The sequence below is a fragment of the Rhinolophus sinicus genome, linkage group LG01 (assembly GCF_036562045.2).
Source record: "Rhinolophus sinicus isolate RSC01 linkage group LG01, ASM3656204v1, whole genome shotgun sequence".
Taxonomy (NCBI): Eukaryota; Metazoa; Chordata; class Mammalia; order Chiroptera; family Rhinolophidae; genus Rhinolophus; species Rhinolophus sinicus.
This window is the reverse complement of record NC_133751.1, coordinates 101,557,680-101,701,858: the sequence shown is the minus strand read 5'-3', so window position 1 is coordinate 101,701,858 and position 144,179 is coordinate 101,557,680. Positions and strand designations below refer to the sequence as shown.

Sequence of the window (144,179 nt, the reverse complement as noted above, 5' to 3'; positions counted from 1 at the left end):
TGACAGCTCAGAATGACTTGGGGAATTGCCCTTCCCTCCTTAGTACTTTGGCCGTATTCAGAATCGATCATTCACTCGAATGTGTACATTCGGTGTTCTTAACTCTGGATAGTAGGATTTCAGGGGATTGGTGAATTCCCTGAAACTGTATACCAAATTTTCTGTGTAAATGTTTTTTTTCCTGAAAATAAATTTCATAGCATTCATCAAATTCTCAAGGTGTTCTTGACAACTCCACTACCACCATCTCTAATGGTAAAAATTCACATTTCACTCAGAAATAAGACTTCAAAAGTCAGGATTCTCTAAGTAGGAGTGAGTGGTTGTCTTTCACTGAATTTAGTGTTCTCAAGATTCACATATGACATTTCCAGGACTTAGAGAAAATAATACTTTGTAAGTTAATTATATTTCATTACTTCATGCTGTTTAATGTTTATCAACATCTGAGAATTCTTTTCCAAGTATCTATAAGTCTGCTCCTGTTTTTCCCTAAAAACTACCCCCAGATCATTTTGTGTTTTTTGTACTGACAGGTGTTAATTAAAAAGGTAACGTTAAATTTTGAGGTGATCATCTTTAGATGATCTATTAGGTGGATTGTGCTAAAATACATAGTAGTCAGATTGATTGAAGATGGAATGGTACATAAAAATGATGCTGTTATACAATAATATTGAAGACACTGCAGCTTCTAGGGTAGTGCAACTATTTTTATTTTAACCACAATGTATAATAAGGACTTAATTTACCTTTAAAGAAATGAAATTCTAACAAAATACTTATCCCTCCCTCCTTGCAGCTTTCTAACATTTCTAATGGTTCTGGGATAAACCCAACAAGATTTTTAAGACACTGAGGTGACTGTCACTGCCGGTATGTGTCCTGGGGGCTTTTTCTGTCAGAGGAGATGACAGCGAATCTTCCCATGCAGATTAAGCTGGTGTTTACAGATTTGCCCTGGGTGTTCATTTTTATCCCGCTGTGATCAAGTAACACCACCTGACGAGTGCCAGACAGATCTCTTGATAAGACAGTCTCCAACGAGCCCTCACTTTGCATGGGGCGCAGCCCGAATCCGATGCCCTTGGCAAGGATCCATTTTCTGTTCTCCTTTACAATGATACTATTACAAACACTTTACCTTTATTTCTTCCCTTCCTCTTTGGGAGAAGCATTGGGAACAGATGTGCAAAAGATTCCACAGTGAATTTGGTGCTGAAACTCATATTGTTAAATGTAGAATACAAGAAAAAAATATCAGTATTTGGAAGCAGTTTTGGGAGATGTGAGAGGAGGCCTGTGAGACCATATAGGAGACATCTAAAAACGTTTGAGTAATTTATGGTAAGTTGAAAAATAATTGTTAATTTTCACACTACAGAGTTTTCACAGAAAAAATCAGTGAGATAAGGAATCTTATTCTGGGTAAAAACTAATCAGGCTCCGGATACCATGAGTGTAAAACCAGGGATAGTGGAGCTGGGGCTGCCTGCAAGGAGATATCACCGAGCTCCCGCCACCCCACACACCCTCCCACCTCCTGTCATTTCACTCTAAAAGGAAGCATTCTTAATATCCATGGAAGAAAACTGGCTGTTGTCATTAGACACTGAAACTCAGCTCTCTATATTTTGGTTTTGTACTTTATTTCAATAAGAACAGTCCACAAAGAATTGTATTAGGGATTACACAATTTTGAAAGGGATTACATTTTCTCATAAGAATATTTCAGTATGCTGAGTTGGAAACTTAGCAAGATGGCATGCTAAAGAGCAACCTGTATTAGACTGAAGACACAAGTTCCTAGTTCTGCTCTTGATAAACTTTGGGATCATGGAAAATTCACTTACTCCCTATGAGCTTGACTCGTCTTTCTGTAAAGCAGGATTAATAAGACCTGTCTGTGTCCCGTGCCCCACCGGGGACACTCTGTAGAGTAACCTACAAAATGCAAACATTAAAAAAGATTTATGTAGTGCTCTACAGCATGTAGCACACATCTCTCATTCCTAAAATGCAATCAATCAATCCTTGTTGATTTAATTATTAATTTTAAAAAGTACATAATTTTTGTATGGTTAGTTCTTTACCCAGACCTTGGAATAGAGGTAAGATTTCTCATTATAACCAAACAGTAGTACCTCAAACTTTTTTCCTCTCAGCCAATGGTGCTGGAAAAACACAATATGTTTTACCACCTACTCTTTCAAATTAAGTTTTTGGTCTACATTTTAAAAATTATTAATTTTGAAAATAATGAATGCAACACACATGGAACATATAAGAAAAGTATGGAGATTCTTTAAAGGATATTTTAGAGGAGGTTTTTTAGTCATTTACTAAAAGTAAAACAGCCATTAAGGGTATTTTCAATGTCTGATAAATTTGATAAATTTCTGTATCTCTCAAGAATTAAGAAAAAAATTCTAAAAAACTATGTTGCAATCCTTGAGTCAAATGTCATCTCTGAAGCCCTGATAGTCTAGCTAGTCACCCAGTTTTTGTTTCAGACCCATCAACTTCCAAAGAGGAATACAGTCTAGCCACACAAATACGGTAATAAATTAGCTGAAGGGAAAGGAACTGCCGATTATTGCGTCACATCACCGTAGTCATCCTGGCTCTCAGCACTTATCTTTCTTTATATTGCCTCCATTCAATGTGGACGTGAGGAGGCTACAGGCCACACCGCCGGGAAGGAGGGAAGGTTGGTTTGATTTCTAATCCTGTGTACTTTCTTTGTTATGTTCCATCTCGAAGAGATAGAAAGGCCAAGAGACTACGGTAGTTCTCTTCATATGTGCTATTTTTGAAAGCAGCACCTATTTTCATAATAGTGTCCAAAATATATGTGTATGCATAAGAATTAGATTATTCATTTTATTAAACTGAGGTTTTCCTAAATAAGAAGTTGATTGAATTAATTTATTCTTTAAGTTTCCCTTATCTTCTTTTCTTTTTCTTATTGCAAGGGTTTGAGGGCAAGTAGTTTATTTGGAAGGTGATGACAGAAACCACCTTTGAGGTTGTAGGGGTGTAAGACAGGTGAGGGGAGGTGGAAATACAGGGTGTGTTAGTGAACATGCTGCAGTGAGTACCTGACAAACTCTGAGAGGCAGAATAGACAGATATTCTGGGAGACAGAATATCTCAGAGTTGTCCCACTCTAGTGAGGAGAAAGCTGGGCTATTTGTCTACCAACTCTGAAACCTCATCGTGGACAGCTACTCCCATGGGGCTATTACCCCACAGCAGCCCTGCCTGCTCTGTACACAGTGGCACATGCACCTGCCACTGTGACAGCCCCAGGGAGAGAGTTGTAGGTGTTCATGGTGTGAAACTGTTGGCCTGTGCAGGAAAGGTGAGTGTCCAGGGGATCCGGCAGAGCACCTACAGTGATTGTGACAGATACTGTCTTAGATTCCATTCTGCGATGAGAGGATTTCATTATCCGTTCTGTGTTGTTTCAACAGATTAAGTATAACAGTGAAAATGAACAAGACTAATTCATCTTTGAAATAAGCCGAAATCCTGAATTCATGTTACCTTGATCCTTCCATCTCTTGAAACCTTACCTAATCAGGAACACAAACTTCAGTGGAAATTAGTTCACATCCAAAAGTCACACACCATGCAATTTCGCAATCTGTCATGGAAAAGTCATAGTTCAACTACATGCATATGAGTTTGGAGTATATCAGTCAATATTGATTCAAAATGCAATACAAATAATAGCAATTCTCAGTGCATGCAGTCATAAGTATTTTCACAGAAGTTCAAACCGAATTTCACAGGCAGTTTTCCAAGCCTTGGCTGAATTATATCCCATTGGGCAAAGAAAAACATAACCAAACCCCGGATCAAAGGATGGGGAAACACTGTACTATGAAACTGAGGGAGAGAGTAAATATTCTGAACAATAATTGGTTACACAGGGCACAGGAGAAGAAATATATAACTCGTTTTCTATTTCATCTTAGGGAAAGAAATTATGTCTAGTAAGGGAATGTATACACCTCTCTGAACTTTCTTTCCTTAAAATTAACTTACACTTCCATAATTCTCATCTTTTTCCACCCTAGATTCTAATGCGGAAAAATAAAGTTCAGAGAGTGGAACTGGGATTCCAGCTGACATGTCGTTTGTTATCTCTGTTCACCAAGACGTGAAAGGGGGTGGTATAATACAATTGTAACTAACAATAATTAGAACATGAGACTCTGAGAGTTGATACTATTAAGGGAGATATAATTAGGTGCATGGTATTTTATTTTGTGTTAGAACAAATGGAAGGTGTAGTGGGTGCGGGTGACTCTAAGCATTCTATCTACTCCCCAACACTTCTCGACCTCCTCAAGCTTAGGTGGGCTATGACTCACTCTAGCCAATGAAATGATTATAGAAGTGATATCTCTCTTCCACCAAGGAAAGAAAGAGTGTCAGAAAAAGAAAGATGGTTACACGTGGCTACTTGAGAGAAGTGTCATATACCTAATGAACTTGTAGCTCTAGGGAAAGAGACAGGAGAAGAGAATATTAGTAGTGAATGTTGTTGGTTTTTGGCTATGCTTGTAAAGTGTTACAAGAAAGAGATGTGCTCAAGGAAAAATTGTCTAAATTTCAAACAGAAATGAGATGTTTTAGAGAAAGTCTGAAAATCCAAAGTCTTACAGAGTTAGAAAATAAACTGCTTCTTGATTTTAAATGGTATACATTAGGATTAAAGAAGCAATTTGGTTGAAATGACTAGACCAATGTCCAATCTGCAGTGAGCTTTTCACAGAAGCCCAGAGATCCTCAAGGAAACCCCTTAAAGAAACAAAAGTTCATGCAGGTGAGGTAAGTAAAGACATATGAAAATGAACATTATCTCAAAAAGACTTTATGTATGTATTGGCACATAGAACTTTCTGGAATCAATAGGTAAAAGCCTACAAAGTTTTAAAAGAGTTTGACTGTCAAGAACCATGACCTTAATGATTTCTAAATGTAGACATTACTCAGTGCTTAGTCCTACATCCTTTTCTTTTTTCTTTCTCCCTCTATCTGATCTCATTCACTTTCATGGTGTTTCAGTACTATGTATCTGTTGATCTTTTCTTATTAAATTTATCCTCCAATGCTGACCTCAACTAAGCCCTCAAATTTTAACTCATACTGTTTGTATAACCTTAAATCATTGCTTCTTGCATGATCCTTAGCAATAATCTCCTAACTGGCCTTCCTACTTTTCCTTTTTTTTTTTCAATTAAAGTTTACTGGGGTGACAATGGTTAGTAAAGTTACATAGGTTTTAAGTATGCAATTCTATAATACATCATCTATATATCACATAGTGTGTTCACCAACCAGAGTCTGTTCCCCTTCCATCATCATATATTTGATCCCATTTACCCTCATCTACAACCCTCCTCCCCATTTACCCTCTGGTAACCAGTAAACTATTGGCTGTGTCTACGAGTTTTTGTTTCTTTGTTTGTTTTCTTCCTTTGTTGCTTTCAGTTTCATATTCCATATATCAGTGAAATCTTATGGTTCTCAACTTTTCTGTGTGACTTATTTCGCTTAGCATAATAATCTCAAGATTCATCCATATTGTCACAAACGGCAGTATTTCATCTTTTCTTATGTCAGAATAGTATTCAAATGTGTATATGTATCACATCTTCTTTATCCAATCATCTATTGAACGATACTTTGATTGTTTCCTTGTCTTGGCCACTGTAAATAAAGCTGCAATGAACATCAGAGCATACATACCTTTACAGATAAATGTTTTCAGATGTTTTTGGTAGGTACCCAGTAGAGGGATTGCCGGATCATATGGTAATTCTATTCTTAATATTTTGAGGAACCTCCACACTACCTTCCATAGCAGCTGCAGCAATCTGCATTCCCACCAACAGTGTATGAGGGTTCCTTTTTCTCCACAGCCTGTCCAACGTGGATTATTATTTGTCTTGTTGATGATAGCCATTCCAACTGGTGTGAGATGATTTCTCATTGTGGTTTTTATTTGCATTTCTCTGATGATTACTGATGTTGAACATGTTTTCACATGTCTATTGACCATCTGTTTGTCCTCTTTGGAGAAATTTCTCTTCAGGTCCTCTGCCCATTTTTTAACTGGATTGTTTGTTTTCTTATTGTTGAGTTGTATGAGTTCCTAATATATTTTGGATATTAGCCCCTATTGGAGGTGTTGTTTGCAAATATCTTCTCCCGTTTGGCTGGTTTCCTCTTTATTTTTTCGCTGGTTTCTTTTGCTGTGCAGAAGCTTTTTACCTTGATATAGTCCCATTCATTTATTTTGTCTTTCACTCCCCTTGCCTTTAAAGTCAAATTCATAAAATGCTGTTCGAACCCAAGGTCCATAAGTTTGGTACCTATGTTTTCTTCTATACTGTTTATTGTTTCAAGTCTTATGTTTAGGACTTTGACTGATTTGGCGTTAATTTTGGTACACAGTGACAGATGGCAGTCTAGTTTCATTCTTTTATATGTAGCTTTCCAATTCTCCCAGCACCACTTATTGAAGAGGCTTTCTTTTCTGCATTGTATGTTTTGGCTTCTTTGTCAAAAATTATCTGTCCATATTTATGTAGGTTTTTTTCTGGGCTTTTATTTCTATTCCATTGGTCTGTGTGTCTGTTTTTCTGCCAATACTATACTGTTTTGATTATTGTTGCCCTGTAGTACAAGCTAAAGTCAGGAGTGTGGTTTTTTTCCCCTTAGGATTGCTTTGGCTATTCAGGCTCTTTGTGATCCCATACAAATCTGATGGTTTTTTTTGTTTTGTTTTATTTCTTTAAAATATGCCATTGGGATTTTGATGGGGATTGCATTGAATCTGTATATTGCTTTGTGTAATAAGGCCATTTTTACTATGTTGATTCTTCTAAGCAATGAACACAAAATATCTTTCCATTTCTTTGTGTCTTAGCAATTTCTTTTAATAATTACTTGTAGTTGTCGATATATAGGTCTTCCACATCCTTTGTTGAGTTTATTCTTAGGTGTTTTATTCTTTTCCTTGCAATTGCAAAAGAAATTGTGCTTTTCATTTCTTTCTCTGAAACTTCATTGTCAGTATATAGGAACGCAATAGATTTTTGTACATTGATTTTGTATCCTGCAACTTTATTGTTTTTGTTTATTGTTTCTAATAGTTTTTTTTTTTTTAATTTCTGGTTGAATTATAGCTGTTTAATTTGTTGTAACTTCAAGGGGATAGATTAAGGGAACCCCTCACACTGCCATGCTTCTAACATCACTAATGTAGTTGATTATTGAATGAATAACTGAAGGAGGTAATAATTTTTAACTATTACATCTTAAAATACAATGAGTTCTGGGAACTCTATGTCTTCCCCAGAAAAATTTATTTCTCCTCAATCTTTTGGCAGATATTTAGAATTCATTTTTAAAGAATGTTTTGTATAACATTTTTAAGTTAATGATGAATATTTGTTTATAGCCTTTAAAAAAGATGTATTTTAATAGGTCCTTCAATTAAATGCTAAAAAAATTGTCAGTATGCAATTTATATTTATGTTTAATTTTTTTTATTAGGCTCTCCTCTAAGCAAATGCATAAACCATATAATAAGTCGAATAGTATGCTTTACAACTTGCCAAGGATATACTGTACTATTTGCTGAGTCTATGACTCCACAATTTTATAGTATACTTAAGTCTGGCCAGATACTTATATATTAAAAGTTAGATATGATCTTTGCTTATAATTTTATGTTTTTCCACAAAACCTGCAGACACAAGTTTTTTTTTTCTTCTTTTAATAAGAAATGTAGTATCCACAAAGAACAACATAGCCTGAATTATAGCACCAGAGGTAAAGTGTACTAGTTGGAGGACGGCCCTAGAGGTTGAGGGAGAGAGTCAAGTGGGTGGTATGTGAAAAAGATAACAACCTTAAATACCATTAAATCACTGTGCAATGGTTTTAAAAACTACTTGTCCAAATCTATTTCCTTATTTTTAGGAAAAAATAATTATAGTTCTCATTCAATTGAATTCTTGTAATACACGTAGCATTAAAACATATTAACTGTAATTATATTTTATTATTACACTATTTATATAGTAACATTTTATTTGTTTAGTTTTTGCATTTTTACTATCCACTAAACTCATCAAAATAATACACTAAAAAAATCATAAAGAACTTTAAGTTATCTTAAAAACAGTTTCTCTAAAATAAGAATAATATTAAAGTTTCTTGGAGAAAGCCATTAGAGAACTTTATTTACTATTTTTAATATTTTAATTATAGTTGACGAACAATATATATGAGTTTCAGGTGTACAACATAGTGATTAGACATTTATATAACTTATGAAGTTATCACCCTGATAAATCTATTAGGTTGATGCAAAAATAATTGCAGTTTAAAATGTTAAATATAATTGCAAAAAGCACAATTACTTTTGCACCAACCAAACAGTACCAATTTGACACCGTACATAGTTATCACAATATTATTTACTATATTCATTATGCTATAATTTGCATCCCCAGGACTTAATTTGTATTTCTTAATCCCTCCCCCTTTTTCACCTCCCCCCACATTCTGACAACCATCAAAAGATTCTCTATATCTATGAGTTTTGTTTCTGTTTTGTTTGTTCAGTTATTCTGTACTTTCGAATCTTCATATAAATGAAATCATATGACATTTGTCTTTCTGTGTCTGACTTACTCTACTCAGGTTAATATCCTCTAGGTCCACCCATGTTGTTGCAGGTGGTAATATTTCATTCCTTTTTTATGGCTGAGTAATATTCCATTGTTAATATATACCACCTCTTCCTTATCCATTCATCCATTTATGCACACCCAGACTGCCTCCACATCTTGGCTATTGTAAATATTGCTGCCATGAATAGATAGATGCCCACATCCCCTCAAAGTAGTGTTCTGGGTTTCTTTGCATAAATACCCAGAAGTGGGATTACTGGGTCCTTTTTTCTCTTGTGATAACCTTTGTTTTAAAGTCTACTTTGTCTGGTATATTGCTACTCCAGCTTTTGTTAGTTTGTTTCCATTTTCATGAAATATCTTTTTCCACCTTTTATATTCAATCTGTATGTGTCTTTCATTCTGAAGTATTTTGTAGGCAGTATACGTAAGGGTCTTCTTTTCTTGTCCATTCAGACACTCTATCTTTTGATTGGAGCTTTTGATCCATTTACATGTAATTATTGATAGATATGTAGTTATTGCCATTTTATTATTCATATATATTTTTTCAATTTTTATTGGGGGATCTTGGGGAACAGTGTGTTTCTCCAGGGCCCGTCATCTTCAAGTGGTTGTCCTTCAATCTAGTTGTGGAGGGCACAGGTCATCTTCAAGTCCAGTTGCTGTTTTCAATCTTTAGTTGCAGGGGGTGCAGTCCACCATCCCATGCGGGAATTGAACAGGAATCCTTGTTGTTGAGAGCTTGCGCTCTAACCAACTGAGCCATCAGGCCGCCCCTCCGGCAGCTCAGTGGCAGCTCGTTGCCTTCAATCTAGTTGTGGAGGGCACAGTTCAGTGGCCCATGTGGGAATAGAACCAGCAACCCTGTTGTTCAGAGCTTGTGCTCTAACCAACTGAGTCATCTGACCGCCTTATTATTTATATTTTTGATTTTTTTTTTCTTAAAGAAGTGTCTTTAACATTTCCTGTAATACTGTTTGGTGGTGATGAACTCCTTTAATCTTTTCTTCTTTTGGAAACTTTTTATACGTCCTTAAATTCTAAATGGTAGCTTTGCCATGTAGAGTAATCTTGGTTATAAGTCCTTGATTTTCATCACTTCGAATATTTCATGCCAATCTCTTCTGGCCTGCAAAGTATCAATTGAGGCCAGCTGACAGTCTTATTGGAGCTCCCTTGTAGCTTTTCTTTTGCTGCTTTGAAGATTCTTTCTTTGTCTTTAACCTTCGGCATTTTAGTTATGATTTGTCTTGGTGTTGGCCTCTGGATTCATCTTGTTTGGGACTCTGTGTTTCCTAAGCGTGTATGTCTATTTCCTACACCAGGTTAGGGGAGTTTTCTGTTATTGTTTCTTCAAATAGATTTTCAATTCCTTGCTCTCTTTCTTCTTGTTCTGGTACCCCTATGACATAAATGTTGGTATGCTTGATGTTGTCCCAAAGACCCTTTATACTATTCTCATTTTTGGGGGATGCCAGTATATCTTTTTCCTTCCTGCCTTCCTTCCTGCCTTCCTTCCTTCCTTCCTTCCTTCCTTCCTTCCTTTCTTTTCTTCTTTTTTTGCTGTCCTGATTGCTACCTTATCTTCTAAATCACTGATTTGATCTTCTGCTTTGTTTAACCAATTGTTGATTCCTTCTAAGGTATTCTTTATTTCAGTTATTGTATTTTTTATTTCTGACTTTTTTAAAAAATGTTTTTTATCTCCATTTTTATCTTTCCTATCTTTGTTGAAGTTCTCCCTGAGATTACTGAGAATCCTTATAAAGAGGGTTTTGAACATGGCGTCTTGTAGATTGCTTGTCTTCATTTTTTTAGATCTTTTTCTGGAGCTTTGTTCTGTTCTTTCATTTGGGACATGTTTTTTATCTCCCCATTTTGGCTGCCTCCCTGTGTTCTTTCTATGTATTAGGTAGGGCTGCTATGTCTCTGCATCTTAGTAGAGTGACTTTGCATAGTAGGTGTCCTGGAGGGTCCAGTGGTGCAGTCTCCCTGGTCACCTGAGTCAGGTGTTCCAGTTGTCTTCCTTTTGTGGGTTGTATGTGCCCTCCTGTTTTAGTTGAGCCTTGGTTGCTGTTTGCACATGAATGGGAGGGAATGACCCTCAGGCTGATTGTTTGTGAGGACTGGTCTTAACTACAGTGTTGTGCAGGGGTTTACCCTACAAAGTAAACTTTTCTTTAGCAGGGCCCTGGTACCTGACCCATCTGCCCCTTGTGTATGACATCCTTGGAAGTGGCTCAGGCTCAGTACAAAATTGGCCACCAGATGCAGCAGCCCTAGGGACTCCTGGGAGGGATCCTGCCCCTGACAAAGTTCAGCAGCAGCCTGTGCCTTGCCTGAAGCTACCTGGCATGAGCCACAAAAAAATCCTCAGCTGGCTACCACCCAGGCTGGACTTGGAGGTGCCTCAAGAGGCCAAGCCCCAAACCTAGGCTGGATGCTGATACTGTCAGGCTTGGGGCTGCTTAGTAAGAGATATGAGACATGCCAAAACCCCATGCTGCTTGTTTGTGTTTTGTGAGCCTTTGAGAGAAATTAGGAAAGTCCATAGCATGAGTCAAGACAGGCAGTTTGAAAAGCACTGGAAGTAGTTTAGGTGGGCTCGAAAGTTGGGTGAGGCAGGTCTCAGGGAATCACCATGGCAGGGAGAACATTGTTATGTTAGTTAGGCTGATGGAGACTCAGATATAGCAGTTGCCTGTGTCTAAATGCTGGATTAAGGGCAGGGGGCTGGTCTATAAAGAAACAATGCCACACTTCTGTCTGGGAGAAAGCTGCCCCTCTAAGCCCTCACTCTTGAGCCAGACAATTTAGTTCCTAATTGTATGTCCCTGGCATCCTTCAAGCTGCTGCCTCAGCACTGGAGCTCAGAGAGGAGTGAGTCTGTCAGTAAGTCCACACACGTGGGCCCTTTAAGAGGAACGCCTAGGATGCCAGCTGCCCTCCATCTCATTCAGTTATCATCTTTACTAGTTTTCACATCCCGCATTATGGGGATCTCTCTTCCTGGCACTGGGACCCTGGACTAAGGAGCTTGATGTGGGCTGGGACCTCTGGTTCCTCTGGGGAGACCTCTACAGCCGAGGTATTTCTCCCAGTTTTTAACTGCCATGCACAGATGTGGCATCAGCCCATTCTGTGTCTCTGCCCCTCCTACCAGTCTCAAGGTTGCTTCTTTTGTATATCTTTAGCTTTAGGACTTCTAGACTTTAGGTTCAGCTAGACTTTAGGGGATTCTCAATGATGGTTGTTCTGTAGTTTCGTTGTAATTTTGATGTGGTTGTGAGAGGAGGTAAACACAGCATTTACCTGTTCTACCATCTTGACTGGAAAAGCATATCTAGAGAATTTTAAATAATGACATTTTCCTTTGAGAGGAACTGTTTTTCAATGTCTTGTTTTTTTTTCTTTCTTAAAGTAAACACATAATATTTTACACCATCAATCACATTTAGTTAAAATGTAAGCTTTAAAGACTGGAAACTTCAAAAAACAAACCTCATGCTAATGAGAGAAAATTTGAGTGCCCAATCCCCAAATAGCAATGTAACACAATTTTCTCTGAGTTTGCATTTTTTATCCGTTTTTCTGATTACAACAATAGTATACAAAAAAATCTTTGACATGTCAATTTATTGTTCATTTAAGAGATTTTGGGCTTGTATAGACATCTTGATTAAAGAAAAGTCTCAGTGAAAAATTTGGAATTAAAGGAAATTAGACCAAGAAGGAAAGTTAGTTGGCTATCTTTGGTTTTAAGGAATTAGCATGCATGTATAAGAGTATGTGTTCTGATTGTAATAGACATCTTTTTAAATTGTAAACAAATTGTAAAATGTAGAAAATAAGTTGCAAACATGATCTGACCCTTGCCTACCCTGTTGTGGAGATTCTACTTCCTCTACTTCCCTGGTCATTCAGGGTCATTTAGGGTTCACTGTTTTTTATGCCTTTCATCCTCCTTGCTGCAAATGTGAACTGTCGCATGTTGAAAGTGCTGGTAAATCTGTTGGAATACTTTCATTATACATAACAAAACAATCTAACATTATCTTAAACAACATGTACATTACCTAATATTATAGGTATTGAGGAACAAGGCAGTTCGAAGGTTGATTAACTGAGTTGCTTCATATCATGTTGCATATGACTTTTTCTTATGCTCTGGCCCAATCTTACTTCCCACTATTCATTCATCTGTAGCCTAAGCTGCGCAAACATATTTCATACCTTAAATATTCTGTTCTCTCTCTCAGCTCTCAGGAGTAACAATAATTTTAGCTACTATTTGTTGAACATTTACTGTGTTAGACACTACAGCAATCATTTCTCTTCATTTGTTAATTTATTCCTCAGAGAATCTGATGAGGTAGACATTATTAATCTGGTTTTACTGATGAGTTAAATAACACCCAAGTCACACAGCTAAAATGTAGAGAAGCCAGAAGGTAAATTCAGTTCATCTGATTTTAACACCTCCAGTTCATAAACTCAGTGCCTGACCCAGTCCTTCGAAAATCAGCTTAAACAACATTTCACCAACAGCTTCCTATTTCTCTCTCTATACTGCCCAAATTTTAATCTCTCAAAAATTTACTTTGTACTCAACTCTATTGGTGTTTAGCTCACTACAATGTAATCGTTTTTGCATAGATCACCTCTGAGATATTCTTTGTAAAGCAGGAACTGCAAATGTTTTGTTTTGTTTCATTTTGTTTTGTTTCGTTTTGTTTTTCATTTTCAATCCCAAGAACCCATGAAGGTGCCTGCTTGGTTGATACATGTCCAGTAAAGATTTGTTAAATGAATGAGTGAATGAATTTTATTCTGATTTAACCTAACCCCAAAACAGCTAAAAAAAAAAAAAAAAAATCCCATTAAGATAGATTTTTGAATGTGGTTGTGAATCTTGGGCAAAAATTGCTGTCCCAGTGATGAACAGCCAGCATCTGATCAAATAAACCATCATTAGAATCCATTTGAAAGCAATTTTTTTTTCATCGAAGGTCACAGCATGTAGCATTGCTCTTAAATAAAAGTTAAATAAAATAGTTAGTTCAGCTGGTTAGAAAATGTGCTTCAAGTTTAAAATCACATATCATTGTTTATACAGATGATTATTTGGGATGGACTTCAATAAAATCATACTTTGATAGCAAGAAAAATGACTTTGGTAGTCATTTGGCACACAGTGATCAGCAAGAGTGACTCATACTTTCCAACTGAGATCAATGGACCCTGATCCATTAACACAGACCTAAATATCACCTGATAGGAAAAGATGACAGGGGAATCTTGAGTAAGAAAGGTATGGAATATTTAGATTTAAGAGATTTTTTTTCATGTTATAATCCCTTTATGTACTCTACAGGAAATTTAGATTTTCAATTAGTTTACCCTAGGTATTAAATGAAAAATATCTTTTTGAGTAATGTAAATTTTTTTTTCTTTCACCTCCTTCAAACTGATATTTGCACAATTTGATTTTTAAAAGTCCTTGGCAGCATCTTAGCAAAAAGCCATTTTAAAATGTCAACAAATAGTTTCATTTGGGTGTGAATTATAATCATTCCAGTAAAACCGATGCTTGTTAGATATTTAAATTGTAAAGGGTAAGCTAATTTACAATCTACAATCAACTATATTAAACTAAAACTAAATAATTCGAATACCTGAAAATAAGCATTTAGAGGTAAGTGTCCTTTAGTTTAAAAATAAGGTTCAGAGTTTGTTCTTCCTCAATTTATCACAGTATTTTTAAGTATGAACTTCCTAATAGAGTTATTTTGTCTGTATTTTTAAACTTATTTTGTAGCCCTGAGTGAATTATATATTATACTAAATTGATGTAGATTGAGAAAAGAATCTAGAAGTTACTTTTTGATCCATAGTATCCAGTCTGCAGTTTCCTTTTCTTTTTTTCTCTTTTCCTCTTTCTTTTCTTCTTTGGGTGGAATATATATATATATATATTTTTTTTTTTTTCTTTCTTTCTTACCTTTTGGATCTATTAATTTCTTATTTTCTTTACTCTAAGATTTGTAAGCCTCTTGAGAGTAGAAACCATATTTTATTTTTCTTTATATTACAGGTTTCAGTCAGACTGTGTAACATGTCCCAAATAAATATTTTTTTAATAATTGAATGGTAATGAATGAAAGACTGGCAGTCATAAGGATAATTTCATAATGAAACTAACTAAGAAAACTGGATAAACCTCTTTTACAGCATTATTAGTCAAAGTGACATAGTAAAGTCAATTGCCATATCATACTTTTAATTACTAACAGTTTTTACATCTAATATTCTTCTTCTGGACAACACAATAATGATAAGAAGACAATTACACAACTTTGCTGAGAACATGCAAGTGGACCCAAACAAAAGCAGAAATATACTCTTCCTGGATAGAGAGATTCAATGTTGTGGGAAGTATCAGTACTCTACAAATTAATCTAAAAATGTAATGCGTTTCTCAAAGTTTATAACAAGACGTTTCATTCTTGGAACTCGAAGGGCAAATTTTAGACTATAAGGGAAAATGTAATTGCTAAGAATATTTTGAAAGCAAAAACATAGAGCAACGAGAACACTTTTCCTCTTGGATGGCATAACATATCATATAGAACCAGTAAGTGAAGTAATATAATATTGCCACAAAGGAGTTAAGAGTGGAAGTAGGAAGACCAGTTAGGGGATTATTATGATTTCCCACGTTGACAACCCCGTCTCTGAGTCCCCATAGTCTTACTAATTTACTTGATCTATCAGTTTCTGTTAAATGTGTTAAAATAATCCACTGTGAGTATAGATTACTCCATTTACTTTGTGTTTCTGTCAATTATTGCTTTATATATTTTGAAACCATATTACTGAACACATACAAGTTCATGATAATGTTTTTTTCTTTTATTAATGTGTAATTTTTATTTTATTAATTCTCTTGTATTTAAATTCTGCTTAATTGATACTAATATTGCTATACAGTTTGTCATTAATAATTTGTAAGGTATACCTTTCTTCCATTACTTTATATTCAGTCTTTCTGTGTGGTTTTGCTTTAGGGATGTTTTTTATAAGATGTCATAATGGTTTTTACTTTCCTTTTTTTCTTTACAAATCGATAATCTTTTTAATAGAATTGTTTTATCTATTTTAATGAGATTACTGACAGATTTTAATTTATTCCTGCCATTTTATTTTGCTTTCTTAATATATATATAGACATATCTATCTATATCTATATCTATATCTATATATATAAAATATACATATATCTTTATATATAAAATATATACATAAATATACCATGTATAATAAATATACCCTGTATAATATATATATTTTTTCCTATGCTGATTGGGAAACTAGATTTTTATTTATATTCTTTTAGGGATTATTTTTAGATTTTTAAGTAGCTTGCGTATCTATATTCAATAGTTTTCTATCTTTCCAAACACAGTAAGACTTTTAGCATACCTTACATTCCCATTTAACAACCTCTATCATATTGTTGTTCAGAGTTGTAGTTTTGCCTCCGTTTAATCAAACCAATAAAATTGTTTAATGTTAGGTTTAATAGTTAATATTTAATAAGTTTCAGATATATTTTGTCAATGTTAGTACACACTATCGTTTCATATATTTAACACTTCACATCTGCATTTACTTTTACTTACTAGAAGTCCATTCTTTGGTAATTATTTGAGTGATACTCTTTATTTATTTTTTGTTGTTTGCGAGTATTTTTTTCCTTACTCTTAAAGGAGAATTTGGCTAGAAACAAAATTTTATCTTGACAGATATAGTCCCTCTATGATAGAAGATAAAATTCTACTAATTTCTGGCATAAATTGATGCCAAATAATCCTGGCAAAATATTGTTTCTGTTAGTTTTATTGTAATTCTTTTGATTTATATATATATATATATATATATATATATATATATATATATATATCTCACCTCCACCCCCAGTGGTTTTTAGATGATTGGTTTATAGTTGATGATCTAGAGTATAACTATAATATATCTAAGTATGGGTTTATTTTTTTTTCATTCTGCTTATATTTGAAGTATAATTTTAATTCTGGAAAATTGTCAGTAATCTTCTCTCCAAATACTCATTTTTCTGCCATTCCTTCCAATCTGTTCTCCTGGAACTCTTATTAGACATCTAGAACTCTTATTATTGATATTTATTCCACCTATTACAATATTGATTGGAGCATTTCAGGTTAATCCACGATGTTTCTTAACTGTGCTTTACATCTTTCTATATTTAACTCTTTGTGGTACCATATTCCAGTTTATTAATTTCCTTTCTGACCCATACCCAGTGTTAAATTTATTCCCTCTATTGCATTATTTTTTATTTTAATAATTATACTGTTTTAAATGAAAGTTTATTGCAATGATAATGGTTAGTAAAGTTACATAGATTTCAGGTGTACAGTTCTGTAATACATGATCTATATATCACATTGTGTGTTCACCACCCAGAGTAAGTTCTCCTTCCATCACCATATATTTGATCCCATTTATACTTTTTTATTTTCTAGAAATTAAACTTACTTTTTCTTATTTTCCTTTAATTATTCATTTTGATTGTTTTGTTTCATAAATTGTCATTCTTTTTAAAAGAAACAATGTATACTTTCATTTCTTTTGGAAATCCATGGCATATTTATTTTAACGTTTTTGTCAGATTGCTTTACAGATCTAAACTTAACTAGAATGAATTCCCCTTTTGATTGTTTATTTTGTTTGGTCATTTTTAGCTTTAGTTTTTTTCATGTGTTTTGGAATTTGCATCTGGATGAACTCTTACATTTCTTGCCTTCTATCAGCTCCTCCCTTGCCTACCCCCTCTTCCCTTGAAGGTTTTGCACACGCCTCTACTCAATTCACTGGACCCCCAGGCTAGGACAATGGTTTTTAAAGGCAGTTCAGAACTCCCAGTGACCTTAAGGGTATGTAAATCGAGACTGATTCCGCAGGCAGTCTGCCTTAGCTTCAGAATGAAGGCTGTGCTCTTCCCTGTGCATCCTCAGACCTGCAGCTCCCCTAAAACCAAAGCAGCAGACAATATAAAGTAATTGGTAGGAAAAACATTTCGGCTTCCTTTAAAAGCAGGAGAGCTGCAAACTGGCCACGAGCAGTAGCCTGATTGCAGCCCCCTGCCTAAGGTGGGCACTTGTTTCTTTTGCCCGGTAGGGCCCAATTCCGGATCACCACTTCCTGCTTCTGGATTCTGAGTCCTATTGTTAGACTGCATTTGTGACCCATTTCTGATCTGAAAAAATGTTTACCTTTATTTGAGCCAACTCCATCTTTATTTTTTTCCACCTTTCCTTTAAAAATCTTTATCTATTATTGCTCCATTTTCAGAAGATATTCATTTAAAATTTGTCATTAAAATAACCCTGCTAGGTAGATGGGAGGGGCTGAGAAAGTCAGGTGACTTATTTTAGTAATTTTACAGATAAGATATGTGGGGACAGAGCCAGGAGTGCAGTTTCCAGGCTCTTGGCCTCACTTGGAAAGGTGTTGGCTCAGGTAGTAAATGGCCATCAGCTGTAACCAGTGAGCCATTGGTCACTAATATAACTGCTGTGGCTATGCTAGCAGAAAAATGTGGGCTAGCAAGGTGGTGGCTGAGCTAGCAAGGACTATTGTGGATTGCAGATTGCAGAGAGGCAGATTGCAGTTAGCAAGTGAGGTTGACTGGCAGAGAAGTGGCCGGTGGGTTGCGGATTGTGTGGCTCCTGCTTCCTGTGTCTCCAACCCAGCCACCAGCGAGACTATAGTGGTATGACTCCCCTATCTATTGTTCCGTGGGTGTTCCTTTTTGGCCTCACCGCATCCTGTGTTCTTATGTTGGGAGCAGGACCACAGACCCCGCATGCCACCCCGCATGCCACCCCGCATGACAAGATATTATAGACATATAAATTGTTTTCCGATATTTCAGATTGAGGTGAATGAAGAAGTGGGGCTAAGTATCAGGTCTTTATATTCCTATCATAAATCCTGTTTTTCTACAGCATCCTTTTCTTTAACTCTGAACTCTCTTCTATTTATTTATTTTTTTAATGAAGTAAATATTTATTTGAAAATAAGTCTCATGCTTATATTAGGTTGGTGCCAAATTAACTGCAGTTTTTGCAATTATTTTTAACCCTTTAAACAGCAATTACTTTTGCACCAACCTAATACTTTGAGAATATCTTTAATTACTACATACCAAGACAGCCTACACTAGTGTATGATAGCTTAAATCGTTGCAGATCCTTTTCCCTCAGTCTCGAGGTCAGGCCTTATGAAGATATGAAACCCATCACCTCATAACTTCTATCCAGTGGATGTTGTAGGAAACAACCCGGAAAGGCATCTGGAACTTTGTCCATGCATCTCTTAGAGCGGCACATGGTGGGCTGTGTTTTTGCTCACTTATTCATCCATTCAATGAATAATTAATAAATACCTACTATGTGGCTTTCTCCAGTTTGCAGGAGAAGACTCAGGGCTCTGTCCAGGTAACGTTAGTCTCAGACAAAAGTTTCTCAGTCCGGAAAGTTAATTTAGGTTCCCCTAAGAAAGTGTCAGCTCTGATCTTAGTGCTGTGGCTGCCTGAGTCACTCAAACAGACAAAACCTCCTGCCACTCTTTGGTCCCCAGCCACTGTATCTCTACCATGAAAGCTTGCTCACTGGAGAGGTCAGGGGAGTTCTTAGATAAGAGCTGGTTACTGCTTTTTCTAAGCAAAGAGTGTGATGGACACTGAGAAATTAATAAATTGAGCACAAACTCTATCTCCTCTAAGAAAAGAAGGGAGTCAAGAGCACTGAGTGCTGAGGCTGTTGTCATCAGTGATGTCAGTTCTTCACCACTCCATCCAACTGCTTTTCTGCTTCTTCACTTGGCCTCTCATTTCTTTTTACTGGGTGCTTTAAAGAGGACAAACTTAAGAAACAAACACAGCGATCATTTCTCTGGTGGGTTTGTGAACTCTTGAAGGGAGATCATTTCTGAATCAAAGTGTACACATTCAGACGTTATGTATTTAAGCTAAAATAAATATGCACACAATTAGAGTCTTTCAAAGTTTGATAAGCTAGGACCCTTCTGTATTCCAAGGCTCCCAGAAAAGTAAAAATAAAGAAATGCTGAGATAGGGTTCAAAATACTGTGATCTATTTAATGTAAACATTAAAGGTTGTGCATCTCTCCTCCAAATTTTTAGTCTATGTCTTGGATTCTACTTGTTTATATATTTTTAAATATCTTGCTAATATCAAAAGTCTAAATGTGAGCCACTTTTGGTGTCAGGACAGTTTTTTTCCTGCGGGCACCGTTAGGAGCTCCATCCCCCTCCTCCTCCGATACTAATCCGAGCAGTCTCTGGCGGGCACCATAGTTAGAGGCCTCTCCGTCAAAACAATGTTGAGTGATCACAGCTGCTAGGGACGGACCTCCCCGGCACCCCGGCCATATTTCTCCCCCCAACCTGAAGGCCTAACCCTATAAAACAAAGCACCCAACCCCAGTAAGCGCTCAGTCTTTGGGAACAATCCTGCTGAGCCAGCTAGTGTAATAAAGCTGTGTTCTCCCTGATCTCTGCGTGCTGCTTGAGTCTCTTGGTCCTCACTGCTTTTCCGCAACACTGGGGCCTAGGCTTTCTCTGAACACACTAAAGACACATACACACATACACACATACACACACACACAACCTGGAAGGGCTCTGCCTATAAATAACAAATTTTAAGGTAGAAGTCATATTTTTTTATTCTCTCCTTTCTATAGAGAAAATCAATTTTATAGCAATATTTTCTTCATTGAATAAATTTGACATGTAACATTGTGTAGGTTTAAGGTGTACAATGTGTTACTTTGAAACATTTATATATTGTAATGTAATTTTCAATGTAGCAATATTTATCACGTTACATAATTATAGTACAACACTATTGTCTATATTCATTATACTGTACATTAGATATTTATGGCTTATCGTCTATTCATTACAATTCTGTACTCTTAAGCACCATCACACTTATACTCTCCTACCCATCCCCTGGTGCCCATCATTCATTTTCTGTTTTTTAAATGTTTAAGTTTTTAAGATTCTATATATAAATGATGTCATACAGTAGTCATGCTGCTCTGTCTGACTAACGTTGCTTAGTGTAATGTGCTCAGGGTCCATGCACATTTTCACAAATGGAAGGGTAGCTCCTTTCTCATGGCTGAATAATATTTCATTGTGTGTATATACCACATCTTATTTTATCCACTCATCCACTGATGGACATTTGAATTGTTTCCATATGTTGGCTGTTGTAAACAATATTGTGATAAACATGGGATTATATATATTTTGTCAAGAGAAATGGCTAATGAGGATACGACTTTATTTATTAGGCAATTGGACTTACATTTGATTCTCATGAAGAATGTCAGGCATTTAGCGTCTAAGCTTTTCATCAATTTAAAAGCATATAACCACAATCCAATTGTACTCTTCTATTTTAAATGAAGCTTCAAAACAGTCAGCTACATTAGCCAACTTCACAATCAAGACCTATAGAATGCTATTATTTTAGGGTAATATTAAAAGTAGAAGTTTCACTAAAATATGGCATAAGGGGATAGGACCTCACATGAGATGATCTTAGGGAACCCATAAATACACTTTTCACTATGATTCTACCTGGACGACATCTGTTTCTAAGCTTAACCATTATTGTACATTGTGTTCACCACTCAAATTACACGCATATTGTTGCTTATCTCCTCATACGTACATATGTTTCATATCACTGATTAGATCATGAGCCTGGAGTCCATAACACAAGGTCTCTAACATGAAAATTTGGGTATGTGTTTAATGTTTGTACTATTTGATTTCCAGCATAGAGAGCAATTCATAAGCTAGATGATCAAATAAGTTGAGACCTCAGACATCATTCCATCAGGTGTCCTTCAAACTTTTTTTCAAGTTTCTAAACCTACTATACAGAAATATAACTCAGAAGTGTAGTGTATAAAAGAGATAGAACAGGAGCTGGAAGAGTAGAGCCCAGTAGACTAGATTTCCTTGAACCTCGCAATGTCCAGGTCTCCCCATCCTAACCACTTTCAAAGAACCTTTAGAACCCCATGATGCAGTGTCTGAAAAACAATTTAAAGATGAAAGAATTATGAGGATGGTTGTTTTCAAAATTTTTTGAAGACACACATTTTTTATGGGTAAAAACATTTTAAGTATGTTAAACATATATTTATATATTACAATGGTATGTTCTTATAAAACATATAGCCAAAATAAAATATATACAAAATTAAAATGTATAAATAATGCCTTGAAAATATGAAAATATGAGAGGAAAGCATGTTTTCCTTTCATACCCCAATAGATATCTATGTGCCCTGTATCCCCCACATGAAACACACAGCTTGTAGGCATGTGAGCCAACGTCCCTGAGCCTCATGATCATTTGCAATAAAACAAAGATGCAAAATCTGGCCATCCATTCAGTGGTCCAGTGTTCTACTTACTCTACAAATCTTCACTTCTGTTCAGAATTAATCGTTTTGTGTTTTTAAGTAATGTGCAACTTTCTTTCTAGGGACATGGTAAAATTTCTTACACTTTTAGTTTCTGCACTATAAAATGAAAAACTAATTTACAAACCAAATATGATCCAAACTACAAAATCAATAAACACTGAAGTTGTCAGCATGAATGGACTGTGATAGATTTTGTTGTTTTGATGAAATTGAGTTACTAACTATATCAAATAAGAATTATATGCATATAACAGCAGACAAGATCTACAAAGTTTTAGGAGAAATAGGGGTTTGTTTTTCTCACATAGTAAGAAGTGTGTAGATAGGCAGTTATTGGCATTGCTTTAGGAGTTCAACAATGTCAAAGATGCTATATTTGGAAATCTTGCTGGCTTTTCCTTATGAGATGCTTATTGCAGTGCAGTTACATTTATTTTTAATAATGTGCTTCAACCATTAATGGATTAATGAGCTCCTTGATAATAATAGTGCACAATATTAAAAAAATTAAATGTTAGAACAAAAAATTACTTTCTGTGTATTTACAACTACTTTTTCTGCTAAATAATTGATTTAATCTGATGCATACCAGACACGCCCCAGTGACCTTTTCATTCTTTCACATCAGTTACTAAATTTATCATTAACTCAAGACTGAGCAGCCTGAGGAATGGGACTGTTGAGAGTAAAAGATAAGAAGCATTAAATACACCTTCCTACCTGTTCTCAATATGTTGTTGGGAATACCCCAGCCTAGAATTCATTACGTTTAAGTGTATTTTTAGGGTCTACATGCACTGGATGCTGTATTCATATGTTACCAGGAAATCAAATAAATACAGAGGATGCCAAAAAAATTATACACATTTTATGAAAGGAAAAAAAACTGTATTAAAATTGTAATACAATGAATGATGCTAGCATTCCTTTGATTCACGCCATCTTTGGAGCGAACGTCATACTACACATTGCTACCATAATTCAATTTAACTTTGAAAAGTAATGCATAGGTAACATCTCTTAAAATGTGTACATTTTTTTGACACCCCCATTATTTAGAAACATGATTATATATAAACAGGTTGATTGGCCATTGGAAAAGATGGAAATTGGAAGAACATGTGAAGGTACCCTGAGCAATACCTCCATGGGTTAGGAATGAGAGGGAGGTGTTCACAGCGATGATCAGGGACCAGATTGTGTGAAACCCATGAAATTTAATTTTGTTGTCAGTGGAATAAGAAGCCTTTGAAGGGTTTTAAACAGGGCAATGACATAATCTGAAATATGTTTGGAGAAATTAAGTAAATTCTGCCAGATCACAGTGCTTCAAAGTTGGTGAATTTGAGATTCAAATTCAGATCTGTTCTACCCTGGAAGATTGAACTTTTACCAATCTATACTATAGAGTATTGCCTACTTTTGATATTATTGTCTAATGTTTATCTTTACTTAAAGATAATCTGTTTTATAAATAATAGCATAGTTTGACTCCTAAAATGTACTATGAAACATGAAAACACAGAAAAAAAAGTATAATGGAAAATATTCTTCTACTGGAAAAAAGTATATTGAAAAACTTTACTGCATTAAAAACATTTAGGCAAAATGACATCCGAGAGTAATTTAAACACTGATTTATGTTAGTTGCATTTATACACTATGAATTATAATTTATTACATCAAAATAATTATCACTTTTTTCTTTGGATTTGTGCATATGTAAAAATTGAGCTGACCATACTATGTACATAAATTCTGTACGAATATTTCATATATATCTTCTCTTCTACATTGCTACCACATGTATGATTAGATATGATGAAATCCATGAGAAAGGCTTATGTATTTTTCTCCTGACGGGACAAAAACTCGTGAGAGAAACTATTCTCCATTCCTGTACAATTTGCAATATCAAGAAGGTTGGCTTGTTCTGAAACAAAGCCTTCCTCATTCTGTTTTGAAATTTTTCTATTATTTATGTATTCTGAAGTCATATTATTCTATATTCGTCTTTTTCCCTTTCTTCTGAGGGAACCAAGATAGGACACTTTTATGGAGGAAAGTAACTATCTCAGAATAAAACTGCACATTCATTTATTCAGTCAAATGATTAGTTGTACTAATGATCCCTAATTTACTTTCCTCTTTATTTTCTAAGAAGCAAAGAAAATAAAACTACCTAAGTGGATCAGATAGTACATCAGAGATGCAAAGACTATTAATTTATTTTATGTTCCCTTAACAAAAGCCATAAATTTGCTTGATAACTGCCAAGTTTTTTCTATCCTCCTATCTAGACCTAGAATTTGGCCAATACTTAATGTAATTGGTTATATTTTATCATGAGAACCATGCTGGTTTGATGTAAGAAAAATATATTTTATTGTCACACAATTACTTCAATTAGTATTTTGAAGACAACTTTTCATGCCAATAAAAATACTTCTACAGTATTATCATTTTGAACAACTTCAAAATATTCCATTGTATGAATGTACTGAAGTTCATTTAACTAAACCCTGTTGCGTGCTTGGACTCTTTTTCATTTTTTATTCCAATTAAAAATGCAATTATATGATTGTGTAAAATCCACAATCATAACTAATTTCATTCATTTCACAAATATTCAACAATCTATCTTCCTCCACACAGTTCAATTAATCATTTCCAAAGACAAGTCTGCCTATACTTAAAACTCTTTACAGCTTTGAAAGAAAACCTTAGTTATTTGAGGAAAAGAATGAAACTCTGGAAAAAGAGAGAGAGAGAGAGAGAGAAAGAGAGAACTCTGGTGCTTTCTTATCCCCTTTTGCCTTACTGCACACCGACATTCCCCCCGTTCCTTTCCATTGCAGCAACAATGGTCCCCTGTAATTCCTTGTATTCATCATGTCTCTTCCTACCTCAGGACCTTTGCATATGTTATTTTTCTGTTTGAAATCTGCTTTCTCCCTTCTTATGGTTAACACGTGTTAGTCACTCATCTTTCACTTTAAAGGGCCCTTCCTGAGAGAAGCTATCCTTGATCTCTGTGTCAAATACCTCTGTTAATGTCACTCCTGTCTCCCTTACATAGCACCTGCCAGAGTCACTACACATTTGTATGATTTTTTAATATCTCTCCCGCAATATACTATAATTTTTTGAGAGCAGGGAGTTGTCATCATTGAGTACTCAGCACCTAGCACAGTCACTGACGCAAGTATATATATAGTGTGTATGCACACCTGTGTGTATAAAATATTTATTAAGTACACACTATGTGCCAGCTACTATGCTAAATGATGTAGCCACATTAATTTTCTTAAGTATGTTCTTATAGTATATTTCTCAAAATAGAAACTGTTTAGTCAAAGGCTATACACAGTTTTAAGTTTTTAATACACATTATTAATTTGCTTTCAAGAAAAAATGTGCCCAAGATCAGTGTATAGGGATAGGACCCTTTTCCCTGAACCCCTTATAATATTTATAATCGCAAACTTTCTGATTATAATTTTTGATTCCTAGTAACAAAGAATATTTGTTTATTGATCATTTGTACTTATTGTGTAAATTCTCAGATTTAAATCCTTTAGCAATATTTTGCAGTTTGAAATGTATAGATTCCTGAAATTCCACAAATTTCTACTTGAAGATCTGCAATACTTTTCAAATTTTATGTTTTCATCTGGATAAAATTATAGAAAAAATATACAGTTATATCCTGGCCATCTGGAGAACCACCATGGGATCAAATCCCACTAAAAGGTTTTAGTACCAATGTTTGCATTATAATAAAAAAGGAACCACCTAACACAACTTTACTGATCAATTGTGAGAAAACAGCAAAGGCAGACTTAATAATGTAGTCATGTTTTCATATAATGTGAAGGTCAAATGCTGCTGTGATGTGCTCTATGAGTAATAATGTCACAGTTAATTTAAAAGAAAAATATTAGGAGAACGCAAAAACTTGCATAAGTACTATGAGTATAGTCGTATTCTGAGAGGAGATTTAGTTTTCGTGAAACATCACCTTTCATATTAAATTGTTATTGTTGATTTGAATGTCATATTTTTTAATAGAGATTTTGGTGGTAGTTAGTTTAAAAACCTGGCTTTGTTAAATAGTATAATAACACTTTTATATTGAGTTTTATATTTGCTCTTATTTGTCAAAATATACTTAATTTTAATTAACATCAGGAGTCCTTAAGAACATTTTCCCTTTAAAAAAATGGCTTTATATTACTCAACTATATGAAACACAATCATAGACCAACACAGTTTTAATTGGTATCTACAATTGGCATTTATCTAACAAAGAAGAAATACCTACTCTTAAGATAACCATAACATTTAATTGCTCAAACCATCAGCACACTTTAGAGACTGAGGGGAGTGCCATTCATGATTATGCCAGGATATTAGGTTTAAATCTAATCCACCCTGTGCAGACTGTATTGTTTGGTCACCCTGAGTATATATTTAGCTTTGTAGTAACATCTTGTCAAATAACAACCAGGCCAGGGCAAAATTTGGACTTGGCTAGTCCTCTGGTCTGGTAGCCAGGACTGGGCACAGTGATTATGGGATTTTGCCTCTTGAAATTTGATTCACTGAATTAAAGAAAGGGAAGCAGTAGGAGTATCTTGTGGAACAGTTATATCTAGAAATGGGTAGAAAGCACGAAATTAGTCACTATGTATAAGACCAAGTAAACTGAAAAAAGAGCAGACAGAACTTGGTATGAATTTTTTAAATAAATTAGACTCCCAGCACAACTTGCCATCCTGTTCATTTCCCTATAAAGAGGAATTACACCAAGAACACAGTACACTTAATCAATATACCTTCAATTTGGCTTTAAATATCATCTCTGAATGATGATGTCATCCAAAGTCATATCTTTGAACCCGAGTTTTCCCTGAACTCTGGAGTCATATATCCAACTTCTTATTTGATGTATAGAAGCCATCTCAAAGTTAACACTTGCTGTCAGTCTGCTTGGGATGACGTAACAAAATACCATAAACAGAGTGGTTTAAACAACAGAAATTTATCTTCTCACAGTACTGGAGGTTGGGATGTCCAAGGTCAAAGTGCTGGCTGATTTGATTCCTGGTGAGAGCTCGCTTCTTGGCTTGCCAACTTCTTGCTGTGTGATAGAGAGAGACAAAGAGAGAGAGGGAAGGAGGGAGGTTGAGAGGGAGGGAGAGAGGGAGAGAATGTACATGAGGGATGGAGCTCTGGTATATCTTCCTATATGGGCAGTAATCCCATCATGGAGTTCCCACCTTCATGACCTCATCTAACCCTACTTACCTCCCAAAGACCCCATCTCCAAATACCATTGCACTGGGGGTTAGGGCTTCAAAATACAGATTTGAAGGAGACACAAACATTCAGTACATAACATATGCCAAACTTTTAATATATCCTTCAACTTACACTGGCCTCTCTCCTAGGCTTCCTCATTTCTGTAAAGACACTTCATTCAAAGCTCCTCACGCCAAATATTTGGAGTCATTCCTGATTTCCCTTTTCCCCCCACAGCTCCTAATCTAAAAATCCTTTTATCTGTTACTGCAAAATAATGCTTATACTGGAGTAACATGCCCTGTGAGATCTGGGGTCTGTCTTACTCTGATTTTCTCATTATTTCTGGCCATGCTTTCATGGTTAACAGTATTTTTTATTTTATTTTATCCTATAACCAAAAGTTCTGTAATTACTTAGCCTTATTTCAATATCTAAGTGGGTTCAATACTCATCTGCAAATATTTTTCCTTGTTTTCTCCAGCCCTGTATCAGTTGGCCAGATTTCATCATCTTGTTGGTATCGTTGTGCTGAGTTCTTGCATGTTTGAAAATGTACGCTTTTGCCTTTATTCTTGAGCAACAACTTGACCGAATATAAAATTCTTAAATTATATTTCCCTTCCTGGATATATGTTTAACATTGCTTTACCATCTTCTGGTACTGAAAATTGCTGTTCAAAGATCCAAGAGCCGCTTAATTTTGATCCTCAGTAGGTAGCTTGCTTTTCTATTCGGATTCTTTTTTTTTAAATCTTTGAAGTCCAATGATTTTACAAATACGTGACTTAATGTAAGTTATTTTGTATCAGTTGTACTTCTCTAGTATAATACAATCTTTGGTATTCAGATTCTACTGTATCAAATATTTTCAGGTCCAATTTGTATTCTTCTTCAGTTATAACATTTAAGTGCCTCTTTCATCCTTGATAGCTGTCCTCCATATCTATTCTTTTTTGTAATCCTCTTACACTTTTCTGCATATGACCAATTCTATCTGAATCAGCTTATTGTATAAGAAAAGACAAAGAGTGATGAAAAGGTGATTGAGCAGGAGAAGCAGGCAAATCTATTCTATACATGGTGCCTCAAAACTTTTATGCCAAATATTTTGGGGCTTTCGCCTTAGGGACATGTCTGTACTCAATCTTCATAATGCTCCCCGAAGAATGGACTATTTATTAGGATCTGAGCAAAATCTCCAGTGTCACTCATTTTTGTGTGATGGCTTAGCAGTGACTTATTTTTGGCTACCTGTCATTAGCATCTCAGAGCAAGTTTCTTCTACCTCTTACCTACCCTGAGAAATGGAGTACTTTCATCCTAAAGAGATGTCACATCTCTCCTAACTGTACTTCATCTATGTTCTGTGAGGTGTGCTGAACACAGAGCCACTCTCTTAGTTCATCCTACCGAAAATCTTGCAGGACTAAGTACTGACAGGCTCTTTTACTTTAGTAGAATTCTGAAATTTTCACTGGATCTATAGAGATATGCTTCCTACTTGACATTCTCCCTCCAATGGATCTAAATTTGAAATTATAATAGTTCTGATTGGGCGTTGTGGCTGTTTTCTAGTTCATTGGAAATAAAGTTTATAATTATTTGTTATATTTGACTGGTTTTAGAGAAAAGGAGGAGTAGCAATATCTTTATTCTTCCATCCTTAACTGAAAGTTTGATTCAAAAGATTTATACATAAAAATATGAAGACAGTCTTCAAAACACTCATAGTCTAGTAAGTGGAAATAATTCTTAAAGAAATAATCTTATTTTATGTGCTATGTGGTATATAATATTCAACAGCTTGCTTATTTTAATGCCTTCATCAGCTTTTACAATAAAATAGCTTTTCAAGGAAAAATATACATGTAAATAAAATTTATAATTTTATATTACATTAAAGTAGCTGAAGCTATGTTTCTATTTACTACAAATTTTAAAAATTCAAATTAAAATAATAGTGCAATACAATTACTCACAATCTTGACAATATTTTAAAGTTTGCCATTACCAGGCTTTCCTGAGAATGAAGGACATGGGAGGACGTGTGTCATACTATTGGAGGCATCAATGCTGCTTCTAGTATGTACTCTACAAAGCACACATGCTGAAAATACAAATGAAAGGATTTTCATGCCAGCATTATTGGTAATAGTAAAACTTTGACAACCCACTGCATGTAATTAATCAGAAAATGGATAAATAAATAGTAGTAAATAAAAAAATGGCATATTATATATCAATTAAAATGAATGAACTAGAGGTACATGTATTAATGTGGGTTCATTTAAAAAGCATAAATAAGTGAAAAAGAAAGTTAAGGAAGGGGGTTGCCATTTGTGCAAAATGTAAAATCATATAAAACAATACTCATTATTTCTATCAGTCAGAGCCTAATCAGGAAATTACAAGCCACATTATATTCTAAGTACTAAAGATTTTGATACGAGAGATTAGAGACATAAAAAACAATTGAAAGGGCTGGGGGAGTATAATAGGGAATCCACTAGTGCCAATCTCAGTTGTAAAGACAGAGCTGATAGTTTTCAAGAGGTTATTCAGAAAGCATTGAAAGTCTCAGGAACCCATGGAACGTTCTTACTATTCCACAGGCAACACTGAACAGGGAGATGTTCAATGTAAATGTAGTGCAAGGTTAAGTGGAGAAATTATCAAAGTCAAAGAAAGAATCTAATAGCATTTCCATTTCTAATGAACAGAGTTGTCAGCTGAACAAACCATTATTTCAAGCACATATATAAACACCATTCATTGATTGGTTCACTTATCATGTAAGCCTAATTGGAATTGTTTTATACTTTGAGTTTTGCGTAGTAAAAAAAGTTTTCACATTGCCCAGATTCTCCAAAAAAGAAGGTATAATTATCTGTAGTCTGAAGACTTCATAACAGTGACTCTACCCATATACATGGAGATTCAAGATGACTTAATTCTGTGTAAGACAAGGCGGAGAGTAAACATATAACTAAGTGGGCCAGTGTGTGCACAGCTTGACTACTACTTTGGGAAGTTGTAGGCAAACACATATATCCTTACGTTGTATTTGAACAGGAAAGCCTGATGATTTCCTACTTAAAATTGATCAAAGGACCAAACTGATTCCTTTTTTCAAGTTTCCCATGTATAAACATTTCCTTATCTCATCTTATAGAAAAGACAAAAAAGAAACAAAAATTTAAGGATCATTATAGTGTTATTAGTCTGTGAAAATTCCTTTCGAATCACAGGAGAATACATTTACATTTTGATATCAAAAGTTAATTTAATCCTGACTTCTTCCTCCCATCCTGTATCTAGTCTTCATAATTTTTAACATACCTGTAGCTCCTTCATAGTGTTTTTATCTTGGCCTCTGATATCAATTACTTTCTTTCTAAAAGATAATAAGCAGTATCCTGTAACTTTAAAAATACTTGAAATAATTTTATATTTTAAACTTTTAACATGCTTAAAACCACACAAGTAAAATGTTTATAATATTAATATGTACTTTCATGTATAATTATATTTCTATAAGATATCTAAGGATAACTTTTATAGGTATCTTCTAAAGATACTTCTGTAAATATCTTTGTAATCTAAGAACTTACTCGTTATTATATAGGAACACAAATGAGTAATTGCAACACAGTGTTCAGAAATAAAAATATAGCAGTGTTATAATTGTTGTTCTGTACTAGTGTGAATGTTCAAATGGATTGTGATGCAAAAAAAACAAAAACAAAAACAGTTCAAAAGAAAGAAGTCAGTCATGTAAGTACAAAGATGGGTTGAAAACCAGTAATCTTTGGTAGAGGGCAAGAGGAGCAAATCATCGAAATGGCTTTAGTTACAGCTGCCAATAGAAGAGCAAGTGACTAGAAAACAAACAGTGAGAGAGGGATTCTCACTGCTGTCCAAAAATAAACATATATGATTTTTTCCTTGATCAGACAAATTAGTCACAGAAAGTATGGGGCTGGACAGTGGCCATGTTTTTTTCAAAAAAGTTTGTGGTTGTAGTTTACAGAAAATGAGAAGTAGATAAAAAAGAAAAAAGGAAAAAAGAAAGAAAGAAAAGATATAGTGGCAGATTTTCCCTCAGAGTTGACAGTCAGCGTCTGGAGAGATTAAGAGAAGTAAACTAGTTTATTGAATTAAAGGTTTTGACAAGTTGCACAGAATACTCAGTAATGACTAACCTGGAATTTACAGTATGAAAACTGTTTTTACATTAAAATACATCTAAACAAAGTGTTTGAACATAGACACTCAACTAGAAAATAATTTACTGTGTGTTTGTTTATTCAAAAGCATGTTCTTTTACTCCATTGAAAACAAAACAACCACTAAAATAACAACAACAGAAAATCTCAAAGTGAAAACTGTCTTTTGGTAATTAATAGAGAAAGATTCTAGATGTAGCTGGACTAAACAGATTGACATGAGACAAGTATACTATTTTAACAACATCAGCTTAAACCAAGGAACCTTAAGATTGGGTACGTTCAACCTCACAAAACATTCCAGCTGTTCAGTGTCCCCATATAGTTCCTGTATTCCCCAGGAATTAGACAAAAGGAGACAGGAAGTAAAATATTCACTTAATATTAGCCATTTTATACATAAGGCAATTAAGTATAAATTTTATATTGCCATTTGATATTCAAACTGGTCTCTCCACCTGTTATGAACATATGGAGAATTCAAGGAGTGAGCTCAAGAAATACATTTGATCAAATATATAGTGACGGAAGGAGAACTGACTCTGGGTAGTGAACACACAATGTTATATATTGATGATGTATTATTTAATTGTACACCTGAAATCTATATAACTTTACTAACCATTGTCACCCCAATAAACTTAAAAAAAAAAAAGAAAGAAATGCATTTAACGTCGCTCTTTTGAACTATGGTCCAAGAGTCAGAGACTTCAGGGCCCATTTTGTCCTCACCACACTGTCTTCTGCAATGTCATAATAAAGGAAACAGGGGGACTCCCTAAAATTGGATAGCTCTGTAATTCATTCCGTGGTCTTCAGCTTCCACAGTGGCCATGGTGTCAGACAAGCTGAGAGAAGGCTGGGTTCAGCTCTGAAGTGGAGACACAACCGGCCAGAACAATAGTGGTTGTTCTGAAAACAGTTCTGACCCAGAGAATATGTTCAGTGCAAATCAGACAGAATATCTATGTTTTCAATCACAGAGGCGTATTATGGAGTTGAGGGAGCTTAAAGTTATCTAAGCTAACTAAGATCCCAAGTTATTTTTTCAACAACTTTTGTTTTCAAAACCGTAGTTCATTTATCATAATATTTCTAAGAGTATATAATAAGTTGAATATTATTCATTTATTTTTTTCAATAAGTACTTACTGTGTGTCTTCTATATGTGCAGTACTCTTTTAGGCATAGGGGTACAACAGTGAAAAACTGTCGCGTCCTGCACAACACAAGCAGTGGGGAAAGCGAGGGAGGCGGCAAGGGCTAAGTTCTATTCTAGAAATAAAGAGACCAGAGACACTGAATGCAAAGAAACCACAGAGGACCAAGGGACTCACAGCCTCGAGGGACTGGAGCCCGGAATCGGGTCGTCGTGGGTATTTATTGTTTTTTTACAATAGGCATCACATGATTCTGGGCAGGGTCTGCAAGACTCTCACACCACTGATACAATTAGCATATTTCCAATACCCAATCATATTGTCCCAAAGCAACCTGTGCATGCTGTCCCCACATGATCAAGGTGCGGTGTGTACAACCCCTGGGGGAGTAGGTTTCTCAGAGCAATTACCTCATGAGCTAAGCGGGGAGCGAGATAAGTTCGCTCAGTTAACGTTCCTTAGCACAATAGGGTGCTGGACATCAGAAGCATGCGTCAGCAGCTTCCAGAAAGCAATGGAGGAGGGGCATCCCTCCTAGTTTCACATTAACTCATGGGGGTCCCTGGGGTCCCGTCTGGCTTAAGTCATTCCTCCCTTGAGGAATCTTACTCGTCTTTGACCGCAGACCCAGCATACTGGGACCAAGAGAGGAAACCTATAAAACTCAACCCCTAAGAGGGACAACCCTGCAACCCTCTTTCCTTAAGGAAAGGATGGTAGGGACAAATGGTTAGGGTGCTGTGTGACAACAAAAAACAAATGCTGAACTCTGTTCTTAGGGAACCTCCACTCTAGTGGGAGAAGAAAAACAGTAAACAAAAAAAAATCAACATGGTAAATAATAGTGAGACAATAATGGAATAGACAGCATCAGGGGTTTAAGACAGAACATAGGCAAAATATGATTGTCAAGTAAGGATTCTGAAAGGAGATAGTGTCAGAACTGAACTCTGACCAAGGGAAAGAGTCCAGCCACACAAGGTCAAGAGTATTTCATGCAGCAAGAATGTCAGGTGCAAAGGCCCTGAGGCTAGAAGAAGATTGTGCTGCAGGAAGAGAAAGAAGGCCAGTGTTTCTGGAGCACAGTAAGCTTGAAGGGTGTAGTAAGATTGAGATAAGTTTAGATAAAATTAAAGATATAAGAAAATAATGCAGGACATTAAGACTGTATTATACGAAAATGGAAGACATTGAAAGATTTTAAGCAGGGGAGCAACAGTGTTTCCTACTGAATGTAGTGTAGAGTAGATTGGGCAAGCAAGAGTAGAATCATGGATTCAAGCTGGGGACTATCTCAGTAGTCCACGTGAGAGAAGAATTAGCTCAGTCAAAAGTGGAGATGGAGATGAATAGAAGCGGACAGATTTGTGATATAGATATCTTAAAGGTACAATCCCAAGGTCTTATTTGCATATAAAATGTAATGATGTGAGGTAAAAGAGGAATTAGGATTACATCAAACTCAGCTTTCTAGACTGAGTAACAAAATGAATTATTCATATAGAATACAACAAAGGACTAAGATTGAGTACAAAGGGTGAGGACTGACGATTCTGTTTTGGATATGTTAGGTTTAATATTTTTGTTAGACCTCCACGTAGTAGATATGAATTGGATAAATATAAGAGTCCCCATCTCCTCTGGAGTTGAAATCAACCCCTTTCCATGACCACCAGGCCATGGACAGCTGGCACTGTTATCTCCTTGATCCCATGTTTGTCCCTCACCCACTCTGTCTGTGCCATGCTAGCCTCATCGTAATCCCCCAAGTATAATCGGCCCTCTTCAACTTCAGTGCTTGGCACTGGCTGCTTCTTTTGCCTGGATGCTCTTCCCCTGTAAGTAACCATGTTTTTCACTTCCTTTAGGTTCTTTGCTCAGATATCACCTTTGAAATGAGGTCTTCCCTGAACATCCCATTTAAAATGTCAAAACCCCACCATATTCTCCTTAATTCCCTTCCCTGCTTCATTTTTCCATAGCATGTAGCAGTGTCTGATGCACTATAAATTGTATTAATTTGTTTACAATATTGTTGCCTGTGTTCCCACACGAGGGCAGGAATCTTGTTGTCTCTTTGTTTATTTTGTACCTAAAACAATTCCTGGCACACAGGCAGTAAGTAAATATTAGTTAAATAGAACACAGGATGAAAGTATTACAGAAAAGGAAGTATTCAACTTTGCCAGTTACCACTGAATGATTCATTAAGACGTTGCCATAATATTTGATAAGTTAGGGGCTGCTAATGACCTTGACTGTAACTATGTCATGGAGTAGTGGAGATGGAAACCCAAGTGGAACCCATTGATGGGAAACCAGAGGTGAAGAAGAGGATAATCTTAATTTACACAACTCTTTTCTGTAGTTTTGCTTTAAAAGACAACAGAGAATGAAGTGGTAGCTGGAGAAGCATTGGACAATATGTATGTTTTCTGGTAGGAAGGTCCAGAAGAGGAGAGCAGTTGATGATGCAGAAGAGTGTAATGGCAGAAGCAAAATCCTTGATTAGGCAAACAGAGATGAGATCCAAAGGGCAATCTCAGGCAAGCATGTATATATTTTTCCATTGTGCCTGGAGAAAGAGCATCTATTCAGTTATTGTTAAGCTTTTTCATGTAAAAGTCGCTATAATTGTGTGTATGGATATATGAGGTCTGACAATTAATTTTGCAAACTCCTCCTAGAAGAAGTGCTACATACCTCGTTGCAGAATATCAGTATCGTTACCTTCGAAATACTCCCCTTGGAAAGCTATGCACCAATACCTCCACCTAGTCCACCCTTCAAAGCAATTTTGGAACTCTTTCTGGAATGGCCATCAGAGCTGTCGTCGTATTACCCTTGATGTTCTGAATGTCATCAAAATGTATTCCTTTCAATATTTCCTTTGTCTTCAACTAAAGAAAGAAGTCATTGGGGCCAGATCAGGTGAGTAGGGAGGGTGCTCCAATACAGTTATTTGTTACTGGCTAAAAACTCCCTCAGAGACAGTGCTGTATGAGCTGGTGCATTGTCGTGATTCAAGAGCCATGAATTGTTGGCAAAAAGCTCAGGTCATCTAACTTTCTCAGGCAGCCTTTTCAGTACTTCCAAATAGTAAACTTGGTTAACTGCTTGTCCAGTTGGCACAAATTCATAATGAGTAATTCCTCTGATATCAAAAAAGGTTAGCAACATCATTGCAACAAGTTCATAAACGTAATTGTCAGACCTCGTATGTACGTATGTGTATTCATCATATCAGATACTTAGACAGAGGGAGATAATAAATATAGGAACTTAATGTAGGTAAGTTTTGGAGTTAGACATTTCAAACCATGTCAACATCACTCACTTTAGGTATATTAGACAAGTTATTTAATGTCTCTAAGCCTCAGTTTCCTCATTGTAACATGGGGATAAAAGTATTTACCTCATGGAATTATAGTGAAATTGACATGTATATCGACTCTAACACACTGCTTGATGTGTAATATATTCTCAATAAGTGGTAGTTTTCACTATTGTTATGATTTCATTATTTTCAATGTTGCCTAAATGTAGTCTTCTGTATAATGGAGATAATACCTATGCATGAGTTTTTAATGAGGATTAAATTATTGCTTTATAAATCGTGATGTTAATACAAAGTTAAAATATTGACACCAAATCTCAGGTAGCGTTATTAAAACAAAAACAAAAACAAAACTGTTTCATCTACAAGGAACTACTTTGAGTCTCACTCATCTAGACTGTGACATAATGCTTTCATCCCACATTACAGGGTCAGAAGTGTATATTACACAACTATAAATAATACCTACAAAATGCAGAGTTTAATTATAAGGACTGATATATTTGAAAGACAAATTTCTTTAAGTTCATCAGAGCTAATATTTCAGTTGTTCCTAACATCATCATGGTACGTCTTTTGAGTTTTAAAATTAGGATATAATTTAATCCTCAGTGTTTTCACAGCTCTGTTTTTATTGTATCTTCGGAGAAAGCCTGTTTTGAACTTAACTTCAAAGAAAAAAGTAACAATCAATTACCAGTGGCTAACTAAAACAAAATATGGAAAGTGCTTTAATGTTTATAATTTGAAATATCTCATTCTATGTACTCTTACACGTGCAATCCTTACAGAAGACTTTGATCAAACATTGGGAAAATTCTGAAGAACTTGGCATATATCATTGTGGTGCTGTCCTTTCATTTACCTATTTCCTTCTCAAATAGATGTCTTCAAGGGTTTTCCTTTCTGTATCAGTTAGACAATTCCATTTACTAAAGGTTACTTTAAATATCCTGAATAGTCCTTGGAAAGGAAAACATTGGTATAATCCTTATTGTGTGGAGCGTAAAATTTGGCGGGGGAAAGGAGACATCAAATCTTATATATAAAATTCGATATACAAAATATTAGTGGCAATGAAAGTTGCAAATTATTATATTATGTGCTAAATATTATGTGCTAAAACCAAATTTATCTTTACTTCCAACAAAACTGCTATTCTACTTGTGTTACTTATTCCAGTAAATTCTGCCCCAATCTATCCTGATGATCATGCCAGACACCAGGCTTTTCTTTTTTCTTTTTTTCTTTTTCTCTCTTATACCTCATCTAACATGTCCTATTCCATCTTCCAAGGACATGAATCCTTCTCCTCTCAAATCCTCCTTGGTCTACCCTTTGGTCTCTACACTGACATCAAACTCTTAAGTGGATTCCCTACCTCATTCTTGTTCCATTTAATCTATTTCTATGCTGAACTCAGAGCAGCTATTTTCTAAGTCACTAATTTCATCGTTTGTCTTCTATGGTAAACACTTTTCACCCTTCCCCTCTCTACTAACGAAATGAAATCCACACTCTTTAACATGTGACATATTATATTTCCTGACTGCTTTGCTCACAGTCATTTTGGCACTGGAACATTTCAAGCTAGTCAAAAATCAAACAACCCCAGCACATTTCTAAGTGTTTACAATGAGACTAAATGATTTTAAGGTCAATTCCTGAGGAGCAGCTTCTCTCTAAAATGATCTCCTAGAAGTGGTAATGCATAATACAATAAAAACAGGTAAACTTTTTAAAATTAGGAAATAAAATGACAATTGTGACTTTGCGGATTGTAATTTTTGTTTTCCATATTGTTAGTGTTGTAGGGTGTTTGGGAGAAACCCCCACTTATCAAAAACTTCACCCTTCACTACCCATTGTCCATTAAAATGAACTCCAACTTTGCTTCAAGAATGATATGGAAATATTGCTCATAACTATTAACTGTTGGTTGGTTCAGATCACAAAGTAGGAAGTTATTTATATTTAAAAATACGTTTATATATAGTTTTTTGTTCTTTTTTGTAGATCATCTAAGATGTGGGTAAGAGTGTATTAAAAAAGACAAATGTAGGGAGCTGAAAGCATATCGCCCAAATTTATCACCATGCTGCGAACAAAAGTTCTTTCAAGTCGGGAGCTTGTATGGGTTGAGTCCTGTTCACAGAGTAGATACCTCTCTGCTATGAGAGTGAGAGCTGTGACCTCATGTCACACCGAGGCATTCCAAGCTGACAGTTTTACCTTACAGTTCTCTGAGAAGTGACAACTTTACACCTAGCTGATATGCCCAACATTTCAGAACATCCAAAACCTGTTCCCCATCCTACATATACCTTCCTCCAAAAAATTTAGAACTTAGGGAGACAGAATGAGCGAGTCAACCATACATACTCCTTCCCCTTTTCTTCTTTTTGTTTCCCATTTGCTCTCTAAGTGGAAAGGGACAAGAAGAAACAGATACAAAAAAGTGGCTTGAGAGATGCCTTGGATATTCCTAGCTGCCCTGGGATTGAAACAGGTCACTAAGAATTAAAACTAAGGAGTCAGGATTTATTATTGCTCAAGAAAAACCAAGTCCATGCAAATATAGCTAAGACCAAATAGAAAATTTTATTATCACTCAGTTAAAATATTAAAATATTTATCACATAAAAGTTTCAGAAGAACAACAACTGTAGAAGAACACATATCCCCATGAATTTTATAAAGAACATTCAATGTCTTCTAATAGCTTGAAACATTGTGTCAGTTCACAAAAATCATAGAAATTATATTTTACTTTTGTAGATCTCATGACAGGGTTTTGGTAATCAACAACAACCCATTTATATTATGAGTCAGGGTAGGCCTATTTTACAAATCAGTATATTAATTTTTGTAAGTCAGCCAAAAAACATGAAAAGAAATTCCTTCTCAGTTGAAAGATATAGTTGTTCCAATCATCTGTATATTATCAATTGACTTTCTGAGGTAAAAAGTTCAAAAAGTAACCCTGAGAAATTGACGGTGTATTCATTAATTTTTGCTTTATAATAGTTTACCCCCAAATTTGGTAGCTTAAAACAATCATTTGTTTAGCTTCACAATTGTGTGGGTCGTTAATTTAGGCTGCTCTTTTGGGCAATTCTTTTACTTGTCTTGGAAACTCTCAAGCAACTGAGGTCAGTGGTAGGTCAGCTGGTGGCTAGATCTGGTTGAGAGGGTTGCTCCGCTGGGACAGACACCTGCTTTTTGTGGTCTCTGATTATCCAGTAGGCAAACTTGGGCTTTTCCACATGGAGTCTCAGGGTTCTAAAAAGCAGTGAGAGAATGTAAGTCCCAGTGCGCCATAACTCCAAGTCTCTGCTTGTGTTTCATTTGCTACATCCCATTGACAAACCAAATCACAGGACCAAAAACAGATCAAGAATGGAGAGATAGATCCCACTTACTAATGGAAAATAGTGCCACTGTGATGTGGTTTTTTTTTGGTTTTTTTGTTTGTTTGTTTTTTAGTTTACAACACAGTCTTATTTAAACAAAACTGGATAAAAGTCTGACATATGTGAGACACTTCTGTACAAACAAAAAATTGAATAAGATATCTTTGTCCTCAGGAATTCTGCAGACTAGGGGAAGATCTAAAGGGCTCTCTTAGGGTCCCTGGCTGAGTCTGAAATTTAAACTGACAAAGACAGATTAACAGGAAAAAACATATAAATTTACTTAATATAAGTTTTATGTGACACAAGAGCCTTCATAAGTAAATGAAGATCTACAGAAATGGTTAAACCTGAGTGTTTTTATGCTAGCTTTGATAAATAGTGGACAGTCCCGACAATACTGAGACAGGTTAGTTAGTATGTCGTTAGGTAGACAGGGAGGTCCCTGGTGGAATTAACAAAGACAACCATATCCTAAAACTCCAGGTTTTGAAATCACTCCTTCGTTCCAGGAGGTTAATCATAAAATTCCTTTTAGCCTGACAAATGGAGCAGATCTGGTAGATAAGAGTGGGTTATTTTGCTAACTCCTTCAGGATGGGCAAGTAGAACAAATCTGGTAAACAAATTTCATTAGAAGGTGTCAGCTCCCCTTCCCCTAACAGGCAAGGGAAGGTGTAAAAGTAAGAACTTTTGCCTCAGTCTCTGGGCACCCCCATTTGGAACCCCCTCCCACTTAGGAGCTCAGACCCTTTGCTTTCAATAAACTATCCTCTTTTTAAAACTCTTCGCCTCTCCTGGGTCCGTGTTTCCATTCTCTGGTCTCAGGAGACATGATCCTGGCACTCACTCATTCAAAAGTTCCCTACATCATTTGGGGACTCACAGAGACATATTCCTATTTCAATACCATTTAATGAGTCCTAACAATACCATTTAAATTCCAGAATCCAGTCATCCCTGAAGCCTAGATATTTCAATTAAGCATTACATTTTCTTTTGACAACTAATTCCCAATTGACAATATATCCCCCTTTTGGCTTAAGCCACTTTTAGTTGGATTTCTATCAGTTTCAACTGACCATGACATTTAGACTGATGCCTTCCCCCCTTCATTGCAAAGTGTTTCATTGGTATTGACAACTCAGCATCGGATGACAGGGTGGAAGCACCATTGTACTCAGAGTCAAAACTTACTGTAATTTTGGCTCTGCCACTTTCTAGCTATGTGGACTTAGACCAATGTGTTGGATTGTCTGTTGTCACTCTCATTTAAGAATGGGAATTACATTTTCCAGAAGTCCTTTCCCTGCATGGTTCTGAGTTAAGGTGACCAAGAAAGGAATTTGCATGAGATTTGGAAGGTAGAAGTGAAAAAGAAGCCATTACTATTGGAAAGCCATGGCAGTCAGATACTGTAAGGAACGGGTATGAAGGTCCCCAGTGGGCCCCAAGTTGTCATTGTTCTTCTCCAGCTCAAGTCCAGATGTTCTTTCTGACTGCTGGCCCTCTAACCCACCATGGCTCCAAGCCCACCATTACATGCTTGGCTGTGGGATTACAGAAGCAACATATTTCCCAGAGGGGGCTGTTTCCACAAGCTCACTCATCATTGCACAACTTTAGCTACCAATTGAACACAGCTTCTTAGAGTTTCCTGCAAGTTCTCACTTGTCCTCCTGGGTCAGCACTTCATTTAAACCTGGTTATTAACTGTCTCTGAAATCTATCCTCTTCCAGACTTGCACCTAAATAGCCACCCCCACATTTGTAAAAGGTCTAATTTCTATACTAAATCCCTTATTCCCAAAGTACTTGTAGGGGTCTGTTTTCTTTACCGACCCTGTCTAATAAGGCCAGTTACTTACTCCTCTCTTAAGTCTTAGTTGCTTTGCCTATAAGAAATGGGTTGTTCTGCCTGACTCACACAGCTACAGTGAGAATCGAGTGATAATGGGCCTTGTGTGGAAACTGCAAATGTATAGCATTATTGCGTGTCATCCTCGAAAGGAAGTGCCTTGGCTCCAGCTCACAGGACTTCATTACCTTTCTTTCTTCTATAAACAAACCCTCAAAAGACAAAAAAAGCAAGTAAGCAGTTTCTAATCTCAAGACAACTGTATGCCTTAAAAGTAAACAAACAAACAAACAAACAAACAAAGGCAATTGCAGTTGAAATTCTCTCAAGAGTGTGCCTATTTCTTGATCTTTCCTTTTTCTTCTCCTTATCATTCCTAGAAAGAATGCTGAGGTTTCCTTATTAATCACTAATTAACATTAAAATATACCTTTCCCCTATTATTCCCAACTAGATCCCACAATTCCACTTCCTTACATTTCAAATCTTTTTGACTCCATGCTATTTCTTTGCATGGAATTTACCAAAAGATTAAATTGTCAAAAATTTCAATCAGATAAATAACTATTTAAAATGTTTTTAATGATGTATTTATTAGACTCTTTTTGTTCTGTTTATCTATACAAAGTATATATATATATATATATATATATATATATAAATTTCATGTACATGAAATATATTTCATTTCATATATATGTTAGTATATATAATAAAAAATATGTTATATATCATATATATTTTAATGTACAATAAAATAAATTTATATATATATACCACTGCCCTCTTTTATTTCTTAACAAGAACTCTTTCGTTAGTTGAGAAATCTTTAAGCACTAGTGTTGAGGAGAAAGATATATTTTAACTTGAGCTTTTGCTCTGGATTGAGCGTTGCTGATCTGATGCAAGCCCCTTTTTTGCTTGTAATAAAGTATAAAATGGGCATTCTGCAGTGAATGCTCCCTCCCTACACAGTGATTTCCATCAATGTATAATTAAAAGTGGATTTCCTTTTCCTTTTTGGTTGGTGGGAGGGAGGGGCTGGTAAACCTGGTTAAAGAAGGCAGAACAAAGAGAACTTTCATGAGGTCCCCTGAAAACAGTCTATCAGTTACAATTCTGAGTCTTCGAATAGCTGCACCATTCTAAAGAAGTTCTAGAATAAAAAAAGTCAAGCAGGGGGTCCAAGGAAAATTCAACCGGCATGCCAACTAAGGGAAAGAAAGAAAAAGGCAAGAGGAAAAACCCTGTCTTTTGTTGTAAAAAGAACTAATGAAGCGGCTGTTAGAACCGTCCACAGTGACACAACAAGGCTGTACACCCACACGCATTGCTGAAGTGCCAGTCATCCCTGTAATGGGAAAAGGAAATGCTGTGATTTCTAAGGAGCTGGTGGCACACACTGCTTTTGGAGTTTAACTTGGGAAATCTCTGGGAGGACACACTTTGGCTGCTGTTAGCTCCCAGAAGCTACTGCAAAAATCCATAAGGTTGTCCACTTGGGTCTTAAAGTAGAGATGGACTGGTGGGGGGTAAAATCCCATTGTCATTATAAATTGCTAATTAAATAATTATCAATTAGTTGGCAGACAGAGCTCATTCCAGTGTATTCCTCAGAGAGCCGGCAATAAAGAAAAACAGTAATTTTGGCTTTTTTTCCCTATACAATATTCTTGCCTAGAGGTGCTAAATAGAGGTGAAGTGATATACTCTGTTACATGTTTCACATAGGCGATGATACATTATTGATCAAAGATAAACACCAATTATAGCAAGCAAACGTGAATTTGCATTACTCTAGTTACATGGCATTAATTTCACCATATTAACTAGTTTTGAGTCCTAATTACACTGTATTAACAATTTTGAAGCAATATACTATTTACTTTCCAATAAATAAAAGATCCTAACACTAAATTTTCTCAGAGATATATGAAATATTTTGGGAAACAAAATGTCAACTGATATTATGTTTTAAAGCACAGACTATGTTTCTGCACTTTTAGTTGCAAAAATTTTGTTTAGAACGTCTAGATAGAGTCATTCACTAATACTTCATAGATAATTTAAAAACAGCTAATCATTATAAAATTAATTAGGAGAAAGTAGAAACATTCGGAAGGAACATATTACACATACCGGTATAACATATAATATATAATGTAAATATACATTTATATAATATGTGTTAAAATATTCTATCTATCATCTATCTATCTGATATTCTATGTCCTTTATTATGAATTTAGGATTTAAGGGTAAGTATTGGTAAGATCCTCATATTTTTCAAGTGAAAAATAATTATTTAGTTCTCAGAGGGTGAGATATTTTTGGAAGTTTACATCAAGGCATTGAGCAGAAACAATACCCAAAGAATGTGATATCTGGAAAGGTGGTAATTGAAATCCTAAGGAATTCAGTTACATTTAAATGTGAATGGGTTTGTAGCAGTTCTGTTATACATGTAGATAATTTCTGTCTTTGTAGAAAGATATGAAGCTCTGAACTTCTCCAGTTGTCTTCTCTGTTAAATATGAATTGGAGAAAGGTTGTAAATTTACTAAAAAATTTAGAAAATTCAGTAGCATGTTACGGAAAACAAATAAGTAAAATAAATTTGTTTAAGTGGCCATTGAGAAAAACACTTTTCTTTATATTAGGGTATTTTTTACTGTAAATCTGCATACAGTTCCATTTTTTATGAAAATAATAACATTTTAAGGGTTGACTTTACAACCACTTATTTACTCATGACAGCCATCTTGATTACACAAACCGAGCCCGCCGTATTATATTCAGTTAATTAACTCACAACAGATAAAAAGGTGTGTCTTGTAACAGCCTAATGCTTCTTCTAGACAATGGTTTACTTTTGGGGATTTGGAGTCAATTGACGTCTCAAAATCTTAAAAGAGCTTCGTTATGGCAAGTTTCTTAATTTGATTTACTTTAAGGAATACTTAATGGTTAAAGGTCCTAACTATGTTGTTTTATTGAATTCTTGTTCATGGTTCAGGATTGATCCACTTCAGCCTTTCAGCAGGAAGCAGTTTTCCAGGGAGTCACGGCAGGACTCCAAATCAATAAGGTTAATAGACATGGGGCCATGCAGTCAGAGGTGCTATGGCTGGCATTTGTGATGCCAGTGAAGACCAGTTCTGAGGTTACCTTGTGCCTGCGACAATGTCACACTGATTACCTGGCACACACAGTTGTTTTGTGTTAATAGGTCTGTGAAGGGCCCGTTAATCTGAATTATTTTAAGGGAAATAGTTCATTGTTGTTGTTGTTGTTTGTTTTACTCTTCTTTAAATTACTCGGCTCCACACATTCTCAGATATCAACTACTCCCTTGATGTTGGTAACAGTAGTGTTCAGCTCTTTCTTGTTTTTAGTGCACCCACAACAGATTATAACTCCATAAAATGTTAGATCCCCTCAAATTAGATGGCATTTTGTCTGAAAAAAAAACCGTTTCTTTTATGAAAGGAACCCCATCTGAAAAAGGATTGTTTAAATAACAAAATCTCAGAGAAGCAACTCAATCTAGAAAACCCTCTTTATCTAGTAGTCTACATAAAGCAACATGAAATATAAACTAGTTAAGCAAATAAGTCTTTAAGAAACCAGAAGAAAGTAAGCAATTCCTCCCAAAACCCATCAAAATGTACCATTTACAGACATCCTACAGGAACTAAAACAGCTGACTCCAGAGCAAATAGATTCATGTTGCCCAATATTTCACATAAATATGTTGATAAATACATAAATGTAGAATAGAAGTATTACTAAGTAGTAATTAGGAATATTTGCCCATCTCTCGTTGAGGAAAAAGCTTGAGAGTGCACATTATTTCAAATAACTGACACTGATTTTACTATGCAAACTGAGGAATCATCATTACCACCATATCATTTACAGATTTCTTTGACTATTTCCTGCTTTTTCAAACTTTTGTCTATTTTTTAAAGAAAATAAAACAAACACTATGAACAATCTAAAGTCTTTAATTTTCCAAGAATTGCCTTGACAAACTCTGTGGTGTTCATATACCCATTCTGAAAGTGTCTGACTTTATGTTTCATCGTTGGCTGATTTGCAATATTCTTAAAATAAAGATTTATGATTGCAAAACCTGGAAATATCAGATAACAACTATTATTCTGTTCAGACTAGTTTGCCTGTGGAGACAAATGTACATGAATCAAGTTAAACAGGAGATTGAATTACAGTGTTCTTGTTGTTGCCTCCCCTACTCTTTAAACCTGTTAAAAAGTAAAACGTAATAGGTTAACTTGAAAATACTTCAAGTCTGAAGGAAACTAGATTTTTTAAAATTGAACTGTTAATTGACTTGTAATCATTATTGATCATTAGCCCTTTCTTTTATGATGTGGATGTTAATGATGACGGTGGTTGTGATGATGATGTAATGTATACACAAAATGATGGAAATGTGTTATTTTAATCTGAAGAGGACTCATTTTTATGCCAAATCTATGTAGGTTTACACGGTGGCCCTGTAACAGCCAAGAAAAAGGAAGAAGCAAACATTCTGGACTTTAAACTAATCTAAAAGGAGAAATTTCTTTAATCTTACATTCCTTTTTCTATTTTCTTGTTTGAAATGCTAGCCAAGCCTGTCCTGAATTGAAATTGTTTGATGAGGATAAATACTATTTTTTAAATGTCTGTTACATTTATCTTCTAGGAGGAAAGCAGTTCTTTTACTAGTTGTACATCTTTAAAAACTCATGTCTAATTTGAATTAATTAACATATTTTGTCGTCAAAAATTAATTCTAAAAAAGGAAAAATAACGAGGAAAGCAATTTAATTGTTTATTTTATAAGAGAGGAAAAAAACTTTGTCATTCACAGGGCAGCTCAGTTAATTTGATGTGCTTTGATATAAATTTGGGGGTTGCTTTAATTTCAAAACATATTTTTTCACTTAATAAGAGAGACAAAAGAAACTTTCAACCAGCATCTCCAGTTTGTTATCTCAGAATGTTTTGGCTTCTCAAATGTGAGAACATGATTGTTTTTATTTCCAGGAGGAGATAATAACACTGAAGCAATAAAAAAGAGTCAAGGCAGCTTGCACAGCACAGGAAGTTCACAGCTAGAGACTTAATTTCTCACACAATGTGCTGTGCAATGGGCCCATTAACATAGATGAATAGGCTCTTTAAAGGTTTTTTTTTTCCTTCTTCTTCTTCCAGATATGCAGCTGCCGCTGAATGGTGATATGTTAATAAGGTACTCGCCTGCCTATTCTTCAGGTACTCTGGCATTCTCTACCTAGGTAATCTCCATATAGGAAAAGCTATTAGGGGGTTGTATCTGCTACCACACCTTCAATTATATTAACACCTGCACTGAAATCCACGTAGGGTAAACTAGTAGGGGGGCCCTGGCCTTAGTCCACCCCTTTCCTCCCTACGAAGTTACAGGGGGAGGGTTTGGAGAGGGGGGAGAAAGGAAGAAGTAGAAAAAAAAAAAGAGGAAAGTCACTTTTATTACACATCAGTGGGAACCTTCTGAAAAAGCTTTCATGCCTAGGAAATTGTTATTTCTTCAAACAGCTGACAGCCTGCAGAGGAAACTCTTAATGGAAACCCAGCTCCTGCATTGTTATGCATGGCCCTCATGTAGATTCAGGGGGGTGGATTAAGTTAGCTTCCAAAGGGTCTATTGTGTGGAGCATTAATTTGCAGGGCTCTTGATATCTGAGTTGGAAGGTTTATAACCTCAGTGTTTACTTAGATGAACTACATCATAGGTTTGTTTATTCCGTCTGCAGTCTCTTATTTCCTAGTAAATGTTACATTTATATTTGTTAACAGCAAGAATGTTGTTATCAATCTGAAAGAAATAATTACATTCATTCATTTAAAAGCCTTAATCCTGGGTCACCCTTCACAGTTATGTCTATAGAAGATTATACAGATAAATTCATTTCTCAAGAACATTTATGCCACCCAGTTAAACAACAGCATGAAGACAATATAGTTTGGAATGAATGCTTAATTATAGCCCACTCCACAGTGGTAACTTTCTGCAACATTAACATAACTGCCCCTTTTTTCTTTCATATAGCAATATTATAAATACATGTTCCCCGATCTATGCCTTTTAATTCCAGATGAACAAATCTATAGAATTGACGATTACGTTTTTGTCACTGTTTGTGTGATTATTTGTAAAGGGTTGGTTGTAATTTTGCAATTTTGTGTTTTTAAAATGTTTCCAAATTGATGTTTGGAAACACATCTATGTTTGTTTTAGACATAGGAACCCTTCAAAAGTCTAATTTTTCAAGATTAAATTGAATATATATATTCAGAAACGTTTTCAGCACCACCCCTAACCCTATACTACCCTCTTCCTTTCCTCCCAGGATTGTATAGGCAATTGCTAACGTGAATTTAAAATTCAATATGAATGGCTTAGGGGGAAAAAAATCAAGCCCATTGGAATTTACTCTGGTCTTAATCTGGATTTAGGGACTCAATAGAATAAAGTACATTATGCTTGAATAATTGAAGTTCCTATTATTATGTAACCTTTTTTAAATAGAAAACAACACCAACATGTTGAATATTTTCGTGCTTATTTTCTACTTTTGGTTAGTATTTTTGATGTCTTACAGATAATTTAAAATGTCGCTATTTATGGAATTATACATGTTAGCGTTTATATTGAACAGGTCTTGTGGTAGAGTGGTGAGATCATTTATTTTCTCAGACATCAGAGACAGGGCTTTACTTCTGGCTCCAAGTGACTTTGGGTTGGTCTCAGAGCCTTGTGGGTCTTCTTTTTTCATCTGTAAAAATTAGAGTGATGGTCTGATTTCTGAAGTCTCTAAGCAATAACGTTCTATGATTCTCACTAAAATATCTATTTCTTATAGAAGGAACTCCCAATAAAGCTGATATACCTGGACCTCCTCTACTCTCAATAGTTAGATTTCCCAATCTTCATATACTTCCCAGGGTTGTTATCTTTATTACCATCACTTATAATGCTCACTATTTTTTCATTCTTTCTATTTTATTTCAAGAGAAAGTTGTTGTTAGGAAGACTCTGATAGACCCAGTTGAAAATATACCGGTTCATGGTAGTGAAATGTTAAAGGAAGATTTTGAGACCTGATTACGCTTAGTTTGGCAAGTGATGGCGAAACGGCTTCCCTGTTCACCTACCAACATGCTAATTAACCTGTCTCACAGGTGGTTCCTCTGCATCCTGAAAAGCAATCCATCCAAAAACAGCAATCTGATTAGCAAATATGTCTTGAGCACCTATCATATGCTAGTCATTGTGCTAAATATTGAGGATACTGTTATACACAAGAAAGAAATGGCCCCTGCCCTTGAGTGGATTATGTTGGGGGTCTGTGCCTATCATATGTAGACACATAACAAGTGCTTACTGAATGAATGAACACATGTATGAATGAATAAATAAATAAGGCATACCCTTAACACAGCCATGATTTATCTTAGGTAGATAAGATATACAGGTTTGGTTTAGCTCATTTTAATAGTAATTTATTGAACATCTTCTATGTGCCAAACATTGGATCTAGCATTGGAAATTTTTATTAGGGAAATAAACTACCAGTATAAGTTGATATAGCAAGGCAAAACCATGATATGGATTATACTCTTAAATACTTGCCAATAGACATAAATTCCAAGTGCTATAATGGGTACTGAAGAGCTGGCTCATGTAGGCTTCATTTAGCACAGATTTAATCTTGATCTTAAAGTTGTTATAGGAGTTACATATAAATTTATTGTAGTGTGGGGACAACAACTGCAAGAAAACACTTGGACTGCAAATGTCATTTATAAGCTGGATAAAGGATTCTATGGCTCAGTACAGAGTGCCAAAAGGAGGAAAGAAAAAAGAAACCAATTTTCAGTTACTGTATACTGATGATGACAGTGATGATGACAATAACGATGACAACTGTCTTTTATACTGGACTTATTAAACATCAAATTTTATCCTGAATACTCTATATGCATTATCTGATTGAATTTCCCCATAGGCTTTGGAGGTGGGCATTATTATCCCCACTCTGCAGATAAAGAAACTGAGGTTTAGAAGAATGAGATAACTTGCCCAAGCCACAGAGATGGCAAATGGTAGAACTGAAATTCAAAGTCAAATTTCCCTCACTCCCCAGTTTCTCCTCATAATGACTCCATTACTGTTATCCTATCCTTGTTGTCAGAGTTCTCTAGCTACTTCAGGTCTTCTAATGGTCAACTTTGTTCTTTCTGCAATTCATTAGGAGACTGCTGGGTACAATCATTAATTACAGCTTAATATAAGAACAGCTTTCAGGTCTGGAATCCATCAAAGAAAATTGTGTTACGCTCTTTTCCAAAGTTGAGAAATATAACTTTTTTCATGGTAATATTTAAAGCAATTTTAGACACTTCTATAAAATATCAATATGTGTCTGTTTCTTAAATTACATATATATATATATATATATACAGATATATGTACTTATGTTAAAAGTATGATATACATATATATCATATATATGCCAAAAAATGTATACACATTTTAAGAAAGGAAACATTTGTATTAAAATTGTAATATCAATATATACCGATAACAAAAATGAATACAAGTTATGTTTGACTTCTGCAATTACAAGAGGTGCTCAAAGTAGTAACCATCAGCATCCAGACACTTCTGATTATAGCAAACTATTGCTTGAGCAATGTTGACCAAAGTGGCCACTTGTATATATTTTTTTGGAACCCCTGGTATGTGTGTATGTGTATGTGAATATATATATATATATATAGGATGAAGGAGGTGGTAATGATTAAATGGTGGGTTTATGAAACTTGCAAACTGGCCTGTTTAGAGAATGACACCTGCATGTCATCATTACAGCAAGAAGTATGAGAGTTTCTAAATCTGAATAAGGAACATAAAAGAACACGTAAATTTTTTTATTCTCCCAAAAGGCAAATATAATAGAGGGAGGGATGGATGGAGAAAAGCAGCTGCAAGGAGGCTGGGATTAAATGTCTGATCCTCTACTTTGACAACTGTAAAAACATATTTGATCACTGATGTCATTACTGGAGATGTTGATATGCTGTGGGTCTTTAGACAGCACAATCTTTTCATGCTTCTAGAGTTGCCATTTATTGTTTATTTTACTAGTAGGAACTTGTTATCAGTTTGTTTACATCTATAACCATATGTTAGTAAATTGGTATATATACAAAGAAAACTGGGACATAGTTAAATTTTTGTTGAAGACAGTAATTTGAGTTTAGAGCTTTTTTTTTAAAATCACAAATAAAACTAAAGTTGGAAATGTTATCAAAAGGAAGACATAGGAGTAATTTCTATTTAATTGTTTCAGTTACAAGTGCCTACAAATAATGAAGTGAGTACGTGTGAGTGAAGTTTAACAAGGGAGCTTATCTTCCCTAATACATAACAACTTCAAACATACATTTGATTTTTGCCTCGTGTGATTTAGTTGAAAGAGAAAGTGATTTGGTGCCTGCTAGTATGGTAACAAATACTTGCTATCACAATTATTGTGTGGCTTTAGGGCAGTACCTTAATCATTAGGTCTCTTTTGTCTTTCCTTGTATTAAATGGAGATGAGAATGCCGACCTTTCAGGGTTGTAGTACGAGTTCAGGGAATATGTATGAAGCATATAACACATACTAAGTGTTGAATAAATGGTGGTCACATTTTAGTAATGACTAGATGCCTGGGAAATCAGGACATCGAGAGAAGAATGAAGAAAAAAAGGAATATTAGTAATAGAAAAAGCAGTGAAATCTACGAAAAGATGGTTTAAAATGGCCAGTACTGGGAGAGGGAATATACATATCGAAAGGCAAAATGTTAAAAGATAAGGACACTGAGTAGAAAAGTTTGTCTATAGAGTATTATTCTGATTTTTGGAATTTTATTTTCACAAGTAAGCACAATGCCCTAGAAAAAAAGAAAGAAAAAGCAACAATATAAAACTATGGGAAAATTAAACAAAAACAGGAAAATTAGATTAAATATGGATCTTTGGCCAAAAAACAGTTGATCAGTGCAAACAGAACAATATGGTAAAACAAAAAGCCTGGGAAGTCTTGAAAAGAAAAACAAAGAAACACGAGAAAGAAAAAAAGCAAACACAGAGAATAAAGGGTTCAAGCACAGACTTAAGCCAGAACACTCACAACTCTGCTTTTAATTTTGACAGCAAAATGATATCTGAATTGAGCCATTTACTCTATGAAAAGGGCATACATGATGTTAAAAAGCAATTATTTTTAAAATTCTCAAGTTAAAGCAGAATGTTATATTTAAGCATGATATGTATGTCTGTTTTTAAATACATACGGAATTTGGATGTTTTGACATGGAGAAGTCATTTGATTTCATTATAAGTTTACCCACCTAGATGCCAGGAAGGAGAAACTTGATTGTTCACACATTCACTCAATTCAAGAAAATAATTTTTTCAAATTACAGTTATGACAACAGATAGAGTAGAGATGGTAGCTAGTTAAAAATAGCCATGTGTCATTTTGCTGAATGGCTAAAGCAACAACAGCAACACAAATATTTTCAGCCATACATCAAGCCACCTGAAAATCCTTTGGGGATCAATTCCTTCCCTTCTATAGCAAAGTAACATGTGTACATCTACTACAGATCTAAAGGCAAATAGACTTGTTCCTGTTCACTTGTCCTTGCAGTGTAGCATCTGCTCACTAGGTTTTTCGCTGTTATTTATTTTTTTTTCTGATTGCTCCAACTCAAAAACATCATCCTACCACCTTTTCAGTTGTTAAATCTCTCTGTCCTTGTGGCTACATCTCTGTGCACCAGAGAAAAGATCTCATTAACAAAGTAGATGTGTGTGTGTCCTTAGCTCTGAGGCCCCTTGCTTGCAGCTGGAGGCAGCTCCTCGCTCAGCCTGCCGTGCAGAGTGACACAGACAGGCGACATCGTCACTGAGCACGAACTTCTATTACATCCAGGCAGACTGTGAAAACCATTTCAGAACCGTGGCAAGACATGAGGAAGTAAAGGTAATCCTTCTGTTTCTATATCCAATTTTTGCAAGAATAAAATATTTCCATCTGGAAGGGACGATTGGGCAAAACTGGGGGAGTGGTAGGTTCTGTGTCAAAACAGATAAGCCAGGAAATAGATTCATTAATCAGCTACGAAATAAAGTTCAAACAGAGAAAGGGAAGAGCCTCTCTCATGCAAAATGAATGAAATGTTTTTCAGGATGGATATAAAAAGGGGTGTGCTAGTGAAGGTTTTGTTACATGGGAAGTAAACTGCACGCTAATATCCGGTAACGAGAGGAGGAGTTTTTGTCTTACTGGAATCTCCAAGTTGGAAAGGACTTTAGAGATCATATAGTCTGTCATGAATGATCACATCTAATACTTTTCTTTTTTTAAAGGGGTAGCTGCAAAGTTTTGGACAAGATCTCTGCAGGCAACTGGAAACACAGTGTACCCAGGTGGTGGGTCTCGTCTGTGGCAATATATTTTTCTATCCGTCCAATTGAGTATGGCTGTAAAGGGAATAAAAACCCATGTAATCTCCAGCAGTGACAATTTAATCAGTTATATAAGGGGAAGAAGCAGAGTCCCCTTATTTTCATATTTGCATATTTGATTTTTGCATTGGGGAATAGATTATGTTTTTCTATTACTTCACATTCAATTTTAATATTTAACTCCTTTATGAGTAAATTTTTACAGTGGTAAGAAATACTGAGTCAAATTGGTCTGAGAGAAAGGTTCCATTTCAGAAATAAAACACTTGATGCACCATGCTTTGTGTAACATCTTTCGCTACAATGAATCTACAAAGTCATGCCAAACATGGCTTTCTTGCTCCCAGCTTCTGCTCCTGATGCTTCTGCTATTAACATTCGTGCATCTACCCCGAAAATGAAGGCAACTGTTTGGAGAAAAATGCAAAATGATGAGGACTACACCATAGTATGTCCCCTTTTTTGTTAATATTTCTTAAAATGGTAAATCTTAATAATTGCATCCATTTCTGAAGAAGTAGGGTTTCTACAATACCTTATATACACAGGGGTCAGTTTTTATGAGGTTATAGAAGAGCAATAAATGCAGTTAAATTAATAAAACTCCATTGATTTTACAGTCGACAGAATGATATTATTGCCCATAATGTAGTAAAAGATTATGGGGTAGATTTTAGGATAAACAAGATGGAAGTAATTTGAAGTCGTCATCAGTTACCCTTCTGTGATTCCCAGGAGTATTTTAAAAATCTATTCAAAATGGAGTTGGATTTGAGTTACCAGAACATGGATAGCTATTTTTTTTTTTTTTTTTTTTGTATGCATCAGTGCATGTTAGTCTCCACTGGAGAAAGCTCCAAAAGTATGCTGGGTATTTTATGGAAAAAAAAATACATTCTACTTGCTGAATGATTTAGAATTTCATTATAACAAGTGAACTCTGAAGCCAACATTTCACTGGAAGGAGTAATGATTTTGAGTCTACATAATTTTACAAGAAAACAAAAGATTAAACAATAGTTTTGAAATGTTATGTGCATTAAATTTAGTCTAAGTATACTTCACACATTCGTTTGTACATGTGTGTATGTCTCTGTGTGTATATATAAAATGTGGCCTAACTGTTGATAATCAAATTGTAAGAGAAATAACTAAATTTGGAATTCAAAAAAGATAAGCCATAGTTTTTATTAAAGAGTAGAGCAGATAGTCTTTTTAGTTTACATCCATGAACACCAGTAGCAGTACAGAGGCATGTGCAATCATTAGGTGACAGGTATAAGATGCTTCGGGGGTGAGCACAGATTTGCATTAAATTCAAGCACATAACATGTCAAGTTTTGAATATGTTTTTGTTTATTTAAATCTGTATTCTGATGTTCACCCTTTCAAAGAGGTTACAAATATATGAATATGTGATCCAATGATTATGTATTCAAATTAACCCAGTTTCTTTGAATATGGTTGTGGGGACAGAGCCAGGCGAGCAGTTTGTAGGCTTTCGGCCTCACGTGGAAAGGTGTTGGCTCAGGTAGTAAATGGCTATCAATTGTGATTGGATGGCCATTAGGTGTGGCTAGTTGGCCATCAGCTGTAACCAGTGAGCCATTGGCCACTAATATAACTGCCGTGACTATGCTAGCAAAAAATGGGGGCTAGCAAGAAGATGGTGGCTCAGCTAGCAAGCGCGGATTGCGGTTAGCAGGGCGGATGGCAGCTAGCAAGTGAGGTTGGTTCGCAGAGAAAAGTGGACAGCAGGTTGCGGATAGTGTGGCTCCTGCTTCCTGTGTCTCCAACCCCGCCACCAGTGAGACTATTGTGGTGTGACTCCCCTACCTATGGCTCCCGGGGTGTTCCTTTTTGGCCTCACCATGTCCTGTGTTCTTTTGTGGGGAGCGGGAACTGAGACTCCCTCAGGCCGCCCCGCATGACAATGATCTAATGATTAAATGATCCCTAAACACTCAACTCCTCAGAGATATTCTGATGCCTCAGCATATTTTCCCAAGGCCTGGAGAGTACTAGCTCTGCCTAGGAGTGCCTTGAAGCACAGAAACTCTGCTCTACCTAAACACAGTCCTAGGCTTTAATCACAATGGCTAGCTTCACACTAAAGCAATTAACCATATAATTGCTTTCTAGAAGCCCAGCCTCATCAGTATCTTTCCTTCAGGCCAACTGACAAGGCTGGATATAGTCAATGCCTTAAGTGGATTTGACTGCCTAAGAGGCACATGTCTCTGCATACACAGTCCCAATTGCAGAGTAGGAGCATTCCTCCTCAATCTATTTTGTAGAAGTTTCCAATTCACAATGAACACTTTAAATTTAAATGGTTAAGGTAAAATGATTATTCCATTAAACAATTAAGGGTCGCCAAATTATCACCAGAAAGTTGAGACCAAATGATAATGATCTGTTTATAGTTTGTTGGGATATTTTTTGGGGGAGTCGTTTGTTTTTTCCTTTTTGGCAGGGGTTGGGGGGGTGCCACTATAGCTCTCAAAACCCAAAATAATAACATTTACTTTATAGTTGGAAAGAGGTAAAAATGCCTAAGGAAAGTAATTTGTATTTGAATAGGCAAAGGTTAGAAAAGGTTAGATAAGAATAGAAAAGTAGGAGTGTGTGTGTGTGTGTGTGTGTGTGTGTGTGTGTGTGTAAGTGTGTGTGTTTACATACATGTGTATTTTTTTAGGCTTATTGAACATTGTGAGTTCATTAGTCATTGCTGGACTTGGTGATGCGTCAAATGTAAATTGGAACCTTTCTATCAGCCTCTTCTTGGTATCCTAACAGGAAGTTTCTGCTGGCATGATGACAAGATTTTTGGTTATTATCCATTAAACTGATTTCTGCACAAGTGCCCTATTAAAAGATTGTCAATACTTTCCTAGCTTAAAAGCCAAGTATGAATACAAGATCTGAGCAACAGAAGTTTTCCAATGGGTTTGCCTTTTCTCGGAAGCACTTTAGCAGATTAACTTAAATATTCCTCAAATGCAATTAAAATACACTAGACAACAAAGGACATCCCCAACCCCTCAACCCCAATATTAAAGAATTCATGCTTCTAGTATGCACTGGCCAGAAATCTGGTAGGTTATGTGGTCTGATAAGCTTAACTGGTGCTGTATCTCATTCTGGAATGTCAATCAATGTCCCTATTGCGCTGAAAAATGTGTTGAAATTATGAGGTTCTCTCTCTAAAAGATTTGCACAATTTGGAATCCAACAGTTAGTTCTATGGCCTTCAATGAAAGAAAGTACACTCATGGAATTTGGTGTTGATGATGTTGGGAGCCTCCTAAGTAAAAGCACTTATACCGGTACCATGAAAACGGTGGATTTTTAAAGCTATTGGACTGATTTATCCTGAATCAGAGAAGACTATCAAAGTTGGTAAAAACTGTTTTCTGAATCTTACTTTTAAGCACCAAACTCCAGTTCTTTCTCATGTTCACAAATTTAGATGAATGATAAAACAGTTTATCTGCTGACTGGGCAAGTTGTGCCCCAACCAAAGCCCACAGTCGTCCTGGCTCCTCACATTTAAAGCTGAGTGTTGTGAGAACTTGGATGCTTGGCTGATCTGTGGAGTGTCAGGAGCACAGGTGGTAACGAGACCCAGAGCTGAGGGGAAATCTTGCTGAAGCGTGATTCAGGGTCTCAGCTCCCTCTCCCCACATAAGAATGCAGGATATGGTGACCTGTGCGAGGAGCCTGGGGGTGAATGCAATATCCTGGACACAGCCAGGCTCTCTGGGCACAGCCAGGGTTTCTCAGGGCACCACCAGTACTTCTGGGCACAGCCAGACTTCCTGGACTTCTTAGGGTACCACCTGTCTTCCCGGACACAGCCAGGGTTTCTCAGGGCACCACCAGTACTCCTGGGCACTGCCAGACTTCCTGGACTTCTTAGGGTACCACCTGTCTTCCCGGACACAGCCAGGGTTTCTCAGGGCACCACCAGTACTCCTGGGCACTGCCAGACTTCCTGGACTTCTTAGGGTACCACCTGTCTTCCCGGACACAGCCAGGGTTTCTCAGGGCACCACCAGTACTCCTGGGCACAGCCAGACTTCCTGGACTTCTTAGGGTACCACCTGTCTTCCCGGACACAGCCAGGGTTTCTCAGGGCACCACCAGTACTCCTGGGCACAGCCAGACTTCCTGGACTTCTTAGGGTACCACCTGTCTTCCCGGACACAGCCAGGGTTTCTCAGGGCACCACCAGTACTCCTGGGCACTGCCAGACTTCCTGGACTTCTTAGGGTACCACTAGTTTCCCCGGGCACAGCTAGGATTTCTCAGGGCACTGCCACTTTCTCTGGGAACAGCCACACTTCCTGGACACAGCCAGGGCTTCTCAGGGCACCACCACTCTCTGTGGGCACAGCCACACTTCCTGGACACAGCCAGGGCTCTCAGGGCACTGCCACTCTCTCTGGGAACAGCCCGACTTCCTGGGCACAGCCAGGGTACCTTCAGGGCTCAGCCAAACTTCCTGGACTCAGCCAGGGCTCTCAGGGCACTGCCACTCTCTCTGGGAACAGCCCGACTTCCTGGGCACAGCCAGGGTACCTTCAGGGCTCAGCCAGACTTCCTGGACTCAGCCAGGGCTCTCCTGGGGGTGAGGGATGACCTTGACCTCACCCTCATCTCCCACGGAGGACTCAGCAAGCGTTACCTCCTGGGACTATAAGTCCTGCATCCGGGCTGCCTGAGCAGGAACTTCCCCGGCCCACAGGGCTGCAACGACCTTCGCTTTCTCCGGCCTGTGCTGGTTGGGGAACCGTCCACATCTTTCCACCTCTCCACGGGGCTCCATCTCTGCAGCAGCTGCATGGCTTTTCCTGTGCTGGTGGGAGAACCGTCCACATCTTTCCACCTCTCCACGGGGCTCCATCTCTCCAGCAGCTGCATGGCTTTTCCTGTGCTGGTGGGAGAACCGTCCACGTCCTCCCACCCCTCCACGAGGGTCCAGCTCTCCGGCAGCTGCTCCTCCTGGTCTTCCTCAGACTGAGTGTTCATACACACAAACTGCTCCACCGTCCTTTGGAGAGCTTTGGCCGGCACCATATCCTGCCGACTACGCCATGTGTCATGCGGGAGACCCTGCTCGCTGCGCCATTTGTCGTGCTGGGAGGCCTGCAGGGTCTCTGCTCCCGCTCCCCATACAAGAACGCAGGATATGGTGAGGCCAAAAAGGAACACCCACGGAGCCATAGGTAGGGGAGTCATACCACTATATTCTCTCTGGCGGCACTATACTCTCACTGGAGGCTGGATCCACACTGTCCGCAAACCGCCATCCACGCTTGCCAGCCCAGCCGCCATCTTCTTGCTAGCCCCCATCTTCCTTCTCTCTCTCCTCCTCTCCGTAGCCACAGCAGTTATATTGTGGCCAATGGCTCACTGGTTACAGCTGACGGCCAACTAGCCACAGCTGATGGCCATGCAATCACAGTTGGCCATTTACTACCTGAGCCAGCACCTGTCTATGTGAGGCCGAGAGCCTGGAAACTACTCTCTGGGGCTCCGCCCCCACATATGGTGAGGCCAAAAAGGAACACCCACGGAGCCACAGACGGGAGTCACACCACCATATTCTTGCTGGCGCTGGGTGGAGACACAGGAAGCAGGAGCCACAGAATCCGCAATCCACACTCCGCCACACTCCGCCACTCTGCAATCTGCTTGCTAGCTCAACCACCATCTTCTTGCTAGCCCCCATTTTCTGCTGGCATAGGCATGGCAGTTATATTAGTGGCCAATGGCTCACTGGTTACAGCTGACGGCCAACTAGCCACAGCTGATGGCCATGCAATCACAGTTGATGGCCATTTACTACCTGAGCCAGCACCTTTCCATGTGAGGCCGAGAGCCTGGAAACTGCAGTCCTGGCTCTGTCCCCACATGAAGGGACCACAGTCTTTCACTCTCATTGAGAGAACAAACTTGATGGACTTCAAAACAGGTGTTCTTGTTTTCCATAGAGCCTCCCCATGTATTCATTTTCTTCTTCTCCTTCTCCTTCTTTTTTACTATTCTTAAAGGGGAAATATATATATATTCACACACAAATATATACATACGAATATATACATATACATATATATGTACATATATATGTGTGTGTGTGTATATATACATATATATATATATGTATATATATATATATATGTATATATATGGAAAACAGCTATGAAAACCTTTTGGCGATATGGAGCACGCTCACAGCCGTTTGAGGGCTGATTAAAAGATGGATGTGCTTGCACCTCCTGCCACTTGCTGCCAGTTGCCAAAGAGGCTGCGTCTCCCCACAGCCGGGTGCTCGCGGCCCACTCTCCTCCTTCAGTCTATTCTTGGCTGTGGATTCCCCTGTGCTCTTTGTGCACTTTAAATTTATTTTGCATTTAAAAACTCAATTGGCTCATCTGTTAAGCATTAAGCAGCTCCCTTTTGAGCCACAGGGGGAGCCCTGGGAAAACCCACAGCTGCTGGAACATGGAAAATGGGTTTAAAAAAACAAAACCATTTTGAAAGTTTAAAGCATTTTAGCAGCCGTGGATTTCCCAATCCTTACCACCCAAATGGTTCATCTGTTTAACTTTTATCTGGTATTGGAAAACACAAACCAGAGCATTCAATAGCCCTCAAATGACTTTTTGTTTAATACAAAATGAAAGTAAAAGCGAAGCAAGCCATGTGGGAGGATCTTTCAGAGAGCTATGGCCGGGAATACCTGCTAGCATATTTTCCCTCCAGTTACAGAAACAATCCTGAAATCCAGCCATGCCTGCTCGAGCCGCAACATTTCCTCCACTCACTTAGACACACATCCCTCTTCTCTCACCAAGAGGTTGGGGGGAGGAGGGGCCAGTCCAAAACAAATCCAAATCCCAGCTTATAAAATGACAATAAAATTTATGGAAAAGTTAATAGGCTGGGGATAATGAAATGTTCAATCAAGGTTTTAAGTTTCATAATGATTTGTCATTGACTAAAAATTCAGGTTTGATTACATTTGGATGATAAAACAGTTTATCTGCTGACTGGGCAAGTTGTGCCCCAATTATTCTGGTTTATTTCACGTTCCCCAAACATTCCCCTAACTGACCTATAGTCTCCTTGTAGTAGGGCCCTGTGGGGACAGAGCCCCAGAGAGCAGTTTCCAGGCTCTAGGCCTCACATAGAAAGGTGCTAGCTCAGGTAGTAAATGGCCATCAACTGTGATTGGATGGCCGTCAGCTATAAGCAGTGAGCCATTGGCCACTAATATAACTGCCATGGCTACTGAGGAGAGTCGAGGAAAGTTGAGGAGAGTGGAGGAGAGTTGAGGAGAGTGGTCGGTTGGCAGCAAAGCGGACAGCAGGTCGCATGTCATGTGAACCCAGCCTCCAGTGAGACCATAGTGGTATGACTCCCCTACCTATGGCTCCGTGGGTGTTCCTTTTTGGTCTCACCACATCCTGTGTTCTTATGTGGGGAGCGGGAGCAGAGACCCCGCAGGCTGCCCTGCACTACACCTGTGTTTTTGTGCAGGGAGCGGGAGCAAAGACCCCGCCTGATATCCCGTTGTGGGGACAGAGCCCCAGAAAGTGGTTTACAGGCTCTCGGCCTCACGTGGAGGAGTGCTGGCTCGGGTAGTAGATGGCTGTCAGCTGTGGCTGATTGGCCGTCAGCTGTAGCCAGTTAGCCAATTAGCCGCTAATATAACTGCTGCGGCTACGGAGGAGAGAGGAGGAGAGTGAAAGAGAGTCGTCGGTGGGTTGCAGACAAAAGGGACAGCAGGTCGCACGTCCAGTGAACCCAGCCTCCAGTGAGACCATAGTGGTATGACTCCCCTACCTATGGCTCCGTGGGTGTTCCTTTTTGGCCTCACCATATCCTGCGTTCTTGTATGGGGAGCGGGAGCAGAGACCCCGCAGGCCGTCCCGCATGACAAATGGCGCTGTGAGCAGGGGCGCCCGCATGACACCGTACAACAGGCCCCAAGTCCCACAGTTAGATACCAAGTCCTTTTAATGATAGTTAAGTGTCACGCAGGGCGGCCTGCAGGGTCTCTGCTCCCGCTCCCCACATAAGAACGCAGGATATGGTGAGGCCAAAAAGGAACACCCACGGAGCCATAAGTAGGGGAGTCATACTAGTATATTCTCGCTGGCGGCACTATACTCTCACTGGAGGCTGGATCCACACTGTCCACAACCAGCCATCCTAACTGCAATCCGCTCTTGTTAGCCCAGCCACCATCTTCTTGCTAGCCCCCATTTTCTGCTAGTGTAGCCACAGCAGTTATATTAGTGGCCAATGGCTCACTGGTTACAGCTGACGGCCAAGTAGCCACAGCTGATGGCCATCCAATCACAGTTGATGGCCATTTACTACCTGAGCCACCACCTTTCTATGTGAGGCTGAGAGCCTGGAAACTACTTTCTGGGGCTCTGTCCCCACAGTAAGATACTCCTATAAAAATGAAAATATTATTTGGAAAGGTGACAACTGAAAGCCTATTATTTACTATTACTACCTGATGCAAGCAAAAGTTCCACATGGAAAAACAAAATAATGTAATACTGAGTAAATAGAAGAGGTGAAAAAGAGATATTTGAATCATGGGACTATTATTGTCCAAATCAGATGAATAAATGAAGTGCAGAATATTATTCATCCAGAGTCTTTCATTCTACTGGTCAGTGTCAGATGCAGAAGTAAAATTATATAATTCCTGATTCCCAGTCCAATTTTTATCTTGGGATATCTTCTCTGAGATGTTAATGTTGCGTGGGGTTGGGATAGAGTGATTAGTTTGTGAGGAACATGTTCATGGAATATTGTCTGCTATGCACTTTTAAATATACTTTGCATTTTCATAGTCTTCAATTTCAGATTTATTTCATATTATTTTCTTCTCTCTCCCTGTCTCCTTCTTTGTCTAGTATATCCATAAAATTCTTAAAAAATATATTGATATGACACTATAGTAGGGAGTTGAATATATTCTATAGATCACGCAAACTTTATGAGGCTTTGCAACAGGGTTCTAAACAATTTAAAAAGAGTGGGTATAAGAAAATGGTAAAATAAATTTGTAGTAGAAAAATAGTAGCATGATAAATGCTCAAGACAGATACATACACTGGCAAATTCTGCAACTGTGAAGAAAGAATTTAAGTAGCATCTTCAATTTTAAAAGCCCAGAAAAAATGTCCGTTTTCCCTATCGTCAAACTCAAATTTCAGACTCAGTTTCAAACTGAGATAGAGACTAATGGTAATAATATCTGTATACATGTTGGAGAGGGGACTATTCCTTTTTTGTTGTACCTTCAAAAACTTTTACCAGGGGAAACAAATCTTTATTGAATGTCTACTATGTGCCAGGCACAATGCTAATTGATTAATGTGATTTTAAGTGTTCAGGGATAATGCCAGTGACCTATTTTCATATGGTTTAATTACACATCTAACGCCTACTTAGTCCATGTCTCTTCAGCTTCAGCTGCTGTTCCAAGTTTGGAGAAGGATTATTCAAGTCTTGTATACAGATGGAAGAGTTTAACTACTAAGTCAAGTAGGGACTACAAACTATAGTTTGCGATCAGCTTGTACCACGAGATATAGACCTAAATAATACTATTCTCTGTAAGGAAATGAAGTCCATTTTAATCCAGCTGAAGCCAAAAAGAACATGAACTGTGGCTCGTCTAAATGGGAAGGTAGAGCTAGACTTTAAAAATCTTATCTGGACTCTTCCTCTTTCTCTTCATCTCTCATTTTGGCTTTTCTCTAGATTATGGCCACATTCTTTCTTCAGTTCAGAAAGCTTCCTGCTTATCACACAGGTGGAGGGTGGAGGTTGTGGCATATTCAGCAGTTCCAGAGGGAAGGGTGATTTTCCTCCCAACTTAGTATTAATAATCCTAGTAAAGGCTCTGACTGCTCTCTCTGGTAACATGGTTACTCCTGGACCAAGCACAATGGCCAGGGTCACCTGCAAACTGCTAACGACCATGATTGACCCTCACAAGAATCAAGTGGTTGGAGTAAACAGGCAATGAAAGCAGAGAAGTTAAGTAATTTGCTCAGGGTGATACAGCTAACATATAGTAGGGATAGAATTGAAAACCAAGAAATTTTGTTTCAGAATCAGTGCCAATATACTTGATTATTAATATTGCTACATGAGATTTCTTTTGAGTAGCATGTTCCTTTATCTCTTTTGTCCTTTTCCTTATTTTCTGTCTGATTTTGGTAGATTGTCCTTGTGATCTCACAACATGTTTAGAACTAAACCAACCACCTTGGATTTTTAATGAAATGCACTGGCAAATGCTGAGGAACATACAGCAATTGCTAGTGTGCTGATGGTATTGTCAGACCTTTGAGTTAATCATTCTTGAAACTGCTACATTCGTATTTCTTGTTATATGAAACAACAAATCACTCATTATTAAGCCACTTAGGTTAAATGTCCTGTTATTTATTTGTAGCTATCAACATTCTAACTGGTGCAGGACTATAGATTGTGGTTTTTTTTTTTTTTTTTTTTTAATGGTTCATCTTGGATGAGTCCAAAGTTTGTGGAGCACCACAATAGACAGGAGCAGCATTCAGGGTGATAAGTGACCCTCGAAAAGAATGTTTTGGGGGTAGAAGACAGAAGATGTGCAATACAGGTCATGAGTTCCTTTTGGATGTTTATACATCTTGGTGGAAATATCAGCCATGGAGTAGATATCTGAGTCTATCATTCAGAGATAGTATCTAGGTTGACAACATATATGTAGAAGTAATTTGCTTAGAGCCAATCCATGTTTTGTTTTGTTTAGTTAATAATTGACAACTTATATTTGAACCGCTATAAATATTATAAATGTTTCAATGACATTGTAGCTTGCTACATTTATTTTCTAGAGCTGTATGCTACCAACAATTTATATTTTTTTCAGTATAATTAGTTTTTGACTGCATAAGATTCTCATTCTCAAAATATGCACATTACTTAACCTATTGCTTTTTTAAAAGATTAAGTTTATTGAGATCATATTGGTTAATAAAATTATATAGATTTCAAGTGTGCAATTCCATAATTCATCATCTATATATTGCATTATGTGTTTACCACCCAAAGTCAAATCTTCTTCTGTCACCATATATTTGACACCCTTTTCTACTTTCCCCTCTCCCCTTTCCCTCTGGTAACCACTAAACTGTTGTCAGTGACTATGAGTTTTTGTTTGTTTGTTGCTTTCAGTTTTATATCTCACATATGAGTAAAATATGGTTCTTGACTTTTTCTGTCTGATTTATTTTGCTTAGCATGATAATGAATCTCAAGATCCATCCATGTTGTCACAAATGGCAGTATTACATCTTGTTTTTTTTAATGGCTAAGTAGTATTCCATTGCATATGTGAGGTCTGACAATTAAGTTCACGAACTTGTTGCAACGATGCTGCTAACCTTTTTTTGATATCAGGGGGATTATTCACTATGAATTTGTACCGATGGGACAAATAGTTAACCAAGTTTACTATTTGGTATGCTGAAAAGGCTGCGTGAAAAAGTTAGATGATCTGAACTTTTCGCCAACAATTCATGGCTCTTGCATCACGACCATGCACCAGCTCACATGGCACTGTCAATGAGGGAATTTTTAGCCAGTAAACAAATAATTGTATTGGAACACCCTCCCTACTCACTTGATCTGACCCCCAATGATTTCTTTCTTTACCCAAAGATAAAGAAAATATTGAAAAGAAGACATTCTGATGACATTCAGGACACAAAGTGTGGTACGACGACAGCTGTGATGGCCATTCCAGAAAAAGAGTTCCAAAATTGCTTTGAAGAGTGGACTAGGCTCTGGCGTCTGTGCATAGCTTCCCAAGGGGAGTACTTCAAAGGTGACTGTAGTGACATTCTGCAATGAGGTATGTAGCAATTTTTCTAGGATGAGTTCATGAACTTAATTATCTGATCTCGTATGTACCACATCTTCTTTATCCAATCATCTATAGAAGGATATTTTAATTGTTTTTATGTCTTCACCACAATGAATAATGCTGCAATGAATATAGGGATGCATATATCTTTACGATAAATATTTTCAGATTTTTTTGGTAGATGGCTAGAATAGGGATTGCTGGGTTGTACAGTAATTCTATTCTTAATTTTTTGAGGAACCTCCATATTGTTGTCCATAGTGGCTGTACCAGTTTCCATTTTCACAAGCAGTGTATGAGGGTACTTTTTTCTTTACAGCATCTCCAACACTTGTTATTATTTGTCTTGTTGATGATAGCCATTCTAAAAGGTGTGAGGTGGTATCTCATTGTGGTTTTGATTTGTATTTCCCCAATAGCTACTGAAGTTCAGAATCTTTTCATATATCTGTTGGCCATTTGTATGTCTTCTTGGGAGAAGTGTCTGTTCAGGTATTCAGCCCATTTTTTAATTGGATTGTTTGTCTTTCTTTGTCTCTTTTATACCCTTTGGTTTAAAATCTGTTTTGTCTGGTGTGAGTATTGGTACTGCAGCTTTCTTTCTTTTTTTTTCCATTTCTATTTTCATGAAATAAATTATTCCATTGCTTTACTTTCAGTCTGTGTGTGTCTTTCAATCTGAAGTGAGTCTCTTGTAGGCAGTATATATAAGGGATTTGTTTTCTTTTTTTTTTTAGATTTTATTGGGGTAGGGAAACGGGACTTTGTTGGGGAACAGTGTGTACTTTTGGGACTTTTCTAAGTCAAGTTGTTGTCCTTTCAATCTTAGTTGCGGAGGGCGCAGCTCAGTTCCAGGTCCAGTTGCCAGTGTTAGTTGCAGGGGGCGCAGCCCACCATCCCTTGCAGGGGTCAAGGAGTCGAACTGGCAACCTTGTGGTTGAGAGCCCGTGCTCCAACCAACTGAGCCATCTGGCCACCCAGGAGCTGAGTGGCAACTCATTGACTTCATTCTAATTGCTGAGGGCGCAGCTCACTGGCCCATGTGGGAATCGAACCGGCAGCCTGTTGCCCAGAGCTTGCGCTCTAACCAACCAAGCCACCCGTCTGCCCCGGGTTTTGTTTTCTTATCCATTCAGCCATGCTGTGTTATTGATATTGATATGTTATTTCATCATTTTGCATTGAAAGTGATTGTTGATAGATATGTAGCTATTGCCATTTTATTAGTCCTATTTTTTATCTTTTTGATTGTTTTTTGTCTTAAAGAAGTTCCTTGAACATTCCTTGTAATACTGGGTTGGTGGTGATTAACTCTTTTAGCTTTTTCTTGTCTGGAAAACTCTTTATCTGTCTTTCAATTTTAAATGACAGCCTTGCTGGATAGAGTATTCTTGGTTGTAGGTCCTTGCTTTTCATCACTTTGAATATTTTCTGCCATTCCCTTCTGATCTGGAAAGTTTCTGTTGAGAAATCAGCTGGCAATCATATGGAAGCTCCCTTATAAATTACTAGTTGTCTTTCTCTTGTAGCTTTTAGGATTCTCTCTTTGTCTTTAACCTTTGCCATTTTAATTATACTGTGTCTTGGTGTGGGCTTGTTTGGGTAGAACATCTTATTTGGGACTCTCTGCCTATGAGCTTCTATGTCTATTTCCTTCACCAGGTTAGAAAGTTTTCAGTCATTATTTCTTCAAATAGGTTCTCAATCACTTGCTTTCTCTCTTCTCCTTCTGGTACCCCTATGACACAAATATTGTTATGCTTGATATTGTCCCAAAGGTCTCTTACATTATCCTCATTTTTTGAAATCTTTTTGTTGTTCCAATTGGGTATTTTCTGCTAGCTTGTCTTCCAAATCACCAATTCAGTCCTTTGCTTCATCTCATCTGCTGGTGATTCTTTCTAGTACATTCTTCATTGAAGTTATTGTATTTTTTCACCTCTGACTGATTAGTTTTTAGGGTTTCTATGTCTTTTTTTTTTAATGCTTGCTATCTCTTTGTTGAAGTTCTCACTAAGCTTCTTGAGCATCCTTATAAACAGAGTTTTGAACTCTGTCTCTGGTAAGTTGCTTGCCTCCATTTTGTTCTTTTTCTGGAGGTTTTTTTGTGGTTGTTGTTCTTTCATTTGGCATGTATTTCTTTGTTTCCTCATCTTTGCTGCCTCTCCGTGTTTGTTTCTATGTATGAATTAGGGCTGCTATATCTCCTAGTCTTGGCCAGGTGGCTCTGTGGGGTCCTGGCACAGTCTCCCTGGTCACCTGTTCCACGTCCTCCAGGAGTGTCCCTTATGTGCCCTCCTATTATATTTGAGCCTTGATTGCTGTTGCCATGCCAGTGGGTGGGATTGATCCTCAGGCTGACTGGCTGTGGGGTTTGGCCCCACCAACAACTTATAGGCTGCTGTGTGGGGAGCTTACACCATGGAGTGTGAATCGCTCCAGCAGGCTCTGTTGAGACCTTTCAGAGTGCCACTTGTGGGGCTAATTGTGTGGTGCTTTGCTGTGGTCCACACAATTGGAAAACAGCCTCCAAATATGATGGTTCTGGGCTTCTTAGGAGGGGCTCTGGTGTAAGCCCAGGTCAGCCACTGCCTGTGACCAGTGGGGGACTATCTGGTAGGATCTACCAAGTGGTCCATGGTTGGTCACTGCCTGTGCTGGACATGGAGGTGCTTGGGAGAGGCCACACTGTGAACCAAAGACAACTGCAACCAGTGCCAGTTCTGGGATAGCTCTGTAGAAAGCCAGGACACCCTAAGTCCTGCTGCCACCTTCCAACTCCTGTAAGGTTCAGCCACTGATAAAACCCAGTGTGGTATGGGAGTAGGATGAAGCAGAGTCTGAGGGAATCACTAGAGTGTGAAGAGTTGTGGTCACCAGGTTAATGTAGCTTCTGGTTCGGTGCCAGTGCTGAGCCTGGAGTTACCGTGTTTCCCCGAAAATAAGACCTAGCTGGACCATCAGCTCTAACGCATCTTTTGAAGCAAAAACTAATATAAGAACAGGTCTTACTTTACTATAAGACCAGGTATAATATAATATAATATAATATAATATAATATAATATAATATAATATAATATAATATAATATAATACAGGGTCTTATATTAATTTTTGCTCCAAAAGACGCATTGGAGCTGATTGTTCAGCTAGGTCTTATTTTCAGGGAAACAACGGTGCTTCTCAATTCTCAGAGCACACTGAGGCCAGTTGCTGCCTGCCCACGTGGGGCCCCTGTACTCTGATACTTTTCTAAGAAAGAGTGAAATGTGGGTGGAGCTGGCTGCTCTGTGAGAAAGTGCCTCAGGCTTGGGGAAGTTGGGTGGGGGCAGGATCTCAGTGAGTCAGCAGGATGGAGCAGCAGAGCTCACCAGACCAATCAGATTCAGATTCGGCTGGAAGCGGAGCGCTTAACACAGGAAAGATGGCACTTGGCTGCAAGGGATAAGGCCCCTTACAGGGAAAATGGCGAGTGTCCTCCAGCCCTCTTACCCTGAAGCCACACACCTCAGTCTGCCACCACATACTTCTGACACCCCCCACCCCCAAGTCACCGTCTCTCCTCCAGAGCTTTGGGTGAGTGCCTGAGAGCGAGTGAGTCTGTGTGCAGGCCCTTTTTGAGGATGTCTGGTGTTCCTGCAGCCCTCTGTCCCACCCAGAAAAATCTCCACTATTTTTTCACAGTCAGATGTTATGGGGGCTCCTTTTCTCGACACCGATACTGTGGGCTGAGGAGTCTGGTTTATGACTGGGATCTCTTGCTCCTCTGTTGGGAAACCTCTGTGGCAGAGATGTCCCTCCCAGTTTTCCTCTACTGCATGGAGGTTGGGGCAGCCCATTTTGTGTCTTCACACCTACAAGTTTGAATGTGACTTCTTCTTTATATCCTTAATTATAAAACTTCTGTTCAGCCAGACTTCAGATGATTCTCCTGGTTGATTGCTCTATAATTTAGTTGTAATTTTGATGTGTTCATAGTATGAGACAAGCACAGTGTTTATCTACTCCTCAATCTTGGATTGTTGCCCTTGTGTTCCTGATTTTAGAGGAAAAGCTTTCAGGTTTTCATTAAGTATCATATCAGCTGAGAGTTTGTCACATATGGTCTTTATTATGTGGATGTACTTTCCGTCTATGCCCATTTTATTAAGTGTTTTAATAATAATTTGGTGTTGTGTCTTGCCAAATGCTTTTTCTGCATCTATTGACTTGATCATAGTATTTTTATCCTTTATTTAGTTTATGTGGTATATCACATTGATTTATTTGTGTATGTTGAAATATCCTTATATGCCTGGAATGAAGTCCATTTGATCATAATGTATAATCTTTTTAATGTATTTTTGTATTCGATTTGCTAATATTTTGTTTATGGATTTTTTTCATGTGTATTCATCAGAGATATTGGTCTGCAGTTTTCTTTTATTTTTGTGTGTGTCTATGTGTCATACCAGGTGTTGTATCAGGGTAATGTTGCCCTCATAAAATGAGTTAGGAAGTATTGCCATTTCTTCAATTATTGGAAGAATTTGAGAAGGACATGTATAAATAATCTTTGAATGTTTGGTAGTAGTTACTAGTGAAGCCATTTGGTCCTGAGCTTTTACTTTTGGGGATGTTTAGGATGATTGTTTAAATTTTCTTACTGTCGATCAGCCTATTTAGATTTTCCAGTTCATTGTGAGTCAGTCTAAGAAGGTTATGTACTTCTAAGAACTTGTCCATTTCTTCTAGGTTATTGAATTTGGTGGCGTATAGTCCTTCCTAGCGTTCTTGTATCACACTTTGTATTTCTGTGATATACATTGTAATTTCTCCTCTTTTATTTCTGATTTTGTTTATTTGGTCTTTTTTTTTTTCCCCTTAGGAAGTCTAGCCAGCCGGTTGTCAATTTCATTAATATTTTCAAAGAAACAACTCTTTGTTGCATTAATTTTTTTCTATTCTTTTTTTATTCTCTATTTCATTTAGTTCTGCTCTAAATTTTATTATTTCCTTCCTCCTGTTGACTTTGGGCTTCATTTATTTTTGTTTGTTTGGTTTTTGTTTTGTTCTTTAAAACCTGAGGTTAGGTTGTTTATTTGGAATTTTGATTGTTTCTTGAGATAGGCTTGTAATGATATAAACTTCCCTCTTATTACTACTTTTGTTGTATCCAAAACGTTTGATATGTTGTATTTTCATTCTCATTTGTTTCTATGTATCTTTTGATCTCTTCTTTTATTTTTTCTTTGACCCAGTTGTTCTTTAGTACCATGTTGTTCAATCTCCATATATTTGTTTTTTTTTCTCGCTTTCTTTTTTGCAGTTGATCTCCAATTTCAAAGCATTGTGTTCGAAAAATATGCTTGATATAATTTAATTCTTCTTAAATTTGTTGAGCCTAGTTTTGTGTTCCAATATGGTCTCTCCTTGAGAATGTTCCATCTGCAGTAGAAAATAATAGTCTGCTATTCTGAGTTGAAAGGCTCTGTAAATATTGAATATATCCATTTTGTTTAATGTATCATTTAAGGCTGATATTACCTCATTGATTTTCTGTTTGGTTGATCTATACAATGGCGATATTTAGGTTCCTTACTCTAATTGTGCTTTTGTCATTACCCCCCTTTACTTTTGTTAGTAGTTACTTTATATATTTTGGTGCCCTCTGATTGGGAGCATATATATTGATGTGTTATGTCTTCTTGATGTATAGTCCCCTTTATTATTATGAAATGTCCATCTTTGTCTCTTGTTACCTTTTTCATCTTGAAGCTTGTTTGGTTAGACATGAGTATGACTACACATGTTTTATCTGGATGCCATTTTCTTGGAGTATCATTTTTCACCCTTTCACTTTGAACTATATTTTTCCTTACACCCGAGATGTGTCTCTTGAAGCATTATGTTTGTGTTTTGTTTTTTGATCCACTCTGCTGCTCTGTGCCTTTTATTGGTGAGTTTAGTCCATTTACATTTAGGATGATTACTGATATATGAGGAAGATTTCTTATAGCCATTTTATCTTTTGTTTTCTGGTAGCTTTTTGTCTCCACTGTTTTTTTGCCCTTGTGTTTCTGTCTGTTATTTTATTTTGGTGGTATTGTATAATTTTTTCCCTGTTTCTTTTTTTTTTTAATGTTATATGTCTCAGTTCTGTTTTTTTCTTTTTTGTGTGGTTACCATTAAGTTTACACAAAAGGAAATTTCATATGCAGTAGTCCTATTTCTTCTACATGCATCCTTTCCGCATTCCCGTTTGCAAATTCAGACTTTTACCCTCTCCTCTTTTATGGTTTTGTTATCACAAATTATCCCTATTTATGCTGTGAGTTTATTTCTGAGTTGTAGTAGCTATTGTCTTCTTTTTCTTCTTTACAATTTTTTTAACCTCCTTCAGCCTTTGTTTCACATTTAAGTATATAGTACCCTATTCAGAATAAGTGTAATTTCCTGCTTCTCTCTGTTAGACATCTTACTCATAATTTTGTATCCTTTTATCTTTTTGTTTCAAGTAGAATAACCTCTTTCAGTTTTTCCTGTAATGCAGGCTTTGTGGTGGAAAATTCCCTCAGTTTCTGTATATCTGGAAAGTTTTTTTATTTCTCCTTTACATCTAAAGGATAACTTTTCTGGACATATTATTCCTGGCTGGTAATTTCTCTCTTTCAATAGTTTGAATATTTGATTCCACTCTCTCCTGGCTTGTAGAGTTTCTGCTGAAAAGTCTGATGATAATATAATGGGCTTTCTTTTGTAGGTTACCATCTTCTTTTCTCTGTCTGTCTTGAGAAGTCTTTCATGTTCATTAAATTTTGACAGTTTTAGTATAATGTCCCTTGGAGAAGGCCTTTTAGGATTGAGGTAATTAGGTGTTCTGTTTGCTTCTTGTATACAAGGATCCAGTTCCTTCCATAGGTTTGGGAAGTTCTCATCAACTATTTGTTTGAATAGGCTCTCTGTTCTCTTTTCCCTCTCTTCTCCTTCTGGTATACTCTTGATTCTTATAGTGCTCTTTCTGGTGGGGTCAGATAGTTCTCATAGAATTCTTTCTCTCTTTCCCTTCCTTCCTTCCTTCCTTCCTTCCTTCCTTCCTTCCTTCCTTCCTTCCTTCCTTTCTTTCCTCTCAAGTTTTTCTCTTCTTTTATCTGTGTCATTTCCAGATTTCTATCTTCAATATCACTATTTTTTTCCTCCATCTATCAATTCTATTTCCTGAGCTTGCTATTTCGTTCTTCATCTCTTTTATTGAATACTTTATCTCTAGAATTTTTATTTGGTTCTTTTTTAAAGTTTCATCTCTTTGGTGAAGTATTCCTTTCATTCAATGATATTATTTCTGAGCTCATTACACTGCCTATTTCAGTTTTCTTGCATCTGTTTGAAGTTTTTCAAAACTACAGTCTTGATTTCTTTATCATTTAAATCACATATTTCCATGTCTTTAAGTTTATTTTCTGGAGATTTTAATTGTCTTTCTGAACTGCCTTGTTACTTGGATTGCTCATTATATTTTATGGATTATTTCTCTACCTAGACATTTATGGGAGTGAACTCTGCAACAGGTTGATCAGAAGAGTTGTTTTGTTTTCCAGTAAGGGCACTGGAGTGCAAATGTTTTATTTTCCCTTACACTGCTCCTGCTTTTGGTATCTGTGCTGGGCATTGGAAAATGTCTTTAATCCTTGGGGAGGTGGGCCTCTTCTCTGTGACCAGGTTGCCTTGGTCTTAGTGTACCACTTTCATGGGAGAATGTGGTGGGTGATGGGCTTCCAAGACCCTGATATCTTGACACTGCCCCTGCAGCCAGATGCACTGACCGAGTTGTCTCATGTGCCCTGACCCCGCAGGATCAGCAGCGATGGGTGGGGGTGGGGTTGTGTGGGAGGCCACTGGGGTGTTTATGGCTTTGTTCTCCTCCCAATAATGGTGACTGCCAGACCTCAGCTGCCTCGCCTCTGGATCTCCACCCTTGTCACTGTGATTAGCTTCAGTGTGTGTCTGTTCTCTGAAACTATCTGTCCAACTCTCAGGGCTGTAGATATTCTGCTTTGTAATCTGACACTCATTGGTACAGTTTCTTGTGGGGCCCGCTGCTAGCTCTTGTAGGGTGCAGGGAGGCAAGCTCTGGGAGGGTAGGGGAGGTGGCCAGGCTCCATGGCTTTGTTTTCTGCCTGACAATGGAGTCTGCTAGACCGCAGCTGCCAAACTTCTGTGTTCTGTCTCTGCCCCAGTCACTGGGTTTGGCTACAGTAGATGCTGATCACTCAGACAGGAATGTCCTGAGCTACCAAGAGTGCACCTACAGCTGGATTTCTCCCCTCTCTGGAGACCCCCAAAGAGCTCCAGCCACCTCTGTGGCACCTTCCCTCTTCTTCCTTCCCTCCTCCCTGTTCTCTTCAATTCATCCACCTTCAGATGTTTTGATGCACAAATCTATCAGATGTGTTTGTGTATTGAGCAGGGAATGCTTTGTTGGATTTTAGCTGTTCAACTTGTAATTTCAAAAGGAGAGATCAGGGGGACCGCTCATGGCACCATGCTTCTGACATCACCCAAGCCAATCCATGTTGACTTAGGAATGGATAAGTTTATCTGAAGAGAAAGTCAAGTCTCCAAGAATATTTTTGAAATATCTCTATCCCTTACTTGCAAGTATATCAACAACTTTGAAGATATCCTAATTCCCAGTTAATTAGTAAATATTAAATAAAATCTATTTCTAACCTTTCTTCATCTCCATCAGATTCCACCTGTTCCAATATCTCTTCCCTAAAACATTTCAGTGGTTTTCCATTGACTCAGAATAAAAAAGCTTAATGTAAAGGATAAAACAATTTTGTTCACAAAGAATGTATTTGACTTTTCCTTCTCATTCATATCTGCACATCCAATATTTTATTAAATAAATAACTCTCCACTCCTCCATAATATAATTTCAATCTTTTAGTCCTTCTATTGTTTTTCTCCTCTTTCAAAATATTATGCATCTCAAAATCCCAAAGAGTGGTGTAGTAGAAGAGCTTAGAATTTCTCAAATTGGGGAGAGGACAATGTGAGAGGAAAGGAAAGACCCGGGAGAGGGGAAGATCTGCAGGAAGGGTATAAAATTAGTAATTTTTTTATCCCCTCATGTAGGATTTAGATGCCCCAGAATAAGTATTTCAAGAAGGAAGGTGAATCCTTCTTAGTTTGCTGCTAAGAGGAACATTGATAAATGGCCTTTGGATTTTGGTGACTTTAGAAAGACCTGTTTTGGTAGAAGTAGACTGGAGTGGGTTAAGGAGGGAGAGGAAGATGAGGCATCAAAGTGTGTAGACTAGGTCATCCACTGGACAAGTCTGGTTGTGTAGGAGAGAGGAGAGTTAGCAGAAGCTGTAGGAGCTATGGGAATGGGCTAGTTTTATTTTGAAGTGGATGAAATCAGTGCATGTTTGAAAGCTGGAAAGATCTAATTTGACTATATAGAAGAGAAAAGGAGAAAATGTGCAGTGTATGTTCCCAAATGAAGCAGCAGAGAATAGAATCCACAAAACCAGTGGAGGGATGGGACTTAGACTGTTTGAAGACACACTGTGGATCAAAACAGGAGAAACAGAGCAGAGCATGGAATTAGATGGCATGCTTGTTGTTTCCCAGGTTTTAAAAATGTTAAGAATGTTACAGTTCATTTTCATTATGTTGTGTTACTGTTATTTCCCCCCTTATACCTGTTGTTAGATATTTGAGACTCCTTTGAAAATCCTGATCTATGATTAAAAAGACAGAGCTGTCATTCCAATGTTTTTATATGACATGGAAAATAAAAGTTCAACTAACTATTTGTTGTAATAATAAAGACCAGAAGCAAAACCAAAGGCCAGGATCCTAGAATCTTTCATGTTGACCTCTGTTCTAGTATGAACTTTAAAATCTGTTTTACATCAGACACTGCAGGAAATAGAATAGGAGAACATGGGAAAGGAATATATCCTGCTAAGGTCACCTAGGTCCAGGGGGATTGGTGATGTTACCAAAGAGAAACAAACAGCAGTTGATGAGGGTTTTCAATATGAGTAAAAATGCTTTGATGTCAGATTATTTTTTAAAAAAGAGAAAGATGCAGATTTTAGCAAGAAAATACCAAAACAAAACCCACATTGACCAAAGTTATGTTCAAGAAGGAAAGTTACAAGGGTAAATGTGGATAATGCCACAGAGCATAAAAAGTATTTTATTAGAATTCATGGAGCCATTAAAAGAAATTTCTTTAGCCATATGGAAATTTTAATTAAGCATCCTTTAAAAAAAAAGAGCATATGGTAAATTTAGAGGAATAATCTTTAATATGATAAATTATTCAGAGCGCACTTTTGGGTGGATAGTTGGTATTTCATTAAATTTTCAAATAAATATTATCCTTTTGCTTTGTGAAAGCTCTTAATATATTATTATGGTTTTTCTAGTTTCTATCCTTCCTTTCATGCCCTAATTGCTTTCAAAACTGTTATTAGTGTGATGTTATTTATCCTTTCCTGACAAGGTTAAAAGCATTGTTAATTGACCACTAGTTTCATTGGATGTGGTATATAACAATTACAGTAATGAGTAAACAACTGTACAACTACAAATACAATGCCAGCAGAACCTGACTGCATGAACCAACATTTAACACACTCTAGTGAAAACTACTCTCTTATGTGATGCTATCCTTAACATAAGGGTCATATCTGGGAGGTCAAAAACATGCCCAAAGTAATTTACTCCATGTAATACACACCATGTTTCCCCCAAAATAAGACCAGGTCTTATATTGTATTTATCTGAAAATAAGACTGGGTCTTATGTTAATTTTTGCTCCAAAAGATGCATTAGGGCGTATTTTCAGGGGATGTCTTATTTTTTTTCATATACACAATCTACATTTATTCAAATACAGTCATGTCATCTTCTTCTGGAACATCGTCAGAATGTACTAAATGTATCCGTCTGGCTGACAATCTTTTTTCTTCTTCTTTTTTTTTTTATCAGTTTCAGGTGCACAAAACAAAGTAATACTTAGACGTTTATCATTTATATCCCTCACACTGTGTCAACCCCCCTCCCCCCATCCACTATCCCTCTGACATCGCACACTGGCTGACAATTTTAACTGGGGCTCATTTTTGGGGTAGGTCTTATTTTTGGGGAAACACAGTAGTTGTTCAATTTCCATAACCTTAATTCTCTCTAAAGAGAAAGTTAAAGAATTTGAGGGGATGGAGCCAGTGAGAAGGGTCACATGTAAACAATAGTTTCGTTGCCTAACACCACCATGTGATTCAAGATTCATTTCAAGCCTTTTCCCTTGTAGGGGTCTTTCTAAACCTCCTTCCCCCTAGTAGAATGTATTTCTCCCTCCCTTGCACTTCTGGGGTGAGGAAAAAAAGAGAAGGACTCCAAACTACTCCATTTATTATTAATTAATTAAATTATTTAATACATTTATGCATAATTCTAAAATATATTTATATTTTGATTCTTTGGCAGGATAAGACTCATTTCTCTACATTGCATTGTTATAATAATCAATGCAGTATTTAGAAAAAAATAATAGAAACAGTAGTCAAAACTGAATACAGTCTGACTGGATATTTTGAACTTGTGAATAAGACACATTTCAAATCAACATAAAATAGACCTAAACATCTTTTAAAAATTCAAAAATCGGCTTTAACTCAATCTCAAAAGAGTATATGTTGGTTTTGTTTTCCTGAAATCATTTGAAATTTTCTACTAAGAGTAGAATAGAAGAAAAAAACCATTTGAGAAACTATTTTATTTCTTTAAATGGATTCACATCTTAAAAAAACTGTTGATGCTGAGCTGATTTTGAAAAATAATAATCTTTCATGTTAGAAAAGTTTAAATTGCCAGTTTAAACCTGTTAAAAATATTTTTATTGCATTCTTAGTAATTTCCCATGGAAGCATTTCTAAAGGCTCAGTAAAACATTTACAATTTTATAAAACCTTTTAAATTAATTTATAACTTAGCTATGAGCTTCTTTTTGGGAGACTCAGAACAGTGGGTGACCTTATATCCATAATGTGTATGCTTAAGTGTTTTATTACAACAGAGTGAATTAGGATGAAATTACTTAACTTTAGATACCAACATTTCATTTAACTGCAATCTGTTTGGCCCTTTACTCAAACCAATTTAATTCCATTTTATATAATTGCAAGCTTGCTTTTGTATGTTCTAGTTATTTTGTTTTATTTTAAACCATAGAATGGCTTCAAATAAGGAATAACACCAAATATTGACCAAATTAAATCATTCTCTTGGCATTTTATCCCATCAGATGTTTAAGAAAATCAATGTTTCCTTGTAATCTTGATTAATGAGATATAATGCTTCAACCCCTTTTGTATCCAATCTCACATTCTCTCAGTTCACCTTTTCTTCTCAGCTGTTACTATGACAACCAAACTGTGTGCAGGTGTAACCTGACAGCACATTGCTACAACTGTACCTGTCCTTTACTTTCTTTCCCAGAGAGTAATTGCATTTATTTTTAGTCCTATTTTTTTTTAAATAAATGATTTAAGGGCTATGTATTTTCCTCTGTGTAGTGTTTCAATCATAGTCACATGATAGGCCAGGCAGTATTCTCATTGCTCATTTCTAATTATAATTTAATTTTAGCTTTGATCTCCCAAGTTAACCCAAGAGTTACTTAGAGAAGTCTTTTTAATATCTAAATAAGTATTTGCCTTTATTTTCAGTTTATTTATTGCCGAAAATGTAGCTTCAGTGATTTCTGATTTGGGCTCCTCCTTGAGAGTTTCCTTGTGTAAAAGATTACATGGTCTTTTTAAATAAAATTTTCATGAATACTGAAAAGTTTCTATTGAAATGTTATATTGGAACTCTTCCTATCTCGGATTTGATGGAGGTCACGAAAACTCAGTGGTAAGTACTCTCACATTGTACTGAGAGGGGCTTTCTCAAGTTAAGTAAGTCTTGTGAAGAAAGGGCTGAAATCAGCTTTGCAACCTCCAGCTCAAGTAAACTGCAGCCTTGGGCCTCAGCCAGAGTTAGGTTAATACAGACAGAGGCAGAAGCTCTACCATTCAATCAAGCTCCAGGTTTCAACCATTGCATAGGACTGAATATTTAGTTACTGAATTAAATGTGCATTATGATTCAAAGTGACTCATAACTCTGAGTTTCAGAGAGTGATCCAAAAAATGATAGATTTTACCCCGGGAAAGGGAAAGACTAGCCCCACAGAGCAGTGGTTTGGTGTGGAAGTAGTTGCTCCCTAGTTATATCCTATGAGTGTCATTTCTTCAGTGGGTGCTTACATATTTATAGATCAATTTCCTTGTTGTGCTATTCAAATAGTCGCTAACAGAGGTTGGCAAACTACAGTTACAGGTCAAATTTTGTCCGTCACTTGTAGTTATGAATGGTAGGAGAACATGCCACGCCACAATATGACTGCAGGAGTTCAGGACATGACACCCCAAATTAACCACTTTGATATATTGATTATTTTGAACTGTAGGCACTTGAAAAACAGTAAATGCAGGGAGAGGATTTCTCTGAACTCCTCCTATCTGCCTAAAGATAAATCCTCTAAAAAAACTCAATTGTCACAGATACCTTCCCCAGGAGTTTCATCAACCAGGGAAGATTGCTTTTATCCCAGGAGAGGAGACTACCACACTCAGACAAAATTTGTCACAAACTACCATACCACTCATCTTTCTTAGGACCCATTCATCTTTCTTAAAAATCATTTACTCCCCTCTAAATTCTCTATATACCTCTCTCCTTTCCCAATTAAGATGGTATTTAATTCTGAATTCTAAACCACTTGTGAGAATTCTCACTTTCTCTGCATACTTCCCATGTACCTAGGAGGTATACATGTTAATAAACTTCTGTTCATTTTTCTCTTATTAATCTGTCCTTTATTACAGGGGGTTTCAGCTAAGAACTCAAGGGTAGATGCAAAATTGTTTTTCCTCTCCTACACTTGTAAATAAAGTTTTATTAAAACAGCTACACTCATTCATTTATGGATTAGTTTTGGCTGCTTTCACACTGCAACAGCAAAGATGAGTTACGTGACAGAGACCACCTGGCCCTCACGTCTAAAACATTTGCTATCTGGTCTTTTGCAGAAAGTGTTTGCTACCCTTGATTTATGTCTTTCTCAATTTTTTGTCCCCTAATTACTTGATTTCTCCTATTATGACTGTGAAATTGTCCAGTTCCCCTGATGTTTGCACCAGTTTTTACTTTAAAAATTTCCAAAGCTATGTGGCAAAGTTTCATGACTGTTGTATCATTATAGACCTATAACTTTATTGGGAGCTAATATATCTCTTTATCCCTTTCAATGACCTTTATCTTGAATTCTCTTTTGTCCAATCTCAACATTGGTATAACTACTTTCTTTGAGTTAGTGTTTGCCTAGTGCTCAATTAGCATGAATTAATTTTTAGTTTACAACATTACTTTCTAGATTATTAACTTTTAAAAGAAGCATGTAATTGGCTTCTTATAAAACTTATGACTTGGAGAATTTAATGCATTTATTTTGTGTGACTCCTATTGCCTGAATTTTTCCTTGCCATATTATTGTTTTTATATCACCTATACTCTTCTTTTCTGTTGCTGTGTTTTCCTTATCTTCTTTTAATTTGATCCATTAAGATTACTTGTAATTTTTTTTTCTATTTGTGGGAAAAAGTTGTAAACCCTAGTTCTCTCTATCTAGTGTATGTCTTTAAAATCTTAACATATGTATTTCAACTCTTTTTCTGATGTTATTTAGATTGAGCCATATCCATTATTTTCTACCTAAGATAGGAACGTTGTCTTCCTTTCTTTCTTCATTCTTCTCACTTGTCACCACTAAATGTGATAATAATTTGAAGTTTGATGAGTGATATTATGAGGCTATTATTTTTAAATGGCATCAATTATTTAGACTCAAATATTCACTTTATGAAATTATTATTCTCTATCTTTTTCCAACATTTTCCTTTCTGGGGAAGGAAATGTATTTTCTAATGTATATTCTCAATTTTTTTCTGAGTGTTCATGGTCATAAACTTTATCAGCCTCTGCATGTATGAAAAATATGTATTTTGATCTTTCCCTTTAATGCTTCCACATCTCAACCATGTTCCTTTAAACCAGTTAATGCCTCTGTAAATAGCCCATTAAACTTTCATCAATTAAAAATTTAGAGTGTGCTGACTTTTTTCTGCTGGGATCCTGAATGTGACAGATATTATATCTTGAAAACCAAAGAGATTGTAATACAAACCATCTCTCATTATCATTTTAGTAAATTGTCTGAATGTTAATAAATATTCCAAGACTATAGATATATACTACACACATGTGCACATATATCTTACACATAGGCAAAAAAAATAATAATTGTAGTATTTACATTAGCTCACAAAACTTATAATTTATCTAAGGAATGAATTAACCATGAAAAGAAAGGGACCTAGTATAAATTTTTATAAATAAATAAGCAAACAAACTTTATCGATAAAGAAGAACATGACTTTAAAACTAACTAACTAACTAAATAAATAAATAAGCAAGCACTCTGGATAGTGTATTAGTTAGGATGCATTTGGTTGCAAATAAGAAAACATGAAACTCGAACTTGCTGCAACAATGCAGGGAAGAGTTTCATAAACTGGTCAGTGAGCACGCTGCAGTTCCGTTACCTGGGATCTTGTTAGAAATGCAGACTCTTGGGGTTTACCCCAGACTTACTGAATCAGTATCTCAGAAGGTGGGGCCCAGATGTTTGTGTTTTAACAAGGCTTCTAGGTGATTCTTATTCATGATGAAGTTTAAGAAACATGAGGGAAGGAGATTTATTGACTTAACAAACTGGAAGTTTAGAGTTGGATTCTCTGGTTCAATGTATCTTTTGGTGTGTCTGTTCTGTCTTCAATTTGGCAGTTTTGTCTTCATTCTGCTTCCTTTGGGGATCTCTATGCATTACCAATAGTGGTGGGCCTGTAGACTTCCTCACTGACTTGAGAAAAATAGTAACAGCAGGTCATACGAGGTTGACAATTAAGTTCGCGAACTCATCCTAGAAAAAGTGTTACATCCTTCATTGCTGAATATCACTTGGTCACCTTTGAAGTACTCCCTTTGGAAGCTATGCACTGATGCCACATGTAGTCCACCCTTCAAAACAATGTGGAACTCTTTTTCTGGAATGGCCATCACAGCTGTCATTGTATTACCTTTGAAGTCCTAAATGTCATCCAAATGTCTTCCTTTCAATATTTCCTTTATCTTCAGGTAAAGAAAGAAGTCACTGGGGGCCAGATCAGTGAGTAAGGAGGGTGTTCAAGTACAGTTATTTGTTTACTGGCTAAAAATTCCCTTACAGACAGTGTCATGTAAGCTGGTACAAAAGCCATGAATTGTTGGTGAAAAGTTCAGCTCGTTTTCGTCTAACTTTTCCATGCAGCCTTTTCAGCACTTCCAAATAGTACACTTGGTTAACTGTCCAGTTGGTACAAATTCATAGTGAATAATCCCTCTGATATCAATAAAGGTTAGCAGCATTGTTGCAATAAGTTCGTGAACTTAATTGTCAGACCTTGTACATGGAAGCTGCTTTATGGAACTAAGGACATTTCTTTCTCCTGTACCACACTGTCTGGTTGAGTTGCAGGACCATTTGTAAACATAGGCCAGGAGATGGGCTGTGCTGATCACTGTGTGCCACATGTTCCTACTCTATAGACACAGAGGAATTTAGCGTGTCTCCAATTGATGGGATGCGCGGGGGACATGTGAGTGCCTGAATCAAATTAGAGTTCATCCTGTGAGAAGCAGAAATAAATGGTGGAAAACCAACCATAAAGTCAGTAACATTAAAGTGTGAACCTACCAAATGATTATATAAAGTTAATTTAACAGATCATCAGAATACCTATTTTAAAATGTTAAATATCAGAATACCTATTTTAAAAGGTTAAATATAAAGGTTAAATATATTTTAAACTTACAATAGAAAATTGTCTCACATTTTAAAAATAAATTACTAATGAGGGAGGACTCAGACAACAAGATTTAAAATAAACTTCATTACTCAAAATTGTCTACCTAGGAAACCAATGGAAACAAGAATAAACAAATAGATGTATGTAATTGAATAAAGTTCCAAAATGAATGAATGGAAACTTAATACATAATAAAGGTGGCATTTCACTTCATTGTTTCTTTGATAAATACATTTGGCATAATTAGCCACCCATCTGTATAAAAGTGGTTAGATCATTTTGTTATACCATTTACAAAAGTAAATTCTAGGAGGATTAAAGATATGAATGTAAAAGACACACAATATTCACAAAACAATTAGGAGAATATTTGTACAACTGTGTGGTAGGGAGACCTTCAGGAGCAATAAAGGAAACATTACAGAAAAAGATTAAGAGATTTAATTACAAAGAAATTTAAACATTCTACATGGAAAAATATACCATAAACAAAGTCTGAGAACAGATAAGACTGAGAGGAAATATTTGTAATATAGACAGCAATAACAAATAAATTGATAATAAGTACATAAAAAACACAATAAAATTTGGCAGTGATGTAAATCAGCAAGTCACAAAGGAGGAGATGCCAATGGAAAATAGATATTAATATATGAAAAGATGTTTAATGTCACTAGTAGTCAGGAAAATGAAAACAGACACAACAGTGACAGACTACATATTTAAACCCATCAGACTGGCAAAAATGTGTGTGTGTGTGTGTGTGTGTGTGTGTTTAATATATAATGCCCTGTGCTGATGGGAATCTGGAGAAATAGGAATTCTTATATATGCTGGCAGAAGTACGAAACACTATAACTCCTTTTGAACAGATCTGGTAGCATCTATCAAAATTGAAAAAAAAAATTATATATATATACACACACACATACACACACACATATGCACACATACACATATGTCCTTTAACCATGTTATCTCAGTTTGGGGAATCTATCAAACAGAAATAAAACCACACACAAACATATATAAGGCAATATGTACAAGAATGTTTATTATAGTTGTTATATAAGTGGTAAAAATAAATCAGCAAACTAAATTGTCAATTAATAGGAGACAGGTTGAATATGTTAAGGCACACTCATGCTGAGAAATGCTATGCAACCATAAAAAAGAAATGAATGTATTCATTATTCATTCAGGAAACATTTAACATATACCTACAGTGTTCATGTTCTGGTCTAGGTGTTGACATTCAAGGGACGTCTAAAGGCATGTGTCCTTTGTGACTCATATACTAGTGAGGATGGGAAATAAACAAGGGAACAAATAAATAAGATAATTTAGAGAGTAATTATATATTAAAAATAAAATAAAACAAAATGATGTGATAGAAAAGGATAGATAGGGAGGTAAACAGACATCTGAACAAACTGAGAAGCCTTGTGAAAATAATGGAAAATAATATTTTAGGCAGAATGAACATCTTCTTTATAGCCCTATCAATGGATCCAGAGGGATGTTCAGATTATACTAAAAAAATAAAAGTTACAGAAAAATATGGCATAGTATGATCCTATGTTGTGAAAAAATATAGAAGAATAACTCTTCTGGTGGGTATGTATGTGTTCTGTGTAAATGAGCATAGAGAAAACATAGAAGAATACATCATGTTACCACTAGTTAACCCAGGAGATAGTATTGGGGTGGGGAGGTGTAGATATAGTTAGTTTAATATTTCTTTGTAGATGTTTGTTTTCATCTCATAACAGGAAGTAGATTGTGATTTTATAGTTTGGGGAAAAACTGTAATAAAGATTTTTAAATCACTAATTTTTTTTTTGGTATGCGTGTCTTTTTAACTTTGAGATTCATTTTTTTTTTGGCAAAGAAAAATACTCTTATTTCCTTCTCATTGTTCTCTCTGACAGTTCTTTATGGAACACCTGTAAATTGATCAAGCAGCCAGGATGCTCTGATTTCCAATTAATTATTTCTTATTAATTACCTGAGACCCCACTTGGACTGATCCCTGCTGACCATTGTACTGAATATTGGTTTTTGAAAGGCTGACACACTTGCATCTCCACAGCTTTCTTATGTTGATATTTTTGGCTATTGATTTTTTCTGCTTTCTATTTTTCAGATTTTTTTTCTCAAAGTTTCTGATCCCCCCCCCCAATATCTTGTATCTAATTCTAAAGAACCTACATGTCTTGCTCAGTTCAGGCTGCTATAACAGAATAGCCTAGACTGGTGACTTATAAACAATAAACATCTGTTTCCCACAGTTCTGAAGGCTGAGAAGTCCAAGATCACTGTGCTAGCAGATTTGGTGTCTGGTGAGAACCCGCTTTCTGGTTCATAGATAGATGGCTGTCTTCATGATGCATCCTTACAAATGAGCTCTCAGCCTCCGTTTTATCAGGGCACTAATGCTATTCACTAGGGCTCTACTCTCATGACCAAATTACTTTTCAAGGACCCCGTCTCCTAATACCAATGTATTGGGGGTTAAGATTTCAACGTAGGAATTTAGAAGGGTCATAAACATTTAGTTTATAATACCAAATATAATTGTGTACTGGGGAAGGATATAAGTTAAGTTTATCACTTTTATCCAACTTCTTCCTCTCTGTTCTTTCTGCCATTGTAGAATTTACCTGTCAGCTTTGTAGTATAATTCAGGCTAAATCTAAGCAGTTGCAAAAGTACATGTTTTTAGAACACAAATAACTCCTTACATTTCATGAGTTCAGAATATTTATACCAGTTCTCTGAGTTTCAGCCTATTGTAATCTCTGTTTTACAGTCTTTGTTTTCCTCTCAAAACCATTGGTTTTGAACATAGGTAACCATGATTGCTGTGGGCATAGCTCCTACAGCTAGACTGTTGGGCTCTTTCATACCTATTTTGACCAGAACTACTTAGTTTTTATCCATTTTGTATTGTATGCTTCTGTTTAAGGTCTTGTCAGTAAAGGAGATGATTATTTTAAAAAAGAGTTGGAACAACATCTTAAGAAGAAAAACAAAATCGGTTGGAATTCAGGAGTTTGTTTTTGGCTCTCTCCCAATATTTTCCTTGATCTTTCCTTATTTTCAATTCTCCTTATGACCTTCCTTCCAGATGCCTATAACCACATGCAGTCCTCAGATTCTAAAACCGATCTAGACTCAGCTTTCCAATATCATCCCTAGCAATCCTAAATTACCTTTGTTCCCCAATAAAAATGCAAATTCCACTAGTGTATCAGATCTTATCAAGATGTTACATAATTATCTGATTAAAAATTTGCATGTAGATATTAAAAATGATAGGGAATCTCCAGGAAGCATGTTGCATTTTAAAATTGGATATTATCCTAACTTATCTCTTGTTGGCATGATATGCAGATGTGTATGTGTCTGTGTGATCTGTGCCTTTCCCTCCCCTTGTCTGTTCAGTGATGTGACATATTTTTCTTATTGAAAGAATGGGACAGATAACTGCAAGCCCTCTTCATATGTCAAACAGTGATTCTCAAATTAGTGAAGTTCTTAATGAATTTTCCACTGGTCTGTGACACAATGAAAAAATAAGGCCACTATCCTTCATTTTCATAAAACCAAATTGATTCAGTTTGTAGAACTGTAATTTTCCTGTGAATTTTGTCCTATTTTAATGAAATAACTATTGTAGTAAAAAAGTAGTCTTATTTTGAATGTTCTGATCTTGATGAAGCAGGACTTCCTATTATAAAACAATCAAAAAAATAAATCAGTAAAGTGCCAAAACCTTGCAACACAATATATCCTGTGATATTTGGGGGAAAGAACTTTGTCTTACTCTGCACTTTATCCCCACTGGATAGCGAAGTGTCTATCATTCTATGGTGCCACTATTTGGAGAATTGAGTTATGAGGTACAAAGAGTAAGCCAAGCTTTTTAATGTTGTCCTTAGAGTTTATGCTGTTGCTGATTTGTATTAGCAGAAATTCTATTAAAATTACATGTGATAAATAAAGTTCATGCTGGAGTGTAGATCTGTCATTACTCTCTATTTTTTTTTCCAGTAGGAATTTCAAAGGGAGTTATTCGCTCAGTCCCAGAGAATCAGCAAAATGGTCTAAGTTTTCTACTTCCACACTTCTCCATATCTTTATTTCTAGAAAACAATTCCTTAAGTCATGTTTAAAACATTCTATCGTCTTTCTAAAACAGGTTCCCAGACATCAAAATTGTGTGTCCTCTTAGTCTAGCTGGTTAGTTTCTTATTGATCTTCATACGTGTTAAATTTAACTAAGACAGGGGTTCTAATTTGAAATTCCTATGATTCATTTGTCACATCACAATGTTGGAAGTACTTTTCAGCAATTTTTTGCAGTCCTGGAAAAAGTTGAAATTATACATGTCTTGTTAGCAATGATTCTTTCCCCCTTGGGAAATTTAGCAAATGACGAAGAAATAGCTGTATATTATACATCTTACTCTGTATTTTATTAAACTTTTGTGTTTTCTTAAATTCAATAAATACATCCACATCATTTAACTTTTGCCAGTTGAGATTTCTTGACTAATCCTTTCTAAGAGAAAACTTTATTCTTTCAGTTAGAATCCTGACCCATAATATACACATTTTTCCCTTTTGAGATCATTTAAGTACTAGATTTTTCTCTATTTCAGCTAGCTTTATCCTGTAACAGTGGAACAAAAAATTCTGAATTATGATCCCCTTTAATTTTATTCTTTCTATTTTACTCTCTTCTCAGTCTGTTGCGTCCTCTTGGTGGAAACACGATTTCCTTCCTCCCAGCTCCCCACATTCCACCCCATGGAAGTGCATGACAGTGATTACGGTTAATATAAACTGTCATTTTAGAGGAAGTAGACAGAAAAAGAATGTGGATATTAAAACAGTGGCACATGTATCTTCTCTATTTATACCAGTGCATTAATCAATGGCAAAGATATTTAACATAGGTGAATAACATTTAACATTAGTGAATAAAATGTTGGAGGTGCAAACATTTCTTTTTGTGTTACTTTCAATTAAATGAAATGGGTATATGCAAATTTCTGCTATTAGTATAGTTGGCCTATGATAATTATTGATAAGAAGGGCAAGACCATAATGTGGATGAGCATGAAAAAACATGGTGCCTTAGTACCCTAAAAACACAGGCAAAGGACCTTGAGAGTTGAGACCTGAAGTTCAATTGTCCTCCAGTCTCAAAGGAACTCCCACTCTATGGAGTCAAGCTCTGTCTCAGGCTCTTTCTTGCTTCCATACAGTGTCACATGTTATTGAAATTATTGATAATCTCTAGGACTATATTCCACTTTGTCTTTTGTTACCCTAGATCAGGAGGATATAGTTTCAACTTATTCCCAAATGGAAATGTCTGTGCTGCCACACACATTTGTAGCTGGCAGTGTACCTTCGTGGCCTCATTATAAACATAGGTCTTTTATTTTGTCTAATATATATTCATTCTCTGTCAATTAAGCATGTGTACCACTATTCTTTTTTTCCACGAGTCACTTGGTAAATATTTTCTATCTTCAACTTTTGAAGTCTTATTGATGGCATTTAAGAATACATGTGCTCTTACTATCTCAAAAAGATTTAATAACTCTCCTCTATACATATTGTGATGATAAACACTTAGAGTTACGAAAACTTGTCATATTTATATAAATAGTGAAGATAACAAGGAATTTCATACTCATGAGAATTTCAGGAGCTAGTTTTCTTCACTCAAATACTTTAATTCCAGTTAATGTTGCTTGTGCAATGGATTGTTTACTGTTTCCAGTTTCCAAAAACTAAGCTTTTCTCTTGAATAAGCAATGTTGGAAGATAATTTTCTAACAAAAAAGGTGAAATCATGTTTGTCATATGATATAAAATGAACATGTGTCAAAGATTTTAATTAATGAGGGAATGAAACTGATACAAAGAAAACTCAAAGTGCCACGGGTTAGTAGTGAAATAACATAGACTGAAATGAATTTACAAATAGACGTCAAACTGGGAAAATTGATCAATATGCAAAAGACCAATATGCACTGGTCAAATGCAGTTCATCAGACACAATTTGCATTTATAAAAATAGAAATCATTGGCAATATGATTAGTTTTTTGGAAGTTAACATCTGTCTCTATAGAGTTGTAAGATACCCTAGTCAAAGATGAAATAAAGGGCACCTTCTATGGAATCAGTCAATCTCCCAAAACTATGGTGTTCTACAGAGAAGAGAGCCAGTCATCTCCTTTTCCATCATTTCCTTCTCTGTGATCTTAAGAAACTCAAAGGAAGATTTTTCTTTTACTTATTTATTTTTTTATTTTGTTTGATTTTTTTTTTATTGGGGAAGGGGAGCAGGACTTTATTGGGGGAACAGTGTGTACTTCCAGGACTTAATTTTTTTTTCCAAGTTAAGTTGTTCTCCTTTCAATCTTAGTTTTGTAGGGTGCCGTTCAGCTTCAAGTTGTTGTCCTTTCAATCTTAGGTGGAGGGCGCAGCTCAGCTCCAGGTCCAGTTGCCGTTGCTAGTTGCAGGGGGCGCTGCCCACAATCCCTTGAGGGAGTCAAACTGGCAACCAAGGTTGAGAGGACGTGCTCCAACCAACTGAACCATCTGGGAGGCAGCTCAGCTCAAGGTGCCATGTTCAATCTTAGTTGCAGTGGGTGGAGCCCACCATCCCTTGCGGGACTCAAGGAATTGAACTGGCAACCTTGTGGTTGAGAGCCCACTGGCCCCTGTGGGAATCGAGCTGGCGGCCTTCAGAGTTAGGAGCATGGAGCTCTAACTGCCTGAGCCACTGGGCCGGCCCAGGAAGATTTTTCTTGATCACAGAATAAGGATGGTTCATTCAACTTGGCCTGATTATTTGCATAGATGCAGCAGAAGTTTAATTTACTATGTATTCCCTCTCAAGATCATGTTGCAAAATCCGAAGCCATACAGTATTGAACAATCACAAAATTAACTTCTTTCTGGAAGTTGTCATGAGGAATCTCAGATTGGATTTTAATTATAAGGGTTCTAGTATTTGTTATCTTGAGGGTAGGAAGCCAAGCCTCAAAGCCTCCTTTCACCAGATTTGACCTGCATTATCTATACATTTGGATCAATTTTTCTCCTCTTCAAGTCCCCAAAATATCCGTAGGTTCTTTGGCATGCCAAGAAGTGAACTTTCTTACCACCTGTAAGGTTGGGACTCTATAACCAGGTGCCAGGGCAGTTTCTCTGAGAGGACTTTGTAGGCATCCGTTTTGTAGGTAAAGTCAATCTTAGTTCCTTAAAAGTGACTGGTCACACCTGATTAAATGACTATTATTTTCAACTGTAATACTCTATGTGAGGACATGTTTGCATAATTAATTTTCCTAATTATATCTTGGTAGAACTGAGGATAGATTCTTAATGAACCTAAGTAAATAACTAAATTAACATGAAAAATCAGAGAACTTAAGAATTTCCGGAAGGGTCAATGGAAATCAGATAATATTTTTGAATGTTTCATTCTGGTTTACAAAAGCAGAGCTTATCAAATTGTCATATTTCACTAGATTTTGAGGCAGAAGTTTAATGAACCTGTCTTATTCTTGACTCAATCCAGTCTGACAGTTGTCTAAGTGATGTCATTCACAAGGCTTTACCATAGAGTCTATTATTCAAATTGTCAATAGTGTGATGTGCCTGGTATAGTTCTTTCCCATGCTGTTCTGACACACTCTGTATTTGTTGAAGACAAAACTTCTGGTAGATTATAGAGGAGTTAGTTATCACAGTATCAAAGTAAAACAAATACTATAGATGACAGAAACTTAGTGACTATTGTTAATTTCTTACTGAAAAAATTCAAATGTGAAAGGATTAATAAGAGTTCACAATAAGAACCTGTAAGTGACTAAAAATGTTGGCTGTTTTTGTGACATGATGCAAAATATCAAAATTTAGTTATTCTGAACATAATTTTAGATGAGCTATCTCTAAAGATAACTGATTAAGCCTATTTTCAAAAAGTCAGTGAATGTTACATCTGATTTATGAAGAAGAATGAGCATGACTTTTACAGAGGAAAATCCTTACACACACACACACACACACACACACACAACATACAAAGTATATATAATATACAAAGAATCCACCTAGAATATGAAGTAAAGAGATTCAGTAATAAGAACTAAGGCCTACACATTTGTATTTTTATAAAACTTTATGAGTAAGTCTGACATATATCCTCAATTGAGAGCCACTGGCCTTGAAGTTACTAGATTTGAAGTGAAATTTCAACTTAAATAATTATAAAATTATGACCAACAAGACTATTCGGTCGTCTAATACCTTCAGGCAAATCACCATGACTATGACGAATCTAGGAAAAAACAACTGAACTATTTCATGAGACTTTTGATTAGTGTTTTCCTGAGCATAAAATGTTATCATAGACAGGATTTCAATACACTTGATGCTCATTATTCACAAATCCTGTATTTGTGTATTTGCCTACTTGCTAAAATTTATTTGTAACCTCCAAATCAACCTTATGGGTTTGCAGTCCCATTGAGGTCAAACAAAGTGATGCTCTGCCTTCTTGTTTTAGCTTTTATGCTGTGAACAGGTCTCTTTCTTGGTCAATTGAATGCTATCTTCTTTCAGATTTTTCTGCTTTTTGTTTGTGATTTCACAGTCTAATATGACCCTCAGAGGCCCAAAATGGCACAATAATAGTAATGTGATATAACTCATTAAATAAAATTAGATTTTATGAGTCTCTCATAATAACAGACAAATAAATAAATAGGAAGAGAAAAAAGGTATTTCTTACAGTAGAGTGATGATTAATAAATATAGAAGGAATAGTGGAATAAGTAATCATTTTTAACCATCATTGTAAAAACTGATACAAAAAGAATACCGAGATAGTAAATCATGGGTGGGGAAGGTTAGATAAGGTTCAGAATACTTACATAATACTAAGAATCCTTACAAGGTTTTTATTACAATCTATCCTCATTATTCATGGGTTCTATATTTGTGAAATCGCTGACTTGCACTTTAAGCCCTCTTTGAGCAACCAGGAGGTGATTCACTTATGGAAATTCCTTTGCATCATCCTCTGATTCTAAAATCCATCTTTTTTCTTCAGTTTTGGAGGCACCTTCATCTCTAAAGTTTGGGTTTCTGATTCCACTGAGAAGTAGTTTTAGTGCCTCACCATGAATCTGTCACTGACGCACCACAGCCCTTCTTCCCCACCCCTTAATTCTGTTTCAGATTCCTGGGGTTATTAAAGACATGCTCAAACCCACACTCGGACTCGGTCCCCCTGACTTTACCTCTGCTCAGCAGTGCAGGCCACATTATAGAGCTAAACTCGGCATGGTGGCCCTGTCAGCTTCAGCATGTTTGTGACAGGCCACACGTAGTAGATGTTTGGTCTGTCTGTGATAATTGCTTAAAGAATTCCATTTTTTCTTTAATGGATGACATATATCCTCTTATTGTGTAAACTTTTTATTTTTTGGTAAGTGTTCCTGAGCCATCTTGGTTTGTCTAGTACAGCTTTTCTTAATCTCAGCAATATTGACATTTGGGTCCAAATAATTCTTTGTTGTTGGGAGGTGTACTGTGCATCGTAGGACGTTTAGCAGCAGCCCTGGCCTCTACTCAGTACTCTCTGAGTAGTGACAATGAAAAATGGTTCCAAACATTGCTAAATATGTTCCCAGTTGGGAACTACTGATCAAACACTTTGTTTTGAATCTCCACTGCCACTTATAGCTAGATAATTTTTTTCTTGGATTTTTGAAATAAATTTTTTCTTGGATTTTTGATATAATTTTTTATTTTCTATTTCTAATTTAGAGGGTTTTCTCTTCTTTTTCTTTTCTTTTTTTTTAAATTTATTATTTTATTAGTTTCAGGTGTACAAAACAACATAATGATTAGACATTTACGTACCTCACAAAGTGATAACCCCAACAAGTCTACTACCCACCTGATACCATACATAACCATATGGAAACAATTGAAACACTCATCAATAGACGACTGGATAAAGAAATTGTAGTACATTTATACAATGCAGTATTACTCTGCCATGAAAGAATGAAATCTTACCATTTGCAACAACATGGATGGACCTAGAGGGTATAATGCTCAGTGAAATAAATCAGACTTAAAAGGACAAGTACCATATGATCTCACTTATATGTGGATCTAAAGAACAGAATAAACCAACAAACAAAACAGAAATAGACTCATAGATACAGAGAGCAAACTAGCTAAATAATTTTGAGCAGGACACTGAATCTCAGTATTCTTGGCTGTAAAGTGGGCATAGTATTGCTTCTAATGCAAACAATTATTAAGGAGATAAATGAGCTCATACACATCAAACCCTGAGTAAAATGTCTTGCATATGATAGGTGCTCAAATAACTGAAAGCTCTTATTATTTTGTTATTGACTGTCCATAGTTAAGGGAATCAATAATCAAAATAAACATTTGTTTGCTATTATGAAACACAATGTTATTCCACAGACAGCTGTTTAGAATGACTAATTTTAAAAAGGGGGTTATTTTCTTAGAAAGCCTATTTAAACTTTTTTGTTAATTTAGTCCCATTGAAGTCCATGAAGTTATAAAAATTTTTTCCCAAGACTTTTTGAGGTCTGCAGTATAATATCTAGGATGCTTTAAATTTATGTGCAGCTTTGTCCTTGAAATGCTCTCATGCAGTCCGGGATGACTAAGAAGCTATTGCTTATTTCCTCATAGTTAAATAGGGTTCCCTAATAGCAGAGGCAAGATCTCTAGGGCAGATGCTGTATCCTGTTTATTTTCTATGTAGTACACAGACCACGATGACTTTCAATGAGCTTCATTTGGGGAGTACACTCTTTTCCGGGAGAAGTTTTTAACATAACATGAACTCTAGGAGAGCTTTAGTTTATTATATACACTACCTTAGTTAAAGAAAATCAATAAATCTAAATACAGGTAAAAGCAAAAAAAATAAATAAATAAAAAAGAAAGATGCTGGAAGATCTTCTCACTCCAAAACAATACTGTTTTCAGAGGGTCTCTGTTTGCATTAAATATTTTCCACTAATATACATTAATACATTAGCTTAGTGAGGAATATAGGATGGAGACATAGGGCAAGTTGAAGATAACGAGGCACAAAGGGGAGATCAGTGCATTTAGAGCATGATATAGAGTCTAAGAAGAGCTGGTTTTAGTAATTCAAGCTTGTAGGAAGTGCTCATTTCCAGTTTGATCTGTCTCGTGAGCAGGTGGGAAGCCTGGCAATGCCCTGTCCCTGAGGCACTAAGGGCTACGTGGGCAGCGGGCATAACCTCTGCAACCTCAAGCTGTAGACAGAAGATGAAGGAAGGAAGGGGAGACATTTACAGAAGAGCTATCTTGGGAGGATTTTTATATCTTTATAAGATAAATGGTATGAAGAGAGATTTCTAAGTTAAGGAAAACTTGGAAGGACCAGACAAGTGGAGTTACTATATCAAGAGCTTCAGAATCTGAGAAAGCTGGTGTGGAGCAGGGCTGAAGCTGTGAACTGCAGCAATTCTCTTAGGAGTTGGGGTATTTGCCTAGTTGTTTTTATAAATGCAGAGCCACACTTCCTGGCAAAGGTCAGGGTTGAGAGCCTATTTCGTTCAACATGCAGCAAATGTTTATTGCATAGGTTAATATATGCAGGCAATTTGTTAGGTGGTAGTGGTGCAGTGGCAAGTACATTCAGAGCTGGTTCCTGGTTCCTGCTCTCATAACACTCTCAAGCTAATATAATTCATTATCATATTAATATGTAGGTATATACTAAGTTAACTACTAATTATAAAACTAAAGTTATTCTTTTATAGTGAAGAATAAGAAAACCTGACTACACTGTGGGGGTGATGATGGTGGTATGGGGGATGAGGAGGACTTTCAAAGAAGTGGTTTTTGTTTTTGCTGAGATTCTATGATGTATAGAAAATAAACCACATTCCAAACAAAGGGAATTCAAGAACACAAAGACTGGGGACAGGGTGGGAGGTTGGGGGACTGGGGCAGGGAAGAAGGGAGTAAGGGGAATACAGCAGTCCTCAGTAAGTGAAAGATGGCCAGTAAGGAACATGGAGACGGAAGGCAGCAGGTCTGTCAGATGGCCAATAATCAGAGGCCAGACCATGCAAGATGTTACAAGCCATCAGAATCTGAGTATGTATACCAAGCTTAACAGATAATCATTGAAAATATTTAAGCAGAGGGTGAGTGATCAGGTTTGTAATTTAAAAGCATCCCCTTAACAGCTCTGTGGTGATTGGCTTGTAAGGTGGAAAGAGTGGATATATGTAGAAATATCCTTAGCAGGCTATTTTAGTAGGATAATATAATAGCAGGCTATTATACACGTATTATCCTCAGTATAAAATGATGGTGACTTAGGTTAGAGTGAAGAGTTCATGTGAAGAGCGATGCGTGAATTGGGGAGGTACTGAAGAGGAATCATTGGCAGGAATTGGTGGTGGATTAGATTTGGGTGTGAGAGAGGAAGGTGTTACTGTTGACTTGTGGAATTCTCACGTAGGGAACGAATGGGTGACAGTGCCACTGGTTGGATCTGCTGGGGAAGATCGCAGCACAGTTTGAGGTGTTTGAAACCTCAAGTGCAGGTGTCCAAAAGGCAGGTCTGGCCTGGAGATATAAATCTGTGAGTCTTTCCTCTATAAATGAAATTGAAACCATGGGCTGAAATGAGATATCTTTGACTATCAAATTAGAAGAATTTTGTGGCTTTAGACTGAGCCTTGAAGAATTCCCACATATAACAACCAAGTAGAGGAAGACAATCTGAATAAAGGGAATGAAAATGAGTAGTCAGAGAGAAAAGAGAAAGACAAGCAGAGTATGGCACTACCAAAAACAAGAGAAAGGCGTTTCAGAAAAAGAGAGATTGTGAACACATTGGAATCATGGTGAAAAGTTAGGTTAAGACAAAGATTGATTTCGATATTAAAGCCCTGGTTAACCTTAGGTAGTTTTTAGTAAGAGATGTTTTGGTGATGGTAAAGTCCAGGTTTCTGGGTTGTTGTTTTTTTGTTTGTTTGTTTTTGAGTTAGAAGGGATCAGAAACAGTGGTAGATAGGATTTGGTTGAGAGTGTTAAGCTGATACTAGGAGGGGGTTATATATAGCTCAGAGCTAAATTATTGAAAATTAAACTAGCAGAGACTTGAGCACATTTAAATATGAACAGAGAAAATATGCTTGAGAGGAAATGCTAGAATAAAAAGAGAATGAAACAGAATGGACAATTCCTTAGAATGATCTTGGAAAATCATTTGGAGTCAGAAGTGGATTACTGCAACAGTCTGAAGCTTGCCAGGGCCCCTTTATTTGTGGTATATTCTATGTTCTTGGTCAGCTTCTTGAAAATTTTTTATCTGTTGTGATCAGCTCACACATAGCCTGTGTCCACCCCTTTTGCCACTGAATTTTTGATCAACTACATTATGTATTTTTTTTTCTTTTTTTACAAAACTTACTAACATAGCAGAGTCTGTAGTCTGAAAGGGTTTCCTATTCTGTGATTTCTAAAATTCATTCTCCATTATTTTCACTTGGGTTACCTTCCCTATAAGTAGAACTAAGTACAGTATTTTACAGGACTCCTCCAGAGAACAGCTTTTCTGGAAGTTTCTTTACATACAGTAACAATTCTGTAAGCTCAGCCAGAGCTTTGAAAGCTAAAGTGCTGGGGCCCCAGTTCAGTAATTTCAGAAACAAGGCATCCGTATGCTGTCATGATTTGCTGGTACCTTAGCAGCAGGAGAGATGAGAAGAGGAAAGAAGACTGGATGGGTTCATCAAGCAGGGAGAAGGAACCTGTAAGCTTGATCCCAAATGTTGGCTGATGTTTTCCAAAGTAAAAATGGCAGCAGAAGAGATCTACGGTGTCATGGACTCTCTCTCTCTCTGATTTGTCAATTCAGTAGTCTCATATGTATTAAGGAATGAGAAATGAGCTCATCAGTCTGGGGCGTGATGTCCTTCACACTGGAGAACATATATTTCCAGCCACATCAGACATGGCAGAGAAATACTACTTCCGTTTCCAGGTGCCTTTCAGAATGGCGACAGTTCTTCCGTGCGAGGCAGCCGCCACCAGGAACTGCCCAGGAAACCTTGCACATCTACCCAACTCTCACAAACTTTCTCTATGCTTTATCCATCTGTGATCTTTCCTGATCTTTACCATAACCAGTCAAGGGGAAGGAAGAAATAAAAACAGTGTTTTCATGGGAACTTCACTTTGGAATGTTTAAGTATTGGAAAACTATTTAAAACTCCAAATAAACTACATTTGGGTTTTAAATTACCTTTGAAGTGGAAGGAAAGGGCCATTACTGGAATATTTATCTAGAAAGGCAAATAACAATGTATTTTAAAATATATGTATCAAGTGGACATGGCTGTATCTGTTACCTCTCTCTCCCTTCCTTCCTCTCTCCCTTTCTCACTCCTTTTCTCTCTCTCTCTTTCCTTCCCTCTCTCTCTCTCACAATCAGAATGCCTGTCAACACCAGCTCTGGGATGCAACTCCCTTGCCCCTTACCCCTCTCTGTTCTGGCGCCATCACCCTAGTTTATGCTATTTTCCTGTGTTGTCGAAGGTCTCTAACTTAGCTTTGTATCTCCAATGTCTACAGTGTCTATCACACAGTAAGTGTTCAGTACATTTACTAAATAAATGGAGAATTTTTGAACTCTTTATATTTAATGTACAACAATACTATGTAAAATGACTCTATTACATGTTCTTGCAGGTTTATTGAGGTACAATTAACAAAGACAATTGTATATCCTGAAAGTATACAACATGATGATTGGGTATATGTATACATAGGGAAACAATTCCCTCAGTCAGGTAAATTACTACATTCATCATCTCACACAGTTACTGTGTGTGTGTGTGTGGTGAGAAAGCTGAAGATCTACTCTCTTAGCAAATTGGAAGTATATAATACCTCTTATTAACTACAGTTACCATGGTATACATTAGAGCCCAGAACATATTAATCAACCCCAGGATTTACTCATTTTAAAACTAAAGGCTTAGACCCTTTAACTAGTGTCTCCTCATTTCCCCCATACTCAACCCCCCTGGTAACCATCATTCTATTCTGTTTCTATAAGTTCAACTTAAAAAAAAAAATTGATTCCACATATAAGTGAGATCATACAGTATTTGTTTTCCTCTGTCTGGCTCATTTCACTTAGCATAATATTCTTAAGGTTCATCCACATTGCCACAAATGGTAGTATTTTCTTCTTTCTCATGGCTGAATAATATTACATATACATAATATATATATACATATATATGTATGTATACATATATGTATATACATATACACATGTATGTGTGTATACATATACATATGTACTACACACACACACACACACACACACACACACACACACACACACACACAGGGTGCCAAAAAATGTATACACATTTTAAGAAAGGAAAAAACTGTATTAGAATTGTAATACTCAATATATACTGATAACAAAGATGAATGCAAGTCACATTTGACTTCTGCAAATACAAGAGATGCTCAAAGTGGTTACCATTAGCATAATTTTAATATCGTTTTTCCTTTCTTAAAATGTGTATACATTTTTTGGCAACCTCTGTATATATATATATATATATATATATATATATATATATATATATGTGTGTGTGTGTATATATATATATATATATGCATACATATATATACACACACACACATATATGTATATATGTACGTATATCTATCTATCTATCTATCTATCTATCTATCTATCTATCTATCTATATCTCACATCTTTTTTATCCTTTCTTCTGTCAGTGAACACAGGTTGTTTTCACATCTTGACTATTGTGAATAATGCTGCAATGACCAATGAGAGTGCAGATTATCTCTTTGAGATAGTAATTTCATTTCCTTTAGATATATACTAAGAAGTGGAATTACTAGATCACATCATTATTCTATTTTTAATAATTTGAGTGACCTCCATACTGTTTTCCACAGTGGTTATACCAATTTACATTCTCCTCAACAGTGTACAAGGGTTTCCTTTTCTCCACACCATCACATTTATCTCTTGACTTCTTGATAAAAACTATTCTAATAGGCATAAGGTGATATCTTATTGTGGTTTTGATTTGCATTTCCCTGATGAGCAGTGATGTTGAGCACCTATTTATGTGTTTCTTGACAATTTGTATGTCTTCTTTGGAAAAGTATCTACTCAAGTCCTTTGCCCATATTTTACTTGGATTATATTACTATTTGCTATTTAGTTGTGTGAGTTCCTCATATAGTTTAAATATTAACCCATTATCATATATATGGTGTATAAAATCTTTTCTCCTATTTCATAGGTTGCTTTTTGTATTATATACTTTTATTAATCATTAACCATGTTTTTAAATATTATCACCCTAAAAATATTGACTATGTCTTTGTTTCCTTTGTTAAATGAAGTGAGTTTCCTTTTTTCCCCAATAAGTTGTACATACACACTGAAATCTCAAAATATTGTGCTAGCATGAACACACACGCTTTCAATTTGGAAGTATTATACAGTCTATTTCTTTAGTTTAGATAACTACCTATTAACTGAGGCAATATCAGATGTGTTAGTAAGGAATCATTTGGGTCTTTAACTCAAATTAACTTAAGAAAAACGGGTATTTATAATTTCATGTAATTAAAATTCTAGGAGTAAATCAGACTTCCTTCATACACACTGGAATGCAAGGTATCAATTTATGTCATTTGCAATCACTCCTGTCTTCCTTTGTCTCTTCTTTCTCCTCTTTATTTTTCTCATCCTACCCCTTGGTCCTGCTGCCTCTTTCACGTTGGACTTGCTCTTCATGAAGGTTGTTTTCTTCAGGGCTATAATAATATATGGTATTATTTGTGAATTATAATAATGTAATATATTATTAATTAATTAATATTATATATTAATAGTATGGCATAATATTGATATATAATATTGTATAATTAATACATATAATATACACTTATTATATAAAGATTTCTACCCCATTTAACATTGTATTTTGAGCATAATTTAATTAAAATTACATTTCTTTAAGCCACTAAATTTTCTGTGAAAAATTTTTAATTAAGCTCATATTATAAAGTGTCTTATAAATGCAATGCTTTAAAAAAATGTTTTTTATTACTTAATGAAGATTGCTTTTTAAATTCAAATATGCTCACCTCTTTTTGGCTTATCATTAACATAGGCATTTTTCTCATGAGTAAATTTAAGAAGAATGTAGAAGGTGAAGAGTAATAATATGCTATTCTTTGTATATGAAAATGGCAGTCCTGACCTGCCATTAGTCGGGGCACTTATGGCTATGATAGATTTTTCTGGATCCATCTGCTTTTCCTTCCAGGCACCCCAGGTTTCTCAGGACGAAAGGCGTAATGGAAGCCTCAGAACAGAGCAACGCTAATGAGGATGACCCTGACCTCCTGAGAATAGTGTTCTGACCTCCCGACCCAAACGGAAATAGAAAAGCTTGAGCAGTACATTTAAGAGTAACTTTGGGATTAGTTCTATGAGTATAAAGATAAATGAGAAAATAAATTCTACTCACACATAGAGAGACTTGGATAATTGTGTGATATTTGAAACATAAAACTTAAACTGAAAACTGTTATACTCATAAATTGAATAACATTATCATTCCTTTTAAGTAACATCAAAATTAACTTTCCTTTAATATTTCCTTAGTTAATAAGAACCAAATCTTATCGTTATAATTAAGGCTACTAAAAATGCTTTAAGCCTTTTTCTTTTTAAAAGATGCATTTATTATCTATTTATTAAGTCTATTTGAAACATATACTGAAATTGTACTGTTTAGAAATTTCAATTAAAATATATTGAATATTTAAATATATTTAGATTATAACCGAATAATGTCAAATAAATTTTTCCATTAGATATTTTGAAGACCCTCCTCAATCTGTAATTAGACACCGACCATGAAGCTTACCTGTATAAATACTGATCATTCTGAATTATTATCTTGAAAATGTTTTACTACAATTTTTGCACGTAAGTTCATTATTATTTTAATTATCTAATGGTGTATAGAAGCTCTACTAATAGCAGAAATTTTAAATGTACAATCCCTTGATTCAAATTATGTGAAAAGATACAGAATACAATTATTATTATTATTATTATTATTATTATTATTTTACTTTGGTAAGAGACAAGGTTAATTTTCATGATAATTCATAGGCATTTAGGTGCAATATGTTTGTTAGTCATTGAAATAACAAAGGCAACTGTGAACTGGACTGAGGAAAAAAAAAAAAAATTCTTATTTTTCTCTTTTAAAAAGTAAAACAATAACTGCTCCAGTGAGTACTGGTTGCAACAATTCACTATTTGTCCAATTTGTTTTTGTTTATTTGTTTGTTTTGAATGGCAGTGTCAGCTCTGGATTACCTAACAGTGTATGAAAGCAAGGCACTTTTTGACTGTAGACATCAGCTTTCAGATAAGACATAAAAACGGAGTCCTGGTACTTTCTGGAAGAGCGGAGGCACTAGCTCCAGTGTCCTGGCCAAATTTCAATTTGGATAATTGCATTCGGCTTCCTTTAAAGGCCCCTGGTTGGTTCCATTCGATAAGGAACTCTTCACTTCCTGCCTGAATAGTTACAGAATGTGGCACTGCTCTGGGAAATGATTGTTGGGTTCGTTCCTTAGTCGAGTGAATGTCAACACTGTAACGCGCGCACACACACACACACACACACACACACTCACACACTCACACAGTCACACTCACAAACACAAATGTGTGGAGGGTGAATTGAAATCTCCATGTGAAAGGCGGGCTTTGCACACATCTACATTTTCATAAAGCCAGGTCCTATTGTATCACTAATACCATGGAAATAGGATTTCTGTCAGTACACACAAAAAATCCGTTATTGAAGAAAGAAATGATTATGTAATTTTAAAGATTCAATCATATTATCACTAAAGCCATAATACATAAAATAAAAGAATAAATTATTGGAAAAGAAGAAATTACGTGGTGGCTGCCTTATCTTGTGGCTCTAGTGACAGCCCAGCGGATGATCATATTACTGTGACTCACATTAAGAAAGCTTCAACACATGTGCAGCAATTTTTAAAGGAGATTTCCAGTAACCTGTAACTACTCCAGGTTACTATTTACAATAAGAGCAGAATTTTAGAAGTCTCCCTAAGGAGGGTAATAGCAGGATTTAGTTCCTAGTGGATTACAGCCCACATTATGAAACTACTGCACATTTGGCACAATTATGCACCACTGGCAGCCTTTTCTCAAAGGAAGCCTCATGTTAAATGAACACTTAGAATCATTTTGGAACTCATGCATCTTGCAGCTAACACTTTGCTAAGTTAGGCATCTAACACTATGCCCATCTGGCAGAGAGGGAATATTGGAGCTGCAATATCATCAGTCCTTCCCCTTAAAAGCTTTGATTTCATTAAAGGTGACTGTCAAAGTGCTTTAGAAAATGAGATACTCTCCAAAATGTGCTGAATAGGACAGAGGGGCATTCAGTACATAAATTACTGTCTTACCCATTTTAAGGTTGTTTTTAAGGTTTCCCAGGATCATGCAGGTTGGCTGTTTTTCTGCTTCGGTGTCCTATGAAGCCAGTCTAGAAGATACTCAGTGGGCACTGAAGGGTTGAGTAATAGTACATGTTTGCAATGAGATGCATTGGCCATTACTCTCTAGTGTGTGATGAGGATGGTTGATTTTCAGAAGAAAATTTGGAAACCTCAGAAACAAAATGCAGGCTTCAGTTCCCTTCCAGAACTAAATATTTGGGGAATTGAATTTCAAAGGATGAATATGCGTCTACTTCATATTGTCACTACAAAAATGTGCTTTAAAAACTGCACTGCAAATATTTTACAAAAACATATAATCACACAACTGCAGACCATGAATTCTAGCTCCAGCCAGTTGGAGATGACACCTGTTTGGAATATAGTACAAGCTGAATTGAGCAAGTAAGACCCTCGTCAGAAAAAAACAATTAGACTAAATTCAAATTGACTTTCACTTATCAGAAAGCCTCTGGAACTACTGCTCAGTGATGGTTTATTTCATTAATTTTATTGAAATGATTCGAACTCAAAATTAGAAATAGCAAATTACAATACAGGCTTCCAACACCTAATCTATGAATATTAGTGGAAAGTGATTGTGTTCAAAATTTCAATAACTATAGCAGCCTTTAATTTTCATAATTTCTTTTGCCTGGAATAGATTCCAGGATAGAATAAAGTAAAATAATATTGGCCATCATACTTTGTTTGTTTCTTATTTCCATGTATTAGTTTTCAAAATACAGAGTTGGAATTGTCATACAGGTTTACGAGTATATATGTTTAACTTGTAAATCTTCTGTTGAAATCTCCATTTGGGTCGTTAGTCTGTGTCTCAGTTTATTAACCATTCAATAGTATAATAATTATTATTTCATAGAAATAGAGTAAGGGAAAAGTTGAACTTCATATTCCAACAGAGTTTGAACTTATTGGTATATTACATGACAATAGTCTTACTTACGTTGAGTAAAATAGAACTAATGATCCTCAATGAGCAAGGCTACATTTAAAAATTTAGAAATCTGTTGATATTTTAGAAATATTTTTATTTTAATTCATTAAAGTTGATAGTTTTATGGTGAATTTTCAATTGTTCTGAGAATGAGTTTATCTAGGATATTACAATCCTCAAGATTAGTAAATAGCTTATATTATACTACACAAAATATTTTGGTTTCATTTATTTCTTATTCCTTTAGAAGATTCCAGGAGAGTATAAAGAAAAACAAAGCAAAACAAAACAAAAACATATGGCCACCATAGTTACATGTTTTTCTCTTATATTCATGTATTAATTTTCAAACTAGCAGGTTTTAATTATGTTATAGTCATAATTTACTTATATTGTAACTTTTTTATGTTATATTCATCGTTTTGATTTCAAATTTTGTGCTGGTATTCTATTTTTTTGCCTTATGAATTACAATTTAATCTCTTTTTTTCCAAACTAAAATACATATTTATATTATCATAATTATAAAATTAATCCATAAATGCATTCTCACTGTATACGTTTTAAATATTAAGAATTTAATAAAATAATATGAGTAAATTAAAATCCCATTGAACCCCTTTTAGCCTCATTAAGTTGTTACCAATTAAGGGACTGTCAACAAGGGCCTTCCAGGATTGCAGAGTTCTGTAGACCACTGGTTAATGCGGACCTCTCCTTTCACTCTTTTTGAATGGGAATTTTCACAGTGGTTATCCTATGGATATTTGCTTTGTATGATGGATGTGTTGGGAGCTTATAACTTATCTATTTAGTGCATAGTTTTTTTTAATTGGTAAGAACTATTCTCAAGGAGTTGACACTTGAGAACAACACATGGAGGATCCTCATATGCAACTGAACATAATTTAGATTTTTGAACCTGAATCTGAAACCATAACGAGATGAGAATTTGGGGGCCTTAGAGAGGAGGAGTTTTTTTTTTATAACTAGAGAGGAGGCTGTAGCAGGTTGTATTTTATAAAATCAGGCACAGTGATATTTCTGGCACACAGACTTTTCCAGAGCCTTGTTACCCCTTCTTTAAGAAGTGCAGTCTATTCCCCATCTCTTTAAAACCAAATGGAACTTTGTGGCTGTTTGGATTTAATAAAATTGGTGGAAATGATGCTACCTGACTTTCAATGCTAGGTCTTAAAGTAATATGGCTGCCACCTGACTCTCTGACTCTTGAGACACTCACCTTTTGAACCCAAACACAATATTGTGAGTATACTAGGCCACATTGAAACATCATATGCAGGTGTTCTGTCTAATAGCCTCAGCTAGATCCCAACTGACAGACAGCGACAGCTGCCAAACACGAACGAGTCTTCAGATGATTGCAGTTTCCAACAATTAAGCCATTTCTGCTGATGTCAAGCAGAGGAGAGATAAGCTGGTTCCACCAAATTTTACATGAACTGTAGACCCACTTGTTAGCAAAATAAATGTTTCTTTTTAAGTCATTGATTTTTGGGCTATTTTTTTCTACACAGATAGATAGCGAGAATAGATCATAAACTCTTATATAGCTGATTAGAGGAGAATGAAAATAAATCTGAGCAAACTTGGCATGGCTTCATCTAGATGATCAATGTTGTGATGTATTACCTAAGTCTTAGTAACCTTGTTTTGGGGACATTAGACTACAATATTTGGTACTTTTATTGGTGCCATGGAGTCAGCGTAGACCAGACCTGGGGAGTGAGTGTGTGTGTGTGTGTGTGTGTGTGTGTGTGTGTAGGAATGGAACTTCCCCAGAAAGAAATATATTTTCCAAATTTAAATGATACTATAAAGAGATCAATGCTGAGGGAGGAAATTGAGATTCAAGATGTGAGTGAGTGAGTAATTGAATGAGTGAGCAAGTAATTGAGTGAGTGCGTAAAAGGGAAATGTTTTTTCTTCCCTTTAGGGTATGGAGTTATTTTGACCCCGACTGAAACACAAAGATGCCTGTGGTCCTACTGGTAGTGTTGGGAATGAGCTGCCTCTTCATGTGGTAGAGTTGAGCTTTCTCTTCCAATAGTAGGGGGGAGATGCCTCTGGCTTCTTGAAGTCATGCGCCATTCCAGTGAGAACATTGACTTGTTCACTATTGTTCATTATTTTGAGCTTCCTTTCTACACCTTCAGCAAAGTTTCATGAAAAGTTATCTTCTGATCTTTGCTCTACTAAGCCTATATGAAATCAAGAAAAAAAAGACCTGTTCTATGCTGTAAAGAAGTAGATAAGAATATATCAATGTTTCATACCAGAGGAGAAATAACAATACCAGTCTCTAGTGAAAAGTGTACATACTAGAGCAGCCATCTCGTGATGTTTATCAGAGGCAAAGAAAACATCTTGATGGCATGCTGCACAGACTGGGACTACATAAGCATTAAGTATGATTAGGCAACACTCTAGGAAATTCTTGTGGAAAGCTAATTTATATCAATAAAGATATTGATATCAATAAAGCTACTACCCATGCTAATATGGATTATAACAGTTAAGCACACCACTTACTAGATGTTTGACCATCTCTCAATTTTTGTTAAGAATGGTGATATCTCTATCATAGAATTGGTGGGGTAGTTAAATGAAATACTGTAAATGTATTGGCCCAACTGAGGCCTTTTCCTCTAACCAGGCTTTCAAACAAATCCCATAAATAAGTTAAATGGAACAAAATGATGATGCACTCAGAGGAAAATATAGAAAGTATAATTTTCTTAACTTTGGTTATAGAAAGTTGTCTAAAAATAAAATGAAGAAAGACACTAGCAACAGGAAAAATTAATTTGATTTCCACCAAATTAAAAAAAAAATTGATGTTAAAAATTAAAAAGGAAAATGAAAACTAAAACACATCAATAAAGAAGTGAATAAGAGCTGAGTACCTATAATTCACTTAAAAACCAATATAAGTATTTAATAAAATACAAAAAATATGTTCAACATCACTAATAAAGAAGTGAATTTCAAAATGCTCCCACTGAGACTATTGCATTGGCAAATCTCAATGTTGGATAAAGTATGATGATCTTGGAGCTTTCTTACTCTGATGGAAGGAACATAAATTGGTGAAAACCCTCCAGACTCTAGAATTGTTTTAGAATTCAGAGATTAATTTGCAATGTGTAAGGAAAACTGCAAAGTTGCTCACTGGTAGATCCAATATTCCACTTGTAAAAATGTATTCTCAAGAAACAATTAAAGATGCAGAAAAAGACACATACAATGCTTTTACTATAGTTTAAATAAAAATAGTATAATTGTACAAATGGAACATAGTACAATAGTTTCAATACATTATGAGTACAATAGTAATAAAACTGATGCAGTATTATACTGATATTACAAACTATAGTAGTGATAGGATAAACTATTAAGTAACAGATTCTGGAGAGAAAGAATAAGTGGCAAAAGAGGAAAAATATGGCATCATTCCAAAATATATGAGAAAAAGAATAAAATAAAATGTAACAAAATAAGAGTGATGGATATTTAGGTAATTTTTGTTTTCTTCTTTAATTTTTCTACATTTTAGAAATTTTTATGAAGAATTTATATTATTTCTTCAACTTGACAAAAACATTTAAATATTACAATTAATAAGTGTGTTAGAATAAAACACAAAAGATTAAAAAAATTAATTTTCTCTTGAAAACACTTTGATTTACAGGTGAAATTTTTATTTAAGTGTATTGAAACTTGTTCAGCTGGGATAACTGAAGGTCTTGTTGTATAGTTCAAATATCCCAGGTGAAATTACAATTCAAGAAACACAACTCATAAATAAGGGGGAAAAAAATCAGCTAATACATTTCCACTGGTAATAAGAGATCTGAATTTTATTATCAAAGTATATCTGGGAACTGCTGAAATTAAACTTTACCTGGCTATAAAAGTCAGAGTTGGAGAGCATTAATTTTGTTTCAGTTGTGAAGATAGCCATTTACTTTTACTGTATTCTCAGATGGTGGCTCATTTGTAACCTACCTTTTAGGATATCAGGACTCCCCAATTTACCTCATGTGGATGAAAAAGGGGCCACATACTAAACCTGACAAGCTCAGGGGAGGCCTACATGGCAAGCCCTACAAACTCAGAGACCGAAATTAACCACATAAGGTGGTCTGAACATAAAAATTTCTAACTAAAAGTGGGTCATGGCCGGTAGTCACATCCTTGTCCTGTAGTTTCCTTGACAAAGGTCAAACTTTACCTTAAGTGAGCCTGTCTATTGTCTTTTTGCATCTAAGATAAGATGTCCTTGGAATGTCAGAATAATGTCTTTCTCCAGACATTACTTTCTCCAGACATTTCTCCAACCTGTTGTACCCATTTCTCCAGAGTTGGAGAAATGGGTACAACAGGTTGTACCCTAAGGGTACAACTCGCCACATCAGGACACCAGACTACAGAACCCCTCATTGTTATCTTTTCCACCAAATACCACCGTTCTGTGCTGTAAAATGTTGTTTGTTAACTATTCTGTGCCCATCAATGTAAAAGAAGTATGTGTCTCTCCATTTTACTTTTTATCCTCTCCCAGAGTTTTCCCCATTTTGCTTTCTCCCACACCCTTAATCTACTACCAATGGATTTCATCCTCCTTACATCTCTCCCTTTCATTCTAATATACAAAATAAGCTGTAAAACGGGCATTCTCTGGAGCATTTTCTTAATTCATTGAGATTTTGCTTCCTGGCAATTGTCATCAGTTTGGCTCAAATAAACTCATTAATCTTCTCTATAGGTTTAGACATTTCTAACGTATGTATACTTAACTGTATGTTATGTATACTTAACTATGCCCTTAAAAAATGTAATCTGGCAGAATATTGTCATCTACCATCAATTCAATATTAAATCACAGTATGTTAGGGAGTGACATCAGCAAGATGGCAGACTAGAAGGTCCCAATTCTTGTCCCCCAACAAAAACAATGAACAACTATATACCAAAAACATAGTTCTGAGAGAGCTCTAGAATATAAAAAGAGAGCTGCAGAAACACTATGGAGCACAGAAACCCAGGATGGTCTTATACACAAGCATAGGAAGTATTTTGCCTGTGTCACTCTTCCCTCAGTCTGGCACAGCTTAGCACCAAGAGGGATCACCAGAATGCAACCTTCTCCCATGAGGACAAAGGAGAGTAGGAAGACCCCAGCAGCCCTCATCTCCATCATGGAAACCCACACCATTCACTATTGAGGAACATGCAATCTTCACCGACTCAACAACAATAACAACAACAAAAAACTCAACAACAATAACAACAACAAGGAAGGAGCTGCTGAGAGTCCATGTCACTTTGTCGTCCCAACCCTTCAGGGAGAGAGCAAGCACTGCTGTAAACCTCTCCCCTAGAAGGAGCTGCTTCTGTGCTCTGTCACCATGCCCCAGGGCTGGAACGAACACTTCTTCCTCCTGCAAAAATCACTCCCTCCACTTGCATGCTCCAGACTGACTTTATGGCTGCCTCACATATGACTGCACCACAGCCACCAATACCACCACTGTTCCAAGTACACAGGTACCCTGGATCCCAGTGCTGCTGTCACTATGTGTCAGCACATGTGACAACTGTATGTCAGACCCAATACTAAGAGAGTTCCCGTGAGCTGTAATTTCTCCTGCAGTGAAAAAAGAACAGGAGGACCATGGCAACTTTACCGCTGCCCCATACACCCACATCTTTGACTGAAGTTCCCTCCAGTCTTCCTGATTCTGTCCTTAGCTGATGGAGCTCCATATAGACTATGCCACTGTGCCCTCTCCAAACTCAGAACCACTGCTGAGCCCCCATAGAGCCAGAGTCACCACAGCACACCCAATCAGTGTCCTCATATTCATCCATAAATAAAAGTCTTTCCCCACCAAAGTTGGTTCCTAAATTTTGGAAGAATTAACTGCTCCTTCAAATGTATAGACATCAATGAAACATTATGCGAAATATAAAAACTCAAGGAAACATGACACCACCAAAGAATAATTTTCCAATAATTAAAACTAAAAAAAAAAAAAAAATGTGCATTTACAAAATTGCCTGACAAAGAATTAAAAATAATTGTTTTAAGGAAGTTCAGGAAGACAGCCCCGAGAGACAACTCAACAAAACCAGGAAAGCAATATATGAACAAAACAAGGAATTCAACAAAGAGATTGATCATGAAAGAAAGAGAGAGAGAGAGAGAGAGAGAGAGAGAGAGAGAGAGAGAGAAAGAGAAAGAAAAAAAATAAAGAAAATCACACAGAAAATGTGGCGCTAGAGTAAAATGAATAAAATGAAAAACACAATAGAGCTTCAATAACAGAATTAATCAAGCAGAAAAAAAAGAATTTGTGATCTCAAAGGCAAGTCATTTAAAATTATCTAGTCAGAAGAGAAAAAAATAAAAAGAATAAAAAAGAGTGAAGAAAGACTGTAGGATTTATGGGGGTGAAAAAACTCAACAACAATAACAACAACAACAAAAACAAAAACAAGTGAACTACTGTACATATTATGGGATTTCCAGAAGATACAGAAAGAGAAAGGGAACAGGAGGATTATTTGAAGAAAGAATGACTGAAAACTTCTGAAATCTGGGGAGGAAAATCTGTATCCAGACTAGTGAAGTGCAAAGAATCCCAAATACGCTGAAAGTAAAAAGATCTACACTAACACACATTATAATTAAGCTGTTAAAAGTCAAAGGCAAAGAGATAATTTTGAAAACAGCAAGAGAAAACCACATTACAATATAAAGGAAAATGCCATCAGGCTATCAGCAGATTTCTCAGTAGAAAATGTGCATACCAGGAATAAGTGGGATGATATAGTCAAACTACTAAAAGACAAAACTGCCAACCAAGACTACTATACCTGCCAAAAATTATCTTCTAAAAATAAAGAGATAAAGGCCTTCATCAGATGAATAAAAACTGAGGGAGTTTGTTACCACTGGAAGTTCCCTATAAGAAATGCTTAAGGGAATTCTTTCCATTGAAATGAAAACACACTACTGTATCTTTAAATAGAAATAACAACACAAAACATATGAAAATATAACTCTCACAGGTTAAGGTAAATATATAATCATATACAAATGAATGTAACACACTGTAAAGGTACTGTGTAAATTACTTTTAGCCCAAACAAAAATGTTAATAAATAAAAAAGTTGTTAGTGGATCCACAATTCAAAAATAAGCTCTGACTACAAGAACATGAAGAATGTGTGTGGAGGAGTTCAAGGGTAGTGTTTTATAGGCAATTTAAATTAAGTTGTTATTAACTTGAAATAGGTTATAACTACAAGATATTTTACACAAGTGCTTAGATAACCACAAGACAAAAACCTGTAACAGATACACAGAAAAAAATAAATAGAGAAGGAAACTGAAATAAATCACTACAAAGAATATCAAATAATAAAGGACGAGAGCAGGAGAGGAAGACAGGGACAAAACAATCATAAGACAAACAGAAAACAATGAACAAAATGGTAATAGTAAGTCCTCAATTATCAATAATTGCCTTAGATATAAATAGATTAAATTCACCAATCAAAGGGTAGAGTGGCTAAATGGATAAAAAAATAAGATTCAATAATATGCTGTCTATAAGGGACTCACTTTGGAATTAAAGACACAAATAGGTTGAAAGTGAAGGGATGGAAAAAGATATTTTATGCAAATGGTAATCAAAAGCAAGCAGGAGTGTTTATACATATATCAAACAAAATGTGCTTTAAGTTTTCTCTAGAGGTCATTATATAAGATAAAAGAGTCAATTCAACAGGAAGATATAACAATTATAAATATATATACACCCAAAATCAGAGCACCTAAATATATAGCAAATATAGACAGATCCAAAAGTGGAAATTGACAGCAGTAAAATAATAGCAGGGGACTTCAATACTCCACTTACAGTAATGGATAAAGCATTCAGATAGAAAATCAATAAAGAAACAATTGACTTAAACAATACCACTGATCAAATGAAACTAACTGACATATACAGAACTTTCCACCCAACAGCAGAAGAATATACATTCTTCTCAAGCACACACACAGAGCATTCTACAGGGTAGATCACATGTTAGGTCACAAAATCAATTTAAGAGCAAAACAATTCCAAGTTTCTTTTCCGGCTACAATGGAATGGAATAAGAAATCATTAACAGCAAGAAAGCAGGAAAATTCACACATACATGAGTAATAAACACACAATTTTGAACAACCACTTGATCAAATAGAAAATCAAAAGGGAAATCAAAAGTGTATTGAGGTAAATAAAAATAACACCGTAACACAGAAAAACCTATGGGATACTGCAAAAGCAATTCTAACAGGGAAGTTTATAGTAATAAATGACTACATTAAAAAAATAACAAATAAATAACTGAAATTTAGATCTCAAGTAACTAGAAAAAGAAAATTAAACCCAAAGTTAAACCAAAGAAGAAAGGATGTAATAAAGATTAGAGCAAAAATAAATCAGAGAACAACAATAACAACAAAAACCCACACAGAAAAAACCCATCAAAACTAAGAGGATTTTTTAAAAAGATAAAATTAACTACCCTTTAGCTAGACTAAGAAAAAGAATATTCAGATAAACAAAATTATAAGTGAAACAAGAGACATTACAATGGGATAAAAAGGATCAGATGGGATTATTATGAATAATTATACACCAACAAATTGGGTAAACTAGAAGAAATGGATATATTTTAGAAATATACAACCAACCAAAACAGAATCAGGAAGCAATAGGAAGTCTGAATAGACAAATAACAAATGAAGAGATTAAATCAGTAATCACAAATCTCCCAACAAAGAAAAATACAGGATCTGATGACTTCATGGATTAATTCTACCAAACATTTAAAGAAATAATATCAATGCTTCCTAAACTGTTCCAAAAACTAGAAGAGGGAACACTTCTAAACTTGATTAATGAGTTCAGCATCACCCTAATATCCAAACCAAATGAAGGTACTACAAAAAAATTAAAACTTCAGACTGATATCCCTGATTAATATAGATGCAACAATCTTTAATAAAATACTAAAAAATACAATTCAACATACAAAAGTTACAGTTCTATACAGAAAAAACAAACTATCTGAAATGAAAATTAAGAAAGCAGTCCTATTCACATTAACAAGAACAAGAATAAAATTCTTACAAGTAACATTAACCAAAGAGATGAAAGATATGCATGCTGAAAATTATAAAACATTGATGAAAAAAATTAAAGATGACACAAATAAATGGAAAAACATTCTATGTTCATGAATTGGAAGAATTGATATTGTTAAAATGTCCATACTACCCTAAGTGATCTGTAGATTCAATAGAATTCCTATCAAAACCTCAGTGTCATTCTTTACAGAAATAGCAAAAAGAATCATAAAATTCATGCGAAAACATAAAAGATCCTGAAGAGCTAAAGCAATCTTTAGCGAGAACAATATAACTGGAGGCACCACATGTTCTGATTTTTAAAATTTATTACAAAGCTACAGTATTCAAAACAGTATGGTACTGGCATAAAAACAGAGATATAGACCAGTGAAACAGAATAGAGATCCCAGAGATAAATCCACACATCTTTGGTCATCTGATCTTTGACAAGGGTGCCAAGAGTACACAAAGGGGTAAAGGCTAGTCTCTTTAATAAATGGTGCTGGGAAAATCCACATGCAGAAGCATGAAATTTGACACATATCTCACAACATATAAAAAAAATTAACTCAAAATGGATTAGAGAATTAAATATAAGTCCTAAAATCATAAAATTACTAGAAGAAAACTTAGGTTAAAAAGCTCCTTTATATTCGCCTTGGAAATGACTCTTTGGATATGATACCAAAAACATAGACAACAAAATAAAAAACCAACCAATGGAGCTACATTAAACATAAAAGCTAAAGGAACAGCAAAAAGAACCATTAACAAAATGAAAAGACCTATAGAATGGGAGAAAAATTTGAAAACCATACATCAGATAGGGGGTTTATATCCAAATTATATCAAGAACATAACAATAGCAACAAAAAAATTATCAAAAAATAGGCAGAGAAACCAAATGGACTTTAAAATGAAAAAGATATCCAAATGGCCAACTGGTATATGAAAAGATGCTCAACAACACTAACCATAAAAACCAGTATGAAATATCACCTCACACTTGCTGGAATGGATTTTATCAAGAAGACAAGAGAAAACAAGTGTTGGCAAGAATGTGCAGAAAAGGGAACCCTTGTACATTGTTGTTGGGAATGTAAATTGGTATTGACATTATGGGAAACTGTGAGTTTCCACAAGAAATTTAAAACACATAACTACTATATGATCCAGCAATCCTACTTCTGGGTATATATCCAAAGAAAATGAAATCAGTATCTCAAAGATATATCTATACTGCTATATTTATTTCAGCACTATTCACAGTAGCCAAGATATGAAAACAACCTAAATGTCCAACAGCAGATGAATAGATAAAAAATGTGAGCTACGTATACATGAATGTGATATATGGAAAAAAAATATGTATAAATGTATACTTATAATATATATAATTCAGCCTTTAAAAAGAAGGAACTCTAGCCATTTGTGACAACATGGATGAATGGGTGAAATAAGAAAGTTGTAGAAAGGCAAATACTGCATGATGTCACTTATATATAGACTCTAAGATACTTGAACTCATATAAAAAAAAAAGAGAGAAAAATGGTGGATCCCAGGGTCTGGGCTGAGTGGGAAATGGGGAAGTGTTGGTCAAGGGGTGTAAAGTCTGTTACATAAGATGAATAAGGTCTGGAGCTCTAAGGTATAGCAATGTGACTATAATTAACAATACCTTCTTTTATACTTAAAATTTGCTAAGGGAGTTGACCTTAAGTAGTCTCAGCACTCATAAAATGTGGTAATTATCTGAAAGGATGAATCTGTTAACTAGCTTGAATTTGGTGAATATATATATATAGCCATTCATTAAATTATACACCTTGAATATATCAATTGTTAATTGTCAAGAAAGCAAAAAATATCAAAGAGCAATATATTGAATTTTATGTATATACAATAGAAAGTTTAACATTTACAAAATGTACATATGTATATGAAAAATCAACTTTCAAAATATTTTAAAATTAAATTATTTAGAGTACATATATATTTTAAATGTCTAAAATGTCCTTTAAATATGCATTTAATTTAAAATGTTCCAAGTATTTTTACATCTCATGGTTGTCAAACGAAAACTTGAAGTAAAAATTTGAAGGTGGATATGTTAAATCTATAATGTGGTTTTGATTAACTCAAAGTGCGTTTTCTAATTATAAATATATTCTTAGCCATGTATACAAGATATGTATCTCTTTACATAATATAGTTTTTAATATCTCACTTATGACAATTTTTGTGACATACCTAAGATATTATACAAAATATAGTTGTAAACTACTGTTGTAACTTCTAAGTGTCAGATGTATTGATATATTGTTATTTTAGATTCCATCAATTAGAATTCTTAGTTATTGAGATAATTATCATTGGTGGCATCTTTGGAGCCTAAAAGCCAATAACTTCTTCCCTATCCAAGTTTATCAGCAAAGGAAAGCTAAGGCTAATTAGAGACCTGTGGTTTATATCTGCAGGAAAATGAGATATCTAATATCATTCTCCAGAATTAAATATATTTACGCATCCAAGGACAAGGTTAGTCTAAAGATGACCTTGCCCTGTCCGCAATGTGTGGCTTGGAAGAGAAGAGCTAAATTTATGCTTACAGTGGGCAACTTTCTCACCTTGCTTGACAATGGTATATTTAAAAGCTTTTATCTGTTGTGTTATAACTACCACTACTGAGTAATTAAAAGTTTTAGACACATAAGTGGATGTAGTTTTAGATATTTTGTCTACGTGTTCAAATAGTTTAGTAGCATGTGCTTCAAATAATCAATAAATGATCCATATTTACTTATATGGCCTATCAGAAAAAAAACTGATTCTTAGCTGCATTGCATAAAAATTAGTTTGTATATTTGGTAAAAGTATTTCCACTGAAGTAGGAAAATATATGCTCAGTCTTTACAAAGGACAGTCCCATGATTGTGAAGTATCCACTTTCTAACACAGACAATTCACTTTCCCTGCGTGTGTTGATTTTGCTTCCATAGTGATTCAAACACCTAACACTAAAAGGTAAGGGAAAAAACTGAAGCAAACGTTTAAAAAAGCAATTTTTGTGGTTAAAAAATAAAGTAGGTTTAAAAGTGATAAAATGTAAGTACAATCGAAACTAGTGAAAATGATGAAAGAGATTTAGGAGGCTTTTAATACGACAATTTTGAAGGATTCTAGATTGTGTATCTATTGCATTGTAGATATTGACCTCTTAGATCCCATGACCTTTGCTTTCTAACAGAATTTCTTTTCATCTTCATTGTGCCATGAGTCCATCCACATTGATTTAACACACCATCATCTAAAGGATGTGATAAAGTTGGTGTTTATATCTGTCAAGGGACCAAGAAGATGAAAAGTAGGCATCACCAAAAGGTGTAATTTTAGGTTGCTGGGTACCCCTGCATTTTTCTTAATTATTTCTGACATTTTATCTATTTCACCATGAGCTTCCTTGGAGGATACAGATAAAAAAATGTTCATCATAACCCAGCAAAAGAAATACATCTTCTCCTAATAAATCCCACCTGAAATCATGTAGGGGAAAGGAAGAAGGAATGAGTAACAGTTAACATTTGTCACTTGTACTGTTTCATTTGCTAAACTCTTTTTTGAACGTGAAAGACACTTTCTTTTCAGTATAAAAGAGATTTCAGACAAAGTGTGAGGGTCTGAGGAAAAGAATTTTGGATAAACTATATGAGGATTTGTTCAAGGGGAAATTGAAATGTGATAATTACATGCTCTACTTGCCCTTATTCTAAGCTTTCTGAAAACATGACAGTGTTTTAATTGGTGTAGCCCTAGCACTTAGCATATAGTAAGTATTCAGTAAGTATATCTTGAAATATTCTATTTCATACGGCATTTTAATTAAGATACCATAAATCCTTCCAGAAATGAGTGTGCTAAACCAGAACACAGTATAAATTAAAAATGGCTATAAAGAGTATTTGTATTGCATAGTACACCTAGTGCCTAGTGTGAAAGTTACTCATTGTAATATGTGATAAGAGGATGTTGTTGAATCCATTGTTCAAAACTTAAAAGTGCTAAGAAAATATTGAAATAAAGGCAAAAATCCATTTCTTGTAAATGATCTCTGTTTTTCTTGGCTTAAGATGTTGTGAAAGACAGCAGGACATCTTCAAAGATGGCCCCAGTGAGCCATACCTCCTGATATTAATACCTTTGTATAACCACCTGCTCTGTTGAATCTAGGCAGGCCCTATATAATCAATAGAATGCAGTGAAAATGACTCAGTGTGACTTATAAGGCCAAAGCATAAGACTCGTAATAGATAGAAGCTTCCTCCTTGCTGTCTTAGAAGGAGCACTATTGGGGAAGCCAGCCTCTGTGCAAGAAGATTATCCTGAGACTGCCATGCTGTGAATAAGCTGGCCACATGAAAAAACTCATGAAGAGACTTGGATGTCAGCATTCTAGCCTTCTCTCCTGAGGTACCAGACACATGAGACAGGTAGCCATCTTGGACATACAGTTCAGTTGAGCCTTCATATGACTTCATTTCCAGGTGACATCTGATTGTAATCATAGTCAGACCACAAGCAAGAACCGCACAAATGAGTTCAGTCAACTCACAGAACTAAGTTATTGGATTGGGTTGTTATATAGCGATAGAAACCAGTACAAATTCTTGTAAGTTCATCAGGGTATGCTAACGTATACCATATTCATGGACCATCATTTATTTAAGAGAATCCCAGAAATTTGTAAAACAATCTTTTGAGTTTAAAATAATGAAGTAAATCAAATATATATATAGTTATGCTTAAACTTGGAATCTGTTACAAAACATTTTGTTGGGTCTTGGAATGGGGAGGGTGAATATTAAAGGGATACCTTAAAAGAGGTTCAATTATTATAAATCAAAATACCTCCATACCATGGTCTTCAGGCCCAACCTACAAGGAGGTGCAATAAATCATCAGGCTTTCACAGGCATAGATATGTGTAAGTTCAGGTATAATTTAAGAAGTTGCTATAATTCTATTTAATATTCTAAGTTGGTGTTAAAATAACTAATACCTTAATTTTAATTATTTTCTATTTCCATATGGCATCTTCAGATTTTAATTTATTCTATTATTTTCAATTAATAATACCTCCTTTTATAGGTTTATGTTAAGACGGGATATGTGCTATTGAATATCGCTTAACTTTTCTTATATTATGTGTTTGAAAATACAGATCAGTTGAGATGTAAAATTTCTGCTCTGTTTGACAGGTTACACAAAGGAAAGCGACCCAAATGATGTCATATGTGTGAACAAATATTTTACTAAAGACCTCTTTGTTTAGAGGTCAAGACAAACATGATGTAGAGTAGTCTCAGTAACAAATTTGAAATTAGACAAGAACCAGAAGAAAGAGAGTAATTTGTTGGAGAATATATTTTTTCAGACTGATTGATTTTATGAACTGATTCATTCAAACATTCATTTATTCAACTTTAATTGAGTACCTATTATCAGTTAGGGATAGTGAAGAGTGTAGAAGTTATAACTAGAAAGAAAACAGAAAACCTTTTCCCCTAAAGAGATTGTAATCTAGTGGTAGTGCTGGTGAGTAAGAGTAAGAAAAACGGATGAACAGAATGTCAACATAAATCTCTTTCAAGATATCAACTACTGAGGTATGTTAGAAATTCTAGGTAATCCTCACACATATGTTGATAATATAATTCTGGGGGGAATCCATTAATTGAGTCATGAACACAAGTCATTATTAAAAATAGACACTGTGGCATGTTCATATATTTGGATTTTTGTTTTATAGGTGCCTGTATTTAAACCAGTAATCATATTATACTTGTTCTATTTTGTGTGCGTGTGTATGTTGTATTTCTTTGTTCTTTGACCACAGAAGCAATTTGGTAATGACAGTAAGGTAATCAATGTATTAGGATTTCATTCTGTATATTTTCTTTTGATTTATCTTCTGGTTTATAAATTCTCTCTTTGGTTATGTTTAAACTAATAAATCCTCCATAGAGTTCTTAATATAATTTCCTATACTTTTTAGTTCTGGAATTCCTTTCTTTTTTAAGTTTTAAGTTTTCTGAAAATTTTCTTGTTTATCTTCCAAACCATAGAGCTATACAGTGCAACATAGAGCTGTAGAGTTTACAGAGCTATACAGTGTATACTATGCAATAGTATTTATCTCTCTACTCCTTTTATCTTGACACCCTGTGAATGTAGGTCTACTGACTCTTGTTTCTCTTAGTTTGCATCTGTTTGTTTTCTTTTAATTTGTTTGCAGTTAATTTTAATTGAGGGTGAGTCATTTAAATGAAACATTATAGTAACAATTGAGGCTTCTAGACCAGATTTATACTTGCTCCTGACTAGGACATTTGTAATCCAAAATAACTTAATTGCACTCAGAGTTTTTGATATTTTAAAGCTAGGCTTTAGCACTTGCTAGGGACAGTCTGTTCTCATTGTCCCTTCATTCCTAGATAATAATGTTTCTCGGTCCTGTGTCAGAGAGTGCTTATGAGTATTTTTACCAAAACTTCTCTTTTGGTAGACATTGGAATCCAGTATTGAGCCTCCTGATTTGGAGGCTGTTAGTTTTCCTTAATAGCTTCTCACCCTTTTAACAGACATCTCTAAAGCAAAAATGATAACTCCCAATACAGTGCCGTCAATCTGGGAATCCATATTTTCCTCAACTGTGGCTTTGTGAGTCCTCATTGCCTTTTTAGATCTCTGGTATATTGAAGTTGGTTTTAAACAATGCTTTATCTGGGCTTCCTAGTAGTTCTCAGTGGGAAGGTTGGCTCAGTTTACTTATTCCAACATTGCTTAGAAGCGAAAATTCTACATTCATATTTCTTTGCATTCTTATGAAAATTTAAAGGAAAAGCAAAATACTAAACAATCACTATTCAAAATTTCTATGTAGTCTCTTTTCACAAAGAAATTAAGATTTATTCTATTTCACAAGGAAATTTTAAATTGTTTTTACTTGATTGTGCCTTGTGTCGCTCTTTCTTGTATATGAATTATTAGGTAAGTGCAGATAAAATAATTTGCAAAAATTTTATCTTAGTAAATTATATTTTAAAATTAAATTTTAGGGCTCTTTGGTCATATACAACAGGAAATAGCTATAACTGGCAGGAAATTTGGGAAGCTCTGAGGATCTCAAAAGTGGTACCTAATGGGTAGACTCTTCAGTGGAATGCTTTGGGTTGAAAATGCTCCAAACATTTTAACACATTGGGTCTCTCTGCTCAAAACACTTGTTTTACCTAAGAGCTCTATCAACAAGGATAAGTATCACAACATTTTTTTCATCACCATTTACTTAGTTACTTCTTTTTCTTTTTTCAAGCACTGTTACAGGTGCCTATTTTATTGCAGTCATAACAAGTCTGTAAGATAAATATTATAATTTTCATATTACACAGAATTTAAATAAGTGTCTACTTATTTCTCTGGAGTCAGAAATATGCATAATACTTGTCTGTCTTTGGAGGAATAAATAGGCTCAAAGACTTTAAATAATATTTCTAAGATCATAGTATCAATAAATGGCAAATCAGGCTTTTCACTTTGACTTAAGGCTTTCTTCTATGTCACATTATCTCTTTACATTTGTGGATAGCCTGTTTTCATGAAATTCAGAAGAAAAAGTTATAATGAAAATAGGCTTTCTCTGTTGACCTTAAAATAATGATATAAACTTGAAAGCAATCTTGCTGCTGTGTTCATTTTGTCACCTCATCTTCAGGATTATGATCTGTAGGGGTTATCTCTATCTTACACAAATGTTAATCAGTTTAAAAAAAAGCTGATGCAAAAATAGTATAAAAATATGCATATTTCAGAGCACAGCTATTAAGTCTTAATAATGGACATCAAGAGCATGAGATCTACTGCTGTTGTGCAATCATGTTAACCATTGATTAGTTAATGTAAGTCATTATAAGCTCACTATAAAGCCATACTTTCTTCATACTTGGACAGGTCCCTTTAGGGAAGTTTCTAGATTAAAAATAAATTTTGAAAGCAAGCTCTCTAAAGTCATAGGAATTATATAGCCAATTAATAATGCTAGTTATTAGTAATGCTAGAAATCTCCAAAAGCCAAAATAATTAGTATTCTTTAGCCAAGCTTGTAGGAATGTGAGATATCCTTTCTCTGTGTGTAGTGGTAAAACATTCTTCAAAAGTCACCTCATCTAGTAGCTAAGTATTGTTTTTATTTCACATGACTTTTTTCTCATCTATGTTGAGGTAAATTTGGTAACCAATAATTTCAATAATTTGTTTGTCACCTTATTTATTTGGCATCTTACTTATAAACTGATGCTTGAAAATATCGACTTAATCAAAATCATGAGCATGATAACTTTTTTTTTTTGGTTCCCTCCATTAAATAACACACAAGTAATTTTCTAAAAAGCTCCTAAGTTGAGTTGCTTTATTTTGTCATATTACTGATTGATAACATTTTAATTTTAGCCCTTCTTTCATTCATATTTTAAAGTCTCTCATCCTAAAAGAGTACTATAATATATTAAAATTGTCCTTTTTAAATGACAGTATAGTGCGACTCTCTTTTGTATAGTCATACATATTAAATCTATTTTCAAAATCTGCAAGTACAAATTATAGAATGTTAGTGTACAATTAGATGGAAGTGCTTTTTCTACTAATGTAAATTTTGAATATGCCTAGACTGTTAAGAATGTAAAACTTAACTATTAAATGCAGTTGTTTGATAGTAATATATCGATTTTTAAACTATTGATAAGGCTTTTGTGAAATGAAATAACTACTAGGAATGGGAGCCAAGTGTTTTGAAAAAATGAAGTGGTCCTTGACTAGGAGATTCTCTTGGCAACCTTGATGTATCTTGGTGGGTGCATATGATGTGAATGGGTGAGAGGAGAGAAGTCAGCATGAGCCATTGCTCACAGAAGGAATGGATGGAAGAGCACACATGAGCATCCATGACAGCCAAGAAAAGCAGTGCAGCCTGACGGTATGATGGTAAAGCTCAGGGACTTTACATGTTGAGGGTGCCCCAGAATTCTGTTTCTAAATATCATCTAAACACTGATATTTGACTTTTGTGTTAGAAAATACTTTATTAAAGTTCTTCATTATGCCTTCATTACATCTTGCTAAGAGTGGTAATTTTCTGTATTCAGAAGATGGTGATTTTGTTGTCTAGCAATATTATATGAGATTAATTGCATGGAAATTTTAGTGCTCATGTCCCTGACATAGTTATATTATCACAAGTATATTATCATTCTTCATCCTCACAACTACTTAAGGAATATATTATGATACTTATTGAAAAGTTTCATATTAATATTTGGTGAGGTAAAGTTCCCTTAGACAATGTGTTAGCAAAACTGCTTTCTAAACCCAGATTTTTTTGACTAAAGTTTATCTTTTTTTCTGTTCATCATGATGCAAAAAGTTCTTTTGTTTCCCAAAAGCTGAGAATACTTTCAAGCAGTGTACTCTTTCTATACATAAAGTCATCACTATGAAGTGAATCTACGTTCAGTTATGTTTTTTTCCTTCACAGGTAGTTATTTATTCCTTCTATTTTATTCCCAAATTCTTGTTTATGATGCATTTGCAAAGTGGCTGAGAAGGCACTTGCAAATGAGTGAAATTATATGTCTTATAGGAAATCAAATCTGTAAACTTGATCTCAATAGCATCCTGCTTTGATCTTAATGGTACTGTTTTGGCACCAAGAATCATTACACACATTTTTGACTACCACAGAATGGCTAAGTTTGGACAGTCTTTGAACAAATGTATCTTTGGGCTGCCACATTATTTTCAGAATTTTCTATGTTCCTTCATGTCTCTTCCTGTCTCTCTGTCCATCTTTTTCATTCCATGTCACATTTATTGACAGTCACATTATTATTTTTAAATATGTTCACTGCTCATATTTTTTAAAACATGCTTTTACTTCAACTATTGAAAAATGAAGCCATAACACTAAAATATCAAGTGAAAGAGTTAGATTTTAGGTGCCTTCTTTGGTGCTCTCTCAAAACATCGTATAAGTGACTCTTTACTAAACTACACATTTCTTGAGTAAAAGAATTTAAGTGTATCTGATTTTGTATGAACCAGTGTGTGTGCACACATGTGTGTGTGTGTGTGTTGATATACACATGTACCCACAGAAGAATACCTTTATGCATCACCACATTTACACATATACTAGCAGGTGCTTATAAATGCTTTTGAATAAAAATATATTCTATTCTGTCTGACTACCCATAAGACAAATCCTAATTTGAAACAATTTAAGAAGGACCTGGAGAACACAGTGAAGCATATTACCCTTACAATACACAAAGAAAATAGTTCACTGAGGCAGATAAATACCAGAATAAATTTTATCACAAATATCAGAAATTGAATAACCATAGATTTTTCAGCCAGTTCCACATTAATTTAACTTTAAAAATTAAAAATACAAACTTAGGTTTTACTCAGGCATCATTCTCATGCTATTATATCTAGTGTTACTTGCACCAACTAAATTAAAGATAATTAATTTTTTTAGTTATTGCAATTTGTTAATAGCACTCATGAGCTAAGAATGATACAAACTGACAAAAGTCGATGCTTTCTCTTGTTATTTCAAAGTTATTCACCAACAGGAGGCTTTAAAAAAAACATGCAAATGGGAAAACTGTACCAACTAACTACTATATTTAAATGAAATCTATTTACCTTTTATCCAGGCTGAATAGGTGCATTTTAATTATTGCTAATTGTTTAAGATGCCTTCACATCCCCCAGAAGATTTAGTCTGAATAAACTTAATTCCTTTAAAATCTTCAGTTACAGGCAAATACAGTAAGAAGCCCCACAGGTATGGCAGTAAAATAGTCATAAAGGCAGAAATATTTAAATGAGTAAAGCAAAGAAAGTCTTCCCCAAAAGAGGCAGAAAAGCTATATGGTTGGAGATACAAGAACTAAACATGAAACACACAGCTGAAACATTTAAGATGACTGTGAAAAAGGTCTATGTTCACTTGTTAAAGAATGCACTAGGGCAGACTAAAGCATATGAATAGTTCTTTCACAGGTCACAGCCTCCATTCAGCCTGTGGACATTGTTATTACCCGACAGAAATAGATGGGCCTAATTAATATTCTGAACATACCTGAGAGAACATTCTTAAGGAAATCATCCTCTGGTGGTTTGGAAATTTAAAAAAAGAAAGAAAACTTAACAGTAAGTATTAAAAATTGGATCTAGATAACAAAGTCAACTGCTCTCAAAGTTTAACAACAGCTGCAAACAGGAGTCTTGTTTGTGTACATTTCTTGGTGTAAATGGTTGTGTCTTGTGATGTAAAGTTAAACAATAGTGTTCGTTTATTAGTAATTATAGTCTTGCCATTTTAAAAATAACAGACAAAAATCAGCTATAGAAAAATTTTCAAACTCATATAGTAATAAATAATGTAGCAATTTATAAATTTGGTATTTATTAATGTAAAGTGCATATACTGAAAATACAGTATCAAAAAACCCACTTAGTATTTTAATGAAAAAGTGGGTATTTTATTGCTAGAGAAACAACCACCTACAAAGAATGTTTGAAAGCTATTTCAAAACATTTTCTAAATAAATTATTAATTTAAATATTAGTTTTCAGTGTAATGATTAAATCTAAATTTCTCATACATAACTACAATATAATAAGTTATGACTTAATTTTTTTATTTTCAACACTTTATATTTAGTATATCATTTATGCAAGATTAACTGCAATGGTATTTTTCAAAAATTTACTGTTACAAATAATCTAAAACCATAACTAATTTAGAAATATAATAAAAATAAGGTATAGGACAAATTTTATGAGCTACTTCTATATTCTCTGTATATATATAACATATGCACATTTATATATTAATAACATATATACATGCAAATGTAAAACACATACATATATACATATATACACTTATTAAAGAAAGAACAGAGGGTAACACTATAAAACATTCAATAAAATGAGAAAAAAGAATTTATTGAAGAATTAGTGGTTAAAGTACTTATCCTATTTAAATACCTGCTTTTAACAAAGTAATTCATTCTAAAATGGGAGTCAAGTGTTTAGTGCCTAAACCTAAAACAGTACATATAAAACAAAATCCCTATTGAGATGAATGGACTCATTCATTTCCGAGACACAAAAAGCTGTACTTTCTTTGTCTTGTTACTTTAAAGCCTCTTGATAGCATTTTTCCTATTTATGGTGCTTTAGGTATGGATACTTCTCTACTCAAAAATCATGAAAAAACTGCAAGTAGCAAATACCTAAATATGTAACAGATGTATAAGTGTTCCTTGGGATAAATAGATTATGGACAATTAACTGTCATCATATCCCTGTCTCCATTTCCACTCGCTCCTGTAGTGTACACCTGTGGCTTATTAGCAATATAACCAAAGCAGTAACACAAATTCCAGGTTCAAAGGTAACCTAGGAAAAGCTGCCTCCTTACTTCTTGAGTGTTCCTTATGAAACGAACAATAAGCAATATAGAAACAAAGCAGTGGATGCATATCATTCAAGAGTGCACTTGTAAAGAACCTCATCTTATGTTTTTGTCTGATTGTAAGTATATTTCAAATTGGATGATCAAAGGAGGATTTAACACCGCTTCAAAAGGTGTTAAATGCAATAGGATTCTGATGCTTATTTGGATTCTGATTTCAATAAACCAAACCAACTGTAAAAAAAATGAAATTATCAAAGAAATTTGAACACGGATTAGATATTTGCTAACATTAAAATTATTTTGTTCAATTGGGACAATGACATTGTGGTTTCAGTTTTTTTGAAGTATTTATAGACGAGATGATGTGCCGTCTGAAATTTCTTCAAAATAATTGGAGTGGTGAGTAGAAAGTGGGTGGACATACTGTGGTGATTTTAAAATACGTTAAAAAATTCTTTGATACTCCTTTCAAGATGTGGAGATTGATTTCTCTCTACTTGAGTATAGGCTATATGTAGTGACTTAATTCTATCAAATAGAATATGGCAAAAGAGACATTGTGTGATTTCCAACATTAAGTCATAAGAGTCATTGTGGTTTCTTCTTTATCCTGTTGTATCTCTTGCTCTGTGGGGAAACAGTGACTATGTCATAAGGACATTTCAGCAGCCTTGTGAGGTGAGGAAATGAGTCTTCCTGCCAATATCCTCTGAAGAACTGAGGCCTCCTGCCAATAGCCATGTGAGAGGATCACTTTGGAAGTGAGTCTTCTGGCCCTGATTATCCGTCAGATGACTACATTCCAAGCCAACATCTTGACTGCAACGTCATGAGTGACTCTTAGAACCACCCAGCTGAGCTGCTCCTAAATTTCTATCCCACTGAGACTATGATAATAAATGCTTATTGTTTTAAGCTACTAGGGTGTTTTTATTTTTCATTTTGTTTTGTTTTTGCAGCAATCAGTAACTAACATTATCTATGAAATCATATTCTCTATCTGTTGAGTTTTTGTTGCTGAATAAAGAAAACATGAGGGATTACTGTATCTATCTTCATGAATACTTTAATAACTATAATAAAACATTTTAAAACTGATTTTCATTTTTCTTTCTTTTGTAAGGATGTAGTTTGAATGGAAACTGTTGATATTTTAGTTAAAAATGTAGTAACTCTTAGTTCTATTTAAAGAGTCCTTTAAACCCCTTTGCTACTTTATTCCCCCAATAATACTTAAGTACATTTGGATTAGCCTCATCATTTTCTAGCAACTTTCCAAAAACAATAAATCTTAATGAAAAAAACAAAACAAAACAAAACATGTAGGGCTATAAAATAGAGACAGCACTAAGAAGGCTCTTGGAAAAGCCATTTAGGCACCTCCTCACATCATAACCTTATCACTCTCCCACAAATAAGCATACTCCGTGAATAAAACAGTGTGTTTTCTTGACGAACACAGTTGCCAGATAAGATCCTTTGGGCTCTGACTGTAACAAAATAAGACTATAAATATGAAAATATACTATCTTTAAAGATTGCTGTGATATGATTACCTTAATCTCTATCTAAAATGAATATAATCACTGAATATGTATTTAATAGCCTTGAACTAAGTGCTAAATGAAATTGAAATACATTTTAACTTAAGAAAAACAAAGTGTTGTTTTTTTTCCACAGAGTGAATTCTAAAGGGTTTACTTTCTAAAGTTTTGAGCGTGGCTTTTAAAAATGTAAGTACTACAGATCTTATTAAGTAGAAAGCATATGCATATTCTTTCTATTATTAACTATAATTATGCAGTTATAAAGGGAAATAATGCATATGAGACACATATCATGTTCGATACATTTTATTATATTGATTTCTCATATGTTCCCTCTGAGTTTTTTTCTCACACATATAGGAAGAAACAAAATTTCAGAGATAAATTCTCTTGCTAGGATTACACAGTTAAAATGAGAGTTAAAATGAGTGGTTTTTGATTTTAGATTTGAGTTTCTCTGAGTATAAATTCCCAAATTATATGGAGTATCATTATGTGCCTAGTTCGGTGCTCTATTCAGTGTGGACAGAACAAAGGACTACAACATAGCTTCTGCCCTCAGTGCACATTTAAATTTTGAGGAAACAAAACATTAAATGGGCCATATTAGTCCATGAAAATATTACTGGTATACTGCATGGGACTACTATAACCGAAATGGAAATCCACAGGAATTAGGGATATATGTAGTCAGCAGCAGTTGATGAAAATTTCATGGAGGAAATGAGATTTTAGGTAAGGTTTAAAAACAGTGTAATTTAGGTGCACAGAAGGAAGCACGAGGATATTATGGGTTGGAGAAACTTCATATAAGAGCTCTGAATGATGACACTGAAGAGAAAGGTAGTTGTGTGTTCCTGGGAAGTCTGTTGTCCACTTCATACCCCTTTTCTTTTTGCTTCTTTTTGTTGGAATACAGACACCATAACTGGAGCTGTGAGGAGAACACCCAAAGCGTTGGATAACTTCATTGAATTGCTCAACCAGCACCAACAACGGCTCATCTGAGGGTTCTTGTTATGTAACAAAAACATTCCTGTATTTGTTTAAAACTCTATAGTTGAGTTGTATTACTTATTGCCACAAACATTCCTAACAGATACACAATGCCATATAATATTCCAGGTAAAAGAAATACCACTGAAAATGCACTCGTCTTGGGCATAAAAAGTTTAAGCTGCTATAACTGATATATTTGAACAGAATTCAGTCTGATGTCAAGTCTAATCTTTGGCTAATAAATCTTGGTAGGACGTCTGAGAGAAGCAGGGTCATAGTTTCTTTTAAGGTCCTATGTTTTAATCTTCTCCATATAGTACTAGTATCTGAGATCATCCCCTGAAAAATAGGGTAGAATAAAGATTATGAACTCTTGTGGAGAGAAGTCCTGAGGAACATCTATTTGGAATGTTAACAGAACCCTCGTGAAATAAAACAAAAGGCTGGGTAAGCAACTGTGGAGGTCAGTTGGAAGTTAATAAACTAGTATTTATTACTTTCAAGAATTAAATTCTGTGCTCAACTGTGGTGATTGGGTTTAAATTAGTTTGTGCGATTTTCTTACTTCTGATACATTTGGAAAGAATAGATGACAATATTATAATTAGTTTTATACAAGATATGAAGAAAATCATGATCTGGGCTTTCCAGTTTAAGAAACTGATGATTTTAATAGCTCTGACTGAAATGAAGCGATTTTAAAGGAGTGCTTGTCTTGGAGGAAGAGAGAATTTCCCTGTTGGATGTACTGCATTCGAGTACTCCTTATGTGGACTTGTGGCGTAAGCTGCTGAGAACAGGCAGAGACAAAGGCAGTGGGTTGTGAATGGAGTCCTACATTTAGAAGTAATCAGGGAAAAGGAAAAAAAAGTGGCTGATTTGATAAACTGCTAAGCTAAAATTGCAAGTATCGAGAACAGAAATGTGAGCTTCCATTAGAGACAGGCAGCAGTGTAAGGAAAGAAAAACATGAATAGAAGAGGAGCAGTTAAGACGGTTAAGTGTCAAGAAAGCCAAGGAAGGCTGGTTTGGGGGCTCAGGGGAGCAACACAGTCAGGGCAGGGCTGAGGATTCAGGCCAGACCCAGTGTTGGAAGCCTCCGGTGGCTGGTAGGAGAGCAGTGCTGGCGACTGCTGAGGGAGACGAAACCCTGCATTCCAGGAGGGGTGTAATACACAGAAGGAGAGAAAATTAAGTACAAGCTGTGAGAGGAAAAGCTTCTGATCTCTGTCCCAGTAAAGAAATGATTCCAAAAAGCACCTGTGAGGGACTGACATGAAGTTTCAGGAGGATGGAAGACGTTTATTCTCCTTGTGGCAGCTGTTGGAGGATGCAGACGCTAGAAGCATAAAATCCTTTTGGTTTAATAATTTAAAATAATATCTTTAAAATCCTTTGCTTTGTTTCAATATGATAAATGCTTTTGAACTTTTGAAAAAAATTGTGTGAACATTTTGAGTTGTACGAGGATTATAAAACATTGTTTTCCTCCCTTTATAATAATTAATCAGAATATGTTAAGGTAAAGAAAGTTGCAAGTATTTAGCTTTTTCTTCCTACTTTTAAAGATCAAACAAAAGTTTTTACAATATGCCTAGACAGAAAAAGACGTCTTTTGTTCATTGAAAAACTTTATGTATGAATACAAAATGCTTTTGTATCCAACTTTATGAAATACAATTATTCTTTGCTTTCTATATTCTAATCATAATTGGATGGCATCAGAAATCTGCAAAACCACATCTTATTATCATGGCTCCATACAAAATGGCTGTTATAAGATTATATACAAAAATTTGATTTTAAAATAATGGCACTGCTTTCTTCTAGGATCTATGTAGCAAACAGTTGTACACCAAATATCTACATTAAATATTAAAATAAAGACAAACAATAAAATAACTGAAAAATGATCCCATGCCTTATGCTATCTATTAACTTTTACTTAAGATTCATATGATTGATTTTTCTTAGGAGGTTCATGCTAAGAAAACAGATGAAAGAAAAAGTAAAACCATTTAACAGTGATATGTGTGTTTGAGATCTGAGTTTCTTAAGACAAAACAAAAAGAGAGACACGATCTCTTTTTGTCAAATGACAGCTCTATAAATAATCATGTTCTTCATTTCCCCTTGGTTCTCAGAAAGCACAAATTGAAATTTTTTGAAACAGATTAGTTTTTTTGGCATAATTATTTATTTATTCTGTCTTTATTACTAGGCTTTTCTATTATTTTCAAAATTTATTTTATACTAGTTTCGGGCATACAGCACAGCAGTTAGATAATTTGCATAACTTATGAAGTGATCCCCAAGATTATTCTAGTACCCACCTGGCACTGTACATAGATATTATTAGCTTTTCTATTCTTTCTCAGACTTTATGGTTTACTATTTTATGATATCTCCTTTAATGTCATCAGTTTTTTTATACCCTTTTTGGAAGAGGGTGGAGCATAAATGATAAATAATGAATTACAGTGGGGGATACGTTTTAAAACCTTCAGTGGATGTCTGACACCGCAGTTTTCAAACTGAACTCTATGAACTCACAGTATGGAACTCTATGTTTTTTCTTATACGTATACATGGGGGAGGGAAAAATTCCAATCCTTCCCCTCTTGGTTTCTATAGTTGGTAAAATAACTATAATAACATGAGGAATATGTTCACCTGGGGAATTCACATAAGCATGAAAAAATTCCAAAAACTGTAAGGGAAAATGAGGTATATGTGGTGTGATAATTAAGTGCGCGAATTCCTCCTAGTTAAAGTGCTACACACCTCATTGCTGAATATCATCACTATGGTCACCTTCGAAGGACTCCCCTTGGGAAGCTATGCACCAATGCCAGTGCCTAGTCCACCCTTCAAAGCCATTTTGGAACTCTTTCTGGAATGGCCATCAGAGCTGTCATCGTGTTACCCTGATATCCTGAATGTCATCAAAATGCCTTCCTTTCAATATTTCCTTTATCTTTGGGTAAAGAAATAAGTCATTGGGGGTCAGATCAGGTGAGTGGGGAGGGTGTTACAATACAGTTATTTATTTACTGGCTAAAATCTCCCTCACAGACAATGATGCCAGAGCCATGAATTGTTGGCAAAAAGTTCAGGTCGTCTAACTTTTTCACACAGCCTTTTCAGCACTTCCAAATAGTAAACTTGGTTAACTGTTTGTCCAGTTGGTACAGATTCATAATGAATAATCCCTCTGATATAAAAAAAGGTTAGCAACATTATTGCAACAAGTCCACAAATTGTCAGACGTGGCATATGTCATTCTGGACTAAGAGAAGGAGGTAAGGGTCTGGGAATTCAAAGGAAATTAAGGCAATTCTCAGGGAGATGTAAAGACTTAATGTTCTGTAAACAAATGTTTATTGGGCCAACTAGAGACAATGGTACACTGAGGATATTGATCAAATGGGCCTTGCTGGGTTCCTCCCTGTCTATCACACTTAGTTCAGAATAAACTATAGTTATCTATGATGATAACTCCTTCCCTGAACAGGCCTTCTATCTCAAATTCTTTAGTCAATTAGAGGGAAGGTCAAAAGTTTCTTCCTGAGGTTTCTGGGCCTTAAAAACAACTATCTTAAAATAATCAATATCCCAAAGAGACATATTTTGGTGTGGCAAACTCTTCTCTTCTGTACATACATACCTATGATAAAGTTTAATTTATAAATTAGGCACAGTAGAGATTAACAATGATAACTAAAAATAAAAAAGTACAGTTGTAATAATATACTGCAATAAAAGTTATGTGAATGTGATTCTCTTTCTGTCTCAAAATACCTTTTTGTACTATCCTCACCTTTCTTCTCATGATGATGTGAAATGATACAATGCCTTCATGATGAGATGAAGGGAGGTGAATGACTCCACAGTCAATCTGATAACCAAGATGGCAACTAGGTGACCCACAAGCTGGTACCCTATAGAGAAAAGATATGCTGGACAAAGGGTTGATTCATGTCCCAAGCTGAATGAAGCAGGATACTGTGAGATTTCATCACATTTACCTCAGTAAGAATCAGGAAAACAGAATTTGATGGAAATGAAAACTATGCATTTTAACATCATTCTTCATTTTTGTCTGAGTTTCCAACAAATGTTTGATTTTAATTTGATTTGTGTTTAGGATGATTTGCGAGTGAATTTATAGGCTTGCCCATCTCCATTGCAAATTGACAGCTGGAGGGCATTCAACAACCACAGACCTAAGGCTTCAAAGTACAATCTACAATTGGTTGGAAATCAAGAAATCTGCATCAGTAAAATTTCAATTTTACTTTACAGCTGGCTTGGTTTCTTGTTTATGTTCTTTTTCAAGTATTTGAGTGAGTTTTTTCTTGTGTTTTATAAGCTTTGTACTTATTTAGAATAGTTTTATCAACCTCTTGCAAAGGAGTGGAGTCCAGGAGAGAAGTATTATTTTGGCTGAATTACTAAAGAGAGCTGGTAAAATCAACAGTTTTTAATATCCTCTGACACCATTAGACTGGAAGGTCTTTTCTAAATAACAACATATACTTAATTATAACATCTTGGCTTCATTGATATATTTTTACTATTTTCTAACCTACTGACATAGTTGTAGAGAAACTGATATGTGCTTTAATCAGAGAAAAAGTCACTATTTAAAAACACTAGATGTTAGACTATTTATTAAAGAGATTGACTCAATCTCTACAGCTACAAATTGATATTTTCTAAATGGTAAATTAATTTCTATAACAGCTACCCAAAACTCCTCCTGAGTTTTCTTTATCTTCCTAGGAAAAAGACATATCACACCAATATCCCAAATATGACAGAGAAAATCAATGAAACAAAACTTTGATTATTTGAAAAGTTCAATAAAATTGACAAACCTTTAGCTAAACTAAGAAAAAAAGAGAGAAGATGAAAATAACTAAAATCTAATATTCAAATGGAAACTTTATTACTAATCTTGTAGAAAATTAAAAAGGTATTAAGAGAATAATAAACAATTGTACACCAACAGATTTAATAATATAGAGAAAATAGACAAACTCCTAGAAACACAAAAACTACCAAACTGACTCAAGAAGAAACAGAAAATCTCAATCAACATAGTAAAGACATTGGTGGAGTAGTCAAAACCGCCCAACAAAGAAAAATTTAAGAACAGATGAGTTCATTGGCAAATGCTATCAAACATTTAAAGAAGAATGAAAGAATTACCAGTCTTCCTCAAACTCTCCCAAGAAGAAGGAAGAGGAGGAGAAGGAGGAGGAGAAAGAATATTTCCAATACACTCTATGAGTCCAGCATTACTCTGATACCAAAAAAAATAAAAAAGAAAAAAAAAAATCACAACAAAAGTAAGCTACACAGCAATATACTTTATGAATATCCATGCAAACACCCTTAACAGAATATTTGCAAACCAAATCCAGCAACACATTTAAAAGATTATACACTATTACCAAGTAGGACTTATCCCAGGAACTTAAGAATGGTTGAATATAAGAAAATAAATTATCTTAGTATACCATGCACTTTGAACAAAGGAAAAAAAAATCCATGTGTTCATCTCGATTGATGCAAAAAAATCATTTGAAAAATTTTAAATACCCTTTCCTGATAAAAATGCTCAGCGAACTAAAAATACAAGGGAATTTCCTAACATGATGTGTCATATTGATGAAAAACCTATAGCTAATATCATATTTAATGGTGAGAAGCTAAAAGCCTTACCCATAAGTTCAGAAACCATACAAGCACGTCCACTTTTTCCACTTCATTTCAACACTGTAATAGAAGACTTCACAAGAGCACTTACACAAGAAAAAGAAATAAAGATATCCAAATTGGAAAGAAGAAGCAAAACTAATTCTATTTTCGGATGACATGATTCTGTGCATACAAAACACCAAAGAATCAGAAAAATGCTATTAGTGCTACTCGGAATTGCAGGGCACAAGATCAGCATATTAAAAGTAGGTGTGTTTCTATATACTAAAAATGAATAAGCCAAAAAGGAAATTAAGAAAATAATTCAATTTCCAAAAGAATCTAAAGATACCTAAACTACCAAAGAATACATTTAACTGAGAAGTGAAATATTTGTACACTGAAAACTACAACAGAAAAAATGCTGAAAAAAATTAAGGAAGACCTAATAAAATAGATAATCATCACATGTTTGGGGATTGAAATGGTTAAAATTGCAATACTCCCCAAAGTAATCTACTGATTCAATGCAATTCTTATAAAAATTCCAATTACTTTCTCTGAAGAAATGAAAAAAAACCTATCCTAAAAATCATATTAAATTACAAGGGGCCCTATATCACTAAAAACAATATTGAAAAAGAAAAACAAAGCTGGAGAACTCACATTTTTTAATATATTTCAAAACCTACTATATAGCTAAAGTAATTGAAACAATGTGATACTAGAATAAAGATAAGCATATAGATGAAAGAAATAGAATTTACAGTGCAGAAATAAACTTAATATCTATGGTCAATTGATTCTGACAAAGATATCAAGACCATTCTATCTGGGAAGTAATTGCTTCAACAAATGGTCCCTGAATAACTGGATAACGACATGCCAAAGAAAGAAGTTGTACTGCTTCCTCAATCCATATGTAAAAACTAACTCAAACTAGATCAATAACCAAAATATAAGAAAAGTATAAATTAGAATAAAACATTGGCGTAAATCTTCATGACCTTTGATTTGACAATAGATTCTTAGATTTGAAAACAAAAGTACAAACAACCAAAGGAAAAACAGACAAATTAGACTTCATGAATTTAAAAAAATTTTGAGCATCAAATGACATTATCCAGAAAACAAAAAGATAACTTGTAGAATGGGGAATATTTGCAAGTCCTATACCGTGTTTCCCCGAAAATAAGACCTAGCTGGACCATCAGCTGTAATGCTTCTTTGGAGCAAAAATTAATATAAGACCTGGTCTTATTTTAATATAATATAAGACCAGGAATATAATATAATATAATATAATATAATATAATATAATATAATATAATATAATACCAGGTATAATAATAATATAATATAATGTAATGTAATGTAATGTAATGTAATGTAATGTAATGCAATATAATATATACCTGGTCTATAATATAATACAATATAATATAATATAATATAATACCCAGTCTTATATAATATAAGACCAGATCTTATATTAATTTTTGCTCCAAAAGATGCATTAGAGTTGATGGTCTGGCTGAGTCTTATTTTCGGGGAAACACGGTATACAGTAAGGGTTTAATATTTATAATATGTAAAGAACACTTACAACAACAACAAAAACAATTCAATTTAAAATGAGCAATAGAACTGACTAGACATTTCTCCTAAGATGTGGCCAAAAAGCATATGAAAAGATGGTCAACTTTATTGGTCATTAATAAAATGAAACAAAACCACAATAAGAAACCACTTCATACTCACTAAGATGGTTATAATCAGAAAAACAGAAAATAGGCGCTTGTGGAGATGTGGAGAAATTTGAGCCCTCATACATGGATGTGGAAAACAGTTTACCAGTTCATTAAAAGTTAAAGGTAGAAAGGAGATCCAAGATGGTGGAGTACATAAACCTGTGCCTGTTTCCTTCTGTGGACACATTAAAATTAAAACTAAATTATAGAACTATCAATCTGGAGAACAATCTGAAGTCTGGCTGAACAGTTTTATAACTAAGGCTATAAAGAAGTAGTCATGTCAAGACTGGTAGGAGGGGCAGAGATATGAAACGGGTTGGCCCCAAATCTCCGTGTGGTGGTTGAGAACCAGGAAGGATATCTAAGCCATGGAGTTCCTCCCTGCCCAGAGAAGCAAGATACCTGGGCCCCACATCTGCCTCTCCAGCTCAGGTTACTATGTCGGGAAAAGGGGCCTCCACAATACCTGGCTGTGAAAAACAGTGGGGATTCCGACAATCTGGGGAGGACTAAAGACATTTTTTTAAATGACCCACGCACAGACTCTCTCACTCACAGGCACTCACCTAGGGTTCCAGGGGAGAGATAGTAACTCATGGGCATAGGACACATATGAGAGAAGGAGGGCAGACTGAGGTGTGTGGCATCAGAGCAAGGGCTGGGGAATAGTCGCCATTTTCCTGGTGTGGGGTCCTTCTCCTATGCAGTTGGTAGGCCTGAGCTATCTTTCCTGTGTTGAGCCATCCCCCACAGGCCAAATCGGAATCTGATACACCTGGTGAGCCCTGTTCACTCCACACTGGTGACTCCCTGAGATACCGCCCGACCAACTCTCCCAACACCAAAGGCACTTTCTTCTCCAAGAGCAGCCAGCCCATCCACAATGTACTCTTTCTTGAAAAACTTTTGGAGTCTGCAGTACCCAGGTAGGTGGCAACTGGCCTTGGTATGCTCTTAGACTTTTGTTGAGTAGCTCCAGGCTTATCATTGACACCAAACCAGAGTCTATATTAACCTCTTGACCACAACTCTTTCTACTCTTGTGACTCTCTGAGACCCCGCTTCACCCAACTGATGTACCAGATAAGGCTCTACCAGCAGCTGAAACTTAAGAGAGCCATCAGGAGGCAACAAGCCTTGGGGTGTCCTTTTTTTTTTTTTTTTTTTTTTTTTTTTGCGGACCCACCACACGCCTGGTACTGGCGACAGTAACCCGCATTTTGCAGCATGGCCCCTCCCACACAGCTCCAGGGTTAGCACATGCAGCGCTAAAAACTGCAAATCGCTTTGTAGCTCCTACCAGGTAGTCTCCAGCCAGTCACAGGCAGTAAGTGACCTGGGTCTTCAATGGAGCCCCTTGCTATAAGCCCTAGAACCAACATACTTGGAAGTTGGCTTCAGACCATAGCAGAGCACCACCCAATTAACCCCATAACTGGCATACCCAAATGGTAATCTCAAGAGGTCCAGAGGCCACTGGGGAGAATACCACTCAGTGGGGTAATATCCCTGCACAATAGCCTGTACATTGTGGATATGGCCAAATCCCATAGCCAATCAAACTGAGGATTAATACTACCCACTAATGTGCCAACAGCAATAAGGCTCAACCATAACAAGAGGACACACATAACCCACACAAGGGACACTACTGGAGGACCCAGAGCAGGTGCCAAGGGAGACTGTGCCAGGGCCCCACAGGGCACCCACTACATAAGGCCACCTGACCAACACTGGGAGACATAGCAGCCCTACCTAATACATAGAAACAAAGAGAGAGGCAGTCAAAATGAGGAAACAAAGAAACACATCTCAAATGAAAGTACAGGAGAATCTCCAGAACAGAATTAAACAAAATGGAGGGAAGCAACCTACCAGAGACAGTGTTCAAAACTATGGTTATGAGGATGCTCAAGTAACTTAATGAGAACTTCAACAAAGAGTAGCAAGCATTAAAAAGGACATAGAAACCATAAAAATGAACCAGTCAGTGAAGAAAACAATAACTGCAATGAAGAATGCAATAGAAAGACTCACCAGCAGACTAGATGAAGCAGAGGATTGAATCTGTGATTTGGAAGACAAAGTAACAGAAAACAACCAATTAGAACAACAACAACAACAAAAAAAAGATTCCAAAAACTGAGGATAGTTTAAAAGATCTCTGGGACAACATTAAATGTAACAACATTCACATCATAGGGATACCAGAAGGAGAAGAGAGAAAGCAAGGAATTGAGAACTTATTTGAAGAAATAATGACTGAAAACTATCCTAACCTGGCTAAAGAAATAGACATACAAGTCCAAGAAGCACAGAGAATCCCAAAATGAATGGACCCAAACAGGCCCACACCAAGACACATCATAATTAAAATGGCAAAGTTAAAGACCAAGAGAGAATTCGAAAAGCAGCAAGAAAAAGGCAACTAGTAACTTATAAGGGAGCTCCCATACTATTGTCAGCTGATTTCCCAACAGAAACTTTGCAGGCCAGAAGGGATTGGCACAAAATATTCAATGTGATGAAAACCAAGGATGTACAACCAAGATTACTCTAACCAGCAAAACCCCCACTTAGAATTAAAGAATAGATAAACAGCTTCCCAGACATAAAAAACTAAAGGAGTTCATCATCATCAAACAGTATTACATGAAATGTTAGAGACCCTTTTCTAAGACGAAAAAAAAAAAATCAAAATTATGAATAACAAAATGGCAATAGCTACATATCTATCAACTATTACTTTCAATGTAAATGGATTAAATGTTCCACTCAAAAGACATAGGAGGCTGAATGGATAAGAAAACAGAACCCTTACATATGTTGCCTACAAGAGACTCACTACAGATTGAAAGACACACACATGGAAATTAAAGGGATGGAAAAAGATATTGGAAATGAAACAAACTATCAAAAAACAAACAAACAAACAAACAAAAAGCTGTGGTAGTAATACTTATACCAGACAAAATAGACTTTAAAACAAAGGCTATAACAAGTAACAAAGAAGGACTCAGTAATCCCACTTCTGGGTATTTATCTGAAGAAAACCAACTGCTACTTCGAGGGGACGTATGCATCCATATGTTCATTGCAGCATTGTTTACAATGGCCAAGATCTGGGGGCATCTTGGGTGTCCATCGATGGAAAAATGAATGAAGAGTATGTGGTACATACATATGATGGATTATTGCTCAGCCAGGGAAGGGAATGGGTTCTTGCCATCTGCAGTGACATGGATGGACCTGGAAGGTATTGTGCTGAGTGGTATATGTCAGACAGAGAAAGACATATGCAATGTGATTTTACTTATGCATGGAATTTAAAGAAGAAAAACAAACAAAACAGAAACAAACAAAAACGTTGAACATAAAGTTACCATAAGATGCAGTAAGTCTACACCTAGGTATACATTCAAGATAAGTGAAAATACTTGTTCACAAAAAATTTGTGCAGGAAAGTTTACAGCAGTATCATTATATAATAGAGAAACATGTCCATCAATCCAAATACATCAATGAATGAATGTATAAAAAATACACATGTGATAAAATATTACCTAGTCATAGCAAAGGAATGATGTATTGTTATATGCTAAAGCTTGGATGAACCTCAAAAAAATTAGGCTAAGTGAAAGACTCCAGACACAAAAGGGCAAATACCGTATGGTCCTTTATATATGAAATATCCAGAATAGGCAAATTTATAGAGACAGAAAACAAATTTATAGAGATAGGGGATAAAGGGACAGAGGTTGGGAAATTATTACTTTCAGGATATAGGGTGAGGTGATGAGAAAGTTTTGAAACTTGAGAGAAGTGGTGGTTATACAACATTACGAATGCATTAAATGCCACTGAATTGTACACTTTAAAATGGTTAATTGTATGTTATGTGGATTTCATCTCAATTTTTTTTAAAAAAGGAGAAAATAATAGAACCTACACATAAGAATATTGGAGGACCAAATGAAATAAGGTATAAGGCATATACACTGCTTTAGCATAGTGCTTGGAACACAAGAAGCACCTAATAAATGCTATCTCTAATAAGAATAATTGTCATTTAAACTCATTTTGTTATTGTTATCCCCATCTCAATCTATATTTTTATCAAAAATTTGTCTGAAGATTTGGATGGAAGGCACAAAGTCAGGCACAATCATTAATATGTTGAGTGGCAGTATCAAGGTTTAAGAGTTCTCAACAGACTCAAAATGCATGATAAATTTGGAGCTAAAAGTAAGAATTTACCTTAAGATTCAAAATATTGCCAGTGGAGGAAATCTAACTGATATAAACACATAAAGATGTGACAATTAGGTAACCAACATACTCAAAAGAATCATCGTCATATGTATCAAAAACCTATTGTAGTCTTTGACTTCATTAATAGGGAGAATCCACATTGAGGGAAGCAAGAGTTTCTCCTAGTTCTGCAGTTCTTGACTCTGTCTGAAAGGTTGTGTTCACATCTGGACGACACACTTATGGAAGATTTTTATGGGTTGAAACATATTAAAAGTAGGGTAAAATACAATTTTACTAGTCCTGAAATTTTGCCACAGGAGGATAATTGAAAAAATAAATGATTATTTTGGATAAAAAAATCAAAAGATGGTTTTGTAAAATTGGTATCATCTTTTTACATATATAAAGCTCATTTTGTGAAAGATTAGTCTTGGTAACTGTACAGGTCTGGTAAAAGACATTGGTGAAAATAAATAACCATGAAAAAAAGATATGTAATTAATGTGAGAAGGAAAAATCTAAAATTTCATCACTGACATGATATTTGGTATCTTATGTAGCAGCAGCTTCCTACCCGCAGAAATAATCCACCTGAAGCTATAGAATGCATTTCAGGAATGATATAGTTGGCAAGTATAGAACTTTGGATCTACTACCAGCCCCCAAAATAGTACCTTTACCTGTGTTATTTTGGCCAATTTACATACCTTCCTTAAGCATTCTTTTTTTTACCCACTGTAAAATTAGACAATCTATATTATGAATTTATAATTTTTAAAAAGCACCTCTGAAAAAAATGCAGTCTGATGCCTGACATCATAACACTCAAGAAATATCATCTCTTATTATTCTAACCTTGCATGTAATGATGGACTAGATTTTCTCTAAGATTGTGTCCAAATTGATGACACATCCATACAGTTGAAACGAGATAAAACTACACAACCAACGGTGGACGTACTGCTCCCGTCATTAATGCTAGTTAGATTATTCCCATGTTTGGAATTACTATGTTCAAGATCCTTTCCTCCAGAATATGAAAACCAACCAGAGAATTTGTCTTGGTAGATCCTCATCTAAATGGAGCAAGGTCTGAACTGCAGATTATCCAAATCTGAGTAATGGATGTGTAAATACAAAGCATTAACTTTATTTAGAATAGACTGACCTATGATGAACAATTTTAGGATTCTTTCTTTGGCAGGTTCTCAATAGTATGTCATAGAATTTTCATTATCTTCCTAGTTATGTGCTGAATATGATTTTATGAAATCTGTAAAACTCTGTCAAGAACTATTCTCAGATGTTAACAGTGCATGCACTAACAGAATATTGAAGTATTTTAAGGATTTCAAGAATTCCAACAGTTCATCAAGGGATATCTTTATTCTTTCTAGCACACACTTCTAATTGTTTTCTTCTCCCTTTGCTTCTTTATTTTCTGTTCTCTTCATTACCTAGCCCACCCTAGAATCTTCCAAAGTGTTTGCATTTATTGTTCACTTTGTTTTATAATTCTCTAAGTTTCATAAATGATTTAGATCTTATCCTATTTAATTTAATACTTATTTTCTAATATTGTAAGAATTAATATTTATTTTTCTATTAATGTTTATAAAGAGTGTGCATGCCTTTGGAGAAAGGCACCCCAGAAAGCGGGCCAAGTATCCTATATCATCTTTTCTAAAGGCTAGTGATAGCTATGTTGTCAAAAGAGACATGGCAAATTATCACAAACTCTACTAACTAAAAGTTCTATCACAAAGTTCTGAGGTGGACTGAGCCCCACTATTGAGCGTGAAATAACCTGCCATGTGCATGGCTGGCAATCATATGGATGTAAAGCACAGCAAGTAGAACACAGAGTTATCAGAGCCTGCGTGTGGGTAGAGCCTCTACAGTTCTGTGGGGAGGATGCTTCTAGAGGCAGGATGTCATTTTGTCCTTTCTGAAAGGGAGTTATACCAGCCTCCTAAGATCTGGACTCATCATTGGAAATCATGAGAAAATTTGATTTATAAAGTCCCCCTTCATATTTTCACAATCACATTTTTATACTGTTTTAATATAAAACTCAGGTTCTAAAACTCTGCTTTTTTCCTTTTTTTACATTACTTTCATTCTCTACTCTGAACAATTGATCTTAATCTTTTACTTACTAGACTGAGTCTTCATGACTAATGATCTTTACCTCCCAGCACCTGATACCATGCCTGGGACATAGTAATTATCTAACACATATTAATGGGTTGTTATTAAACATTTGATATTTGGCTTGAATACATCCTCTTTTTCTTTTCAGAACTGATTTCCAAAATGTTGCTAGTTAATAAATTACTAATGACTGTAAATATTGAATAAGGTGTTCACCTGATGTTGTAAAGATTTCAAAGATATACTTCCTCTGACATCAAGGAAATTGTTTTAAAAATAGAAAATAGAAAATAAAAACTTAAATAGAGCTAAATCATGATATATATATATATATATATATATAGATAGATAGATAGATAGATAGATAGATAGAGAGAGAGAGAGAGAGAGAGAGTTAAAACAATAACTTTCATGGTTAAATGGGCTAAACCACAAACTGAATCAAACTAAACAATATTAGAAATGGCCATTATAGGATATAAGCAATTAAAGTTCAAGAGTGAAGAGATGCTATTGTAATTGTTATGTAATATGATTTAGATGTGTAGTTAATAGCTGTTACTGGAAATGCAAGGGGGACACTAGAATTACAGGGAACACTTCAAACAGAACACCTGAGACTTACAGGATTGGCAGGTAGGCCATTAGAATGCAAAATGGGTAAAGCATTTTTGGAGAGGAATCAGCAAAAATCCTAACAAAGGTAATATATAACATAAGCTTGGAAAGTGGGGTGTAACAAAACAAATAAACAATCCTTCAAAAATCTGCACCTTTAAAAGATCTACTTTTTGTTTGTTTTAATTATGGCCAAAATGGATATCTTAAGAATATTTGCACACAAGGAGAATTATTTCCTGGTCTTTCTTGTTGGAAAGTGAGCTGAGGGACAAAGAAGACCAGCTCTTTTGGACCAACAGGGAAATGACAGATATTGGTAGTTTCCTTAATCACTTCTCCTTGCAGGAGAAAAATTTGCTGAAGTGGTTAGACAGGAGTCAGGGTATCCCTCCTGATGAAAATCCTTCCCCAGTGAATTTGGGTCAGAGAGATGGGGCTGGGCCCTGGAAATGATTCATTCCGCTGATGGCTACCCGTCCCCAGTGTCCCCAAGAACCGCCAGATATTTCAGCTGATACTTGAAATCTTGCTTGGCTGGGGTATGGCAAGGAGGAAAGGTGACTTGAGAGGAGGGTGCCAAATATCCATAGGGCCAGGCCAAACAGGAAAGCAGGTGTTATGGGCTGAATTGTGCCCCTGCCCACCCCTGCAAATTCCTAACCCTCAGTACCTCAGAATGTGACTATATTTAGAGATAGGGTCTTTAAAGAGGCAATTAAGCTAAAATGAGGTAATCACGGTAGGATCTAATTCAATATGACAGGTGTCCTTATGAGAGGAAATTAAAACAAAGACACACAGAGGGAAGACCATGTGAAGACATAGGGAGAAGACTGCAACCTCCAAAATAAGGAGAGAGGTTTCAGAAGAAACCAATTCTGTTGACACCCTGATCTTGGAGTTCTAGCCTCCAGAATTGTGAGAAAACAAACTTCTATTGTTTAAGACACACAGTCTATTCTACTTTGTTATGGCAGCCCATGCAAATGAATACAGTAGGATCTCAAAAGGAGTCTCAGTGTGGAGTTTGATTACACCCATTTGGAGAAAACAGGATAGGTTATCCAACAGACTAAGAACGTCAAATGCTTCCCAAAATTTTCATTTTGTACCTCTACATTTACCCAAGGGGTGTGTAGAAGAGTGACAAATCCTTTCTGAGGGCAATGTGAGACAGGACGTTATTCTATTAGGCGATACATTTTAGTGTCTATTTACATTGAGCACGTGGTGAGTAGAAGGTATATATAAGGTAAAAAAATAAGACAAGGGCCAAATTGCTCTGTATAAAAAAAGAATGAGCTATGAGAGGACAGATGACAATTTTTTGTGTAGAGAGTCAAAAGTCTGGGAGGCCTAGGCCAAAGGGAGAAGGGTGGGAAGGATGAGACCCAGGGGTGAGAGAGGGAAGGAGGTGAGAATGCAATTTGCTATGGCTTTGCAGTTTACCTTGCCTACACCATCTGAGATTTCCTAAGAGATTTCTCTACAGGTGTTGATGTGAGTGAATTTAGTTTTGAGACTGTAGAGAAGTATTGCACAAGCTGACAAGTTTGATGCAGGCAAAAACAGAGACTGCTCTGGGGGATGACTCACAATTGACCTCAGCAATTAAGATGACCTGGGAAGGGTGAAAGGATTCTGTTGCAAGTTAGTGAAGCACTGGCTTGAACAGGTGGGATTGAGCCAAATTGTGGATGGCAAGCAGGTGTGTGGGTTTGGTACTGAGGGTCTAGGTGAGATTCGGACATGGGCTCTAGCTGTTAGTGTGGAAACCTAAGAACTTCTCAAATAACTCAGTTTGTTCTGTGAGCCTGACCAGGGGACAGCATTAGCTGTCACAGGCAGCATGGCCACTCCCCATGGTAGGTCATTCCTGGAGCGTATTGCATGGAACTCATTGGCCAAAATCTTGGGGACCAGCAATTTCGCTGATATGAAACAGAACTTTTTTCTTCTCTTACAACTTTTGCCCACTCTAAAAAAAATAAAAAAATAATAATATTGAAAAAAGAAAGAAAAGCTTGTACACCGTTGGGGAGGAGGCAATATTGCTAAGCATGTGCCACTTTTTATTGAAGACCTTGTGCAGCCGTGGGCTCGTGGCTGCTATAGGACAATGATGGTGGTGCCCAGAAAAGGCCAGTATCTAATTGAGTAATTGTGGCATCTGAGCATCATCAGGGACTTCCATTTTCTTCAGAACAGCAGGGGCCCCTCCCCCTCATCTCACAAAAGATTAAGGTGACAGGGTAGAGATAATGGAGCAGGATAACTTGAGAATGGAACTGTGGTTTGACTATGTAGTCACAGCATCTAGCTTCTTATGCTTCCTAAAGTAACTGTGACTTACCCTGCCGGTGGGCCTGGGGAACAAGAGTAGCTGAGTGGGAGAACAAGGCAGAGCAGGGCAGCAAACATGCCCAGCAGGAGTGAACTTGCTTTGAGCAAAAGTGAAACCCCCTCTGGGGACTCTAGGAAATCTTGGGTGGGGTATGTGCTTCCTTAGCAACTGGGGTCCTGTATAATGCATGTAAGGGCAGGAGGCAGTGAGATTTCACTTA

The 144,179-nt window shown here is 35.7% G+C and overlaps 1 long non-coding RNA gene across 3 annotated transcripts; it reads left to right on the top strand.

Annotated features, from left to right (window-relative positions):
* The first annotated feature begins 52,315 nt into the window (after nucleotides 1–52,315).
* LOC109456547 (uncharacterized) lies at nucleotides 52,316–129,039 on the top strand. 3 transcript variants are annotated; one of them, XR_012496845.1, is made up of 8 exons: nucleotides 52,316–52,695; nucleotides 53,082–53,628; nucleotides 64,929–65,121; nucleotides 99,628–99,772; nucleotides 100,181–100,295; nucleotides 123,155–123,304; nucleotides 126,261–126,313; nucleotides 127,047–129,039. It is a non-coding gene; the product is annotated as an uncharacterized LOC109456547 (long non-coding RNA). The 3 variants fall into 3 exon arrangements; XR_012496843.1 differs by lacking the exon at nucleotides 123,155–123,304 and having other exon boundaries at nucleotides 52,318–52,695; XR_012496844.1 differs by lacking the exons at nucleotides 99,628–99,772; nucleotides 123,155–123,304 and having other exon boundaries at nucleotides 52,318–52,695.
* Nucleotides 129,040–144,179: the final 15,140 nt, after the last annotated feature.